The following is a 144179-nucleotide window of genomic DNA, read 5'->3' as shown; positions in this document are numbered from 1 at the left end:
CAAATGCTTCAACCACAAGATGAGTCATGCTTCCTTCTCAGAAGCAAAACTCAGTTATTGCCTTAGGATCCAGTCCACTTAAAGTTGTGCTTTTAAAGAGAGATGCAAGCCAGCCATTCCTTGATTTAATTAAATGGATTCCTTTCCCCATTCCCCATCTCAACATTCCTATTATAGCTGTTGCTCCTGGCTACTTCCAGGGCTGGAATCAGACTGGAAGTGAGAAGAAACTAAATCCAGAGGAAAGAAGTCAAAATAGTTTATGGACTTGCTGCCCTTATAGCTGAGGCCACTCAAGTGATGGTGAGAAGAGTCAATCTGCACAATGGAAAAAAAGTAACCAGTAATTCAATCTAACTTCTTCCCATTTCATACTGAAACAGAACAGAGGCATTCAAAAGACTAGTTATGTTTAGTTGCCTAGGTGAATAGCAAGCTAAAGCACAAGCAACTACCTAAAACATGGTAACTAAACCTGAAAGATTAGTAACTGCTTTCTGTAAGAAATGGCATCAATATTGTAATAGAAAGAACATTTAAGTCTTATCATGGAATGATAGAATACCCTGAGTTGGAAGGGACCCAGGAAGATCAAGTCCAACTCCTGACGCCACACAGGGCAGCTTAGAAGTTAAACCAGATACCTCAGTGTTATCCAAACACTTCTTCAACCCCTACCAGCTTAGGGCCACAACCACCTGCTTGCAAAGCTTGTTCTAGTGCTTGACCATCACTCTTGGCAAAGAGTATTTTCCTACTATCCAATCTGAACTTCCCTACTGCAGCTTTAAGTCAATCCTTCGTGTCCTGTCACTGGGGACACCAGAGAGACAAGATCAGCACGTCCCTTTTTGCTCCACCTCATGAGGAAGTTGTCGACAACGATGAGGTTACCCCTCAGTACTGTCTTCTCCAAGTTTAAACCTAGTATCCTCAGCTGCTCCTCGTAAGTCATTCCGTATGACTTAAGTCCATCTCACCGGCAGGAATAAACACCTATGCCACCAAAGAGATCAGAGCTAAAGCAATTTTCCTTCACCTTCTACTGCCACATTCCCCAAATCCCATAGGGGTCCCAGCAAACTCTGAGAAGTCCAGTGAAAATCTTACTGAAGAAAATATACATTTATTACATATTTATTCTTCAGGCTCACAGAAGCATGTGTCATGTCCAAAGGACCATATTACATGACCTCTCATGTATGTATTACAAATTGTGTTTATATTTGCTTCTTATCCATCTTTTTCATAAAAAGATGGCTTTGGTGAATGCTAACATGGTATACACTGATATTTGTGGTTTACAAAAAGAAAAAAATACACCTGTAAATATTTAAGATCAAATTACTTTATTTTTAAAAGTATAAAGTATGAAAGGATTTTTTATTATTATTATTATAAATATACAGCACTCTGAAAGAGAATGGTAGATAGAAGCTGTGCAAAGAACTGGTTTCTTTTTCTCACGAAGAAGTTACCAGTCTCATTAAAGATACTATCACATCTCAAGAAAGGAGCTGCTCTCAGGTGCTGGTAAATTGTGACAGTCCCTTTTCTCTTTTCCAAGAGGGTAAGATGGAATTAAGGAAAAACTTCTATGATTCTCAACTGTTAATAAAAAAAAGGGAATCTATATGTTTTGGATCTAAAAATTCTTGCAATTCATACAAATAAATGTTCTACTCTCTTTCCTCTCTTTTTCTGATTCTCAAAGAGTCATTTAAAGTTAGCTACAATTATGTGGATCTTCCTCCATACACCCCACCAAATTACATAACAAACCTGTCAATACTTACATTGCTCTTAACTACACTTAATAGTCAATGTAATCTACTGGGTCTACTAGCTGCATGTATGGGAAAAAAAGGTCAAGCCATTAGAGACTAATCTACACACAGTACAAGAAGCAATTGAACTACATGAGTTAAATTTAGAAACTGATTTAGTTAATCATAGTGCAGGCAACTAAGATTTAAACCTCATCTTCAAGCAGATCCCTATGCACTAACTGCATAATTCAGAATGGAAGTTATTATTATGCCAGCCAGAAAAAGTTCAGAGAAGAGGCCAGTGATTGCATTTATTTGCAGTATTGAAGTAGCACTGGATTTCCCACAGTCTCAGACAGTGATAATGAATATTTCTGAATGCATTCATATCACTATCTTGAAAACGTGCTAAAGCTCTCACAGCACAGATGCCAGTTTTACCGAATTAGTCCTCCTTGTGTATTAACATCAAATCCATTTTGCCAGGCTGCAATTTAAAAATGTAAAGTCCTTCAACTCCATGCAGTCAAGTCCAAAACATAACCTAGTTACGTTAGACATGTTATATTTATCAATCAATGGCTTGATTTAAAATGAAAATGCCTTACTGTGCATGCAAACCTTAAACACCAGACTATTAAACACAAGATACATTTCAATTAAACTCTACATGAAAGTTGTGCTTAACCTGTATAAAGAAACAGGCTAAAACTCCTTAGTTTTTCCTAACAAAGTGCAATCTCTTTCACAACATACATGTTGCTAAGCATCTTCAAGATCATCAAGCATATAATCAGAAGTCAAAATTAAAATAAGCAGACATGAATTTCAGCTGAAAAGAACAAAGCGTTCCAAAGGATCATAGCCAGGGTTATAGCCAGAGTCAGCTCCAGGACATCAGGAAAGTCAGTATGCTAAAGCACTTCTGCATACTTCAATTTTTTCAGAGACCTTGAAGCAAGGCTTGCTGCACTTTCTGCCAAAGGCAGCACTGTCGTGTGCAAGAAAGCAGGCTCTCCTGTGAGTAGCTAATACTACTTTTAACCTCCTCATCTTCTCAGAAGGAAGACCAACAAACCTTCTCTCCAGCTCCTTCCCTTGATCAAAAGGTTTCTCTTTCCCACTGCAGAAGCAGACAAGCTGCAGCCCCCTAAAAAAAAAAAAAACAAGTTATAATAATCAGCTTCACATATTCTAACAAAATTGTCTGCACTTCAACAGTGCACTTCATTAGCACTGCCCAGTGTGGCCCACATCTTATGTCACACAAGAAAGGAAGTGCTACACAGCTGCTTTCAGACTCTTCCACCAACACAACAGATATTCCTCATCTAAATGCCTGTGGTGTGCATGTCACAGCTGAGACTGATTGGGGGCTGGGGGATTTCTTCCCCCAAAACCCAGTTTAATATCAATAAATTTAAGTCTTCTATTATCCGGTGCACTTCGAGGCAAACAGTCAAACATTTAACCTCTGCAGATTTAGTTTAAATCTAAGATGACACATCAGCAAAGTACAGACTATACGGGTAAAAGTAATTAACAGACACAAATTCCAGCATCTATGAACAACCACTATTAAAGTAAATTTACTTCTGTTTTCTACACAATCAAATTAGTGTACAAGTGATTCTACCCTCCTAGGCTAGTGGTGCTTTTGACATTGAATTCAGGGCCTAACAGAGCATAGCTTCATCACCACAAAAATATAAACCTCCTTCTCAATGCTAACTCAAAACCTCCTGGACTGTTCCCATCACTGGTCTTCAGCTCAAAGACTTACCACTATTTTCAACGCTACTCAAGAGATGCACACAAATGCAAAGTAAGTGACAAGGCATGTTCAGTAAGTGCTCCTTGAACAACTTACCATTTAAAAAAGGGAGTAGGGAATATCCTCTCTGTATCCTCTCTTCTCTTTCAGAAAACAGCTGTTCTGTAACTTGCTAGCACATTCAGGTGGCTTTCTCTGCAAACAAAGGCAAATTTCAGCTTAGCTTTTCAATACTATAAAAAAGATATGCATTAAAGAATCAAGTGATCAGTCAAAAAAACCTTACTAAAATATACATGAGTAGAATCTAGACATACTTTTAAAGTTTTGAGCTAAGTATTATTTCATGTTACAACTCATTTTTTCAAGGTAAGAAAATAGCTTATGTTATTTTATCATCAATTCCCTTTTTTTTTAACTGGAAGTAACTGCAGAGAAGGTAACACTAACACACTTGGAGACTGTGGTGATGGCAAAATGTGAGATAATGGCCTTTGGAAAGCATAATAATACATCAGGTTTGAGTCCCTCTGCGATAATCCATGGTAGACTCCAAGTATTACTACATGTAAACACACTAAAACAAAACAAACATACAAAAAAAAAAAGGCAATGAGATGATCTTGCAAAACCTGAGATGTTTCCATGAAAATATTACAGATGCCAGCAGTGAGAGATTATGGATGAACATTTAGTCTAAATTTTTATAAATTAAGTTTTGTGGTTGAGACACAGATGCCCTTTCTCTGGAAGGGCTATACAAAGATGACTTCTAAACTACATCATTTGATCATAAGAGACTAATATTACAGTCATTTTAAAATGCTACTCCTATACATTCCTTGATGGAACTTCGTTAGACATTTTAAACAAAAACTTGCAAGAGAAATAACAAAAACTTCTCTATTTCAAGGACACATTTATAAAACAGTATTTATAGCAAAGTCAAAGCATGTAGAAGAGCAAGACACTGAAAGTCACCACACAGATTTTTCTAAAACAAAACATCAGTGCCCTAGATAACACCTCTTTTTCACATCACCACTCTAACTTTCCTTCATCCTCCCTCAAAATACCTGATCTTTAACATTTGAGCTTTAACCTGTTTTTTTCAAGGTCCTATACACACCTGGGTCAGGACAATCCCAGGCACAGCTACAGGTTGGGCAGGGAAGAGATTCAGAGCAGCCCTACAGAGAAGGACTTGGGGGTGGTGGTTGATGAGAAAATGAACATGAGCCAGCTTCAGTGTGCCCTCACAGCCCAGAAAGCCAACCCTACCCTGGGCTGCATCCAAAGGAGTGTGACCAGCAGGTCAAAGGAGGTGATCCTGCTCTGCTCTGCCCTCGTGAGACTCTACTTGGAGTACTGTGCGCAGTTCTGGTGTCCTCAAACCAAATGCAGCTTCACTAACCTGACTTAAAATTATGCCAGACAGGATCCTATGAACCTAAGTGACATGGTGTAGTGGTGGACTTGGCAGTCCTTTGGTAAAGGGAGGACCTGATGGTCTTAAAGGTCTTGTCCAACCTAGCCGATCCTAGGAACCTAAGTGATTTGAACCAACAGTGATATATTCAAGTATACCTGTGGTTCAACAGTAAACCTGCTTTAGAGCAATTCACACTACATTTAAAAACACTACGGAACAGATGTCATACAGAATTAGCATACTACCAAGTGAATAGGACTCCATATACAACTCAAACCCTCTAGTACTATCAAGGTGGATGAAGATATAGTTACACAAAGGCACCTTATGAGGTTCTCAGTTTTCCACATTAGCTACTCATTCCTCTCCATGCACTGCAGTTCACTGCTTCCATCATTTGCATCAACCCAACACCTGCAGTGCAGCACTACACAAACGGAAACACGGAATCCATCCTGTGCTGAAAGAAGTCTCCACTCACATCACCAGTATGACACACCTATACAGGGATGGGCAGGAAGCCAAGAACTACTACGTGAACCATAAGAACGAAACTTATGAACAGCTTTTACAATGAAATGATATCAACTCTCCTGACATATATTCCAGGGGTTACTATAAAGCCTTATGTGGTGAAATAAAGACACTAAGACATGGCCAGTGTGAAGCAGTTTGTTTGGTTGGGTTTTTCTTAAAATGAGGTTTTTCTGATATCTAAGTAAAAAAATAAAAAAGACCCAGAGAAGAAGCCAGAGAAGAAGTGCTGGACTCTCTCACTACAAGTTCTACATTTAATATACATAGTTATGATGGAAAACAAGTATTTTCAATGCATGCAAAAGACACCAAAAAGAACATATATTTGAGTACATTAACAGTCCAGCAATATCTATCTAATAGCATAAGTGAATATACACACTCCCTTTTCAAGGGATTCTTTCCCATAAAATCTTCAAGAGGAAAGAAATCCTAGCAAAAGCCATTATGAAAAGATTCTTACTCATCACCAAGTACATCACTGACTCCTCTGCCCAGCACCCCATTTGACTCATTCACTAACTGAATTACAGAAAATACCAAACAGTTTCAACAGGGTAAGATTTGAGACATGCAGAATGTTTAACACTGACTTCTGGTCAGTAAAATATATCCAGCTGAATTTTGTTTAAAACTGATGTTTTAAGCTTTCTAAACAGGACTCCTATAACTGAACAGCTAGTATGCAAGCAATTTGAAGAATAAACTATATGGCACACAGAGGATTACTTCAGGAATCCAGACGGGACAAAAAAAAAGGGATTTAATGCAAGACAACTTTTATACTGATTGAGGATTAAAAGTATCCAAATGGTAGGTCATCATCAAAATGGTGAAAAAGGTTTTATTTTATTTTAAAGTCTGCTTTCTGGAGAAGGGGGGGGAAAGGGGGATTTTCAAACGTGGTTTCATATATGAAGATCCAAAGCTTACTACTGTAGTCTGAATTACTAAGTAACTGTTTTATCAATGCATACACACAAAAAAGGAAGTGGTTTAAATCTTCATTACTGACCTGCCTTGTCAGCTTCCTCTGTGTATACAATCTTGGACACATGAAACTACAATCTTGGAAAGTACTGTAACTACAGCAGACATCTGGAAAAGCCAGGCAGTTTCTGGAGTGTTCAAAGAGCAGAACCACACTGCAGTTACTGGTTAGGTCCCCCTTGGTCTTAAGTATTTCTATAGTGTGGAAGGGTGTTGCTCCTGTAAAATCAATTACCTGAACCAAGGGGCCTCTTGGTGGCCCACCCTAAGCAGCTTTCATGAAACTGATGAAGAGAACTAGGAAGTTTCAGGTCTTTAAACTAGGCTTGATCCAGATTCCAGTCAGAAACTTGGTCTCATAACAGGAGCAACACAAAGGAAGACAGAGCAGCACGTTTTCCAAGTGGTCTTTAAGATTCAACTGCTGTTGTCTAGCCCAAACTCTGAGCCTCCAGAGACATGCAAAAAAAGCAGACTTGGTTGGGACACATGCTGTCCTTGGGAGTGTGGAGAGCAATCCACCTCTGCCAAGCCCTCAAGGGACAATCTTCTACTCTCAGTCTTTCCGAGAACTGCTCTGATGGTCAGGCTTGGTCCCAGCACCCACTGTATCTTCTGTCTGATTCCTTCCAAACAAGTTGAAGCTCTTGGAGTATTTCTTTAAAGCACAGGAAGATAACCAAGTAAAAATACCCAACCTGTTGTGCAATATCTGGTATCTCTTTCACTCATTTTCACTCACTGGATTATGGGGCAAATATTCACTGCTTGACTAAGTATAGCTGTCTTTCACTATTGAACAGAAGAGATTTACCTAAACAATAGGCTGGCAAAATCCTCAACATCCTGTGGAATTTATGTGAAGTTAAACACTTGATGTGTTTACCAGTCTACAAAAGACAGCCTGTCAAGCCTATCAGCCAGCCAGTAACAGCACTGGTTTGTCAGACATTCTTGGCTGATAAGAAGCATGCTGGCATTGACCACCCCCACGTATCTCACCTCTTTCTACCTCAAGTATAAAAGGCTTGTCCAGGGCAACACTCTCTTCCATAATGGTTAGCACCGGCTCTTTACTACAAGTGAAGCCAATTGTAAAGGTAAGGGCATATCACAAATGACTAGTACCAACTGCAACAGACAGGAACTCTTTCACACGTTAGCCTTCAATCCAAAAAGACTTCCATCACTGCAAAGAATTAAGTCTAGTATCTCTGAGAAAGAAAAAAATTCAGCTGAGATGTCAACATTACAATGTTTTCAAACACTTTAAAACATTTACTGACAGCATTTACCATCTCTGCACCTTCACAGGTAACAATCCTCATCTCACAGTACAAGTCACTTGTACCATCGGCAGTTTGGTGTATATATATCTTTACAGAAAGGCCAAAAGCTACCTCCTAGCTCCACTCCCAGTGCCAAGAGATGTCTCCCTGATGCTCTACATAAAGGAATGCTGCTGGCTTTGCACTGAAGTCAGATCCACTTGAGTAACAATATTAAAAATGGGCCTTCCCCAGCCATCAGAGCCTCTGCAGCTTCAGTTGTCACCTACCCAGCCAGGGGAGGGGATTATATAGCATAGTTTACCAGTTAATAAAATTTAGTAACATGTTTCTTAAAAAAGTCCCATAAATTCTACTTTCTGGAGCATTCAGCCTCACTTCTCGTGACCAGCAGACACTGACACAGAGCATGAGCATCTAGATATATGCTGTGTATAAGTAAGTATATCATCACACACAGAAAGAGGGCCTGTGGGATTAGCCCAAGGTTAGATAATGGGAAAGGCAGAGGTACAGCCTTTCAAACTAAACGCTTGGTTAAGAAGAGTGAATATGGTGACAAGAGCAATAGAACAATATTGCCAGATAGCTAACAGTCAGCATTCAAGGCAAATAGCAGACTTCACCTTGTCCTGAACAACACTTCACATTTTCTTCAGCTCAGACTTCTTCAGAAGTGGTAGAGGGTCATGTAGTTTGTACCCTACTGTTTCACAGTATTAGAGAAAAGTGGCAGAATAAGGGAAGCATGAAACAACAAGGACACAACTCCACTGGAAAGTCAGTCGAAAATACCACATGCACACATATATACCCGTAAGATGACACAGCAAAGTACTAAGACTGAGAAATGAAATTTAACAGGCTTCAGAATGCCTAGGAAAAAAGGCAAATTAAACAGAAACTATGTACTTTTTAAAAAGGGGAAAAAAAAAATCACATCTGTAAAAAAGTGCAACAGGGAAGAAAGCAGCAGCAAGGTCATACTTAGTGACTTGGCATTGTCACAGCTGACAGCCAGCTTCAATTCCATAGCATCAGAATTATGCAGTTGGTCACAGGCTGGATCAAGAAAGTAGCTGTTCTCCCTAGAATACTGCATCCAGGGGCAACACATTTTTACATCTGGATCAAGTTTAGATTGGATATAAGGAGGAAATTCTTTCCTGTTAGAGTGGTGAGGCACTGGAATAGGTTGCCCAGGGTGGTTGTGAATGCTCCATCCCTGGCAGTGTTCAAGGCCAGGTTGGACGAGGCCTTGGGTGATATGGTTTAGAGCGAGGTGTCCCTGCCCATGGCAGGGAGGTTGGAACTTGATGATCTTAAGGTCCTTTCCAACCCTAACTATTCTATGATTCTGTGATCTAGCAGAAAGCAACCATTCACATCACTCTATGGTTAATTCCTCTACAGCTTTTAAGTGAAAGAGAAATGGTAAAAACCAGAAGAGCACTTGGATTCAGTGTTTGGAGAATAGGTGGCACATCCTTCACCCTAGCAGAAGGATGCTTTGTGGTATAGACCTGAGCTCCAGGGGACGTTTAGACTTGACATTAGGAAGGTCCGTTAGGTAGCCAAACACTGGAACAGATTTCCAGACTGTCAGTGTTTAAGAGGCATTTGGACAATGCCCTTAATAACATGCTTCAACTTTTGGTCAGCCCCAAAGTGGTCAGGCAATTGGAATGGATGATCATTGTAGGTCCCATCCAACTGAAATATTCTATTCTTTTAACAGTTCTCTCATACGTACATACTTAGGTGTGCATGTATATTTTTATATATAAATATATGTATCAGTAGAGTGTACAACTACTGCAGTTTAGCTCTCACTTTTTATAAAGCCTTTTATGTCTATAGATGTATCAATAGATACACAGTTCTCTATATATATACAAAAACATTTATAAAGGTTCAGTAGGACCCAGACTGGAAGATATTTGTCAAAAGTATGGGGGTTTCTGCAATACAAAAGCCTTACAAAGCATTTGTATTGTTTTTTTAGACAGATGTAGGTATCATGCAGATTAATAATTAAAGAGCCACCATTTATAAAATTAAAACTCATTGGAATTAAAAGGTTAGTGACTTCTTACCACTGACCTACAGGGTTCAGTTAAGGACATTACTATTTAAAGAAGTAAGGAGGGTGAGAAGGTAAGGAGAGAAATGAAAGCATTTAACAGGTGAAAAATATATTTAATGATTACATTTTACACCCCAGCTGTAACTGCTCCTGAAAGAGATTAGCATAGACCAGTATTACCTACATGGTTTAGGTTTATCCCCATTTCTGAAGTTTTGGATTTTTTCTACCCTCTTCCTCCTTTTTTTAAAGGACCAGATGAGACAGGCAGTTTTGTTTATTTCTGTTAGGTCTTTTTTGTTATTAACATTTTTACTTTTAAGCCACTTAAACTAAATCAGTTTTGCATGGATCTGCAACCTCAAATCTCGTTCAATGTAGAAGAGCTTAGGAGTTTAGGAGGATCAAACAAAACAGACATCTGTAAGTATGTGAAAATGAAGTCCACTTTTTCTTTCAAAAAGAAAGCTGAAGTGGCTTAAAGCCATCATGCCTGCTGTTACCATGATTTTTTTTATGTTTTTAATTAAGACCTGTTTTCATAAAAGGAAATGTTAAAACTAATTCCACTTCACAGTGCTTAATATGGGTAAGGAAAAGTAGGAACTTCATTACCCTAATCACATAACTGGTCCAGGTTATCTACTACTTTACCATTACACTCAACACCAAGTAGTTAATACTAACTCAAGAGATCAGATCTGCCTGCTCCCACTAGATATTCTCGTAAGTTCAATAAATCCTATTCTTCAGATTACTTCATGATCATTTTCACAGCCACATTTAGTATTTTCTACTGGGGAAGGAAGCAGTCAGCTGCCACAAATGCAGCATCTTACAAAAGTAATTTCCATTAAGAGATTTTGAGACAATGAAAAAGATCTTTATCTGATAGCTAACTCTAAGAGAACTTAAATTTCTTAATACATCCAATACTGTATTGATATACATCCCAAACATCTCTTAACAGTTCATAATAATGGGATTGCAGGTATGCCATCCTATTGTCTTTACTTCTTACCTGTGTCCCTTCAGTCTCCCAACAACCCTAAAATATCCATTTCAACTACATTTTCAAGTCCTGCTCCCTTTGCCTTCCTCTACTGCAGATTCTGAAAACTACAAATAATGTAAATTATTCTCAAGAATTAAATACAGATCTACATGATGTAAGATGCAAAATATCTTGACTATGTAAAAGCAGATTTTATTTTCATTTGAAAAGCAAAAGCTATTCTCTGTAACACTATGTGGACAGGAGGCACGGAACATACTACAGGAAAGAAAGCATGCCATGTGCCAGGGCAATACCATGCATGCCCAGGCAGCAGCTGACAGCTCCAGAGCAATGTGTGGCTTACATTCAGGAATGGAAGCAACTAGGTATTTTGGTTATTATTGACCATTCTGCTCTGCTATGGAAAGAAAGAGAGAATGGACAGCAGAGGATCTGGCACAGCTTCAAATCCATCTCTTCCCACCTCCAATTAGGATAGCAGAAACCACATAACACTTCAGGGCTCCAGCTCCACATCCCAGAAGACAAAGCAAGAGCTGTACAGCTGTGACACACTGCTTCCTCTTTTCCTCTTCTTTTAACAGCTGCTTGGTGCTGGCAAATGAGCAATAGGGGAACAAACTATTACCAGAAAGGGTGGTTTAATTAAAAGTCTGAGAAATACTGATGATATTCAGCATGTCAAGCTCAAAGAACACAAGCACATGCATTGCAAATGTGTGGAAAGAGCAAGTAAAGACACACCAGACTGAACTTGATGACTTATCTTTACTCTTCTACCACAAGCAGCTTTGGTTTGAAGCGCTCACATAGCTCTTCATAGGTGACCTCTATGACCAACATGTGGTGAGGTGGTATAAGCACCACAACCCTCTGAACTGACCACTCATGTTATTACAGGTTAGAAAAAATTCCTGGCAAATTCTGCATCAAGTACAATGGAGTTAAACAGATCATCCAAGAAGGCAGAACCTTGTTTGGTTGGGGGTTAGGGTGGTTTTGTTGTTGGGTTTGGGTTTTTTTCCAAAGCCTCCTTTATGAGGAACCACTCTAAAAGTATCACCTGATCCCACATACTATATTTTCTCTTTCAGAACAGATGCATACTGGCTTTCTTCTTTCAGCAACTCTTGTTGCAGATGACCATGGGAATCACTTTTATTAAGAGGCTATGGCCCCCAACGCTTTCGAGGTCCTATATTTTCACAACTTACTGGCTGCAGAAATAAGAGGATTTTCCATTAACTAGCAGCATACACTGGAATTCCCATAAACTACTGCAACACACTTCCTGTCTCACTGTTACTCTTGCCATGCAGGTCTACTTTAGAAAAAAACAAAACATTCCAAACCAGGTTTCATTAATGGTTTTCTCTCTTCTTTTGACACACAATTTCAGATGCTCAGAATTTCAGATGCTTATAAATTTTTACTTTCTTATCTTTACACATTTGGGACATTCACATCAACTAAAATGTGAACTTGGCATTTAGATGTCCTTTATGTCATTTTTTTTTGTTTTTCTTAAAGACAAGACATCCAGAAAGCATGATTTAGCCATGCTGTTGACACACGGAAGAAATCCAAAGGGAGCAAACCCTTCCACCTACCTTTCTTTTTTTTTTCAAGCATGGCAACAGTACAGATATGCCGTGACCTTGAGAAAGGCTCTGGGTTTGGAGAAGATTATTACCAGGTTAACACATAGTGAACAGTGTTCTGCACCAAAACTACCATTTTAAAAGGGAATCTTGCAAGTTTAAAGTGGGCAACTTCAACTATTATTAAGACAAGCCCATATTCCAGTGATTAAAATAAATAACGAGCTATCAGGACCAAGCAGGCACTCATCGGAAAAGGGCATTTCCCAATCAAAAGTCACAGTAACAATCACCAGCATCTACAGGGGGATCTTCGCCCTCACACAGCCCACTGAAAGACTGAGATTTAAGATTTTATAACTTGGATCAAGACAGCTTTCTACATATAATCCTATGACTACAAAGATAGCCATGTTCTCCTCTGAACATAAAGCAGATCAAAGAAAAGTAGAATAAAAAAGACTCAGCCACACACCAGCACCTACCCTCACTAATAGTGCTCTGCTGCATTTTTCAGGCAAATAGATCACTGGGGTTGTGAGGAGGAGGGAAAAATAAAAAGCAAACACCACAAAAACCATAAAAAAAACCCACATCACTTGACTATACAACTAAGTGTAATTTTAATCTCAAAACCCTTTCTCCATTGGACTCCCAGCATCTGATCACTTCAGCTCAGTAACTCCTTTCTGGGTTTTGTTCAAGTTACGAACAACTAGTAATCATAGAATGGTTTGTGTTGGAAGGGCCCTTAAAGCTCACCCAGTTCCAACTCCCCTGCCACAGGCAGGGACACCTTCCACTGGACCAGGTTGCTCCAAGCTCCATCCAACCTGGCCTTGAACACTGCCAGGGATGGGGCAGCTACAGCTGCTCTGGGCAACCTGTGCCAGTATCTCACCAGCCTCACAGTAAAGAATTTCTTCCTAATGTCTAATCTAAATCTACTCTCTGACAATTTAAAGCCACTCCCCCTGTACTTGTGAGAAGATTTCTTGTAGGCCCCTTTAGGTACCTTTACATAACCCTTCATATGGACATCATTTGATTAATAGCAAAGAGTACCACAAGACTGCATAAAATTTTGGACTACAGGTCAATGGGATGTCAGGTATAAGGAGAACCCTTCTCTACCCCTACCACCTTCCTGCTCTCTGAAAAATTAACTTGTCCAAAGGAGAGTTAGGACTTGTTCTTGGGAAATATAAACCCAGAGCATAAGAGAGTGGTACTGCACCAGCAATGGGACACACAATACCTACTCCAACAAATAAAAGACCTCTCTTCTTTAGCACAACCTTCCTTTCCCTCTAAAGGGATTTTGGAATGTGGTTAAACCAAGCCCGGTAAACTAAAATACAATTAAGTATGCTTAAACTAAACTCCAAGTTCTTGTACAGTTACAATACTCTGATAAACATGAATGTAGTAGAGAAATACTTATTAAATAGGAAACAGACTTACGAGAAAAAAAGTTCAATATTAAATCTTGTACCAGCTGCACTTCTGAAGAAATAAGCAAAATAAGTGGGATTAGCCAGAATTCAAACAAAAGCACATGAGAACACGCAAGAGGCATGTTTTCAGCTTTCATGCCCTTTACAATTTACATTCTTTGCCAACTCTTTGTGCATAACAGGAGAACACCGATTTAATGTCTGGAAGTGATATTATACTATCAACAATATTTTCATTCCCAAGCACAACCAGCTTTAAAGCAATGTATCTGTGTGTTTGGAACAAAAGGTACTAAAACTAAATAATAGGTGAAAAGTATCATTAGATCCATTGAGTGACTTGTAAAGACTCTTCTTGGCTACCAAAAAATCTATCTGGCACAGACTACTCATGAATAAGGAAGAGAACTTCACTTTCTCCAAAGCCTTTAGAGTATCAGTATCTGCTCCTGTAAATTCCAGTCTTACATAAAACAGTTCACAACTAACATTCTGTGTTTGAGGAGGAAGGGAAGGACAGGGTATCTGCAGTTTCTGCATTCTTATGAGCCAGCTGTTCTATGGGTCACGTTCTTTTCTACTCAGAATCACTAAGAGTTCTTTCAAGCCTACAAAAAAGCCAAGGCTCAAACTTCCCATTTTAGCCCAGTTTGGGGGGGGTTTTAACACCCAGTAAGAATTTGATCTCAATCAGCAAATCCTGCATGCTTTGAACCAGATGAGAGGCTCAACACTTCATTACACACCTGCAGAAATGAGAAAAAAAAATAAGCATGGAAGGCATATTTTAGAGAACACTGCTAATATCATGCAAATTAACTAATCCACAGTGGAATTTAATTATTTCTACAGCCTTAGCTTTCCTACAGTTACTTTTATTTTAGTATTTTCTTCAAAGCGGATTTAAAAGACTCAAAAATACACTTCTGACAAAAAAGCACTTGTTCTTCAAGCTTTCTATTTCAGACAAGCTTTTGTTTCAGTTTCTTCCATATATTTGTAGTTCTAAAATATCAGGTCGGACATCTTAAAGAGAATGTAACAACTTTCAATAACCCTCAATTACATTCACTGGTTTTACCTCTCTAGATTCAACACTCCTACTCCCTAGCCTCACAGTTAAATCTCCTTCATGTTCCCCACTCAGTGCTAAAGCACATTATTCTTCTCCATTCTTAGCCTACTCCGGTAATTGAAGGAACCTCAACCAACTTCTCTGGGTAACTGGGACTGTTCTATGCTGTATTTATAGTTCAATAATGAGGCATAAAGAAAGTTATCTTTGACCAATAAATCAAAGCTGTTCACTGTTTAGACTGCCACCACTTAGGTTCACAAAACTTACTTCAATGTATTATCTAACGTTTCACATTCAAAGGCATTGAAAGCCATAATTCTACCAAGATGAACAAGAGTAGGGATACTCTGACCACAGGTTTATAGCCATGGTCTTACAGTTACCATAAGCATAAAATGAAGCCAGCCTTATTTATATTTGAACCTCAACATTAAAGTTTAGCTTTGAAAAACTTCAAAAAAATTACTACAGCCTGCCTGTGTACTTCTTTGGAGCCCAGCAACTTGGCAGAGGAAAACTCTTGCCAAGCTATAATAAGCATTTAGCAGCTTAAGGGCTAACTATGCCTGTTGTTTCAACCTTGACAACCGACTGTAAGGACACAATATTAAATTTAAGCTTCCAAAAGCATTTAATATTTGCTTCTGCTGAAAATACAGTTTCACTACATGTTTTGAAAATAAAATCACTTTTTCCTCTTTTAGAGATCCATGATGATGCCAGACATATGCTTGTTTTCCAAACAACAACTGTTTAAAAGAAAGAATACTCTTTCTGATGTTCCTGCCAAAAATAACATTCTGTGGCTTAAAGAAATCTGATAGTAGGCAGTTCACTCAGTCGAGGGAAGAAGGGTTTATGTTTGGCAAGGGTTTACATTTCATGTCTTGCATCTACTTTCCTTCATTTTAAATTTCTTTGGAGATGAACGTGGCAATGGGGAGAGTTTTTGTTGTGGTTTGTTTGGATTGTGTTTTTTTTTTTTTACATCTTCAAGCATTTTGCTCTCTACAAAAAAGTCATCTGTGGGTTTTACCAGAAATGACACAAAGCAGAAGTTTATCACAATTCATTTCTTTCTTAGGGGGAACACTAGGATATAAAAGATTTTGAAAGGGAAGTAGAATAAGACTTCAGAAGAAATGCATAGGAGAGCTTGCAGCAGGAGAAAAAGGAACAGAAAATTCAAATGGAGAAGTAGCACACAGAACACCAACGGCTTCATCTTAAAACACAGGACAGGGCAAGGAGATGGACTTGGGAGTTTTAGCTGCTGTTGTCACAGGGAGCAGTAACACTACCTGCCCAATAAACATTGTTACTTCACTGCTGCCTCAATAGTTTCAGATTGAGAGACAGAAGAGGTAACAGAACATGCCAATTGGATTATGTACGGCATAAGACTTATTTCTGTACATTTCAGAAAGCCACAATTTTTAAGACAAAGGTTCGATCTGCTCGAATATTTGCCTTGTACTTCATTAATTAATGACTCACAGAAATAGTAACTGGACCAGTTTGCTAAGTAACAAAAACATTTCATTGACTTCAAGCACCTAAGACAACAGAAATTGGAATCTTCCCGAATCATGAAGTTTTACCTGTTGCTTCCTCATACTTTTTCCAAATAGAGTTATAAATCCCATTGAACAGAACCTTGCCATCACTCTCCAAGGTACAGAAGTTCCTGAAGGCTGCTAAACCTGCTCCAACATCAAGCCATCTAGGCAGACAACATTTCAGTCAGGCAAGTGACCAAGCAGAATGTAATCTACATGACAACAAGCTGCAGGTCCATGAAAACTTAGATGCCTTCTGAATTGCTAGTATGGCAACCAGAACAACATTATTGCAAAGTATGTACCTTCTGCAGAACAACAGCAAGTATTTTAGGAAAGTAAGGTCAGAATCCCAATGACCCTACATTAGTATTTCAGATGCAGCTATTTCAGGCTAATAAAAATCCTTAAGGTTAAAAACCCATCAGCTTATTATGTTGATCAGCAACATGGAAGTTTTTCCTGTCATTAGCAGCGCAACTCCAGCACAGAAATTCAGCAACTAAACATGAATGTCTTTGCAGCATTATTAGCCTGAGCTATGACTAAGTATTGCTCCTAATCTTATCTATGTGCTTACATAGAACTACCCACCCTGAATCAAAGGATGCTTGAAATTTCAAGATGGTCTACAAGGGTATGAGCAGTGTTTGATGACAGGCAAATGTTACAACAGCTACATTTCATTTGAGGGCTGGAAGACCATACCTCCTGCATTCTCAGACACTCCTCTTGAAGGCATTTGAACCACATCACTTCAACATTCAGTATTCCAACACTTGCCATGCACAACCCACAACCGTTTACTCGCTACAAAGTGATTGCTACAATGAAGATGTGCAACACCTGTAGGATCTGAAAAACAGAGGCTTCAAGAGAAGTAAGCCAACTGAGCTGAAGGACACAGGATCCCCTCTACCTTGGAAAAAAAGAAAAATAAAAAAAAAATGAAGCTGTCCAAATACTACTTCCTGGTTCTTCCCACAAAAAGAAGAGTGGATGGAAAGCACATGCTTTGCACATCGGCTTCTCTAGCATAGCCTGGCATATAGCCTTTTTCTGCTACACAGTTTGATAACCTGAAACTGTAACCAAATAGCTTGTAAATATGACAGAGTTAACTGCAGCTCCTGAGGTGGCATGCAGCGGTTATAAGGAACTTCAATATTCAAACTGTGTGCAAAATAACCCAGTAATACATGTATGAAAGCACCTCCAAATTCAAATGCAGGCTTCATTTGAAATGATGCATTACCTCCTCCATGTTTGCAGCTGTTTAAGCATTCAAAGCAGCAGCCAAGTTTTAAAAAGAAAAACAGTACTTTGCCAGGAAATAACTCTACAATAAACCTGTGCTGATATGAGTTCCAGAGAATTTCAACATTCTATAGAAAATTTAGCAGCAAGCTCTGACTGCTGTAGAAGAAAGAACTCACAAAACACATTTTCACTAAAGCCCGCCTTCTAATTCAGAAGTTCAAACTTAATTTCTTCATTCACATGTAATGAGGCAGAAAAACTTCACAAAGAAGTGTTTCCAAAGGCTGTCTGAAGTTTCAAAGTAAAACAAGCTTCCCAGGCCTTGTATTGTAGCACACTGGTCTCCAAAGCTGCCTGTTGCTTTGTTAAGACAATACCAAGTTCACAGCAGATCAATGGTTTTCCTCAGAATACTGACCTTTTCCACTATGGGATTTCAAAACAAACATCAAGAAATCAATTCCAACATTTGCTGAAATACTGTTAACATGTTGTGATACATTATGCCCACCACCCATTACATACTCAAGCTAACTACTAGTTGTAACAAGAAAAGTTGCTGTCACTATGAACTTGGGTTCCATCAGCTAGAACTAAAGTCACTAGTTATGAGGAAATACATGCCTTAATGCCATTTAATTGTCCAAGTCACAGGAATCATAGAATAGTTAAGGTTGGAATGCAGAAGAGAATCTGTTTACACTTTTACCAACCCTTTTAATTGAGTTATGGATCCAATGGTTATATATATTCATTTGCCCTAACTGGCCTCTCCACTCAGGCACACAACAGTGACCCAAACACCACTGCCCTTATCTTGCAGGACATCAAAACAGAGACAACTTAGCCCTTTTTAATCTTTAAAGGAAGGAATTACAAGAACAGCATGCTGGGCCTCAAGAAAAAGCTGCTGCAGGAGTAGGCAACAACTGCCTACATCAGCTATGACTGCATACAGTAACTATAAACCCTCAAATAAGGGAATACTTGACCTCCGATGGCCATTACAGTCATCAGTACTGGAACAAATTGAACCCACTGATTCAGTTCGAACCCCAGTCCCAACCCCAGTCCCTACTAACCACCCTGTCAACAGTTTCTCACTCTGCAGCAAGTGACAAACACATAACTGGTTAACCAGCCCATGGAATAAAGTCCCAGTAGTCGTATTTTACATACCTACAAAAACCAGCAGAGCTCCAGTAATTCCCAACTTACACTCACTGTCCTTTACACAAAGCATTAATACTATGTTCTCTCTGCCCTGGCAACCAGACTTGAATAAAACACTTTCTTGAGATTATATGTGCTTTTCAGTCTTCACTGATGAGGTGCTTTGTTCACCTTTAGTTTCTATGAATATCTCAACAATAAAAGGAAGTATTTTTGCACATGTTATCTTCTAAACAGTCCGTGAAATTCTAGTCCTTTAAGGCCTCTAAAGCACTAATACATTATGCCATTCATGTTACCATAGAATAATACAATATCCTGACTTGGCAGGGATGCAGGAGGATCAAGTCCAACTCCTAACTCCATGCATGGCAGCCTAAAAGTTAAACCAGACACCCAAGTGTTATCCAAACGCTTCTTGAACCCTGACTTGCTTGGGGCCTCAACCACTTCCCTGCAGAGCTTGTTTCAGCGCTTGACCACCCCTCTTGGCAAAGAATGTTTTCCTACTGTCCAATGTGGATTTCCTTGATGCAGCTTTAAGTCAATCCCTTGTGCCACAGGACACCAGAAAAACAAGATCAGCAAAAAAAAAAAAAAAAGTCTGTTTTTGCTCCCCCTCAGGAAGAAGTTGTAGAAAGCAATGAGTCACCCCTCAGTACCCTCTTCTCCAAAATGACCAAACCTAGCATCCTCAGCCACTCCTCATAAATCATACCCTCTAGTCCTTTCACCATCTTTGTTGCCCTCCTTTGAACACACTCTAGTATGTTTGTACCCTTACACTGCAGAACCCAAAACTGCTGGTATATTTCATTCCATGAATTCTCTCTGTCTTCACAATCTAGCAATAAGAATATTAAATAAGCTTTGTAAATCAGGAAGCACAGTAATCCAGACTATTGCTGCATGCTACAATTCGACTAATGACCCAGCAAGCTAGATGACACTAAAGAGTGTAGACAAATATGGGCAGAAGTAGCAAATTACAGCATTCCAAGAAAAATACAGCATCATCCCAATTCCCAGCAAGACAATACAAGTGTTTCTTGAATGAGGAATCTGTAACACATTAATGCTAAGACAGTAAGTGATCAGTATTAAAAGACAAGCCCATAAAAATTAGTTCCATTCAGGTAACCCAAGAGAAAATACATGCAGCAGCCTTTGAGCATGGCCATCCAAACAGAGCACTTCAACTCAACAAGATGCAGGAGCCTCTACATCCTACTACCACAGCCAGAGCCCAAACAGCACCCAATTTTAATACTTAACTGTTCAGCAAACAGCTTCAATATACATAAAAGTTACATGTGCTGAAGGCATGACATTACCTTAGAAAGACTGAAGAAGCCAATTTCAAGAAAACCTCAAAGAAAACAGTTAGAAAAATGAATGATAGTGAAGTATCTCAACATTCTATATCTAATGAAAATTATCAAATAACAGGCTTATGCAAAAAGTTGTAATTGCTAGCAGCACTTGCTACAAAGTTGAAGACTTTTTTTATGTATCCATTTCATTTAGATCATGCATTAAACAGCATTTTCACTATTTATAATTTAAATTTTCCTTCATGGTTTTGAAATTTCATCACAAAGCAACACAAGGCTGACAGAGGACTTGAGAATCATCATATATGTAGAACTCTAAAGCAAGTGTATATCCAGATACCAAAAAAACAATTCATCCCAAAACCACACTAATGCATAATTATAAACATTATGCTTTTTATACCAGTACAGGAGAGAGGCGATTCTCCCCTCTACTGCACCCTTGTGAGACTCCACCTGGAGTACCTGTGCTCAGCTCTGGCAGCAACAACACAAGAGGGACATGGAGCTGATTGAGCCAATCCAGAAGAGGGCCACAAAAATGATCAGGGGGCTGGAGCACCTCTCCTAAGGAGACAGGCTTAGAGAGTTGGACTTGTTCAGCCTGGAGAAAAGAAGGCTCTGGGGAGACCTTTAAAGAAGCTTCCAGTGCCTAAAGGGGCTACAAGAAATCTGAAGAAGGACTTCTTACAAGGGCACAGAGTGACAGGACAAGGGGGAATGGCTTTAAACTGACAGAGGGGAGATTTAGATTAGTTATTAGAAATAAGTTCTTCACTGTGATGGTGACAAGACACTGCCACAGGTTGCCCAGAGAAGCTGTGGCTGTCCCATCCTTGGCGGTGCTCAAGGCCAGGTTGGAAGGACCTTGGAACAACCTGGTCTAGTGGAAGGTGTCCCTGCCCATGGCAGGGGCTTGGAACTGGATGAACTTCAAGGTCCCTTCCAACATAAACCAGTCTATGATTCTATGATAAACACTGGGTAAGGCTCCAAAAAGTCTGCCTTACTTGAACTTAATGGTGATGAATATTTTCTGTCAATATAAATTTATATGTGGGTAATGCTGTGTAAATGAACAATGCTTGATAGAGTTCTACCACAAGAAATTAAGTCTATAGTTTCATACTGGGCAGATTTCCACAGCAGAGATGTGCAATGAAAAGCCTGTGCCAAAGCAACAGTAAAATAGAGGTCTGATTTATAGAACTAGAAAGAAAACAAGCCAGGCTGTAATTTTGCGCACAACATTTTCAAATCTCATTTTTTCTTGTTCTGAAAAAGAATACATTTTAAGTCAACCTAAAATTCTGGTTTGCCAGATTAATGGAAGTTATGACTGCCTGAGCATAGGCTACTTCTATTTATATCAATTATGATCACTGTAAAACATGAACTCCAAACAGAGTCAGGTTACCACTGATATATATGCATACTTCATCTGTGTCACCAACATTTTAAAGGTTACATCATATTCTGAAGACTTTTATGAAACCTGAATATCTACAGAATGCAAGATTAATACTACAGAAAAAATATCTGCATGCCAGCCACATACAAGACATTTAGTTATATTATATTCGCTAATGTTTAGCCAACTCTCTAAATCAGCACTCCATAGTCTGTGTCAGTTCTTTCCAATACTACCAAAGCCCTGTTACGAAGAGGTCTGCAGTTATGAATGATAAGAATAAAGCCTACACAAAGTATAATCTGCTTCATAGTATACAGATGACAGGGAAATATTTTTCTTTTGTTTTAGCCTGACATCAGCATTACAAACAAACATAAACACCAATCAAGCTCACCCTGAGTAAAACAGCTTTTCTGCTTCTAAAATATGTATTTTAAAATGTAAAAGATTATTAACTCAGGGACAAGGCATGCAAATGGTACAAGTATCGTGAATATCCAAAAATAAAGTACATAAATTTGGCATAAGATGGTCTACACTAAAAGACACATATTGTTTCCTATCACTGTATTTGTCTACCAGACCTCTAAGAATAGAGATATCTGTAACCAAGAGGAGGAAGCTACAGCAATCTTGAAAAAGAGTAACAAAAATTCTGCTAAATTGAAAGGTCCACCAAAAAAAGCAAACCCAAACACATAAAGTGACCAATTCTAGACACAGGAAACACAATTAGTTTAGTGGCAGAATATTTCAGTATGTGAAAGGAAAACTAATTCATAATGTGTTGAAATACAGAACACTTACAAATCCCCAACACAAACAAATTTGGGGTTAAAAAAAAAATAAAACAAAACAGGGAAACCCAACAAATGCTTACCATACTAACAATACTAAGAAGCCTTCAAAAAAAAAAAAAATTCTCCAGCTATTTCACCTGCCAAAGATACAGGAATGAAACAAGATAAACTCCTAACCAGCAGCCTAAATGAGTGCAAACACTTTCATTTTGATCTCCAGCTGTTTCGACACACAAATTTCTTAATTTCTTCCCAAATGTTTTGCTTCCCTTTTGGCAGGGGAGAGAGAAATGACATCTACCAGCAGCTAAAAATACTTCAGCTTTTAAAAGAGGGATGAGATACAACTGTGCTTTTCCAGTTAAAAAAAATACTCCAGTGCCACATTTCAACAGCTTTTCTAACGGGCTGGCTTCTGAACAGTTAGCTCTAAATAACAGCAAGTGTGAAGTAAAGCACTCGCAGGTTAAAGTTGAACAAGTAGGTCTGGTGTAGCTTCAGGTTATTTTCATTAATATCGCTAAAGGCAGACTAAGTTCTCAGCAGAGAATATAAGTGTTATATCAGTTCTGCTACAGAGCTAAGGCTCAAGATGCCTCAATTTTAACTTAGTCGATTCACTGATTTTCTTATATTACAGGTATTCTGTATGTGAATCTTTCATACGGAGAAGTTAATATTCACCCTCTACCTCTATTTGTGCTTTTAGGAGAAAAGCAGATACAATCTGTGATCTGTAGTACTCCTTGTACAGGAAGCTGCTGAAGTCAATGTACACTTGTATATAATACTGGAGACATGTATTTGTAATCTGATCCTATTAATGATCTTCATACTCTGAATGGCTTTAAGTTTAGAAAACTAGAATGCACCTGACAAAAACTTCTCCTCACCTGTACTGCAAGTTAGTACCTTTCTGCTACTGAAGTAATTAACAAAACTTACTACCATAACACGCTGGACACACAGAGTGTGGTTAGTAACTCATGCTAGTAGTGCAATTCACCTGGATAAAGATCCTGTAGCTCAGTATCCTATGCAATGAATAAAATAAAAATAAGTTGAAGCAATACCACACGTCCAAAAAATTTAATTGGAGCCACACATGAATCAGGAAGAAATCAATACATCACCTCTGAATTAAAAAGGTCAGGAAGTGCTATACTATACAATCTGTATCAGATTCAAGCTCAGTTACAGGACAGTGTTAAGTACACACCAACTGAAGACAGGCCTGCAAGAACAGACTGCAACACTTCTTGCTCCTTCTTCACTGAAACCACTTAAGAAAGCTCTGGAAGACAGTGCTATGGGAGGGCTCAAAAGAACAAAGACTACACCAAGATGTAACCATCCATGCAGGAAGCTTAATCAAAACGGAAAGACTTGCAAAGGCATAAGAGCTAATTCACTGTCCAGATGACACTGACAGAGTGACTCAAACAATCAGCTACCATCAGTTCTTTTGGGATTCTCCAGCAAAGTATCTGCTCTAGTTTGCTTTGGTTTTCAGAAATCCCATCCTGCTGACCGCTGTATATAAGAAACTTCAAAATAATATTCCCATAATCTGTCACATGATGGCTTTTCTTCCTCTTTCCTCCTATACAGGAATATTGTCTGTGGGCACTGTTAGGTTTGTTTCAGAAAAATATATGGCATGAAGTTTCTCACTGAAGAATAAAGTAAATAAACCTGAAGTAGCCACTCCAAAGAACAGCTGATCTGCAAGAAGTTTATATTGCTATTCCCAAAATCGTAATCCTTTGAGACATGTTGTACAGACAAGGCACATACTGAAAAAGCAAGCAGGTTTATGCTGCAAGTAACTATGAAATGCCTTATGTGTTATACCATATAAATCAAACATGAAGCCTCGATAACTTATTCCTGCTATGAAAATCCCTTGTTAAAGCACAATTCTATTTCTGACATGTAAAGTCATCTTTTATTACTTCCACAGAAAATAGGAGGATTAGCAAAGACCATACAATTTCAGTAACTGAAACAATAGTCTTGATTATACACAATAGTATCTGATTAAAAAACGCTTTCTGATTTTTCTTTATTTGAAAAAAACTAGCCACAGAAAAGGAGAAGAAAGAGAACTGGCTCAATTATATATTCTTTCATGTGCAACAAAACCCCTATGTCCACCAGCTAATAACTACATTCACCATGACACAAGCAATACAAACACAAAACTAATCTTCCAGCAGGCAACAGGAAAAGTTTGCTTTTGCACAACTCGTCTGCAAAATTCAGCTGGCAGTAGATCAAGCTTTCACATGGCTCAAGGGGAACAGGGTCTGGTCCTGGTGGCAACTGAAGAGATAAACCATCCTTCTTACAGGACTTACTGAAAGCGCATTCTCACTGAGTAAGAACAGCTTAGGGTGTTTATTTTTGTGTAGGCAGATAACTGTCCTTCCATCTTAGCGCATTTTCTTCTAGTGAGAACTTAAAAGACAAAAGTAAGCTGTAACTGAACATAACACTTCAGAAAGCTCAGTTCCACAGCTCAAATACAGGGTTTCATCTTGAATCTTTAAGTTTGCAAGCACTGTAACTTTTAACAGATTTCCAACTTGAGTATTAGTCTACATAATTATTCCGTATCATGTCAACCTCCAGATGTTAGACCACACAACTCAGCATCTGAGCCACAGATCACTGTGATGTACGGCATGCTGGAGAATAAGAACTGCAGCCTTATTCCATTACTTCATTCCCTTCTTTAAGCACGCATGCTACTAGCTACTATGGAAAACACCGTATCAGGCAAAGTCAAAACAACAGCCTTCCTCCTCTAAACATAATACTTTCTGATACCCTACGTAAAGCTTTAAAAAGGCAAAGGGAAAAAAAAAAAAAAGACAGTCTTGCATGATAAGCAAAGCAAAACAACCACCTCCTCTTCATCCTCAGATCTGAAGCCTCCTGAAGTTCTGTCTGCTTTCATAATTTTCCCCCATCTTTTTCTAATAGGAACACTTTCTCCTCATTCCCGGTAGTTTACAAAAGATGCACAAAGAACCACAGCTAGACAGCTTTTTCCTATTCCTGCACTAACAGCACACAAACGGAACCATTTGTGCTTTGAAGTATTTTCCATCAAGGAATCTCACAACTGCATCCAATAATCCCATCACTCAGGCACTGGCCCCACTTCACAGATTGCTGTTCAGCCTAAAACTACCAGCCCTTCTGTTAGTTATCTGCAGTGGTTACTGAAGTGTATCAGAAACAGGAAGAAAAGGTATTCAATAAATACAGCATTTCTTAGCCGCTTTTCAGCTGGCATTAGACATTCAGCAGTAGCAATAAATCCCTGTCTTCACATGCCTGCACTCACTCAGACTCCAAGCTTCTCCACAGCAACAAATTCACTTAAGAAATAAATGGCAAAAGAAAAATTAATCCAAAAACGAGAGGAAAATAAAAAGCTTTAAAAGTTCCCCATCAGTTAAGGGCTCCCTACATCCTTCAAAGCCAAAACCTATTATTATTGAGTACTTGGAGACCGCTGGACACCAGAAGACATGCCGGTGTCACGCCATGGTGCTGCTGCAGGAGCCACTCATGGAGGGGGAGAAACACGAGTGGGGAACAGGTCCCCCGAACCTGAGGGTCCCGGGGATGGGCACTGCTTTCCCCGCAGCCCAATCGGAGCACACGGCACCCGCGACCCTCAAGTTCGAGAGCCTGGTCTCAGATCCCAAACATGGGGGGCTCTGCAACCCCCACCCGAGACCGAGCGGGGGAAGGCACCCCGTTGCTCCAGGGACTGGCGAGGGGCCAAGGCCAGCAGGAGGGCTAGGAACAAAGCTTCCCCCCGGCTTAGGCGAGAGGGCCCAGGACGGGCAGCTCAGCCCGGGCCGCAGGACAGGGAGCAGCCCCGCCGCTACCCTCACCGCGGCTGTGAGGAGAAAGGCACATCCGCGCTGAGGGGGCTCCCACGGCGGGATTATCCCCTCGGCGACACACCGTTAATAAGCGCCTGCTCCCCCGCAGCGCCCCTCCCGGCAAAAAGAGGACCCCCGGGGACCGCCACCCCTCCGCCGCGGCCCACACACACCAACCTGACGCCGCGCTCCGTCCCATCCCGCACCACCGCCGCTGCCCGCCCGCTGTCAGCCGCCGCGGAGCGCCTTCCCGGGCTAAGCCTCCGCGCCCATCACCGCCGCCCCGCCCCTTCGGCCTTTAGCCCCGCCCCTCGCCTCCCTTCTCGTCCGTGCCAAGAGGGGCGGGGAGGCGGTGAAGAGCCAGCCAATGGGAGCCGGGGCTCTGAGCACACACTGCTGATCGGCGTGAGCAGTAGCCAATGAGCACTCGAGGGGGGCGGGGACAGCTGTCAATCAGTGCCCCCTACCTGCGGTACGCGAGCGCCCGGCCGGGGGGGAGGGCAGTTTCTTCCCGCTGACCGGCTGGCCGGGGTCTCCGCCTCCCTCCGCTGTGGCGGAGCGGCCGTAAAGGCCGTGGGGTGTGGAGGTTGCGTTAAGGGTTGCTGTTGCCTGGCTGGTGTGGGGCTGTTTCCCTCTCCGTCCCCAAGATCTACGTGCCTCTCAGGGGCAGCCGCCTCTTGCCCCGCCGCGGGCTTGGCCTCACTGCGCTCCTCCAAAAGCTGTTCAGCAGCCGGGGCCCCTTGGTCAGCAGCGCCCAGGGACCCCTTTTACCTGAGGGCCGCGCTCCCCCGTCGCACGCAGAGGCGAAGTGAGGGCTGTTGTGGCCCAGCGGCGGGCGCCGGGGAGCCCATGATCCGTATTTCAGCCACGACTGCCGTCTGGCAGCTCCCCGCCTTGCGATACGGCCCGCGCTCCCACCCACCCGCCTCCACGACCCTTGTTCTGCCCGACAGAGGCCGCCTCCGCGTCTCTGCCCTCATTCCGGGCTACCACACGCGTCCTCCACCAGCGCCATCATTGCCCTTTGCCTGCCTTTGCGACCCACTTCCTACCGAATCCAGCTGCTGGTCATTCCTACCTAAAAAGATACATATTTACACAACCTAATGCTGGCGGGGTCTGAGGGTCTTGGTTGTGGGACGGCGGCGGAGCCTTTGCCCAGAGTGCATTGTGAGGGCCGCAGCTGCTGTCCCAGCCCGAACAATGTCCCCTTTCCCGCACTGCCTGAGACTTCATCCTTTGTGGTTATCCCTATAGCGGGGCCTTTTGTTGCTCGCTGCAAAGCCTTTAGAAAAAATAAGTCGGACTTTATCATAAGAATGAGGTTGGGGGGGCAGGCGGGGTAGAACAATCGGCAAAGGAACTTTAATGGCTCAGGGCGCTTCAATAGTCACAGTGAAAGTACAGGTTACAGAATGCTGTCTTGAGTCTATCGTCTTTGGCAATGGGAAAGTTTACTAAACTCAAACCCGATTGTACCACTGCCTCCAGTCATCCACACTTTGCCTTACAGCAAAGACGTGGGCTCCTCCTTTCCACAAGAAGTAATATGCAGTATTGCTATTAATATAAGAAAACAAAACCATATTTAAGTTACCAGAACTGTTCATGCTAAGAAGCAGCAGCTGAGAACCACTGCTGGATTCACTCTGGGTTACACAGCAAAAAGCAGCAAGCCAGCTTTGAAGTGCAGATGGTGACAGTTTTATGATAGCTCGCAAAGCAAACAAGGAAGTCACTAAACAACATAACCCCAAAAGAAGGACGCAGCGGCCTTTTTACTCCGCATAAGACACACTAAGACAAAATTCATAAGAGGAAAATAGTATCTTGAGAAAAAGGCATTCTCTATTCAAAACGAGAGTATTTTCCCTAAAACATGAATGTAGTAAGGAAGAGGAAACTCCTGAGAGACTCTAAGATAAAATGGAGGGAAAACGACCTGACATTGTTAAAGTGCAGCTGCATTCATGCTTACTCAGTGATACTTTTTTCATGCTGAAAATGGGATCTTGAGGATTGAAAAATATTAATTTCAAACAGACCTATCACTACCAGTAATTTATTTTTTTTTCTCCATCAATGCAAGTCAGTAGCCTGAGTGATACAAGGTATTAATTAACATTTATTTTGCTCCAGCTGCTTTCCAGGTTCTCGGATTCATTCTCAGATCTCTTTTTCTTCTCCTCTTTATTCATGGCATTTTAATGCTATTTTTAAAAATATCTACACCTTGTAAAAAAAGGAACTCAGACAGATCTGTATTACTGGTGTTTTGATCTTGCTTTCGAATTTGCAAGTAAGGCAAATTTTCCAAACAATTTGAGTTTAATCCATACTGAGTTTTGATTAAGAGACAATAAAAAGGTGGTTGAATTATCTGCAAAGAATAATCGAATTAGTTTCTGTCTGAACCAAAATTATTTTTCAGAAAAGCTACAGGAAAGTCGTTTGAGAGCAGTAGGTATAGGTTGGACTGACACCAAGACATGTCCAGGATTGATCTTGTATTAGTTTCACTTGTAGGCAGAATGAGGTTTCAGAGTGTAATGAAAAGGGAGGGGTTATTGGATGCTGAATCCAAGATGGAATTCTAAGTGGAATTGAGTGTGACATTTTCTTAATATCTGCTTATAATATCACTGGTTTAGATCAGATTTTGAAAGCTCTCCTTTTCTTGAATAGTTAATTTCACAACACAAAAAGTATAGCATAAGAAGAGACTATTTTTAAGTCTGTTATACTGCTTGTTGCTTCCTGCTGCAGAGCATATTTCATGATGCAGAGATCTTTTTGTCTTTCAGGAGACACAGAATTGCTGAATAATGTTAAAATAAGTAGTGTTACGCCCATGATTTACAACGCCACTGATAATCATTACAGCATCTCTGATTATTAGTGGGACATTGACAGGTCCCTGAAGAGTTTCTTGCTGAATCAGCTTTTGAAATAAATCGCTTTCCCTCCAGCCACAGCAGCACTCCAGAGAAAGGGGAACCGTGTCTTGGCTGAGGTAACTGATTTAGTGTAGCTATTGGATACAGGCAATGCACAACATAAAATGCTTTATGAATTACTACATCTCTGTTAATGGAGTGTATTTTCCATTAACACAAAACTACTTAGCCTTGGTAAGGCTGTATATGTATTTCTAATACTATTAATATTTTCAATATTATGGGTATTTCCATACTATTAATATTTTTCAGAAAAACTTTCCTGAGACTGTTAACTACTTTGCTTCTTTTTTTTTTTGTTTTAATTTGTTTTCCTTTTCATATCCCTATATTGTTGGAATACTGAAAAAATGGCAAAGTATATGAAACCAAGATGTAAGTAGATCCTCAAAGGAAACATTCAATAGAGGTTCAAAGAGACACTGTGTAATCAATCTTGAGAAAAAATGCAGGGAGACAAGAACAAAAGGAAGCCTAATAACTTTTCAAGACAGCTACTTTCATCAACTAAACAAGAGTTGTAATTCTGCCAATTAATAGTAAGGTCCATTAACTGTAAGTCATAAAAACTATTTGCTATGCAAAGCACTCATTTTTCTTTGCTGGCTCTGACACTTTGGTAGGGTAGCAGGATATCCTATGAAAGAGGGACTAGTGATCTGTAGCAGAAATGGACATAATGTATTAATGGTTTTACAGCATTGTCAGTTTATGAAAATAAACGCGTGGAAGACATGATTCGAAGTTCCTGGAGAGATTAAAAAATGATCTACAGAAAGCTGTAGCTAGTAATAGACTGTTGATTTAGCAGCTGTACGATGCAGGGCATTGCTAGGACTAATGGGATGAAGCTATAAACGAGAACCATAGGGTAAATATCTAATCCAAAAGAAGAAAAGGAGAGCTCACAAAGGTAGCTGGGTTTCTGCAGATGGGGCTTTGTGAAATGTTTCAACCTGTGGTATGTCAAACCCTTTCCCATCAGCTAAGGATGAGCTAAATTTTCTTTCTCCTGGCTGGATTCGTTATAGCTGTATGATTTTTACAGACCCAGCAGCCCTTTCCTAAACTTCTATGCCTTGTTGTATTATGACCACCAATCATAACAGAGGTACAATGTCGGGGGGGGGGGGGGGGAAGAAGTCTTTTACTAGGTAAAAATAGGCTCTCCTGGATAAAAATAAAAAGGCAAGTGATAGAAACATGCTGCTCAGTGTCAGAGGATTTATGGAGCTGAGTTCTGACCCAAGCTGCTTTCTCACTCTACTGAGCCCATAAACAGACATGGATATTGAAAGTTTCATGGTAACTGATTGCTTCAAGGCTGATGTCCAGTAGTTAATGGCAGACTCACTCCATCTGATTTGTCTGTCTCTCTTGTGGTAGCATGGGCAAAGTTTACCAGCACAGGCTGAAATCATCCACTTCCCACTGGCTTTCAGCAAGAGAGAAATCTCTCTTTGTCCATAGAAGCACATAGAAGAGTGAGTGCATCGGTGCTGTATTCCACTAGCATATTTGACTTTAAGTCAGGGGGGACAGTTATACACAACCAGAGCATGAAGGTGAGATATCTGACCATCATGTGGTTTTAGCCACTTTCTTAGAAGTCCTATGACAAGTGCACTATTATATCCTGTTGTATGGTAGGAGAATGAAACAAGGCCAGTGAGAACATCCTCTTTCCTTCCTTTCTTGCTTCCAAGAAGCATGTTTTCCCCTCTCCAGTTCCTTGACCCCAACTGCTAGACACAGCTGGATCACAAGTTAGGCTTACCCCGTGGGCTTGGCATTTAGTATCCCAGAGTGGAAGAAGCTAGGAAGTAAATGACTGAGGTAAAGGTAGGAAAAGAAGACAATGAAATGCATGAATCTCATATAGTTTGGATTAAGTGAGACAGATTTTTATTGAGACCACCTTTCAAATATGTATGTAAATTAACTGCAAATAGAAAAGTTCACACTAAAATTAAATAAGGAGAGTAGTGATAGAGACAGAGAAAATGGGGCCAAAATGACATAAAAAAAAATCTTAATGCACCCTCCTGTGCCAAGGCTGATTAAATGAGAGAGATATGCTTATGGACTGATCTATGTTCGATTATTTTAGGTGTTTAATCTAAAGCGGAGAATTCTACAATTTCCTCCTGCATTCTTGCACAGGGCTTATTGTCAGAGGGGTTTTACTAATATCTAATGTAACTCTTCCATAATGTAATTTTAGCACATTCTTTTCTCATGCTATCCACAATGGATGTGGAGAACACATGACAACCTGTGATTAATTGAAAGCTTCTCACGACTCTCCAGTCATTCATTCAACAAAATAAGCCCCTAGCTCTTTCGTTCTTGCCTCACAGGACATGTTTTTTAGGTTTGTGGTCATTTTCCTTTCTTTCTTTTGGATTGCCTCCACGTTTGCTGAAGTTCACTGCACAGAGCTAGACATGCAGTACTCAATAGCAAAGCCGCATGTTTGCTTTTACTGTAATAGTATGACATTGTTGATACATATTCCACTTGTGAGTCACTGTAACCTCAACATCTTTTTCAGCAAAACTTCTGCCTAGTCAGCTGTTTCCCATCCTGTGTTAATGTGCTTGATTTTTCCAGATTAAGTGCAGACCTTGCATTCTCCTTTTTGAAGTTCATCCTGCTTTTTTGGACCAGCTGCCCCATTTGTCAGGATCCTTTTGATTGGTACTCCATCGGGTTTATGACATCTGCAAGTGTGCTAAACATACTTTCTACTTCTGCATACCAGGTCACTGAATGCAAAACATTACCAAACTCAGGACACATCCCTGGAGAATTTCAGCCAGCAGTTTTCTGTTGTAACAGTGAACCTTTGATAACTATTCTCTGATTACCGCTTTCCAAACAATCTTCCCCAGCTCCTAAAAAGAATGGCATTCAGACATGTCACACAGCAATGTAAAAAAACTCTATCTATACCAACATTTTCAAGGGAGCTGAAGTTAAACATTTCCTTTAAAATCATGTTTTTATTAAAGTTGATTACTTATCTATTGATTTTAGTATATAACACTTATATTTGCACTAGAGACACAAAATGATGTTTTAGAATCCTCAGTGAAAGACAGGCATTTTGGACACCAGGCAGGCCATTGTTGGATTTTCACACATATAAGGTACTTAGATTTTGAGCATCAGTAAGTGATTCATACTTAAATGTTTGCTCACATGACTGAGGGTCAGCATCATTTTTAATCTTGAAAACAACAATCTTTATTTGTAATGAAGTTTCGAAGTGCTGTATTTATTGGATTTCTTTTGTGAAGTATAATCTTTAACTGTCCTTAGCAACATAGTTTCAGCATGAGAACTCTCTAGCTTTTATTCTTCTTTTTGGCTGAAGCTAATATGATTTAGCTATATTTTACATTTGAAAGAAAGGGAAATGATGCTCTTCCTCAAAACACAATGCACATTTCATCATGCAAAGTCGAAGAGCAGTCACCGTGTTAGGTTTCCATCTTAGACATTATATCCTCAGCTTCCTGTTGTCTCAAATTACGCTTGGATACCCACAAAGCATGAAGTATGAGTCTCTTCAGATATCGGTCATGAATTCAGTCCTTCTGACCACAAAGCTCCCTCACCCTTGATTTATGGTAGGACCTTTGGTTGAGCTAAATGGAGGTTTCAAAGTCCCACCCCTACTTCTGGGTCAATACGCTCATTTCTTTGCACGATGAAACCCTATATGAAAAGAGCATGAAAAGTATCATGTTCTGTGGGTCTTAAGTTTGCCTGAAAGCTGCATAAATGCCTACAGTCTTAAGGGAAGATGCCTACAATCTCCATTCATATACAATTCATATACAAGTGCCCTAATGCACAAGCAAATCTTATCCATGTGAATGCAAACTGAAATAGGCAAGAGGCATTGTACTGCACTCTGAATGCTCATGTGTCAAAAGGAACAGGAGCGCACACTCCCAGTGGTAATTAAGCCTTGCTGGGAAATCAAGCATATGTCATATGGAATAGGCTGTCTCCTCTGTTTTCCTTTACTCCCTCCCCTCTCAACTGCATTTTGGGTAGAAAGGAATAAAAAACTGGAATGAGGGGGAGATTTGAAGTAACTCAGCAGCAGCTTTTAAGTTGTCAGAAAATCTGTTGTTTGGATAACAGCATTAGAGGAGGAATTTTTAACTGATACTGGAGGGAAATAAAAGCAACCACAGAAAGACAGAACAAAACCCTGGCATAATAAAGAAATCATAGTCAACCCACAGAAAGGGTGGTTGGGAGGCTCTGCAGGAGAAAGAGAATGGCAGTTCCCTTATGCAATGTGGATGCTCAGAGAGGCAAGGCAGAAGGGAGAAATAGAGGCTATTTACTCACTCGGTTTTAGCTGGAATGGGAGATGGCTGTCTTTCCTACCATACATCAAACTGAGCGCCGGAACGCCGGAACAAAAACAGTTCAATACAGCCTGTCTGCAGCTATGTCTTTCTGATTCTGCATTTTCAATCAATGCCTCGTCAGAAATGACACCCCTTTTAAAAAAAAAAAAAAAAAAGGAAAAAAAAAAAAAGAAAAAAGTCAGTTTATAAACAATTGTCATTACACAGCATATTTTCCTCATTATAAGGCACTTAAAGAACAAGAAAAAGCCATCTGCTGTAGCTTGGCTGCCCTTTCCATTTTAGGTTAATCCACATTTCTGGCTTTTTCATCATCATTCCCAATTAAATCCTTCTCCAAAACAAATTTAGATGGGTTTACAATTTTTATTTAAACCTTCTCACTCAATTCCAGTCCTTGGCAGAGCATCTGACAAAATCACCGTATCTTATATGAAATATTTCTGAACTAAACTTTGCAACCATAACTGAAATTCCATTTTTAGATTGATCCCTGGGGAGGAAGAATGCAAACCCCCCTGTGACTAATAGTTCCAGTTTTGTTCTGGATGCTGAAGTACAATGCCATCATAACACACCTTGAATTCTAAATACTTTATTGCATGGAGTTCTTGTGTGGAGCTTTCTGTTCACTTCCACTTGACATTTCTAGGAGGTTACTAGAAGAAGCTTTTGTATTGTGCTTCATACAGTCAGGGAATTGTACCGTGTCCTGTCTCTTGGGGAGACATTTGATTTTTGTTCTGCCTAGTTCTCTCTATTGTGCCTTAATCTAATACAAAAGTATCTGTGTAAAGAGCAGAATGATGGGAAATGCTTGCCCCAGAGTTCTAGCGCTGCCTTTCCTATTTCAGTCTTGTTAATGAAAATCAAAACAAAACAATAAGCTAGCAAGTCTGAGCTTCTCTTAGATATCACATCAGGCATATGGAATGGCTTCTCCCAAGCATAGTGATAGCTCTTACCACATTCATAGTACTCTAATAAATGCTGCTTGGAGCTGCTCCAGGCAATTGTAATTAATTCTCAGTGGGATGCTCATAGTGGTCACCCTGGATCAGAAGGTCAGGAGTTTGTCTGTGCCTTTACAACATCAGTAAAAATTAAATACCCACTTTCCCCAAAGGTCATCGCAAGCTGAATGCACGAAACGATCAATCTCAATCGTTTTCCCATTCCCTGCTGTTTCTCATTATTTTTGCAGTTATCCTAAAAATTAAAAGTAAGCACATAAGCAAATCAAAGCAGACACCGGTTTTAGTGTTGATGTAATCCTCTCGCCAGTGCAAGAAACTGATGAAGATGCAAAGAGGAAAAGTGAGAGCCCCCCTGAACGTGTACAGCCATTCACCTACGGGGACTCTGCCTTTAATTAATCTCCCTGCCTTCTTAGGGTGGCTAAAAGAGGAAAATCCAGGCTGGCAAACATCTGTTGCACCGCGTATACAGCAGTAATTCAAGGTAAAAGCCCACGAAACCTGAAGAGAAATGCTTCCGCTGCTCACGACTGGGCCCGGCGTCGGCGCGGGGTGAGCGGCCCTGCCGCCGCTCAGCACCATGGACAGGGCGCGCCCCAGCCCCGCCGCCGGGGAGGGGATAGCCGGGGGGACACGGACAGCCCTGGAGGAGGCTGCCGCACCTCCGCTCCCCTCTCCGCGGGACCGCGATCCCGGCCGCTCGCTCCCATCCAGCCGGGCAGCCCGCCGGGAGGGGTAGCAGGCTTGACGAGACACGTCGTTATGTATTGCATGGGTTTCAGAGTCTGGGCTCGACTTTGTTTTCCATAACTCGTCATGCCTTTTGGAAAGGGCAATGTGGAATTGGCTGTGAGATCTCTTTCTGTTGTTTTTCTTTTCTTTTTTTTTTTTTTGTTTTTAATTAATGCTGCATATCTTGAATCCTGGCATTTCTGGAGAGGAGGAGGAGGGGGGAGGAGACCAAACACAAGAGGAGAACAAAAATAAGGAAGAGAAATAGAGCAGTGTGCACTCAGTAGAAGTTATGCACAAAACAATACTGGTTCTGGACCATTCTAACCACTCACTTAAAACTACAGTCTTCCTGATAGGGAAAACATCAGTCAAATTTTTCTTAGTGACACAGTTGTAAATCCAGGTGCCTTTTTCAGTATTATTGGATCCTCTTTTCAGTGCAAGAAAGGTCAAATCTGCGATTTTATAAAAAAAAAAAAAAGAAAAAGAGAGTTTTGCTGGATTTCCCCCCTCCCCCTCTTGCATCTTCTGCTATGTGTTTTCTTTATCTGACAAATCATGGTTTCTTTCTCTGGCCTGGTGGAAATCCTGAACATGACATTGCTTCTTTCAGAAACTGTGTAATTTTGCTTGTAAATATCAAATCCCATTGTTCAGCATGGGAATTTCCAACCTCAGGGCCAAGGCAGACAGGTTGGCTTAAACAGTCTTCAAAGACAGTTGGACCCTTGGTGTCATTACACTGCTGATTTCCTTGGGGATACTCTCCATCTCTGCTCATAGGCTTCTTGCAAACCCCTGCAAAGTCTTCCCAGCCTCCCTCTCTTTACATCAACCTCTGCCTCCCTCTCCCCCACCTTATCCCCACTTATGTGCATCATCTCGCTCACTTTTTCTGTTTAGCCATTGTGCACCCCCATTAAAACAGCCAAGAAGCAGAAAATGTTCAAGCCTCACTGCCTTTTCTCAATGCCCTACTTCCCTCAAAAAGCCAGAGAGCCAAACTAAGGTGGATACTGTCACATTCTACCTGATGCTCTCAAGAGCATCTCTCATATATTTTACTTATCTTGTCTGCAGCTCGTTGGGCAGTCAGACTCTGAACAGTACAATCTCAGAAGATCTTTGGCTGCTGCTGAAGTACAAGTGAGAAAAAATTATCTGTCTTCAACTTGTACAAAAGATACTTTAATTTTCCATCAAATAGTGGTCTTGTAAGAGATGCAGACAGATGGTGGACTCTGCCTTGTGTTTATTATATGAAGTGCAACAATGGCTATGATGCAGCCCTCCCTCTTTGCTCTGTCTATTGATTCCCATCACATAATTAAATTGTGAACTCTGAAAGGGAAAGCCATCTTTCATTTCAAGTACTGATCAGCATCTAGCCCACCAAGGCTCTGAGCCATTCTTAGATCTCTGATAATACTGCAGTGCAAACAGTGAAGGAGCTGCATCTGCCTGCTTCATGCTTGCCCAATGCAGAGGATCTTACATATATAATAACACAATAGCGAGAGTGACAGATCATAACAGTGCTATTGTGCTGGAAGTGTTGTTATGAGTATAAAGGATTGAGCTGGTTATTAATCATCTCAAAGTATTTTACTTGGTCACAAACATAAACCACAGCACTCCATCCAGTTGGGTAATTATATTCTGCCACAATAAATTCCTTCTAAAATTTCTACCAATAATACTATTTTTCACTTCCACTCCTAAAATTTGTGCTTTGTTGCTTTACACCACTAAATAGCTGATGTATTTCTCTTCTGGGGCAATCAGTTGCCTTCTGTGGAAATTCAGATGTACACAGAGCTGCGCTATATTCTTTATGTAGCCATCAGAGAACTCTATAAAGCCCTTTCTTTATACTGAATTATTCATACATGCACAGTTTTCTTACGCTAAAGAAAATACACTAATGATATTTAGCAGCAGAGCTCTTTTGGCAGCCTTTTTGAATGCTAAAACAGTACACATTGACTCCTAAATCATATTTATCCCATGATGTCATCAAATCCAAAAGCAGACAGGAAAGAGATAAAATAATCTCCTCTTAATGCACCTTTTAAAATCTCCACATAATTTGGACAGTTCTGAATATAAAATAGAAATGTCATGTGCAACTGGCTATTTATTATTTAGTATACAGGGATATATCACTGTGTGTTCCTTTATAATACATGAAGGGAGCTTTCAGTTAGTAAAACAGGGAAGATTTGGCCCTTTAAACAGCCATACTTGAGGACACTTGAAAAACCTCAATGAACCATAGTTTCTGGAGACCCGTGCTGCTATTCATATCTACCACTTAGGATCTGTTCCTCGGACAGAGCAATTCCCCCTGACCACAGTAAAATGTTGGTGTCCGACTGAAAATAACATATTGGAGGATGCTGAGCTGGTGGCAGTGCGGGTCATTTCCTTTATTAAAAAATAAGAATAATAAAAATCACTTGCTGGTTTCCTTACATAAGCCCTGCTGCACTGCTTAAATCAGTTTCCAAAGAGGATAAACGGACCATCTTTTCAGAACGACGTCTTGAAATGATGTGCAACATCTGATACCATCAGTTTTGCAGCTATATTTGGAAGCTTCTCTGGCTTAGCAGCAAACTAAAGAGATAAGCAAACACATACTAGGATCTGCATCGTTGCTTGGAAACAATCAGTTTGGAGATGGCATAATCCTATTAGTCTAAAGAAGACCAAAATTTTAATAGACTTCATGCCATTCAGATGCAAACTCTTCCTCTTGAATCAAATTTTACTACAGATATATAACAGCTTTTCCTCTTCTCTTTTTTTTTTCCTCCCTACTAAAGGGCATACCTAAATGCCTCATGGCATTGCAATGATGAATAATGATGTGCTAAACCTTTATTGATTTCCCTGGCATTCTCACAGACTCCCCACTCCCAAAACATATGCACTGAATTACACACTCATGTTTGCAGTATAAAAAATACATTGCCTTCAAAAGAGGAGGTTGAAGAGCTTAAAGGACTCCTAATGGGATATAGAGGTCTGGATTATTTAAGATGGGCTTGGATCAAGAGCGTATCTGGGAGCACCAAGGGATGCTCATACCACATTTTAGGCAACTCTATTGGTTATTGTGTCTGATCAGAGTCTTGCTATTGAGAATGGCGGAACACGAGCACCTTTTGGGGACTGAGCTAGGGGATGGTCTAACTTACTGTCCTTCTGTTGAATACAGAAGGAACCTGCTACCTGAAAAGATCACTGACGTTGAGCAGAGCATCGTCAGGCCTACTCTGATGTACTTTCAGCTTTCTCAGGAGTCAGGCTGACACCCTGGACTGCTGCAGTGTGGGGAAGCCCTGTGCTCATGCCGCAGTGTCAACCTGGAGGGTGCTCGGGCATGACACAGTTCCTTAGCTCCAACATGTAGACAGTTCTAGTGGTGACTCATGAAGACAACTTTCCAAAAGTGGATCAGAGCATCAAGAAAGAAGTAGAGGATGAAGCCTGTAGTCTTCCATGGCTAGAATGCCAGTTTTGGAAGTGCTGAACTATACGCTGAAATCCATCTCATTGAGAGAAGCCCTCATTTACACGCTGAACTCCCATTCACTTTGATGGAGCGGAAACTTGTGTGAAGTGTACATACACTCTAGTGCTAATGAGAAGGCCTCCTGCCTTGTGGTCATGGCTGCTGAGCATTGGACTCTTCATTAGGGACTGTAGTGGTAGGACAAGGGGTAATGGGTTAAAACTTAAACAGGGGAAGTTTAGATTGGATATAAGGAGGAAATTCTTTCCTGTTAGGGTGGTGAGGCACTGGAATAGGTTGTCCATGGAGGTTGTGAATGCTCCATCCCTGGCAGTGTTCAAGGCCAGGTTGAATGAGGCCTTGGGTGATATGGTTTAGAGCGAGGTGTCCCTGCCCATGGCAGGGGGGTTGAAACTTGATGATCTTAAGGTCCTTTCCAACCCTAACTATTCTATGATTCTATATATCAGGATCAGAGCTATGATGAAAACACAGACTCATTTCATACCTGATCAGCAGCAAGGCAAAGGATAGGAACAGCCTTGTGAACAGACCTGCTTCTTCACCCCAGCACACTTCTCTTTGAGGCAGTGTTGACACATGCAAGTCAGGAATAATGCTGAGGCACCTACTGATGTTGCCTGGTCTGAGCTTCGTTCTTTCAGGCTGTCAAGCAAAACTGCACTTTCAATGGGTATAATATCCCTATTAAAACCAGAAATTATAAAACTACAACTGGGAGATGATTCTCAAAAGGCATTTCTACAGCCAGCAGAAAGCTTCATGCCAATTGCTTAAAGAAGCTTTGAAAGTTTTCCAAGACAGCACAACACAGGCCCAGATCACTCCTACCAGTTTAGCTTCATAATTGCCTTCCCTTTCAATACTTATTTTAGTCTTCAGCTGAGTGCCTCCTTCCGCACCATCCAAGTCCCCTCTCCCTGCCAGCATCCTTCACAAAGGCTGAATAGAGCTTCCCTTCCCACCCTGCTGTGCCACAGATCGCCATGGGCAGAAGCACAAAGTGCACTTATCCAGCTGTGCCCAAAAATATTTCCAACATGAACGCTTCCCAGCATGAAGTGTTAGAAAGTCCATCCCTCAAGGACAGCACAGCTGACTGCCAACTCCTGAAACCTGGAGTGGGCGATCCCACAGGCTTTGGCAATTTCTGCTTTGCCAGCACAGCTCTCACAAGGCCCCACCTCTTCTGTCACCAAGAATTACATGACCAGCTGAGAAGAGGCAATATTTGTGTTTCCGCCTCTGAGGGTTGGGTTTTACTGAGACAGGTTTCCACAAGTAACTTCAATAAAAGATCATACTCTGAGCAATAGCACAAGTTCCAGGAGTTTCCAAGAAGCCTTTTTTCACCTATATAATGTTTGTCCTCAGCCAGTGCTGAAGATCCCACGAATTTTTAAACACTGTATTTAGCTTAGAATTTTTCTAACCTCCTTTTCTGCCATTTCTGTACATGTTGCAGAACAGCCAGTCTGACCTGAGCTCTCTGAGACCTATTAACTGTTCTGCTGGTGTCTAGACCTCCTGGGCACTTGTATTTCCACTTCAAGATCTCCTGTGGTGCTGTCCTTACTCCTGCATCCAAGCCCTGAGATGTTTTTGAGCTAGCTGCTTCAGAAATGCAAATCAGTGGATGAGAAGATAATAACCTTTCCTCATCTGTGTCCCTTAACTACTTTTTGTGTTAGTTAAAAAATCTTTCCTTGTCTTTTCTGTACCTTCAGCACTTGAATGATCAGTCTACTTCTTAGTTCTTCCTCTTTGGACTTTATTTCTAATAACACGCTTTTATCCTAAAAAGATTTCTCAGCTTCTTCAGTGTCTAACCATGAGATTATTCTTTATTAATATATTACCGTTAGCTGGCTGTTATTATATAGATCTGTGTGGGATACAGCTGTGTGTGCACCTAACTGGTCCTGATGGTCAGCGTTTGATGGGGAGAGGTCAACACAGTGTGAGAGTGATGATGCTAAAGTAGCTCAACACCCACTTTTACTTTCATTTTTGACTTTTCATAGGAGTAGAGGGGTCTTTCGGCTCCACGTGTGATCTGAGCTCTTTCCCTTGATTGTCCCGCCATGGAGCCTGGGGTTGAGATGGCTGTGGGTGCACTTCACATGGAAATGTCTTCAGTCATCACAGCACACATTCTGGGAGTCTGAGGCCACCACAGGGAGCAGAGGCTGACATCAGCAAGGAGACACAGGTGAGCCAGTGGTGTGGAGCCCAGCTGGGCGGAAAGAGGAACAGCCAGGGAAGTGAGCCTAATGCTATCAAGGGGAAAATGTCCTTTCCAGTAAGGCTGGAGGCAGCAGATCGTGATAGAAAGTGAATGTCCATGTACTGTGGAGTTAAGAACTTGCCTGATTTTCACAAAGCGCAATGAAGCCGAGGATGAAGGATGAGCCACAAGCTTTAATTTTCCCTGAGAGGCTTAAACATTTCAAGTACCAGCTCCCATAGCCCTGTAGCTACAGCCCTGCCACTGCTCGTAACAGGCTGCTATGTGCGGTGCTGAGTTTGGAAGGTACCAGGACTAGGTTTTTCAGGCTTTTTTTTGTCTGGGCTTCTATTAATCTGTCTTAAGCCTGGTTAGGTCTATCTGTGTTTTTTTTTTTCTAATGACCAGGAGGCTATGCGTGATTTGGTTGCTTATTTTTGCATGCTATAACCATAATGTTTACATTGACAGTAGCAACAAATAGCTCTTCCATGCAGAATGAAGCCTTCATGCCTAACACAGTGAGGTGGTGTAGAGGAAGGCAGGCTGGGCATGATAGCAGAGGCCTTGAACATGAGGACACAGGACATGGTGTACAGGCATGGGATGATAAGAGAAAGGGCAGAGGCCGACATAGCAGAGACCGACATAGCAGAGGCCAAGGCTGTAAGTGAAATGAAGAACCTAAAGAAATTAATACCTGGGAGCTGAACAAAGCATGTTTCAGGGGTAGCAAACAGAGCAAAGAAGAAGTATTTAAGTAAAAGATACCATATATGTAGATTTGGTTGCAACGCAGAGTGGCAAATCAAGGTGTGAACCAAACTAGCAATCTTACAGAAATCATCCCTATTGGCTTCTACAGAGAAAAGGAAGAAACCGTTGAATTCACAAGGGGCTCAGGGGTGCTGATGCTACCCTCAGCCCCCCAGCCTGAAGTCATCAATCTGAGCACCCAGAAGGGCAGTGGAAGGAGTTGCAAAACACTGGGAAAAAGACTAGACAGTAGGACAGCATATAACAATCTTATCTGTATTGTTATTTTAGAAACTTTTTCTGTAGTAGTATTCTTTGCTTTTTTATTACTTTCTTTTCCTATATTAACTAGATCGGTATCAATAAGAATTCTTTGATTAGATCATTTAGATTTCAGTTACACAAACAGCAGATTCTCAGCTCTGCACATGAAGTATGTTTCCTTTTTGTCCTGACAAGGTTTTGAGCTTAACACATTCAATAAATCCCTTCTGCCTTGGGGGCTGAAGCAATTTCTGTTTCTCTCTCTGTTAACAGTTACACCAGACACCTGAAGGCACTAACATTCTCACCATTCTCCCAGAGCCGTGTGAGTAAGAGTGGGAAAGAGACACTCAGTAGCCACAGAGCATCCATTAGAGCCACTCAGACGGAGTAGCAGCTTCACTGAGGCCCTACATAAACACCCTAGTATAAAGCATTTCTATTTCCTATGAGAAACCTTACTTTTTCACATGACTCTGCAGTGCATGCAGATAATTCCCACCGACTCCCAGCAGCCCTATGCTGTGTGGTTTTTATGTGCTGCTGCTTTTCTGAGTATGACAGAATGAGGTCCTGAAAAAAGGGAGATCATCCCCAGCATCTTTGTTTTGGCATTGTGGTGAAGGGGCTCTAGCACTATGTTACAACAGTCTTCAGCCAAGCATCACAGAGCAGAAGTAAGCCCCAGCTGATACTGGACATGTGGGATCCATTATACCAGCTTGTTGCCCACAGAGGCAGAGTCAGCTCTTAACTATGGTCTGTTTATGGTCATTTTGCCTGAGGAGAGCAATTTAAAGCAGGTGCAGCATCACCAAGAAATGAGGCCAGTGACCTGCAGTTTCAAAGGGATTTCAGCATCTAGGTGGAAGTACAGCCTTGCTGAAACTATTGCACGCTCCTCGGAATACTTCTTTGTCTGCTACTGATTACTTAAAGTTCCTTTTCCTTTGGTTACTTTCAGCACTTCCAACATTTTGCTCAAAAATTTCCAGGTCTCCACTGAAATGGATGAATTCAAGAGATGAAATGCCAGCATTTCCTTCTATAACCACTGAGATAATCCACTAAATTTCCAAAGCTGCTGCCTGCAAGTCCCACTCAATAGCAGGAACTCCAGTGGGAATTCAGTGCTTCTGAAAGCCAGGGAAGGTTAAAAACCAACAGGCTACAGAGAAGCTGGAGAGGATGTTGTGAATGAAATAGAAGGGCAAGTCTCTGAGAGATGTGATATCCCTGGAGAAGGGGATGCCAAATCTGACTGATCTATAGATTTTTAGGTTGCTTTTGAAAAAAAAAAAAAGTAATTATGAATATGTATAAAGAAGTTTTCATTGACAGTTGAGCACCTAAATCCTTCATGGAAGAAGTCAATTAAAGAGGAATTTGGGTGAGGAAATGAGAGTTGCTGGGGACAGGAAAGCAATCCTCTACACACAGTGTACATGTCCTTACAACGTGCATGCATTCTCCTTGCATTAACTGTCTCTCTGCCCTCTAATTTAAGGTTGCATGTTCGATAGCAAACGTCTCACAGCTGCAGAAAGGAAGTGGCAGACAGCCTGTAATTTACTGCCAAACATCACTCTGAAGAAGTTTGCAATCTGTGATAATGGTATTGTTCCTTCAGTTCAGTTCTTGTAGCTCATCCTTCATTACACACAACGCTTCACAAAGCCGCCTGTGTTTAGCAGCATTAGCCCCTCAAGCAGGAGATTACAGTAAGAATATTTAAAATTTTATTACTGCAGCTAGTTGTTTAAGTCCCTAGTGGCAGGAAGTACAAGGTATGAGTGGGTAGTGCCACGAAAAATCATTCCTGTTTGTATCAGGCAACAAATAAACCCCACACGTCTAATACAGTTCGACATCATAAACCCTCAGTACAATTAGCCGGTAGATTAGTAATTTTATAATTCAGCTGTTCAGCAGTGACTCAAACCTGTTGTGTTCCATCTTTCAAGTAACACTATAAATAGCTTTAGCCAGCAAAACAGACCTGCAACTTACTGTTTCAAAATGCACTTTTCCATTCCAGACTTACGATCTTTTTCCTGATAAAATTGTCTGAGGCTGGCTTGGATTAAATGAATGCAGTCTGAGGCTCAACTAAAAGCGTATGATCTGTGTCAGCGCTGAATGGACTGGGTAAGTATACCCTAGCCCAACAATAGGCCATTGCTCTGCTAGAGAATTTACACTTTACCACTTTCCCAGGAAAGATATGCATCATCCCTTACCTCTGAGGAGGGATAGGGGTTTGCAGAGAGAATCACTGCACAGGCAGGATTACACAGGCAGGATTCAAAGCAAACAGATTTGCTGTGTCTTTCAGCTAAAGACTGAGGTGTGCTTCTAATTATGATACTGGTCAAATCCACATAGGAATGAAATTTATGAAATCCAAGGGATTTGTTTGGTTGGGTTTTGGGATTTTTTTTAGTTTATTTTGATTTGTGATATTGGTCTTGTTGCAGTTCCCCATCTGTGATTCCTTCCAGAAACATTACTTAGTGTCACCAAGCCTCCTGAGGAAGCGGTTTGCTCAGCTCTGTTGCTGACTCACAGACCACAGGTGATTAATTGCTTTGGATTCCTGACACTGTACTTGGCACCCAGATTATTCCTGTACTTCGGGATTGTATCAGTACCCAATATGTCCTCCGCAGTGTTATATTTAAGATGTTCCTCTTCTGTGTTCCAGTATGCTTATTTTCCCCAACCAGGATACACCTCTTCTCTAGAGAAATAATATTCAGTGCCTCAAAATTTTCTTGTGCTGTGGAAATACATTACTTCTTTATTGAAAAGTCTCTGGTTTACCCTAAAATATGATTTTACCCTCTGGGTTGATAAACCCACTTAATACTCCACTGCCCAAACTCCACTGCCTTATTTCCTATGTCTTCCTTCTCACCTTAGTATGGTGAGAAAGAGGGAACTGTGCAGGTTAGATCACTCACGTGCTTCATGGTAGCTAATTGGTCATGCTCTTAAACGTGACCTCTGTTCAGCAGATAGAAGTTTCTCCAACTCTGGTAATACATATGAAAAGGAAATATATACCAAAAGGAACAGGGCTCCTGTAGACTTTGCTTCAGTTGGTAAATCAGAAACAGGAGTACGAATGAGCTACCTTTTTTGTACCAGTCATTAGCTGTATTTAATCAAATAGCAGGTCAATAAAGGCAAGTGATCTGATAAGTTTTTTGAGTTAAATGAACTTAGACAAGGCAGACAAGTTGATCTGGCATTTGTGAATTTGGGTTTATTTTTCAAGAAACAATTTTGGTAAGGTTTTATAAAGCTAATGTGACCCCAACCATGTTACATATATGGAGGTAGTATAATTAGAGGATAGTTCACAGTTAACCAGTATTATAAAATTCTCCAAACACTTTGGTGGATAGATCATCATTTGTAGTTTTAAATAAAAATACAAAGAAGATTGGTTGAGAAAAAGTCATCTTTTCAGAGCAATTCTTTGGCTGATTTTTTTCCCCAAATGCCATCTTGTTCTGCCATGCTGAGAAGTTCGACTGCACAAAAGGGAGAAACTGCTGCAAGAGCGTGCTTTGTGAGAGTGCTTTAAAAAATCTACTAGAAGAAAATGCTTGATTTGCTTTCTGATTTCCTGCTAAAGAATTCTGTGGCCTCTGTTGGTAATTTTTGTCTGATTAGTCAGGAGCAAATCTAGTAAAAGGGTTACCCAAGCTCTATCTCACTGCAGTGTAACAGGAGTGAGAAATGGTCTCTGTGTGATTTTGTTTTTACTTTTTACTATTAAATTGACAAATTATTTTCATAAGTTTAATATGCTTTACTGTACTTCTACCATATCCTGAAATAGAACTTTTGGTTTGGTTTCTTTAGGAAATGATGTCTGTCATATTCAGGGATTTGTGGCCCACATAGATGGGTAGGTATGAGGCATCTCTGGACAGCAAGGTCTGTTCTGGCAGCCCTTATATTCTAGCTTTTACTCATATTTCCTCAGTTAGCAAAGAGCACCGTAGCAGCAGGGAACCCTGGAAAGCATCACAGAACCTGTATGAGCAATACATTAAAGACCAGTTGCAGAATAATTACTGTCTTTACTTTCATCTTTGCATGACTGCCTACATGCAGTCTCCTTCTAGTGACCAGCAAGTCATGACTTCCATCTCCCATGTGAATGCAGATTGCATCTTTAGGGGACAGTTTTCAGAAGATCTTGCTTCACCCGGCTGCTGACCTGTGGGAGCATGACTAAGAATATGGCATGATGTGATCAGATGGGGTAATACTTCAGGTTTGCTATTAACAGTGGGAGACATTTCAGCTACTCATCCCTAGAGAGGCCAAGAGAGGTGTTGCTTCTGCTTGCTGAGGACAGGTTTGAACCAGAACTTGGCATTAAAAGGTAACAGCCCTAAGAATAGCCTTTTTCAGATAGTTTGTGAGTCCTTGGGTACCTGATTGCATTTTAGGGTGAAGGCTCCCTCACATCTCTTTGTTAAGTGTTTGTGATACCTACAGATCAGCACCTCACGCTCAAGCTCATCTGAGCCCATCTCAAGAGTAAACACCGACACTGCTGGTAAGACAAACCTCCATTTACCCACCACGAGATATGGTCAGGTTTCTGTTAGAAGACTGCAAATTCAATTGCCAGCAAATCATAAATACAGTTTTAATCTCAGCCCTGCAACACAATGTGTCTGTTTGCTTAGATTATCTTACCAAGGACATGTCTCCACTCTAAGAAGAAAGGGTTGAAGGCACCATCCCACTATCAAGGTATCCCACTATCATCTACTGTTCAGAAGCAGAGACCTATGGCCTGTAAACCAGCTTTGCATTGGTTTATAGGCCTTAGTACTGGAGTCAGAGGTAAAAAGGATAATGCTGAGGACAGTATTTGGGAGACAGACTGGAAATTAGGAGCACCTTAAATATCTACAGACCATCTTTCCTCTGGTCTCTGGACAAGATAATGTAATAGATTGCTGTTATACATTTTCCTATAATTGATCACAGAAAATATTTGTGAAGCTCATATGGTTTGCTGTATAGTTGCAGTTCAGATGTGTATTTAAATATTGCCTTATTTCCATCTTTCTCCCTCCAGCAAATGTCAAAATCAGCACAGCAGAGCCTCTGAAGGTTTTGTTTTCCTCTGATAGCATGAAGCAGCCCAAATAATATCAATGGGCTGTGGCTAGAAAGCTGCACTAGGGAGAATTAACGCAGCTGAATAAACATGGGTCAGGTTTGGCTAACACCTCAGGGTGAAATCTCTAGGTCACTTTGGCTGAAAATGACAGTATGAAGTGGGTCAGACATCCAGGCCTCAGCTCCCCCTGTTTTCTAGGCTCTACAGTCAGTCTTCGCAGGCAAAATAAGCGGGGAATGTTTTCCTGATGACCCAGTGGGGTTAATGGCCTCTGGAAGGGCACAGGAGAGTGCTGGAGCCTACAGAAAAGAAGAATGGGGACAACCGTCCTTGGCGAGGACAGGACAGTGGAGAGGAGGCAGAAAGGGAGTATAACACTGCTGCAGTGATGGTGATCTCTTGCAACACCATCCAACTGCGCCCTGGTTCTCTGCACAGCTGATAGAGAGGAATAACCATGTTTTGAAATGGTTGGTTTTAAAAGACACAATAAATATCCTGACTGACACCTCTCTGGTAAATATGTATAAATTCCCTTGGATAACATGTCACTCAGGGAATTACAGCTCTGAGTGCCTGGGTAAGTTTTACTGCTTCATTTTCTGTCTGCTGGCTAATGGCTGTGAAATTCCCTCCCAGCTCTTAGTTCAAACACTACACCCGCAATTTAAAAGCACTCACTTGTTTACCCCTATGCTAGATAAAGGAAGAGGCTACATGTGCTTTATGGTATGTTATCCTTGTTGCAGCTAGCCCAGTCCATCAGCAAAGCTGTAACCTTAAGTTGATAAACACACAGAATAGCTTCTCCAGCAAAAAACAGCTCTGAGCACCAGGAAGAATAAAGTCCCAATTCTGCAAATATATTATCAGCAGCCACTGCAGCACTTTTTGTTTCTATTCATAAGCTCCCTCCTGTATCTTTGCCTCTTTTACTTCATCAGTTTCAGGCTACTGAGAAATTCCTTGGTTCCCAAATCAGGCTCAAGCTACTGTAACCCCTGGATGAGCTTGAAAGCAACTGATTCTGATTTGCTTTTTGCTCTATTATCTCAAGTTTCCTCCCTTGACCTTTAGAAGAGATACCATTCAAACACTTTGAAAAGAAGCTCTGACTTGCTAGTTACACAAACTTTCAAACAAAAGGCATGCATAATTAGATCACCCAGTTTTGTGCAGTAGCAGAAGCCTTATTAAAAGAAAGCAGCCCTAGAAAAAGAGCTTTTTCTTAACCAAAGCAAAACTACAGTGCTCTGAGGCTGAAATGCTGAGAAAACTTGGACGCTTCTTACCTATTGCTGTCTTATAGATGACATAATGCTGCTGATTAATGGACTCCAAACACAACTCTTCTTATTTGTCTTTGTTTACAAGCACATTTAAATAAGAACATTTCTGTCACTGGCCTGAACTCTCTTTTAGGGACCAATTCTAGTTGCACTTGCAATGGAAACAAACACCAGTAAAATAGCTGTATGGCAAAATGGGGTCATAGGGAGTTCACTCAGTATGGAGTAACAACTTGATACCCCCGCCTGTTAGCGATGGCAGTATATCACACATTGGGCAGCACTTGATGTTACACGCATTTGGACAAAGCGAAGCTAAAACTCAGGCAATGGTAGTGATGATCACTTGGTTGTTAGAAAACTGCTGTTACAGCTAAACAAGCAAACATCAGCTTCAGGAAGATTATGGCTCCTCCAAACATGGCCGATATTCAGTTACTACAAAAGCCTGCAACCTGCTCCTCAGCATAAGGCTAGCCTACTTACTGGGCTACATGACCATTATAGGTGGCAAACAGCACCTCTTGGTGTTTATCTGAGGACATAGAGCGATTTGTACCTTTGTAACTCTCTCCAAAGACACAGCATTAAGAGAAGCTGACAGTATCCACGGGAGATACGGACCAAGATAATGTCCAGATCGTAGCCACAGTTTGGGGTTGTGAAAACCTCACACAGCTTCATTTTCCCTCTGTCATGAGAAATAAGGAGAATGGAGACAAGGAAAACTATCCTGCACAGCTCAGCTCATCTGGAAGGACTCCAGTGGCCTTGCGCAGGCACTGCATGGTGTCTTCAGATCACCTGTGAGCAAGGTGCCTGCTCTGCCTTTATAGTCAAGGCAGTCCCTGGCTCTTGAGGACAATTTTACTCCTCTTAAAGTAGACAGTAGCTTAGCTAGGTTGGATGCTTGGCATTTGCAAAGGATGTGTCTTCACTCTTGGTTTGTTTGGATCATGAATGAGCTTTGGAAGAGATTCTCATGATCAGCTCCATGGAGCTTTCCATGGCTATTGAGAACAGCCCAAATATTCCTCCCAGCATCCTCTTCCTTATTTTAGGGGGAGTTCCAGGTAATCAAACAGTTGTCAAATTTAACACCTTTTCAAAGCAGCTGTTTCATTCTGGAAGGAGGTACACTTTGTTCTTCCTGAGCAGTAGCCCTGAAGTCTGATCATGAAGTGTGACCATGACAACGAAGGAGAACCTGGACCAGGGTGGCAGATGCAGTGTATATGGATTTAAGCCCCTGTGCACCCCATGGCTCTCAAGAAAGTGCAGAGCTGGCTGTTTCCTCATGGGGGTGAGATGAAGGCCAGGGTCACCAGAGCCCCAGTCCAGCTGACAGATTATTGACAGCTCCCGTCATTCCTTAACTGGGTCAAGGGCACAGCTGGGAAGGAGAATTCGATTTGAACACTACAGCTTGGTGAGGAGGAATTGACTTCTCATTCCCTTTTATTTCTGGGCAGAAATTTGTCACCCTTGCCTGTTTTTTGGTAGAAAAGACTTTCCTCTGGGAGTTAAAATAAAGATATTTTCATGAAAAGCAAATTAACTTCTTTGCGCTCAAAGCATCACTGGAAATTAATCTGCATGCGATAAAAAGTTCAATGTCAAAAGGCAATGGATGTTGAATTTTACTTTCCTTTTATCTATGTGGTTGCTGAGGACATCCTCCTCCTCCCTCTTTCCCAGAGGGAGATGGTGCTGGCACTCTGCCTGTACCAAAGGGTCAGTTACCCCCATTTCCTCCACCAAAATGATTCAACTTGCTGCATGCAAAAAGACAAAGCAGTACCTGACCAAAGCAGGCTCTGCCACCCCTCACTGCAGCTCTGGGCCAGTCCTCTCTGGGGCTGGAGCAGTAAATTCCATCTTGGCCATGTGCCTTGGAAAGCAATGTGTTTCTGAGAGAAACGTGGCACATCTTCAGCTGCCCAACAGCCCTAACCATGGCTCATGTCCTGCTGGCTCTTCAGTGACCCCCTTGGACACACCCATGTGTTGTCATTTCTCACGTACACTGCCTGCAAACACCGTAGCACAGGGAGCAACTCTTCACTGGATATTCGTACAGTGCTTAACACAATGAAGTCTGCAGTGGTTTGGTTTGCTTTCTACTTTGTTTTTTTCAGAAGGGACCCCAGAAATACAAAAATAAATACAGGCAGAAAGCAGAAGATTATGTTACCCACCACCTGATCCAAGCTGTTATTCACTGGCATCATAATGGATATGTTATGCTGAAATGTGGATTTTCTCAGCTGGTCATGGAATACAAATGTGAAGTCAGTATGAGCTAAAGATTTGTAACCAGATCCAGCCAGGTCATGGGGTGCCAAGAAGATTTTTCTAGTCACCTAAATCAAGGAATTGTGTGAGGCATGGGACTAATAAATCCTGATGTTCTCTGTCCTTCTGCATACGTCTCTACTGCCTAATGAGGGGACAGTTGCTAGGTTTTCCTTCCAGAAAGGAAGGAAGTTCACTCAAACCACTTGAGACCACTTCATCACTGGTTCCTGAGATAACCTGGGAGGGGCAGGACTTGCCATCTGCCCCAGGAGCTCCCCAAGGAGCTAAGGGAAGCCAGCACTGGCTACAGTAGTACTGGAATACCTCTAAGGAAGTCTGGAAATACCATTTGTGATGTAGAGCTTTTTCCTTCCGTCACTTTGTCTTGCTTAGAGGAACCACCAGCTCTTTGGAAACACAATTGTGCTTTTGTGAAGTGTCCAACATAAAGGAGCTCTGACCTAGGCAGCTGCTTACTAGAGGAACAGACTTATCCTACCTTGTGAGAAACTTGCTGGTAGGCTGCTCAGATACTAGAAATGGAGCTGCCTTGGTGATGATGGCTTTTAGTTCTAGAAAACAACTACTCACAACATTGTCCTCCTGGCCATAAAGGGAAGGCAAGTCCAGACCTTTCATTTCCCCATTTGTTCCTCATGAAGTTTAACCATGCCAAGTGCAAGGTCCTACACCTGGGTCAGAGCAATCCCAGGCACAGCTACAGGCTGGGCAGAGAAGAGATTCAGAGCAGCCCTGCGGAGAAGGACTTGGGGGTGCTGGTCGATGAGAAAATGAACATGAGCCGGCTTCAGTGTGTGCTTGCAGCCCAGAAAGCCAACCGTATCCTGGGCTGCATCAAAAGGAGTGTGACCAGCAGGTCGAAGGAGGTGATCCTGCCCCTTTATTCTGCTCTCGTGAAGCCTCACTTGGAGTACTGTGTGCAGTTCTGATGTCCTCAACATAAAAAGGACATGGAACTGTTGGAACAAGTCCAGAGGAGGGCGATGAGAATGATCAGGGGACTGGAGCACCTCCTGGATGAAGACGGGCTGAGAAAGTTGTGACTGTTCAGCCTGAAGAAGAGAAGGTTGCGTGGAGACCTCGTAGCAGCCTTCCAGTATCTGAAGGGGAGCTATAGGGATGCTGGGGAGGGACCCTTCATTTAGGGACTGTAGTGATAAGACAAGGGGTAATGGGTTAAAACTTAAACAGGGGAAGTTTAGATTGGATATAAGGAGGAAATTCTTTCCTGTTAGGTGGTGAGGCACTGGAATGGGTTGCCCAGGGAGGTTGTGAATGCTCCATCCCTGGCAGTGTTCAAGGCCAGGTTGGACAAGGCCTTGGGTGATATGGTTTAGAGTGAGGTGTCCCTGCCCATGGCAGGGGGGTTGGAACTAGATGATCTTAAGCTCCTTTCCAACCCTAACTATTCTATGATTCTATGTTCCCAGCAAGATGAAGCTGAAACTTCTTGTGACCTACTAAGATTCCTGTGGGGAGATGGCAACCATTTGAAGAGCAATCTAATGAAGTGAACAGATTAACAGTGCACTCTGCAAAGGAGACGGGAGTGTCCTTTGGAAGTTGTCATGGTTTAAACCCAGCCAGACAGCTCGTTCATTCACTCCCCCCCTTTTGTCCTCCCCTACTCCCAGAGGGATGGAGAGGAGAACTGAAAAGAATGCAACTCCCACAGGTTGAGATAAGAACAGTTTAGTAACTAAGGCATAACACAAATCACTACTGAAACCACCAATGATAATAATGATAAAGGAAATAACAAGGGATGAGAATACAACACCTCAGCACCAGCCGACAAATAACTTACCCCCCCAGCCCGACCAGGCACCGACCGATGCCTCCTCCAACCCCGCAGTCCTCTAGCCCTTCCAGGTAACTCTCCATTACATCCTGGGCATGACGTGCTGTGGTATGGAATAACTCTTTGGTCAGTTTGGGTCAGGTGTCCTGTCTCTGCTTCCTCCCAACTTCCCTCCTCCCTGGCAGAGCATGAGGCTCAGAAAGTGCTTGGCCAAACCAAAACATCATTGCTATCAGCTCTGTTCCCAGGCCAAAAGTCAAAACACAGCACTGCACCAGCTACCAAGAAGGAGAAAAATGACTGCTACTGCTGAACCCAGGACAGAAGTCTTTGAAGGATCCTGCCTAGAATGCTTTTTTTTTGTTTTGGTTTTTTTTTTTTTGGCAAAATATAGTTATGGCTCCTGTTCCCTTATTCTGCCTTGAGAAAAAGCCATGGGAGACTGTCAATCACTCTCCTGCTCCTCCAGATGTCCCATCTGATGTCCTGCCTGGAGAGTGGTTGTACCTGGACCCATCCTGAAGCTGCTGTATTCCTGCTGTCGTGGAAGCAAGAGAGATGGAGCAGCATTGGAGAACTGGTGCAAAAGTGTCTCTTGACTGAGAAGTCAATGAGTACTGAACTACTTATCTTCTCTGAGGGGTCACCACTTTTGACAGCCAAAGAGCTGAGGAAATGCTTGTAGCTGATGGCTCTCTCAGAGATTAGACTTGTCTCACTCTTACTGAGTGGAAAGAGAAAGCTAAGGCCACACTGTCACTGCTGGTTATTTCCATCTGTCCTGCTGCCCCCATCCAGTCAGCCTCATTTGCTGTTGTCCTTCATTATTCCTTTTTAAGATGGAACAGATGAGTTGTGAAGTGCTGTGGGTGATGTCCTGGTGTCTCTGCCCTCCTGCCACTTCCATTGCACCATGTGGGAGCTGCAGGGTCATGTGAGACACCTGGAAGAAATCTCTGAGTTTGTCTTCATCACCCTGAGCAAACTTGATACCAGCTGTGGAGCAGCAATCTCCACTTTGTGCTTCCATGCGGCACCCTCTGAGAGCTGGGAGAAGGGATCCTTCCCTCTCCCCCCAGCACTCAGTGCTAAACTGAACGGCTGCAGCATTATCACTGCTTCATTCCCCGTGTCCAGGACCTGCTGCATGCTGTGACCTACTGACACAAGTTCTCTTGGGATGAGAACATGAGGGAGACAAAGCCTACTGGAGACCTGCTCCACCTTCTCCTCCCAGTCCCACCCATGAGTGCTTCCCTGCTCCCATCCCTCTCACTGGAGACCAGCCCACAAGAGACTTTCTTGCTTGGTACCTGCCTGTTGACTTTCTTTAGCATCTTCTGAGTCTCTGTTGCCCTCCTCCCTCCCCCCAGAGGCCTGGCAGCCCTGAACCCTTGCCCAACAGAGCACAGCATGGTGCTCAGAGATGCTGAGGGGTTTCCACTGTAGCCTCTCATAGCAGGCTTCTCTCCTCTCTGCCCTCTTCCTCTTGCCAAGCAGGCAGCTGCAAGCACATACAAGCTTCTCTGTGGCTGTATTTGCTGCAAGTGCAGGGGGAGCAGAGCTGGCCACCCTGTGTTGCACACTTCAGTTTGTTCTCAGTCTGTCACAGAAACTTTTGAACTTGGCCAAGTTCAGGCCCTTTCCAGCTTCAAACAGTCTTGGCAAAAACAATGTCTGCAGCTCGGGAGATTGATGTGGACTGGAAGAAAGAGGCAGCTGATGTAATTCTGTTCCTTAACCTCCTGCAATGGGGCTTGGAGAGAAGGGAACAAAAAGGTGTGTTGGGAAGAGGAGGAGGAGGTGGGAAATTCCTCACTGCTTTAATGAAGGCTTTTCAGAATGTCTCACACCTTGTCTCTGGATTCAAATCCTCTCCAGAAATGAACACTGGGGTACATGGTGCCCTTGTTCGAGGCAGACGGCTGTTGTAATGCTAGATACCCACACTGGTACATACTTTTTGGTTGATCTGGTTTTCCCCTTTTGTAGAAGTTCAAGAGACACGGTTCAGAAGGTGTAAGTGTGCACTTCAGGAACACACATCCCTTCCCTTGGAGGAGGAAGGCTGGTTTTGTGCCAAAGTTCATTTTTCCTTCTGTGGGGATTTTAGAAATCGGCTTTAGAGAGAATAATATTTAAAATCATTTGGTTGGAAATGATTGCAGCCTTTTTTTGTATTGGCACGCACTGGAATACCTGAAATTCTCCTTCCGGTGCAGCAGCCTTTCCTAGACAACCTCCTGCGATAAACCCGTGGAAAGGACATCACACTCCTGAGATGAGGAGTCCTGAGATGTCCCCATCTTCTCTCTGCTAGACCTTTAGCGCACCTTTTCCACTGGCACCCACTACTCACGGCAGGTTTACAGCTCCCCCGGAAAATCCACAGGGAATCATCTCCCTCTTATGGTACGATCCCGTACTACACTTGGGTGCTCCGAGTTCCCCCTCGTTTGCTGCTCCAGCGAGTGCTTGGAAATGCGGAACCAAGAGGTGGCATCTCGCCTGCCTGCGGCGGGTGGCCAGGCAAAAACCAGGTCAGCTAAACCATCTCAGGAATGATCGGGCCTAGAATGGGAATGGGCTGGAACTTAGAAGAGGTTTAACTGCTGGGGAGGAAAATGGGGGTGGGAAGGTGTGACAGGGTTGTTCAGGAGGGGATGGCCCGCAGCTGCTGAGGGCTGGGACCAGTGAGGCAGAGCTCCCAACCGGTCCTTTACACACACAGCCAAAAATACCCCTTTGCCCTGGAGCCGCGCTGGCTGTGGCTGTGCCGGAGCATGCGGTCCCTCCCGGGGGAAGGATGCAAGGGATGCGGCACAGGTCTGTTTGCCCATAGCACAGGGAGCACTGACATGGCAGGACTCAGCGCTGGGGCTGGACGCGTTGCCCTCCCCTCTTTGTCTCAGCTCTTACAGATTCCATACATCTCTTGTTGGCATCTCTGGTAGAGCTTGGTCTTACAGCAAGAGGGGCTGCAGCCTGGGAACAGAGCGCTGCCAGCCAGGCAGGCTGCCGTGCCCACAGTCCCAGCTTGCAGCCTGGCTACGCTGCACATGATGACCATAGTAGACCTTGTGGATCTTGACTCGATGGCTGTGCAGGGAATACATTGTCAACCGAACTCGCCAAAACAACCCTTAGAGCTGCAAGAAAAGTGAAGAAGGCTGGGGCAGGGCTGGGGCATGCCCATGGCACCCCATGGAGACCATGCTCCCTGGCTGGGAAGCACTGCAGCTCCCGGCTGAATGGGAAAGCAGCTCTTCCCTGGCAGCGCCTAGCTGGGAAGGATGGTGGCATGTGCCTGATCCTGGCTAGGGCCCCTTGACTGAAAGACAAAGCAGCCAACGTGCTCTGATGGTGCATGCCCAGCACTTCCAGCATAGCAGCTCCAGATCAGACTTGTACAGAGGCTGATCTTGGTTTTCATCATCAATCTATCTGAGAAATGGGAAATCTTCATGGAGCAATTTCTGCTATGTCTGTGCATCAGTCTTAAAGAGGAATGCAGGAGCTTCACTCTGTCTGTGTGACTGTGTTCACAAAGCTCAGGGCAACTGGGGAGGCCTCACTTCATGATGAATATTCAGAGAGCAAAACCAGCCTAGATTAACAAGAATTCCCAGTGACACTGGCTACATTAATTTGAACGGCCAAGCTGTCCCCTTTTTGCTCTTCACACTGTGTGATTTCCACTAGTCTCACAAGTGCTTGAATGATAGCTTTTAAGCTGGACCACTTGTGTCCAGGTTACACCAGCAGCACCACAAGAGGGAGTACAAGAAGTGCCTCCCTTTGCAGATCATGGCAGAGGTGCTACCCCTCCGCAGAGCTCCCCTCCAATTCCCACCTCTCCAGCGGCTCAGCCAATGTCACAGCTAGTTAAATACACTAATAGTCAGGTGCTTATCCTTTGACATGGACCTGGGAGTTATCCAGGGGTTGCTTCCACTTCCAAGCAGTGCTGCTGGCTGGGGCCAGGCTTCATGGGCTGCTCCCATGCCCAGTCCTCTTCTGTGAATTCTGTCCCCAGATTAAACCACATCCATTCACTGCAGCCACAGTGAAGAGGAAAAGCCCAACACAGCTGAGGCTGGGTTTGTATTCTGACCATGCTCATGCCTTCACAATCCCAGCCTCATGAGTGGCTGAGTGCTCTAAGGCTGCTCATGTTGTTGGGTTACATCCTTACAGTGTGAAGGCTTGGAGAAGGAATGAGCTACCATTAAAGATGTGAGTCCTATTTACACCTTGCAGAGCAAGACACAGGGAACAAGTCAGGAACAACTCACCTCCAAACTGCTCAGGTACCTTCCCTCTAATGCTTATAGGAGAACCTGCACATGGCTAGCCCATCTGCACCAGACATGCTGCTCTTGAGGGGAAATCCCTTGACCCAAAGACCCATTAATCACCACAAAACCAAGGCAGAAAGCAGGAGATGGGTGTTCATAAATCCTGGATTCTCATTTGCAAGGAATTGTCCAGTTCTGAATCTCCAATTGTAATCATGTTCAAATTATAGCAAAAAAAAGGGGGGGGGGGGGAATCTGAGAATCTGTTTGCTCTTCTGGAATATCTGACTAATGTTCCCTACAGATGCAATGGCTGAAAACTAAACAGAGATTATGGAACTGAATGGAGAATCATGGTACAGCAAGCGGAGGTAGACATGTCCTACTGAAGTTGTAATTTAACATGGGAAGTACAGGGGGAAAAAGCTGAAGGATACCTATTGTGAGACAAGGTGGTGATGGAGAGGCAGGAAAAATGCCTGTAGAGAGATCTGTGCAAATCACCAAGTGTTTTGCTCACACTCCATGTCCTGCCCATGCTCCCAGTGCACAGATGTCATGGGAGGTCCCTGTCCCACCTGGAAGGAGCATTTGGACCATTCAGGTTTCTTTGTGTGATCAAAGCGGGTTTTTATTGGGCTGCAGCGATGGGATCTGCTTGCGGCTGCAGCTCCAGCTTCAGGCCGTGGCAGCAGCCACGTGGCGTTGCTTCTGGTGGCTGCCTGGGTGACATTTCACTCGGTATAAATTACAAACGTTAGCACTGAATGAGCAGTTTGAAATTCATAGAGTCATAAATTGGGAGGCCGGGGGGGGCACTTACCATCAGCAGCTCTGACCTCTGCATAACACCAGCCATAAAACCACAGCCAGGAGCTCCTGCATCCAGCCTGGCAGCTCCTGCCTGAGCAGGAGTGAATGTGTGAGAAAGACCCTCTGTCTTGATTAAAGTCCTGGTGTGACAGAGAGCTCATATATCCTGGCTGAGGGCTCCTCATTACTCTCACAGAATTCATACCTTGTTCTCCCTTTGGGTTTGCTCCTTTCTACAGGGTTCCTTACCTGCATTGCTCACAAAGCCCCCCTGCAAAAACCAGCTGGATATTCCATTGTACCCAGTGGTATTTGGCTGCCTTAGGGACCATTGCTGGGGTCTAGATTCATAAATCACTACGGGGCTAGTCTGGGGGCTGGATTCATAAATCACCCTGAGCAGACAGGATGGCGTGTGATCACCTGCAGGTTTTGGAAACACCAAAATATTCAGGTCATTCATCAAATATATCTTACACAAATGATTCACTCAGCCCTCATCTGAAAGGGATCAGTGGGTGCTTGTGCCCCCAGTAAAGGCATACAGGGAAAAGAGGAGAGGGTGGGATGGGTGGGAGGATTGCCCCAGGGCTGATGAAGGAGATGAAGGAGGCAGTGTGCTGAGCCTCACCAGCAACTGAGGACTAAAAACACACAAAAAAGAAAAAGGAACATTTTAGGAAGCTTAAATCCTGTGGGAAAGATGCAGAAAAAGAGAAAAGCGGGTTTGGAAGGCAGGTGCCAGGCGGAGGGATGCCTGTGCTGGGTGTGGGCTGGAAGATGCTTACCACGGGAAGGCAGGGGACCAGATAGATTCTCCATGTTCACACCAGCGCAGACCCTGACCTCCCATCCCCATGGCAACCCTAACCCAGCTGCATTGCACCGAGGCAGATGAAGGCATAAATTGAACAGCAAAGCCAGGCACCTCAGACCCTCGGTGCAGCCGAGTGCAGGTTGCTGGGGAACCATAACTTTTTAATCATGCTGCTTTAAGGGTTTTATTACTCTGCATATTTATAAGGGTTGGTTTATTGAGATCCATTGAGGGAGAGAAAGAGAGATTTGCCATCTTGGCTGTCTCTCACATTACCCCAGGTTTTTCTCTCGCTTTATATTACATCAGTGCTGGTGGAGGTGACCAGGGTACCACTGCTGAGGCCCAACAGAGTGTAAAACAGTCACAGTGTGTGCAAGCAAAACAGCAGAGATGCTAAAGAGAGAGCTGCAAAGAGTGAGAGGAAGGGATTTCATCGAGGCGGTACATCAGTGCTGGAAACAATATGTCATATTTCTGTGGATTTTGAGGGAAAAGGCAGCTGGGACAAACGTTAGGAGGTGTTTTACATAAATGGCAGCTACAGACATTTCAGCAACCAAAGGGAAAAATAACATTCCTTTCTGGAAAGACTGAGGAACAAATGCAACCCAGAGGAGACGTTTTCTGCCCTCCAAGGCATTTGCACACCCCTGTTATTTCCCTTCCTGGCCTGCACAGCCTTGCTCAAAAACCTACTTGGAAAGCCTTTGGAAAAACATCAGCACTAGTCTTTGTTTGAATCAGCTGGAAAATAATGTCCTTTCCAAAACATTTGGAAAGGCACAGAAATGACCTAAAGAAACTTTTGGAGGCTGTCCCGGCCTCAGGGCTCAGACAGGCTTGCTCCTTCGGGTTTGGCTGCAGTGATTTAACATGTCCTTCCAAACTGCATACTTTCACCTCACTGGCCTGAGTATATCTGGGCTTCTCACTGAGCCCATTGTACTGGCTAGATGGGAGGTGTGGGATGCCAGGGCCAGGCATCCCCTCCTTCAGTCCTGGGGAGGACGAGGCTCAGTGCTGGGAGGCTTTGTGCAGCCCATGCCTTGGGAGTGATTTGGCCACCCTTGCCAACCTTACAAACAGATGAGCTCATTGCCAGGAAATGTCCCTCTGAAAGCAGCAGGGAAAACAAAAGATGCCAGATTTGTGCCACGTGCTTTAGAAAATCCCTTCCAGTGCCCCAGCCATGACAAACTCCATCCCAGCATCTGGCTGTGCCTCAGCCCAGGCTTTTGATGCCAGCCCCATCTGTGGCAGTGCTGCAGCAGAACAGGAACAAGACCTATTGCTTCCTCAGAACGACTTCCAGCACTGGCTGCTGGGGCTTTGAGAGGGCTCCAGGCTCCAGAAACACTGGAGCCTCCAGGGGACCTGAGTAGAACTGGTTTCTTTATTCCACTTAAATAAATACTGGGGGAGAAGGAAGAAGGAGGAGCTAGTACCATGTGCACTGTGGTGCATGGCACAGGTTGGGGTGTTCCCAGTGCTGACATTTGTCCTTTCCACCATCAGCTCCCCTTGCTGCAGCTCCCCAGCCCCTTCCTGCTCCCTCCAGCCATGCCCACACTCTTGGTGGTGCCAGCAGCAGGAGCTGGGGTACCAGCAGTGGTGCCCCCAGGGCTCTGGTGCCTTTGCCTCCCTTGTCCCTCTTCTAATGCTCTCTGCTTGGTGTCTTTCCTCCCTCATTTCCCCGCAGTGCCGGTATTTCAGTGTCTGAATACTCCAGGCTCTGGCTGTGGGGACGGTGAACACACAGATGCATTCCACATCACAAGGCTCCAGCTGCGCCGGGCGAGCTGCTGCGCTGAGGGACAGGGGCTGAGCACAGCGTGTTCTCTGCACGTGTGCTTGCCAGGCTCAGCCGCAGGGTGACCTTCACGTGGTGGGTCAGGGACAGCCACGCCGCCCATGCGATGCTGCATGTGGTACAGAGCCATCGCCCTATGGACCCAGTGTCCATCCAGCCACACAGCAGATGCCATGGGAGGAGAGTGAGGAGAGGGTGAACCCATTGCAGCACCCCCCCAACCTCTCCTCCCACACCTCCAGGGACTCAAGGGACCTCCTGGGCCAGAGCTGATGTCTCCATAGCCAACAGCCTTTAAATGATTTTCCTTTCAGAACGTTTCCCTGCCACAGTCTGAAGCTGCAGCGAGCACTGACAGCTCCCCATGGCAGAGCTCCATGTCTAAGGACAAGCACCTTTCTGTTCCAAGGCTGCTGCCTCCTGCTTTTGCTCCACGCCTCAAGGTGCTGGCTGGGAAGAGGTGGTGAATGGCCATGGCCTGTTTGCTGTCCCCAGGCCTCTTCTATCACCTCTTCCTTCAGCTGGGTGGGAAACCCTTACCTTTTGTCCTGATGCTGCAACCCCTCTATACCTGCAGCTGCCCCTGCACCCAACCCTGCCCCTTCTCCTTTCTGAAGGTGAGGGGGAGCAGAGCATCACTGCTGCAGGCACAGAGGGGATCTCCACTGCACTACAATGAGCGTTAAGGAAGAATATGGTCCCCAAGGGACCTCCCTGCAGGTATGGCATGGCACTGCAAAACCTGGTGCTTGCTGAGCGAGCCGCTGGGTACCTGCTGCTGCTTGCCCTGAGTCCTGGGCAGGAGGTTTCTATGGATGCATTCCATGGTAATGCCCTCGTGTCACTTAAGCGATGCAGCACTGCAGCTGGCACACACACAGCCTGAAGCAGGACACTCTGGGCTTAGAATAATGTCATTCCATAAAGCTTTATGGGTCAGGCTGTTGCACTTGGCTGCTGGTGCAGAGGCTGAGAGCCTGTTCCTGCAGTGAGCCGCTGGCACTGGGTTCCCACACAGCCATGCCAACTGCTAGCACCAGGCTGGGGACAACGCTCAGACCTTATCCCAGCGTGCTCTGTGCAGTCACTGTCAGTGCTGTGAAGCCTTGCCTTTCCAGTGCCCTTTTCTTCTCCATGCAGCCAGTGACTTAGAGAAGAACACAAGGCTATTTTTAGACCTAACTTTGAAGCGCTTCAGGTCTGCAATCGGGTGACTCAGCTGTCAGTGCTGTTTACTTTAGTTTTACATTCAAACTGGGCAATTACAGCCCTGAACAGATGCTTACAGACCGTATTTCCTTGTCATGCTGTCATAGAGCTTGCACGTGGCATTGTCTGTAAAGAAGCACTTTGGGCACATAGGTGCGTGTCTAAAGGATTTACAAAGCAGGTGGAGAATAAAGCCCTGGGCAGTCCCCCACCTCTTTCCTCCGGCTGCCTGTGAACCCACCTTCCTGTGCCCTTCCTGACACTGCCTTGTTCCAAGCTGATCCGGCACGCTCTGTCAGGGATGCTGCCCACGATGACAGCTCGCAAAGGATTGCTGCAGGATGTGGGTCACGGCCGGAGCACAAGGGGGCATTTTATCCCCAATGAAGGTCTCTCACACAGCTTTTTCCTTTCAGAGGAAGAAATCACTGCAGCTCACAGCCATTTGTACTTGCTTAATGATGCTCGAGACACATCCCAGGGAAGGGTTCTGCCTGAGCTCCCTGTTTACCTCGAACCCACTTATTTATAACATCCTTCCCTTCAGTTCTTGAATGCTTCACCTGCACGAGCATCTCCTTTAGATCATCTTTACTGAATACAGTTAAGTGTAGCTCATGGGGTTATTGAATTGCAGGCATGAACTTACTGTAGCTCATGGGGTTATTGAATTGCAGGCATGAACTTATCAAAATGAGATAAATCACTTGCATATTAGCCTCTCTCTATTAAACACATTCCACCCTGAGGCATCTTCCCAGAGAACAGATTCCATATATCAAGCAACTGAACACTCCAAGTAGCAAATGCAGGCTTCTCCCAGCCACAAGGCACGCGACAGGAATGCAGCAGCCCTCTGAAGGAAGCTAAAGCATGCGTTAGAAACAACACCCTTTGTGTGAGGCTGGAGCGGGAAGAGCTGGGAATGGAGCCTGAGCTACGTTTGCTCACATTGGATCCTCTTTGATGCGGTGCAGCCTTAAACTGCGATGTGCAGTGGCCACCACCGGTCCTCATGCGTGCTTCTGCCCAGCCCCTGCAGTCACTGGGCAGCACGCTCCGGCCCAGCACCGGCTTTGTCCCACCGGTGAGGGCTGCGAGAGGTGGGGTTCGTGTTCGTGAGTGACTGAGCACCGGTGGGGCTGGGCAATGTCGACATTGGGGGATGCGGAGGGGATGCCTACTTGAGGAGTGCTGTTCCCAGACTGCATTTGCTGACTTCAAGCCACCGATGCTGTAAGGTCACTGACAGAGCTTCCGCCCAGGGTCTGGGAGGTGAAGGCAGGAAACCCCACCACTTCACCAGGGGTGTGCGGAATATCCCTGCAGGTGTTGGTCTCCTGTAGGGAAAGTGATGCAAAACCACCTCCCCTTTGGTGCATTCCTGTCCAGGTACAGAACTTGAGGGAAACGTTCAGTGGCCTTTGGCATCCTTTCTAGGGTTAGAGAAGGGGCCTGATGGTTTCAGCTTGCTGCTCAGCCTGCTGACAACTGGCTGGAATCTGTGCAGAAACCCTCTTCTGCTGAATGCTCCCATTTTCTGCTCTTTCCAGTGGAGCCAAAGGAATTAATTTCAGTAAAATGATTCACTGAAATACAAAGAAGGGGGAAAATACATACATATATACAGTAATCTGCCAGGATACATTGCCGTGAGGATTACCAACCTTTCAGGAACAGGCACATTCACTGCAGCACTCCTGGATCCTTGCTCCTGATGCACAGGATCAGGGTCTGAACAGCTCTTAGGTATTAATGAAAAATGTATAAATGGTCAGCATTATCAAGATTGTAAATCCTGGCATTGTTGAGGATTCCACAAGGATTGTTAAGGATTGACACAGGTGCATTTGTAACCAGAAGGAGCATAAATGACTCTTTAAATGATATTTAAGTTGCTTCTCTCAAGGAAAGTAATTTTGACAATCAATTAATGAGGTTTCCAGCCAGTGAAAGTGGTTTGCAGTGTGCATGTTGAAATTTTTCTCTAGGAATGCTTTTAATTCAGGAGTAAACTGTAAATTCAACAACACCGATGACATCCATGTATTGTATTCAGGGTCCTCTGTCCACAGAGAGGGTTTCCCTGCCCGGTTTTGCAATGCTCTGCAAAAGCCTGTGATGGAAGCAAAAGCTACATCATCCTTTCCCCTGCCGGTGCCCCTGCACCCCCTCAAACACACTGGGCCCCACGAGAAGCAATTCTGGCTGCAGCACCCCGGGATCGGCTGCTGCCCATGGGCACGAGTGTGCAATGTACTGAAAACAAACCAAGGGGAGCTCCCCTCTCACAGCCCTTGTGTTCATACTGCAGGTTTATGATGTGTTACACCCACTTTGTAGTCCAGATTCCAGCTTGCATTGTCCCCATTCCTCTGGGTTACGTGCATGTTGCGGGTTTACAGACACTGCATTAAAGCCCAAACCTCTGTGGTACCATCTCTTCTCATTCCAAGTGAACTGGATTTCACACTTCTAAATTTCTATCAAAAAAAAAAACCCAAATAGACAAATCTGGCAGACCAGATTTGATGACTGTGCTCTATAGTGATCCATTTTCAGTCTTCTCTCCTGGTGGGAGCTAGAACCACTCTCAGAGCCACCTCCCACTCTGCACTACTTTAACCGGAGTTGTCCATCGCATGTAAGCATGACCCAGCTCACAGGCTGTCAGAATTTGCTGGGCAAGGCCATGGCAATGAATCCCTGCAGGGGCTAAGAATGGGGTTGCAGCTCCCGGCACACACTGAATGTCAAGGTCCACAAGCAGCCAGGTGCTCAGTGAGCCTCTACACCATCAGCTGGTCTCATCATTAGCCCCCCCACCCCCCCGTCAGCAATTGATCTGACTTTGGGCATCCATCCACCCGTTCTTCCACATTCCAGACAGGGAAAAGGAGCTTTTCCAGCAGATCGGCCCTTCTGTAGCGGGTCCCTGCAGTGTTTTGAGCCACCAGCATCCCGCTGAGCCCCAGGGTGCAGAGCAGCTTCACCTCTCCCCTCAGCATGGCCTGTGCCTCCGGGTGAGCAGGGGAGCGTGTGATGGCGAGTGCCAGCATCACCTCCTCGCCCACAGCACGAGGGTTGGGTGAGATCGGGTCAAGCTGCGGCTCACCAGCCCCAGGCACTGCCTGCCTGTGGCTCAGCAGGCACAGGCTGCTCTGCACAGGGATCTCCCAGCACCGCCTCCAGTGCGGCTGTGGGGACTTTCAAACCAGCTGGGTTTGTGCAGCCTGCAAGTGAATTGCACCTGGTGGTAGTGGAACATACACTAGGAGCTTATATAGGGATTTCTAAGTTGCCGGGCTGAGACATCATATTCCTCTCACCTGTTCCTGATCTTCTCATGGTAGATTGGGGCAGAGAGCCAGAGCCAAGCCTGAAGCCTGTGCATGTCAGGAGTGCCTGAGCTGTGCATGAGCTGCCTGCACTGAGGTGAGCACACCTCAAAGCACACAGCCACCATGGTGGTCTCTTGTGGCACACAAATGCAGACTCTATCCACAAGGATCCTTCTCCAAAGCTTGCTGGGTGTCTGTATTACAGCCTACAGGAGCACGTGGCTGGAGCAGATGTGGTGCATGCCAAACACGCATCGCATGCGTGTTCTATTGCCTTCCCTAGGCAGTTAATGGCAAGAAATAAAGGCAGAGCTTGGCTGGTGCAGGAAGCCCGACGGCCCCAGGTGCATTTGGAAAACACTATAAACAGCAAAATAATGGTGATTTAAAAGCTGACTGATGAGAAGAGCTCTGTGCACACCCTGCAGCGTCCGTGGGAGCAGCAGCCAGCTGACACTACAGGTGACCCTGCATAAACTGGAAACACAAACCTAGAACATGGACAGGTTTTGGCACAGCAACCCAGAGAAGGAATGAGCTCCCATTAAAGACCGGAGTGCTGTTTACACCTCGTCGGGCAAGACCGCACCTCTTTGCCTCCTCATGGAGTGTCTTTGGGAAAGGTTTAACAGGGGCCTTCCATGAGCCTTCCATCTGTTGAAGGCTTTCAGCTCTAATCCTGGCACTCCTGTAGGCACCCTCCTCAGAGAAATCCCTGCTTCATCTCTGCCCTTCCTGACTCAGCTGGCCGCATTCCTTATGTAGCTGTGATGGGGGAGAGGGGCTGCTGCTCTTCAGACACCAAGTGAAGCATGGTACAAATCCAGAGCTTCCACAAGTATGAACCAAAGGCTTGCTCCGAACACAGGGCGGCTTTCCTGCATCCCAGGCTCAGAAATGGAGATGTTTGCTGGAACATTTTCAGTGAAGGCAAGGTCTGTGCCAAGATGTGCTGCGCTGCTTGAATAGCACACACTGCTGCACTAGCCCTTTCTCCACCTCCCCTGGAGCACCCAGCTCACGTGGGTAGGACCAGAAATGCAAAGAACAGTCAAAAGTCAAACCCAGTGTGAAGGCCAAGGAAAGATCCCCTGACCCCAGCAGGCTGAGAAGTGCCCTTCAACATCCTCTGATGGGGGCTTTCAGAGCAGAGATGGAGCTTGTCCAGATTCCCAGCCTGGGCTGCAGCTGGTGCGCATCACCCCAGGGCAAGGGCTTCATTAACATCAGCACCAGTGCCAAGCTCCACAGTGCAGGACCTCTTTAATGACAGACACTGCTCTGGAGAGAGCTCCCTTCTGCCGCTGCTGGAGCCAGCCACCAAGACAGAAGCTGCTTGAAGCCCTTGAGGAGAGGAGCTTACCACAGGAGTCCTAGTGGAATCACAGAATCCCAAGGGTTGGAAGGGACCTCAAGAGATCACACAGTATCACAGTAGGTTAGAGATTGGAAGGGACCTCAAAAGATCATCTAGTCCAATCCCCCTGCCGGAGCAGGAACACCTAGATAAGGTTACACAGGAACGTGTCCAGGCGGGTCTTGAATGTCTCCAAAGAAGGAGACTCCACAACCCCCCTGGGCAACCTGTTCCAGTGCTCTGTCACTGTCACAGAAAAGAAGTTCTTCCTGATGTTCACATGGAACCTCCTATGCTCCAGTTTACACCCATTGCCCCTTGTCCTATGAAGACGCAGCTTTGTTTCCTTTCCTTTCCTCTTCCTCTCCCACTGCCAGAGCACAGTTTGTACATCCCATCATTGAGACGTCTGACATGTTAGTTCACAAAGTGTTCTCTATCCATAGCTGTGACAAGCAAATTACGCTGAATTAAGCTCATCTACCTTGGCCTCAAGGGATGCTGGCTATTAACGTGTCTCAGAGCTGGCATTCTGAAGCACTGTCACCACTCAGCCTAGACAAGATGCCGAGACAGCTGCTCTGTTCAGGGGGCCTGAAGCAGCACATAGGGAGCACATCACTCCCTGCACATCACTTCTGCTGCAGAGAGCAGGTTCAGCTTACAATGGCAACTCAGTCCCAACAGCAGGTCTGCAACTGCAGTCTGTCCTTCCTGTGTGATACACAATAACCACTGTGAGACCCTGCAGGCTCCATCCCACCTCCATTATCCCACTCGGTGCCAGTCAAACTGTGCCCCTAAAATCATCACAGCCACCACACATAAAAGCCTGCCTTTTAGTGAAGCCAGGACGGACCTGGGGGAGATACAAGAGCTGCTCTTGTCCAAAGGCAATTTTAGAGAGAAATGCATAGGACACCAGGGTGACACAAGCCATTTCTTCACAGAAAACCTTCACTTGCAACTGACCCCAGCCCTTGTTCTCACTGCCTGCCACCTCTGCTGAAGGGGCAAGAAACAAACAAGGTGAAAATGATCAGAACAGCTTCTAAGATCCTCTTCTGACAGAGCTTAAGGCCATTTCACATGACATGGCAAACTCCTACATGCTTCACTGCACACATGCTTTGCCATCTTCTTTTCACTGCGGTTGGCAACAGGGAGTCAAGTTGCCACCAATTCCTATAAAACAACATCCCAATTGGAAATGATCAGAAATTATCACATCCAAGTGAGTAGTGATTGAACAAGGGGGAATGCTCTAAACTGAAAGAGGCTGGATTTAGACTAGATGCTACGAGGAACTTCTTCCCTGTGAGGGTGGTAAGACACTGCCACAGGTGCCCAGAGCAGCTGTGGCTGCCCCATCCCTGGCAGTGTTCAAGGCCAGGCTGGATGGGGACTGGAGCAACCTGGTCAAGTGGAAGGTCCTGCCCATGGCAGGGGTTGGAACTGGATGGGCTTTAAGGCCCCTTCAAACCCAAACCATTCCATGATTTTATGGCCAGTGTCACAGAAACATGCTCCTCCATGCTGTGGGGAACTCTTTGTACAAAGCTACCATGGATGCAGTAGCTGATGAGACACTTGGGCTGCTGATGGCCCTTGGCAAAGAAACCCAAAGGAACCTGCACTTTCCTTTTGGAAGAGCTCACCTGGCAGAAATGACATGCCAGGGACTGGGATACTGTTTGAACAGGCAAGGGCATACCTGGCACCTGCACTAAGTACCTCCCCTGAGAAAGCAAAGCACAAACTAACTGAACTAGCACTGGGTTACCCCTCAGATAAGGATTGCTTGGGCACCACCATGGACAATTCAGTGAGCTCACTGAGTATTTTCCAATCTGTATATACACACAGGAAAGGAGAGGACATTTCCTCCTTCAGACTGCTCCTCCCATCACTAGCACAGCAACCCTTCAAAGGGGATCATTGCAAAAGTTGTTTCTTAAAGAAGCTGGGTCCTTATCAGGTATGATAAATCCAGAGCTGCCATGAGCTGGGCTTGCTGAGAATGCCAAGGTGAAAGTGCTGGTGTATTTGTCATCAAGTTAAGCTTGTAGCCTGCTTTCAACATAACCCTACTCTAGAAAAACAACATATTCTTTCATCAGAGAACAAAGGCAGGCTCTCAGAACCCAGCTACGTGAAATATGCTCAGATGGGTCCAGGTAACTGTTGGTGAAAGATGAAAAGCTTTGAAGTTCTTGGGTCTGGTGACAAAAGCTGTGCCAGGTGAGGAAAGAGCCGCGGCTCACACACTGCTGCTGCGCACTGAGCTGCCACCTCCCTCTCATGGGGATTCACTTCCTTCTTCCTCCCCTTCCTGTTACCCTCATGTAAAAAGCCCCCAGAGCAGAGCAGGGACAAGACTGGCTGTTTCAAACAGTTCAGGAAAGTAATCTAGAGCATTGCTTTCAGTATTCATAAAGCCAGTATTAAAAAAGCTTATTTGATGCAAAAGATCATTTATAATTATCACGAAAATGACAAGATTAACCTTACCTGCAAGAGATATATACACTGTCTTGAAGGCACCAGAGGCTATACTAAGCATTGAAAAACCATTTCTTTCCACAGTTCTAGAGAAAACAAGCTCACATTCCTCCCCCACCACATCCAGCTGGCTCAGACATCAGAACAAGTCAAAGACTAAGATTCTACTTCCCTGCAGGATCTCAGGTTGTTGTGGTAATCTGCAACACATCTACTAAAACTGGAGGAAGAATGAATGACATCACTGAGAGTAGCAGGCTATTCAGAAGTAAATGCAGAGTATCATTCAGCTTTAGTATAATTAGTTGATAACACTGCATACCCTTCTTAATAGAAAAATTACATTCAAGTGCGAACCAATGGCAAGGAGTCCTTTTTGTCAGCTGGATGCATTTCCCTTCGCAAAAAGGAAATTAAAGCCAGCCTGCTACTTTCAAACAAAGCGCTGAAGGCATCACAACATACTGCTATTAAGGTTTGCATTAATATGAATAATAACTGTTATGCATTAATATGCATCAATAAGAAAGCAAAGATTCTAGGCTAATGGTACTTTAGCCAAAGAAAAGTTACCCTTGTCACCATTTCAGTACCTAGGAAAAGTCTGGAGATAGTAAATAGGCAAGCTCAAAGCCTAAATATAAATTAAGGAAAGGCTAAAAAAAGGCTTTCACTTAAGAACCAAACCAAGAAAAAGTTTAAGGCACTCCCACCTATGTGTTTGTGTTCCAAAACCTCAGGAAGGCCAGATTTTGACACCACTTATTTCAGAATGACGAGGGTATCACACAGTATTACTAGAGATGCATAAACTTTTCTTTAGTTTTAAGTCTCCCAAACACTTCAACCTTTCCACCCCACACAGATAATTTTATCTCCACCTCACACATGGTTTGCATTTTGGGCTGGCTACCAATTTGCTTTTTCTTTTGCCCCTTGTCAGCAGCTTCAGTGCATTTGAATGGCTCCCACTAGTTGATATTCACACTACATGAAGCACTTGCAGAAATAAATCCTGCATATATTGCAGACATTTATGTCAGAATCACTGCGTGGTGTCAGATGTCAAGGTAAGAATGAGTTACAGAAACCTTCAAAGAACTGTTCGGATACGAATGTCTCCAGACTTTGTAGATGAAAGAAGCCATCTGATCTAGGAAAGATAGCTTGTAATAACCCCCTGTTCAGTGTCTCCAGCTGATCAGCCACAGGTACACAACAGGGCGAGTGACATTTTACAGAGGTGCTCTGTTTCTCCTTGCTATTAGAAAACACCCTTCCCAGCAGTTAATGGAAGCCTGCCCTCTTGCAAGAAGAATTCCCCTCAGACAGTGATTCTTAGGACACAACCCAGTACAGGTATATGCAGGGTGAGGAGTGTTGTTGCTGATAAGAAGAAATACAGGCAAGGGTCATGTGCAGATTTATGAAAAATAAATTTATTACATAACACCTTGTTTTAACAATGTTTGATTTTTTCTTTTATTCAGAATACTTGTGTCATTCATGTAAAATAGTCTGATACAGTACATTGTATGCAAGTTTTTCCTCATAAACTCTAAGGCTCTCCTAACACCTTGCTCCTCTGCTGTAGGAATGGCACCCCTAAACAACGTGCGAACGTTAAAAACGAAATGATAATCATTAACTGAAGAGAATTTAAAATCCACTACACCAAGCTGGTTCTCAAAACTCATGACGAAAGAGCTGAACGGATGCCGCACCTCTTTAGGAAACATCACTCATGCTTTTTTATTCCCAAAGCATGCTCACAAATCAGTAACACCAACAGGAAAAAATAAAACAAAACACTCTCTATGACAATCAGTTTAGTTTGTTTGCCCAACCAAACATGTTTATATCAATGACAACATACTTATTTTACTATCAAATAGCAGCTTTAATACCAGTCAAGTCATAGATTTAAAAACAAAACCAAGAACTCATGTTGGAAATTAATCTTTGGGACATTTGTAATTGCTGGAAAAGAATGCAAACGTTTGCATGTTCCTACAAAAATCTCATCGTAGCAATCGCGTCGGTCATAAAACATTGATCTGGGTGGAAAATGAACCATCCACAAAAGTCACTAAAAATAAACGTCTATCAAAACTGTCTCCGAGTCATGGTTAGTTTGCTTTGCTTTTTTGCCATGGTAACATATACTGTATGCTTCAAGTACCAGTTCAAAGATGTTGTGTACTATTGGTCAGAGAAAGTTGTTACACCAAGAGAACTCACCACATACAACAACAAAAATGCTTGCCCCTAGCACATTTCACAGCTTCAACTGCTACAGACTGTCACTGAAAACAATGCATCGGTCAGTCTGAACCATGTCAAGTAAACTACAGAAGTAGCATATCCACAACACAAACTGTGCTAGCACTTTCTTTTCAAGTCTAACCCCAAAATCAGGTACAATTTGGGAGCCACTACTCCGCTCTGTGGGAGGGGGTGGATCGTGGCGATCGAACAGGTTGGAGGTGAGGTTGTACAGTACATTCTCGTGGCCCAAGCCGGGTTCCAGGCAGGCAGCTGTGCGGCTGGTCCTGCAGCATTACCAGCAGTGCATTGACGGTATCAGGGTGCAGCTCAGTACCGATGTGTCTGATGCGAGTACTGTGGCGGCTGCTGGGAGGTAGCTGAATATCCCATGCTGCTCTGTGGCTGTGATGTGCTTGGTCCGGGGTTGGGGTAGGCAGCATGGGGGTTGGAACGCTGCAGAGTGGTTAAAGCAGAGAAATGCAGTTCTTCGTAACAGGTACATCACACCAGTTTCACCTACTGATTTATTTCAAGAGGTATCAAGCACACACAGTCTCCAAGTAGCTGCACCTCCAGACTTCTTTTCACTTACACTGATTACAGCAGGTGCAGGTATGAGCATCAGAAATACTAGATTAGGAAGTGACAGGTACCACCCTTCAGACATACCACCCTAATTATCTCCTGTGAGCCTACACCCATCACACTCAAACCTTCAGCTAACCCTTCAGATGACTGCAGTACACCTGCAAGTTACACAACACTTCCACTACTCACAGCAGCCATCTCTTCCCCTTGCTTCCTTCCCCTCCAAGAAGCTGTACTGGACTGGAGGTCCAAACAGTGCATCTTACTGCTCATAAGTGCATCTTTCTGATCTTACTCTGCATCACTGTGGAGATTTTACTATACACCACCCTTTATGTGACCTAAGAGTAAAGACAGAGCATGCTGTGCTTATTTAGGCTAATGTGTCATCCAGCAACAGCCTTAAAAATACTTGAAGGAGAGTAAAAGGTAACAAGCACTGCCTTCTCGGTGCAACCAGATTACTTCAGGGGGAAATGGCCACATAGTCACAGACTATAGCTTGGGAGGTTCAGGCTGAACACTAAGGGGTATGGAGAATCCTCAAGAGACCAGTACAGCAGAAGAACCTGCCCACAGAGGGTGTGAAATCTCCATCTACAGAGGTTTTAAGATTCAGCTAAACAAAGCCATGGCTGACCTGATTTAGCATTAGCAACAGTCCTGCTCCAAGTGGGAGACTGGGCTAGACCGTCTCTGGAGGCCCCTTTCAACCAGCATTTCTATTAACTATTTACTGAGTGGAGCACTTATCTCTGAGCAAACCAGCAAGTGCCTACTTCGAGTTTTACCTAAAATGTAGTTATTTACAAACCATGCATTATAAAGGAAAAAGGACTGCATGTCAGATTTTCAGTCTGACATGTGACCACTTAGTAGCCTTTAACATTCCATTAAATTAAGACAATTTCAGTACATTACTGTGCTGGTTTACACAGACAAATTTTGCAGCATTTAGAAACTGCTGTAAGTGTAACTTCTGACCTCTTGATATCGCAAGATATATTAAAATAGCTTTACAGATTTTGTAAGTCACAACATAAAATAACATTTTTTTTCCTGCTGCTCAGCACATAGAACAGAAGCAAGAATCAGGTTGCTGAGATGATGGCAGAAATGAAAAGGCAAACTCTACTTGTTAACATGTTCACAGGACTGATCTAATTCCCTACGGGTGTGTAGTGTGAAGGGGAAGAAATGGCTGAGCCATCACTTAATGTCAGTGGGAATAAGCCAGCACTGCTAAACCACACTGTTAACACAGTGCCTGAACTTTTGTGACATTTATCTTCAGTCTTGAGGGATGGACTGAATCGCAGCTCTGGGTCACCCACCTCCACATCACAAATACAGGAGGCACTTCAGAGAGCAAAAGATCTCTATTCTTTTTGCCCAAGTGGGGCTCCTGCATGTAAGAAACCATCACAAATTCAGTGATTTAAAACCTGACTATTCATGTCAGTTGTGAACACTGTCTGCATCCTGACTTCTAAAATAGATCTTAAGACAGAAGCAGTTAAAAATCACCAGATTCTTTCATGACACCCAGTGCAACAAATGGCTTTTGTTTAAGAAGATATATAAATATCCAATCCTTCCTAAATACCATTAAGCACCCAGAGGGTTATCACAAAGAAAAGCCTGGAGCAGTGGACTTGTTCTAGCCTGTTTAATCCCCTTGCCTTTGGAAGTGTCACACTGCATATTTAAACAGCAAGGCAAGGAAGTCTCCGTGCCATGTGTCTATTATTTTTATGCATGGCAGAAAAAGATACAAGGTCAACTTGCTTTGCAGGGGGTAATTCAGCTTCTGAGTGGATGGAGAAACTGTCTTAGTATGCCTTGCCCAGGAGATGGCAATCCTTCTTCACAAGCTTTATATGGGCAATTTGAGCAAATTAAATGAAGAACAAAGGAGCAGGTGTTTGATTAAAACAGAGGGCTGCATTGTAGTGTTTGTTTGCCATCTCCTCAAATTGCAGGCTCAGAAGCAAAAAATGCCAGGAATTTTGTTCAGGAAGACCTGAAACCACCAATAGGCAACTCTAAAACTGCTTTTATTCTAGTGCCAGCAAGTTCATGGTCTCCTCCCTTTGATTACCATGTTTTCCAAATACGAGAACAAATCTACCGCCTGCATTCTTGCGAGACTGGGGAAGAGATTTGTTTAGTTCTTTCTGAAAACCAGGTGTTTTGCCTCCTAGAGAGACTGCAAAAAGATTAGTTGGGAGCAGTCATGTTACCAATAAGAGCCCCTCAGATAGCAAAGTAGCAGTTGTCACTGTCTCTAGGCAAAAACATTTGGCAATGATGGCTGTTACAAGGGCTGCCCCCAGCTATAGTCCTGGGATGGATACCTGAGAGTTCGAAAGTTCTGATGAGCATGAGCTGAAAACAAACCAACATCAGCTCTTGCAGAAGCAATTTGAGTCTTCTGACCTCTCAACTAGCAAACCTCAGCTCTTGCTCACAGAAGCAGAAACTGAAGTTTGTTCAAAATGCCAAGCTGCAGCAGCAAAACGAGGTGAAGGGCGTGTAAACACAGCATGCAAACAGGGCTCCCTGACAGTACCTGCAACCTCTGCACCAATCTGCTTAGGTACGTGACTCAACACAAGGGGAAGATTCAGTTACAGCTGCATTTGCCTGCTTAGAAACACACACAGAGAACTAAAGTGTTAGAGCGAGCCAGCTAGAAGGCCAGAACAGCAATCGACTGCAGCTTGCTAAACTGAAAGGGGCAAAGCTCCCTTAAGAGTGCTCTGTGATGCATAATACAACTAAAGATGTTTATATTTAGAGGCACCCCACACTGCAGCGCTGCAGTCAAGGCTGGCCACTGCTTCAAATATTTCAAACACCTCTAAAAATTTACATCATTCAAGGAAAATGACTTAAAAACTGATGTGCTACCAATGTCCTAGGAGAAACTGAGCAAAGGCACTTGTGAACTAGATGAAGAGCCTCACAAAAAAGCTCCTGAAAATGACCTTATATTACATTTTCAGTGCTTTCAAGTTTTGCTCAATGCTGAAAGTATACAGGTTTAGATGAGGGTAATGCCCCCCCCCACAGCTTTTGAGAATATCTGGTACTCTCAGGGACGAGCTGAAAAGCAAGACTTCAAAATCCACTGGTGTCTCCCCATGAACAGTGTCAAAACTGTGAACAGCAAATTGACAGCAGAAGTTTTGCTGCCACCATTCTTTCAGGTTTGCTACAGAATATAAGCATAGCTAAGTGGCTTCCCAATGTTAGGGTCCCAGTTTTAGATACTAATCTTTAACTGAAAACACTGCCAGTAATTTCTGACTTCCCCATCTTTTGATTTCATCAAAGACACTGTTCCAACTGGCCCTCTGTACGATGTATTATTCCATGTGAACCAGTATGTAATAGTTCCTGCGGGCTAACATTTCCACCAGCATGTCTCCTCTTGAAATCTTCTATTCCCCAGGCTTCCAAAATCTACCCCCTCTACAACTGCTCCTATGCGTATCAATCCTTGTCCCTCTTTTGCAGTTTCTTAGCTTGCATTAACTAACGGTTGTGTCCTTAATTCACTTCTCCCCAGTCTGCAGGACTAACATCATCCAAACTCACAAATTCAGGTATCATTCCCTGGGGTGACTCTTGGACATTCTTCTGCTCCAGACTCTTCTGATTTCCTAATATATGACCACAAGCCCAAATGCAGGAAGACTGGAACATAGCTTTCGACTTTTCCTCAAGGTTTTTTCCTACACTGCTTATCTTCCTCACTCATTGATTGCCACAACCTCACCTGTCTGTTCAGGTATATAATACTGGTCTTCCTCAACCTGGAATCCTCCTTTGCCTTCAAAACAGATTATGACAGCATCATCATCCAAAATACTGCTTTCCCATCCATCTGCCCCACTAAAATGCTTGCTTGAATTCTTGTTTCACAGCCTGTCTACTGTAATATCCTTTGCCTCCTGCCATTACAGGCTTATTCAAAAAAAGAATGGTACAGAGCATAGCACAACAGGCTCCTGGTCCACAATCAGCATTCCCTAATATGAATGTAATAAATCAGTAACTGTAATAATATCTGATCCTGATTTCCTTATTGCTAACCCAAAGAGCATCAGCATACCAATTTACAGGCAAACCACCAACTAAATGAATCTGAAAATAACAAAAAATACTTGTTAATACAGTGACACTTTAAAAGTTCCTTTTTTAGCTTAAAGAAACACTGCTGTAAACTTGATAACCAAACACCCAATATATGAATAGAATAAATACCTGATAGTCTGAGGTCATAATAAGTCCACCTGAGGTAGTGGTAGGAGGAACAACTCTCACTTTCTTCAGTGGGGGTCCCTGTGTGTGACTGTTGTCTTGGTTCCCTGGATGACCAGTTCCATTAGTATGGTTATTGCCCTGCTGCTGCTGCTGGTTCTTCTCAATTGTTTAAACACAAAGAAAAATTTCAACTCAAAAGCAGCACGTGAAATAACATGAACACAGGAAACAGTGTGAAAGCCAGTGAAGCATGATGATGCTGTTCTTCCAGTACTTACTTTATCTCCTTTATCATCTGGCTCTTCTTCTGTTAAAAATTCTCGTTTTGGGTAAGGGATTTGACAACCTGCAAAAACACTGCCCCCCAAAAAAGTCTATTTATCACTGTATTAGAACAGAAGGGTTAAACCTGTAAGATTCATACTTCACACCCATGCTACTTTGAAGCTGCCTGAGCCACAGTCCATAACTAATGGAGAAGTTTTTCCTGTCTTACTTTCATCATATTCTAAACATAGTAAACCTATTGACATTTAATCTTCAATTGCCTCTTATACACTCATTTAAACTCCTAGTAGTTTTCAGGGTTTCTGTAACTGGTCACCAAACTGATGGTGGAAAGGTACATGGCCCATTTGATATCTGTAAGGTCACAAAGAGCTATCTTAATCCAGCTTTTGTGTAATGTACAGTCTCAGGACTACCTAAAAATACTCCTGGAAACTCCACTGACACATAATAAAATCACCTTGACCAAAGTTTAAAAAATAACGAGAAATTTAATCTGGCAATTTGTTATCTCATGGTCCACATGAATTTGCTACTGCGAGTACAAGCTAATATTTACCCACCCTTAATCAGTAGGATGTATTTATAATCAAGTCTCTGTACACCTGTTAGCATTTCTTATTGTATATTCACATTAAAATGCCAACCTAAAGTCAAGAAAAACCCAAAGACTGTCCTAAATGCAGTTTCTGCATTCACATGACTACGTTAAATCACAGAGACAGGTCAGGAGCTGTTATAAATAATCTAGTAGGTTTTAATGAAATAATTTCATTTTTAATTAATTGCTTATAAATATACATATCGTATGTCATAAATTCTTCCCTAGATAACTGTAGAGAATCATACACAGGATGCACTAATAGCACTAACATCTTTCTTAAAAGGGCATACAAGCATGCTCTCTGCCTAGTCTTTTGGGAGGAGACTTAATTTTTAATGAAATCATTCACTGTCCCTGAATTCTCTTCCTTGTGTAAATGTCCCTACACAAACAAAGATGAACGTCTACAGAAAATGGATTTAAGTTGTTTAGGATGACAGGAGAGAGACACAGAATTGACTTCCCCACCCACTGAATTTACAACAAAGGCTAAGACAGAAAAATGTAAACTAATTAGATGTCATCTGGCATTCTGCAGCAGAGAAGTGGACCTATGGGCACTTAGCAGTTGTCTACAAAGATCTGTAGCATGCATAATCAACCTGTCAGTGAGTAACAAGATTAGTACTGCAACTAATAGGATCAAAGTTCCATAAAGCAAGAGATTAGTAAGAATGCTACTTAATTTTAAAAACCACAAATGGCATTTTTGTGGTTGCAGCTTTCCTTGGTTGTTAGACAGTAAGTATTTGGCTCACTATTCACAAACATAGCAGAGAGAAAGCACACATTTCTAAAGCATCTCTAGATGCACTGATAGGTTAATAAACCGACCACTTACTCGGAAGTGGGAAGAGGATCTTCCAAGAAATAGGGATCCTGCATAGCCTGTTCTGAGGTAATTCTCTTTATTGGATCCATAGTGAGCAATTTCTGAAGCTGCAAAAATAAAAAAATAAGCAGCTCTGCATTACCAAAACAATTAACAAACTTCACTACTATTCCTGAAAGACAAGCTGATACAAACGCATCTGAACCCAAAACCACAACCATAAATGGCATAACCACATTCTTCTCTTTTGTTAAAATAGTAACTTCATTTCCCACTGAAGAACACCTGCAAAGCCCAGGACACTCAGTTCAGCCACAAATGTTCTAATAAAAACATTTCAAGAGTTTCCATGACTCAACAGCAGAATTTATCGTAGAACAGTTTGGGTTACAATAAGTAGCTACATCTCCAACTAGATCAGGCTGCCCAGAACCATATCCACCCTGGCCTTCAGTATCTCCAGGGATGGTGCATCCACCACCTCTCTGTGCAACCTGTGCAGGTATTTTACAACCCTCATTGTAAAAATTTGTTCCTCACATCCAGCCTGAATCTCCCCTCTTCTAGTTTAAAACCATCACCCCTCACATCCTACTGCAACAGGCCCAGATAAAAAAGTCTCCCCCAGTCTTTCTCATAAGCCCCCTTTATATATTGAAAGGCCACAACAAGGTCTCCCCAGGGTCTTCTCTTCTCCAGGCTGAACAATGCCAGCTCTCTCAGCCTTTCCTGCCACACAGAAACAGGAAAATAGCAAGCCTTCATGTTTCACTATAGGATACAGTGTCCAAGACAAGACTACATACAGTAGGATGTAAGAGACAGTGATCTTTAAAGAAATGCTATACGTTCCACCTATAGCTTTTTACTAAATCATGGATCTAACAAGATACGCAGAAGCTACATATGCAAATAATACACATTTTACATTTGCTATTTGTATTTTCATGGGATTAAATTCTCCTTTTTATAGAGATCCACTGTCATGACCTGTGTCTGAACGGGTCATCTCCTTTCACTAGCTACTAAGTGAGTGTACACAACCACAATGCAGACCTCCACACTGCAGAGAGCTAAAGTTAGGAAAGTACATTTCCTTTCCTCAGCTGTCAGTTTAATGGCATAGTTAAGAACATAATAAATATGTATTAGGACCATCAATCCAGTTTTGTTTTTCACATCATCAGCAAGGACTCACAATAAGTTATTTCAGCCCTCCAAGTCTGCGTGTAGTCTTTGTAGAATATCAGTATGAACAGAATAATTCCTGTTCTTTCAAACAGCTCAAAAAGCTCAAAAAGCAATCCCAGGAGCCAGGAAGGCAAAAAATGAGAAACAATTGCCAACATGCTGAAAAACATCACAATCAAAAAATACTGCAAAATTCTGGCATCATTTATGGCAATTGTGTTGTATAAAGCTGTCCATCACATGCTCACAAAATGTGAGCAAACTTGGTCATAATCAGCAACAGAAAACAGAAACCACAGGAAAAGTTTAATGACTGTGCAACCATTATCATGCCGGAGATCAATACTCTTATTTTGCCCCTTGTTCAGGTGCCAGCACGGAAGTGAGTCTTCCACTTAGCACTACACATATTTTCTATTTAAAAACTGTCCAATTAAAATTTCACATGACAAAATAAAATAATTTCAATGACAAAATAAAAATGCAGTAAATTTTATGTATCAGCAGTGTATGAGACAATCACTATCATTCACACGGACCAAGGTAACCAAGTGGAACATGAAGCATCACTCAGTTAACGAAAAGCAGCAGCTGCATACACCCATTTTCTAGGGCAGAAAGAAATCAGTAGGAAAGAAAAATAAAAATCAGGAAAGTGAAAGTGGGAGACAAACAAAAAAACCCCAAAGCACAACCCTGTAAACTGCAAAAGCAGAAAGGAGCCAAAGTTGTCTCATGCTAACACATCAGTTCTGCATGTGGAAAGGGACCACATGCAAGTAAAGAGGGGAAAAAAAAGCCTGGCTAATTCAAGTTGGGAAATCAAAACATTTCAATTTTTGGCAACGCCAACAATCATTGTGCTTACTTGTGCTGTAATTACTAGTTCTGGCACATTTTACAATAACAGACGTAAACAATTTGCTATGTCAAATATGTATTTTTTAAAGTATGTATTGTCTTAATAAAACGTAAGATCACCTTGGTAAATACTAAAAATGCATTTCTGAAGCTCTGTTATAAATAGCTACGTGGTAAAAACTGGATTGATTATGAGCACTTCAGTTCTTCACATATCAACATAAACGTTTCAGGCATTACATACAAATACACAGACCGCTCAGCAGCTTCCACTGTGCTTGGGTACAAAAATCCATCAAAAATCCCAGATCTCCATCAGAAAGGACTAGTTTCTTCACTTACATAGGCATCCCTAGTATTCCACCGACTTTAAAGGGCAGAGACACTTCACAGAAAGTGATGCCTAACAGTACAACTGCCACATAACTTCCTGCAAAGTTTACTTGAATCATCAGCTGGTTGTATTTTTGGTTTTAATCCAAATCTTGAATATAGATTCTGTTTTAGCTGTTGCAGTATAACTGATCTGCTTGGAACACCCATTTAAAAATGCTCACGCAGTATGCCACAAGAGGAGTACTTCCTCAGAGCAGCTCTGGCTGAAGGATAAATTACAAAATTTATATGGAAGAAAAAGAACTGAATGGAAAAAAAAGACAGCTGCTTAAAAACTCTTAAGTCTGATCAGAGAAGGTACATCTTCCAATGACTTGAGCAAAAGCCACACAGTCCTCAGACACACAGGCCTCGTAACCATCTTCCCTTTTCTCAAATTTATTTCTCTCACCTCCAAGATCAAAAAGCTTCCCGTTTTCTTCCCCCAGTCCTGTCGGCTCCCCCTCCCCCAAATAATGTATTTACCCTACAATTTTATCTTGAAAGCATTTAATTAAAGTTGGAAACATTAAAGGAAGGAGAATGTCCATTCAGAGAGAACAGGTGGGAACTGGAGGAACTTACCAAGTGGAATGCCTTGCTATCTGGTTTAACTTTATGTTTTTCCATATATTTGATAAGGCTGCAGTTGGTATACCTAGAAAAGGAAGAAAATATAGTATTTCTAATACACACATCACCAATACTGCAAAGCTTTCCTAATAGCCACAAAACATAGTAACAAGAACCGTTTAACTGCTAATGCACTAAGCAGGAAAACACATGCAACTACCAACACTGGAGACTGCTTAAAAAATCAGACACTACAGAAGCGCATCTCTCTCACACACGCACACAAAAAGCACACTTTGAACCCACAAGTATACAGCAAACTATCACTTGGATTTAAACTGCCTTTTAGCAGTTTTATTACTATACAGTTGCATTCTGTGTATTTCTAAGGCCAATCAGGGAGACAGATACTAAACCCGTTTTAACACTCTCCTGCAAAGTACAGGTTGCTACAAGACCATCCACAAATTCACTTTTTTGAGGAGAAGCTCAGAAATAAGGTTTCCAAATGGTTGCAACAGCATGGCAGATGCAAGAAAAGTATGTAACAGTACAGCACCAAACCCCTCAGCACGGAAACAAGGCAACAGGGTGAGCAGGGTCTTAAGTGCAAGTATTAGACTCTGGCAATGTGACAGCAAGACTGAAAAGTATTCTTTTCTTTAGCCTTTGTAAGCTGACAATTACACCCACTGTTTGCTTGAAGCAGCCTAAGGTTACCGGATCTCTTCTGCAGCTATTACAGAAGAATCATTTCCAGTACCACGGATTTGGAACCAGCTGTCACAAACTGTGCTCTGCAATCTTCAGAGCTGTGTGGGGTCTTACTGGCATCACCTGCCACCTCATCATTTACAGTCTGTCTCTAGCTTACTCTTCTGATTCACACCACCTCAGCAGGCAAAGTTCACCATCATCAAACAACTCTCTTTTTCACAATCTAAACCATAAACATTTCATAGTCCTTGTTTGACATTTACACAGAAAACCACCTGAGCTACAATAAATTCAGTGTAGGAGGGAGGAGTAAAGTATGCTTTCTTAAGAAAACTCAACTCAAAGCAGACTTACGTGTTTCTCCGGAAGTCTTTCATTAAAGTTGAATGTTCGGGCATCTTTTTTATGTCTTCCCAATCTTTATCTGCAAAGTCAATACTTATTAGTAATATTTTTTTCTTTCACCCTGAGTAAAACAAAGGCTTTCCAAGTATCTCTGTAGCCCTTTTTTTTTAGGTGTTTTAAGTCTGCTTCTCTGACCTTGAAGTTACTTAGCTCTTTGTGCTCCTTGGCTCCTATCCCTTCATCACCTCTTCACAATAAATCTTACCAACACCTAAGAAGTTCCAGCTGCATGTTGATTAACTCAAGAACTGTGAAAAGCAGCTGCAAGCCACAGTGAAGATCACCATATGCCCAAAAGACAACACATAAGAAAAACATATTAGGCATTGCGCTTGCACCCTTCCGGACTGTTACTTCATTTATTTAGACAGGGTTGGGATCTCAGAACAGAAGCACCTAAGACTCTCACAAGCACTATCTCCTTCTAAGGGATTTTCCATTCTGACAGCACTGTCTTTAGTTATCAGAAAATGCCCAGAGGTACTGGGTAAATGTCTGCTGTATCAAACAGAAAGAAATGCTGTTAGCCAACAAAAAATTAGGAAAAAATAATAATTGCATACTCAAATAATATTTAATCTCAACTTCTCTGTGTAGACAAAGCCTGCAATGGATTTAAATATAAACCATAAAGCTCACTACCAGTACCTGGCCTCAAATGTATTATGCAAACTCCTGAAAATGCTCCGTGGGCAAGCAGTTTAATTCAAATCAAAGCTCTACTAACTCTTATCATAACTGTAGAACACTGGGAGCTTAAAAATATTAAGTAAATAAATCAGAGATTAGACAATTACTGTTTAAATAAAATCATCTTCTCTTTCCCCATCCAAAAGACATGTGAAACTTTCAAATATGACAATCATCAATTAACAAAACAAACCAAACAAAAAATTAGCTGCTATTAAATGAAAAGTAATGTTTATTGGTAAGAAATAAAGACCCTTAAAAATCAAATGCAGACTATTAGAAAGGATTACTTAAACCAATCAGAAAACAATAATGATAGTGCCACCTACTTATGTAAGCTACACAAAGCCAATGTAAAACCCAAATGAAGAAAAGCCCATAGAGGATAAAATTCTAGGCTAAAGGCAGAAAAGGACAGTATTGTTTACAGAAGCAAAATTAAGGGGGAATTCCAAGAAACTACAAATACTCAATACGCAAAGGCAACACTTCCAGGAGTCTCATACAGCAGTATAGAAGCGATGAAGTACATACAGGACAAAAAAAAAGTGAAAGGGAAAAATAAGAACAAATTTAGTAACAATATTCTAGAACCACAAAATCCATATGGTAGGAGGAAGAAAGTCCACCAGAACAGTAAAGAAAATTATTATTAACAGACAATGGACAACAGCAAAGAACACAAGCAGTAAGGAGAAAAATGACCAAAAAGTAAAAATAAGGCTGCCGTTATTCTAGCACCTGCAATCAGATGAACACTAGAAGACAAAGCATTAACTGAAAAGATGCAAGACAGCCTGTAGAAAAACAAGATATGACCAACACTGAGGGGAAAATGCAACAAGTGAGACCCACATTGTAATTTGTTTTGGTTCATGCAACCAATTCTTTGTTCTGGTTCAGAATAAAGAAATGTTCTCCATATGAGAAAGGTTTCTACCAAGAAAAATGAATTAATACCCTCCCCTACTTCCAGATGCTATGCTTAACTTATCATGAGTTAAACATCTGCATAATATTCACTAAATACATAGATTTTTGCTTGGTTTCATACAATGGACAGTCACTTCCAAATCTAGAATCAGTACTGAAGGAATACAGAAATATTCCTTCTGATTTTTAACCATCCACAATTAAACATGATCTTTTAAAATTGTAAAACACTGGTGCATGTATACACAAAGAGTGCTATCAATAATAGGAAAAATAGCTAATATGACCATTAGATGCTAGATTTACAACTCATGAAATAAAGATCGTGTTTGAACAGCTTTGTTGCTTCTGTCAGCTGCCACCTTCACTTGCAAAGAAAGCAATACAGATATCTTTCTTTGAACAGCAGTGAAAATAAATAAATACAGTATGTACCTGCAGGAAATCCCATTACATTGAATATTCTGTCCAGCTGGTCATGGTGATAAGGATTACTAGTTTTGATATCTTCTTGTCGACAATGGAATATTGGTTCTGATGTTAGCAGCTCTGCAAATATACACCCTATGGCCCAAATATCTTGGAAAAAGAACAGAAATCAAAAAATAAATCAAATTAATCTTTCCAAAAGCATCTTGGGGAGGTAGAATGTTAGTTTTTAGCTTATCAGAGATAAGGTCCCTGAGCTGAAAATTTTGAGTTTCCACTGCAGAAGTGCAAGACTTGCTCAACTTTTCCTTTTAGCTACAGAGGCAGTACACAATCCAGTAACTACGCAGGAGCTGAATGTGTCATACAAGTTTTTTTAATGGGTTTTTAAAGCATAGCTCTTATTTATTGATGGAAAAAAAGATTCTGACAAAGAACTAGGAAAAAAAAAAAAAGAAAAAAAAAAGGAAGCTTTCTGGGTAACTGTCCACACATTATACACAAGAAAAAACAACAACCAACATCTTGCCCATTCACTGCCATATTGTCCCAGCCAAGAAGTACACCCTCTCTATCAACACTGGATTTAGTAAGTATTAAATGACCTAAAAAAGCCAAGTTGAAAAGCAGTGATACTAAAATAAGCCAAATGCTATGTATAAAATCTTGCAGAAAGGGAGTAACAAGAAGAACTAGGCCATGCCCATATACCTCACCCCTTTTTTCATAGCATTCGTTTAAAACAAATGAGAAACCCCAAAACCTGTTTAACTGCTGTTCCAGTCTGCAAAACCAGACAGCCTGACTTCTCCCAGTTTTGTAGATATTTTTTCCTAGTATACACAAATGCAATTTTTAACTTACATAAAGTAATGCTACACTGAACCTTGAATGAACAAGAAAAGGTCATGAACAAGGACAAAAGCAAATGATGTAAAGAGCATAACCCCATTACTCAGTGTTTTCATACAGTCAGTTTTTATCTACGCTGAAACAAATGATGTACTAAAGGCTATGCCTGTCCATGCAGTTTCACATGCTGCAAGCAGAAGAAAATGCCAGTAAAGTGAAGGACCATGCAAATACAACAATTAAAGCAGTTTAAGGGAACATACAAAGAAATGTATTTGATCTACAGAAGAAATACAGTATTAACAGAAAAGCAAATGAAAATACATTAAGGCAAACATTTTAGAGCTTCTGACAAAAACACCGACATGGTCTTAAAAACAGAAAACAATGCCTAGGGTCTGAGGAAAGAATTTCAGGTTATAGAAACAACACGTTTGCTGACACACAACCTCCATGTTTGTGCAGAGTTAAGTGGAGCGTTGCAGAAGTTACTTCCCCGAGAATGACTGTCAGGCTTTAATATATCTTTTATACCAGCTAGCAAGACATAAACTTCCCAGTCCTCTTCTCTACAGTGTCTCTTCCTTACATGGCAAAGCTGTTGACACCCACTAAAGGCTAGGCTATTCCCCCTTTGCTACATCATAGCTGCTCATCATAGCTGTCAGGGATCCCTTACCTGGGAAATGACAAGAACAGGAACTAGTGGAGTGAAGTTAACTGTGCCATGACAAAGCTCTTTAAATGCAGACTGGCAATTACGAATTAAGTGGCAAAGAGGACGCAGCATTAAGCTGATGTAACTGATACCATCCTCCCAGCATCTGTATTCTCCGAGGCTTGATTTTTTTCTGGATATGCCTGATGCAGCATCATACCTAACCTGTTGCACAACTCACCACGTCTTCAAGCAATTCCCATTTACACTTATGGTTTGAAAAACAGAGGCTAAAATGTAGCTTATCTTTACATCTTAGTTTCACTGCAGCCAGCATATTCTCCATTCTGTACATTCCTTCATGTATTTATTTAAACTAGGTTAAAACCTCTGTGATAAAATTAATGTACTGTGCCTCATCATCATTATCTGGATTCTACTAATACTTCAAAGATGCATCCATATTTTGTATTGCCTCTAACAATGTTTATTGAAGTCTTGTATGAAAGCTACATAAACTTACACTGTATCACAGGGCACGTGGAGCCAAAACCCAGAAACATTTTATTCCTACATATAGCCAGAGACCATAATAAACTAAACAACTTGTCAAAGTTAAGTATTTAAGAACTCAAGAACATACCTTTAAAACAGCTAGTACTGTTCTTTGTACTATCTATCAATGCTTCAGTATTTGGGTACACTTTACATAAAGAAAAAGTAGTAAGTTTTTGTCCAGTTTACTTACCAATAGCTTTGGTATAATGCCTGGCCCCAAGAAGCAACTCTGGAGCTCGATACCAGAATGTTACAACTACTGGATCCAAGTCTGCTAAAGGCTTCAGAGGTGAATTAAATAATCGGGCAAAGCCCATGTCAGCTGCAAAATTCAAAGACAGATGCTTTAAAATTAGAGGAAAACTACCCTTTTTTCTTTAACAAACTGATTGAGTGTACTTGTTAGTGCTACCATCACTGCTAAATAAACTGCAAATGCAGACTGTAGCAGATATGAACTCTGGGAGATTTTCTTAAAGCTTTTGTAGAAGCTACAGGATATCATCACCTATAAAGTATATTATTATAAATCATTACTAACATGAGCCATTTAGAACACAGAATTAACCACTGTTCTGGAAAAGCGCATCGACTCACTTCTCAGGACACTGGTAAATCCTGACTCATTTTATCTGATATTCTCTGGTAAAATATTCCATTATTACAGGATGGCCTTTCAAGAAACAGCATTTTAAACGTGAGCAAAGTGCAGGTTCTGCAAAGGTTAGAATGATTTATAATACATACGTGCAGATCACAAAAGCTCCCTCCTCATGAACTTAGCTATAGCAAGATTTTCTTCACACAAAACCAGCAACTAAGCCTAGAGCATCTGCCTTCCTGCTTATTTTCTGTCAAGAAGTATTTCCAGTATCAAGAACCAGTACTAAATAACATAGAGGCTATGATTTTTAAACTGTTTGGGGGCATCATGTCATTAAAACCTGCTTTTTATAATTGGTAGTATACAACTGCCTAGAAAGCTGTGTGAACTACCAAATATAAGTGACACAGGAGAACATGGGCAGAGACTAAAATAGGCACCTTCTCCCCACCAAATTACTTTCCCAACCCACCACTCCCCAAATCCCAAAGCAGAGGGACTCTGTGGTGCAGGGATACACACATCTGCTGAGAAGACTTGAATGAAATGAAATGAGTAGCCATTCTGAGGGAAAAGGACCTACACGCTATATAGCTCAGTGGTTAAGGGAAAACTGCAGTGTAAACATGGGTCTGTAACTTGACTGCACAACACTTAATAATTTTTTCATAGGCATTCCTATTTATGATTGTTTTAATGCATTTAAGAAGAGAAACATTTTACAGTTTTCTATATTAAAATACTGATTACTGAAGATATCAAGTCACTAGTAACTATGAAAAAAATACGGAAAAGTTGTTGGCAGAAAATAAATTTATGACTCAAAATGACACAAAAAGCCTGTAAAAATTATTTTAAGTTAAAAGACCATTTATGTATTTTTTAGAAAACTTAGTTACACTGGAAAAGTGAAAGCCCTTGGTATGGGTATAACTTCTGCATTCTTTTCCTGCTGTGGTAGTATCTTAATAAGAAAAATCTACATTTTGACAACACACTTAGAAATCCAGGGTTCCCCTTCCTCTTTCCCTGATGGGAATGGATGGCTCAGAGGACTGGTGGTCCGATACAGAATCTTTCACCTGTCCATTAGCAGAGTCTGACTAAATTTAGCTGTGTTTTAAGTTATTCCCAAATTAATCGCAACTATAAATTGAGAAATAAATGGGTGGTCTATGTGTAATTACTAGCAAGTAGTTGTGTACAGCAAGTATCACCACCACAGTTGAAAGTGAACATGCCAGAGTATGACCTACGTTCTCAGTTTGGGAAGTAACCACTCCCTGAAGAATAAGGTAATGGGAAGAAATTTTCCCTTCTGCTGTCTGTGCTGTACCTGTTTTGTACAGAAAGGAACTTCAATCTCTACTGTCAACCTTAAAACTTGGAAGGGCATTAATAACTTTCAGGGGAGGATCTGAAGGAGTGTTCTGCCTCAGCCCATCTGCTCCCTGGATTTCAAAGGACAAGGGAAGGACTAGAGCAGCACCGAACACTCCAACAAAATCCTGCCCCGAGTCATTACACTAGTGATTAACAATATAATTCAGATAAACAAAAACAGTAAGAGTACAGAGCCACAATGCAGAATAATCTCATAAAAGAAAGCCAGAGGGATGAAAAAGATGAACTAGCTTTAAAAAACCCTTCCAAATGGGGCTGCATTACCATAACAAATATAAGCAGGCTGTGCATTAGCAGTCTGCTATCAAAGCACCGCCACACTAATGCATAGCCTGGTATAGCTTATTACTGTTAGACTACAGTTAATCTTTATTTATTTGTTTATTTTAAAACAATGGAAGCTTTACAAATTATCATCTCACTGTGAACAGTAACTTCCACCAGAAAGTTACAATAGTGGGGAAAGTGTTGGGGAAAGTGTTCCTACCCTGGTACACCCCAGTTTGAGCATTTAGCAATAGTTGTTACTAAGCATTTTGGCTGGATTACTGTGTTTTCTGGACTTTTAAGATCCCTTGCATTTATCTCCAAGAGACTGTCTACCCTTTCAAGAACACTGTGCAGGCTAAATGCCACCTTGATTTCATTATAAAAATTTAAGGTGCGTAGCAATGAGTAATTCCCTATTTAGATTTTATAAGCAGCAGCAAGATAATGTCATGGCATTACAGGGATAAATGGAGGAAATGTTAAAATCCCATTTCTTTCTCCTCCTTTCCCCTAGCTAGCATCCCCATACCAAAATCCCCCTCCCCACACAAACACCCACTTAAAACAAAATATAATGACATTTTCCACTTAGTATTGATGAGGCTACAGCATTTCAGGGGCAGAACTGGTGCATGGGGCTAATATCAAGAGGCCCATCACCCAGAAAGCAGCATTTAGGCAATGTGCCCAGGCACATACCAGCATTACAGTGACTACGTGGTACAACTGCACCTTCAGAACATTCTAACTTAAATGCTACACTGGGACTTATCAAAGATATAAACATACCAATTTTTACTCTTCCTCGCTCAGGACCTTCACCCATAACTAAAATATTAGCAGGTTTCTGTGGAAAAAAAAATAAATATACAATACATATACCACGATAAACCTAAACATCAGTCTCTGAAAAATCAGTTAAGCTTTGTTTTGCCAGTTTTAAACCAACTTTGTTTTGATAAAAATGAGAAGTTTCTCTGTCACAGTAAAGCTGACTCAGACACAGGCTCTCCCTGACTGCAAGTTCCCCATGTTTCTTTATGGTATTTCTGTGCTCCAACACTGCGCTTCCCTAACTTACACCCTGGTGTCTGTCCTCAACCCATATGAGCTGGCAGTTACCAAGCCACTGAGATTTCTAGCCAAACTGCCCTAGATCCTTCTGTTAGGAGGCAGTCCTGTTGCTGCCCACCACTCTGCACCCCCAGCACAGGGATGGGAAGCCAGCTCTACAACATGTTTTGCCCAGGGTCTTTAGGCACATTTGCAGCCACATTTTACAGTAAAAAACAAAAAAACCACCAACCAACCAAACAAAAACCAACCAAAACCACCCAAGTGAGATACAGATTAATCATTACCATATTGCTCAATACTGGAGAGAAATATAATCTACATTATTCCTATTTACCAATTCAGACAACTGCAAAACTGGAAAATACTGCCTTTACATTATTCTTTCTTCCCTTCCTTTCTGTTACTAGGGATGCGGGTTAAACGAGCTAGAGTTCAGCTGGTTAGAAACCATTCACTTAATCCTGTATTTTCTGCTGTCCTGTTTCTAATAATCCAGTCTCAGCATGCCTAGTCTGAAGACTCTTCAAATGCTAATGCTATTTAGATAAATGAAACCTGAAGTGCTTATACTGAGGGAAAGAAGTCAGGAACTTTTTCAACTAAAACTGAAAATGTATGCTGGACTTGCTTTGAAGAGGAGAGATACAGATACCCATTCACAGTGTAAATCCTTGACAAACCAGGGGCTTCTATTAGGTTGTGCACTGTAAGAATTTTAATAAGGCAGAGTTACAGCTCTTGCTTTGCTTCCCAGTTTAAATTCATCTGAAGAGTACCCCAGCAAGATAGTTTAGGCTACCTAAAATTCAGTATAAGACATCCTAGTATCTCAGCATGATTTAACAAACTTATTGTAGGAAATTCTCAAGTCTTCCTGAATCTAGTGTAAACACATTCAAAGAAACAAGAGACCACAATTTTATATCACTCTGTAAGTAATTCATATTGTGACACACAAGGTGCAAAAAATTAATGCTCCAGCAAAATTTTCTGTGAGAAATATAACTCTGACTGCTTATGAAAGGCTCCAACATGGATTTTGGAAACTGTACAATCCATGTGCCAATTATGTATAAGGAATTTAAGGGGTTGCATCCCTGAGAGCCGGTTAAAGTAGAAGAAAACATTACAGCTTGACTGTGATCAAAAAGGTAAGATATATCCCATTATCTTTCCAACAACAATCAACAGATGCAAATTGTGCTGCATTAGCTCAGCAATACACAGAACAAGTTGTGTCCCACACCAACACCACCCAGTTTGGTTTTTAATCAAGGCATACACTGCAGGTAAGTACTGATGCAACATAAACAAAAAGCAGTATGCAGACACACAGCTCACAAAGCATTCACATTTGGTTGCTTTGTAGAAAAGTCCTAGGAATAAACAAGCAGTATAAACCTTTAAATTCAGAGTTAATGTTGAAGTTTAAAGCAATTCAAACTGCTAGATAAGGAAACACAACTTCACCACACAAACCATTGTAGAGCAAATACACATCTCTTACAAAAGCTGCTTCAATATATCTGGGTGTTAATAAGCTACAAGCCTGATTAACATTTTTTGAGTAGTTAACTACACATTACACAAGCACTATGTTTTTTCAGATAATAATACACTGATGTAAAGTGTAATTCCCCCCTGCATTTTCACAGGTTCATAATACTCTACAAAAAACCCTTGCAACATCCTCAGGATGTTTTCATCTTAAAAAATTACTATTTGTATTTTGATAGGGACAAGGAGTCATATTCACACAACGACTCCATTATGCCAGATGATTAATCAGCACAGCACTGGGTAACAATTCCTGCCCCAAAGATCTTCTACCCTAAGTTCAAGGTAGTACAGATGAGAAGAAAAAGCACAAAGAGATGAGACAGTGCTGCTTAACACAAGTAGCAACAGCTTGATTCACACTCAAGGGTTTGGGTTGTTTGGGGTTTTTTTGTCCCCCTTTCTCCTTTCAGGATTTACAGAGAACGTTCAAAAAACCCAGACAATTCAGAAATCTGTGTAGGAGTTTTCTAAAGCAGCAAGATAAAAACCCCTCAGTCAATCTGGAATAACCACTGACAGCAGCCCACTTCTTTTTAAAGTCAAGGCCCTTCACAAACAGCTCTGTTTGAAACAGAAAATTCTTACTATAGACAAAAATATTTATAGAGTCACATCACTGTGAAGATACATCATTACAGTTACAGATTAAAAAAAAAACAAAACTTTAAATCGAAGGTCTTATCTTGAAGGTCCAAAGGTTCTCATTCCCAAAATCACTGCATTAGTAGCCTGCAACAACATCATCAGTTGAAAGAATTGTCCGAACAAGAACATCAAACGCTATCCAAATTCAACAGGGGAGAACCTACCAGAAAGCAGTACAGGAACAGTACTGGTGTTCCTAAAACATCAGCATTTTGAGGACTCCTCAAAAAACATTAATGTCCGCCAACAAAGTCAAAACACGGGTCAGGGATTCTCTTCCGGTATCTCTGACTCAAGCCCACCATCTGGAGAAAAGAAAGCCAACTTCCCAAGTTTGTCTCTTTGGGCAACTCATTACACATCAGAAGTTTAATTGCAAAGAAAAATAAGCAGTCATTAGAAACTGAAGGGAGAAATCTGGACAAACTTCAGTTTAATTTGTTATGTTCCAGTTTAATTATCCAGAGCAAATGAAAGTTTAAAGCGCTTATTCAAATCACTTGAGCTCAGAAGTGAAGAAAAATCTTCCAGCAATTTTTATGGTGTGCTCTGAAAACACACCACTTTATACAGCTGTCCTTTTTTAATAAGTACAAATGATCTCATTTTTGTTCTAACAGAGGCATGTTTACTCATGCCATACAAATGAGAAAGCTGTTACGATCCCAAGCAGAATGTGAAGAGCCATGCAGAGAGGTACAGCTGAGTACTTCAGAGACCAGCAAAATAACTTTGATAACCCTACAGAACAAAATACAAGAAGAAAATGACCACTCACCCCCAACACCCCACACCTCAGCAGCAGGGAATAATGAATTCCCATGAAAGATTGGCCTTATGACCATGGCACAGCACGAAATCTTATCCTGTCCTGGATGTGGCTTTGTAGGACTCCTTATGCCATTCCTAGACAAATCCTGATCTTGCGCATTTAATCACTATTGCAACTGAGGAGAGAACAAAGATTCTCACTGAAACATTTTTAGGTCCTTCTAACCGTATCATTACTTACAAAGTGCAAACAGAAATCCTAAGTAGCAGGTTTTCTTTCAAATAAAGTATCTAAAACACTCCAAAGGTTATACTGACAAGTTCCTGGATCTCCAAAGGTCTTCAGGCAGCTTCCTTCATCTGCCTGCCCTAACACAATACTCTAACACATGATACTACTCCCTGTTCACTCTGATTCTAAAACCTCTGATGAGGAAGGCTGCACATTCTCCATTGCAGTGTTTTTCCTTCCCTCCCATCACAACAAATGAAGTTACTCCCATTGCCTCTTCTCTTACACATCAGCACAAAGATCAGACAACCAGCGCTTCACTGCAAGGATATACATCTCTTTACAGTCCCACCATGTGGATTAAAAGAACCCTCTTCTGCTCAATGTTTCCCCATAGGTCATTTTTTTCTGGATGTATGATCATTCTTGTTGCTTCCCTCTAGCTGTTCTGCCCTGGGCCATCTATTTGTTTGGAGTTCTCCAAATTACACAGTGCACACGCCTAGACTTCACTAATGCTAAATATAGCAGAGGGACTTGTATTATATGCCTTGCACAGCATCTTCCACTCATACAATCCCAGTATGGTATCTTGCTTTGCCTCATTGTGTAAGGTTATTGAGTCTATGTTAAGGTTACAAGCCATGCATTTTCTTTGTATCTTTTCTGCAGGACTGCTACTTAGTTTTTCTTTGAAACAAAACCAGAAATAAACCATTGTTCCATCTGAACAAACATTGCAGCCACATACTGCTTCTTCACATACACTGAAGATGCTGGTGTTCATTCAGAAGAGAAACTCAGACTTCAGAACTTACTTGGATTTTTATTTTGAACATAAAGATGCAAACAACATGAAAATTATACCAGTCTATGTCTTGATGAGATGTGATCATATCAACATAAACAGCATTCCTATTACTCTCAGCAAGTTATTCATATGAGAGGGAAATGATTTATTCTATGCCAGCATACTAGATGTCTGGGAATCACGGGACATTTTCTCATGCGCCAGGAAAGGCATTCTGCTGTTGAGTCCTCCTCCCGCCAAATATTACTTAACAAAGCAGTGAGGAAAAAAAAAAGGCACTTTTCAACACCTTAGCCACCGTGATGTTTGATGCTTGCTACTTCTGGCATCAAACGAGGTTTGTAGAAACTACTACTACCTAGTAGCAAACAAAAAGTGGCGCTTCTGAATGCGTTCATTTTCAAAGGTTGATTTTAAACATGCCTACCAAATAAGTACCCAAAATTCCTTTCAATTATCTATGGTGGTACAATGTAGATCCCCCCTCCATGTTAATGGTCTGCAGTAGTCCTATTTGTATTTATGAACAGACTCACTCCCTTTATATCTCTGTTTTCACGCATGTTCTAAGAAGGTTTTAGTATCATCCTAACTAGTTTTTATTTGGATAATTCCATAACTTAAGAGTTTGGCTACTAAAACATTACTTGGTAGAGGGTTCACAGTAGGAAAAGTCTTGCTGTGAAGTTTGTAATTCAATGAACATGTCAATGCAACCATAATCAAATGACAGCATCAGCCTTTTTCTGAAGTTTACTTCTTCAAATTCAAAGACATGCATTCACAATTAAGATATTTTTTTCAGTTGCATTTATTAACTGATTTGGGGCTTTAAAATAAACTTTCAAAAGACATTGGTGAAAAAAATGGCTCCACAGAACTCAACATGCAGTAAATCTATAGATTAAAGCCTTTTTAATTAAAAACACGCATGAAATGTGAAAAGCACTGGAAAATAAAGAAAAGCTATTTTAACTGAATACTTCATTGTTTATCTTCTTATAAAGATTTCAGTTGCTTAAAAACCAAAGTATCTGAATAAAATTCTCATTAAAACCAGAAACCATTAAAATTGCCAATAACAATCAAACAAAATCAAACACCTAAGTGATCAAAGCACACATGCTCAAAAATTTTAGATGTACAGCAAGTATCTGGGTGGGACAGAAGATAGAGGGATGCTGTATCTATGCCAGGGAGGCCTTCTGCTAGTTACCATCACCATACTTTATCTCTGTTTCAAGCCTAATGAGAGCTATTGGCCTCACTATCACATTTTTATGCTCTGAACACATTCCAACATTTCCTTACGTTGCTATCATGCAATTACTGCCAACTTAAAGCCTGCACATAGCTTAATACACAGGCTTTGCTAACACTTTCATTGGAACTGTATCAAAGTTGAAAGAAAAAAAATAATTACACTTTTCAGTAACTCTCCTGCTCCCTAAAAATGCCCATCAGGATAAGCTGCAGGGTGTGACTTTCTGTACTAAGTCTCTAAGGAAGGAAAGGTGGCTATCATAGCAAAAACATCACATCAGGAAAACCTAACATGTCAAATAGCATTAATACATCATTCTAAAGTGTAATAACAAACTTAAGAAGTGAAAACTAATAGTCTTGCAGAAATGTAATTCATGTGTGTTTTGCTACACAAGCGATTAACTTCATGCACAGATCAGGATGTCTCTGGATGCTGTGGACGCATCGCAGCAGGATCAAATGCAAGAAGAGACTGTGCATTGGAACTGGGGTTTAGGTACTACTTACTCCAGACACAATTCTGTCTCCTTTTTCAATTCAGAGTTCTGCCTAACAAATGAGGACTTTGAATAAGTAACAAAAATATCAAACACTATTTTTGCTTGCCCATTTTGTTGCCACAGCTTCTGCAGTTGACAGACACTCAGTAGTACCATAATCTTGTACTTTATAATACTTTCACACAAAGGAAGAAAACTGCCTTATTTATTTACTCTTTGGTTTGTGTGCATCAGTGGTAGCCCTTGCCCTTTTTCTAAACAGCCCTGTTTTATTTTTGGTTTTCATTTAAATAGTAGTGCCATTACTTCCATATCACCCTACTTGTATTGCCTAAAATACACAACTCCTCTGGACAAAGAAAAAATTAAGGAAGTGAAAAGCCCATGCAATTGCCTGGGTTTTGTTTGTGCTTACTTGTTAAACACCTTTGTGCACACAACAAACATAGTATTTCAAACAGCATCTGAGATGTGCTCTGTGTCACCGGTATTCAGAGCAAGTCAGAGGAAGTTGGAAGTTCATACAGAGCAAGCTTTCATATGGGATAAGTGTGCCCTATTTGTAAGGTGAATTTTTCACAGGTTCCTTTGGAATTGCTCAAATTTAATCAAAATACTGTTTTTCTTTTCAACTTTTCTTCTGTGAGTCTAGATCATTCGCATAGATCATTACATTTTCTCTCTACAACAGGATCCAGAAAAAACAATTACAGCTATTTAAGCTATTTTGAACAATTTCTATTCTTCTCTGCGGTATCATTTTCACAGTGGTAAGTTTGTCATGACCTCAATAGGTATTTGGTACTAAAAAAACCAACAAAACTAATCTCTAAACTGCATCTATGTGTTCTAAAATCATACTACATTTTTTTCACCAAATTAGGTTATTTATTGACTAAGCGTACTTCAAAGGCAGATTTGTGATCAAAGAGCTTCTGGTTCTCCACAACTCTCTCATGTCAGAACCAAAAATCATGTTGATACATTCTCCATCTGGCTAGTACAGCTCATTACCTTTATGAGCAGAACTAGATCTGAAGCTTCCAGAATGCCTTTTCTCTGTAGAAGTCTCACCTCTATTTGTATTTATGAGAGTTATCTCAGGCAGTTTACCTATCACTACTGCATGACAATGCACTGAGATGACTGAGCTTGCCTTCAAACAGGGAAGGATTACTTACATTATGCTCTTGGCACCACCATAATCAGGTATCTGGCTATCTTGGGAAGCCAACAGATTAAAATTCAGGCTAGTAACAAAAGAACAAGTTTAAAACTACAGTGAAGAAATGTACTGAGTTCCCAAAATTCCACTTAATTCAGGCATGGCTTTTGCTATTAAGATAAAAACAGATTCAAACAACTTCCATAAATCCTTATATATATATAAACAAATAGATATTAAAAAATTATCTATATATCAAGTATCCATATATGAATTATACTCCCCATTACTTATATTACACATAATTCTTATGACATTGTTCTACTTCAGTTATCTACTCAAATACCATGGAGTTTAAGAAAGTCAAAATACTTCCAAGCTTGGAAAAGAGCAATAGCTGAAGTATTTTACCAAATCCAGATTTGACAAAACAGCACCTTCATTAATGAGCCTTCTTCATATAAAGAATGCTGGTTCTGCACATAGGCATCCTGCTTTCTGGAAACTGCACAAGTTCCAGACAGTGTTAACTGCATTTGCTAGGAAAGTATCTCCTTTGCAGTACTCAAACTAGAGTACTGCAAACTACTCAAACTACTGAACTTAGAAGCAACAAAATATATTCTAATATTTTGATAAAAAATAGTTGTGAAATACAGAAAGCTTCCAAATGGTCATTTTTGTTACAAAGACAGTGGTCATCTCTCCATCTTCCCATACATCCAAACATCTACATTCAGCTGCTGCTCCTCCTCCCTTCCTCTCCCATTTTTTGTACTGCATGACAGAATGAAGTTACACAGGTTTTATTGAACATTTCTTTTTCTTTTCTAAAGCCTTTGTGAGAGCAGTATAAATTGACTCAGACTGAAGCAGTAATAACTACTAAATGAATTTATGACCCACTGAAAATACCAAACACAGCTCATACAAAGTTATGGCATCCCTCAGCTGTCAGACAATTCTGGGTAGCTGACTGCGGATTTTCAGAACACCACATTTCCAAACACAGGAAAGTTGTCTAATAAAGCTTTTTGGACTTTTAAACGGTGAAGAAAACTTTCACAAGGAGCTCCTACAACTTCACAAATAATGTACTAAAGTAAACCTTTCCAAGTCTCCTAATGGTCCAATTTTCCCTACATAGTCAGAAATAATGCAACATATATACTGACATGAGACGTTATACTTCTTTTTTAAGCAAGATGACATCCCCCCAAAACCACTCATCCGTATTAAAATTGACTATTCTTCATTCTACATATTCTGACTAAAATATTCATCACAAAAATCCTTGCCATTTTCTGGTTAGTACATGCTGCTACTTGAGCAACACCTACACATTTATCCAAACACTTTTTAGATTACCTGTTTAATTTTCCTACAAAAGCTAATTTTGATCATTTAACTTTCTGCTTTGCTACATATTCCCCCTGCCCCCAGTCAGCCTGCTATAGGATTCTCCATACCTTCAACTCAGAGATCCTATGGAAGAGATACATAATATACAATTTTAATGGGTAGTAATTTTTCTTATCTAAAACACTAAAGCACTTCCTTGTTTTCAGTTTAAAAATCTGTATGCAGCATGAACACTCACATGTTTCTGGTGCTGTTATTAAAAGCATATTTCCCCAAGGGAAACTTTTTAAAAGCCTTTAATATTATACATTAATAAAATAATATTAATTCTGATGAAAGGCACTGAAAAGACTCACCTTGGTTTGACACCTTGTAAGGTAATGATGTAAATGGTTAAAAACATCAGTCCTGAAACACTCCATCTAGCACTGAAGGGCTTTAGGGGAAAGAGAAGACAGAAAACAAAAGTAGTACCTGGTGAGACCACATCTGGAATATTGTGTCCAGTTCTGGGCCCCTCAGTTTAAGAAGGACAGGGACCTGCTGGAGAGAGTCCAGTGCAGGGCAACTAAGATGATTAAGGGAGTGGAGCATCTCCCTTATGAGGAAAGACTGAGGGAGCTGGGTCTCTATAGTTTGGAGAAGAGGAGATTGAGGGGTGACCTTATTAGTGTATATAAATATATAAAGGGGAAGTGTCACGAGGATGGCACCAGGTTCTTCTCAGTGGCAAACAATGATAGGACAAGGGACAATGGGTACAGACAGGAACACAAGAGGTTCCACTTAAACTTGAGAAGAAACTTCTTCTCAGTGAGGGTGACAGAACACTGGAACAGGCTGCCCAGGGAGGTTGTGGAGTCTCCTTCTCTGGAGACATTCAAAACCCGCCTGGACATGTTCCTGTGTAAACTTATCTAGGTGTTCCTGCTCCGGCAGGGGGACTGGACTAGATGATCTTTTGAGGTCCCTTCCAGTCCCTAGCATACTGTGATACTGTGATACGCCTCACACCAGCATTTATAGCCATACGAAGAAAACCCACAAGCTACTCTCAGTCTCATACTTGCAGTTCCCCTTTTGCAACAGTCCTTCACTACTGGTTAATAGGTCTGAGATCACAAGTTAAAAATTATTTGATCTGCAATGATACAGAAATGCCAGGAAAAACGCTCCTCTTGCATTGCTTCTGACAGTTCTGCAGCAGATCAGTGAAAAGCACCTCACTAAAATATTGATAATCATGTAACATAACTTCATTTCCAAATAGTCATCTATGTTGTACCAATTTATCCCCAAGATGTCTGGTGGTTAAATAAGCAGCCTTGCTTCCTCCATTTCTTTTCTGCACCTCATGCTACTTAGATGTAGAAGTCTCTGCCTATTGAACTCCAAATTCAGAGACTTGACCTGCATTCCCTCTAGGCACTAACAGTCTTAAGAGTAAGCCTGCTTAGGTCTGGTCACATTACTGGCTAGGTAAAGTAACAAAGCTCTTATATACATTGCTCTACCTTGATCTTCCATTTATACTTCAGACAAGGATAGTGTTTATTGTTGTTTCAAAACAAGGTATGTTTATGAATAGAACAAAACAGTGTTGACAGTATGACTGCGAGTTCTAAAAGACAAGATTGTAGGATTAATTATTTTAATAATTATTTATGGAAAAGAAATATTGAGCTAAAACCCAAGAAATAGGTAGTTCCAAGAAACAAAAAAGACTTTTCTTTGATACTCAGATAAAATTGGATTTGATAATTAAGTAAATGGGGCTTTGAATACAAGCAATAGTCTAATAGAGGTAGATTTGGAAACCTTTATTGAAATCATCAGATTTCTGACCTTTCCTTGCAGCCCCCATTTCCATTTGAATCAAGTTGATAAATGAATTTTATACTTGCAATCAAAATACAGAAAAATACTTAGAGAAAAATATCTCCAAAATGTTCCCCTATTAAGCACTTCTGTCTTATAACAATAGGAATCTATCGTGCGGTAAAAGATTAACAAGAACTTTCAGGACTGATTTCCCATTTTTGCTAAACACTGGTTGCTTAGATAAAAATTATTTTCAGGTGTAGCTGCTGAGTCCACATATTACAGATCTCAGAGTTTTACTCCATCCTTTCACAACCATGACTTAAAACTTCTTAAACGACCTTGCACTCGATCTGAGATCAAAGATGATCAACTTGTAAAAAATGATGAAATATTATATTCACATTCAAGAATTGCTTGAATGAAGGTGGCCTATAAATTGAAAAGGATCTGTTCAGTATCTTTAAAGATGGCCAGTTTACAAAATCCTGCAATAAAGATTCAAATATAACTAAATATTGTATTTTCATTTATCTTTTCCATTTCATTTCGGTGCTTTAGCACAATAGGAACAGTATTCCAGCTAAGAATAAAAGACATAGGGCTAATCCAAGAGATGTCTAAAAAGATAAATCTCCGTAACACCTTAATTCTACAGAATTGACAATTTTTTTTCATCTCTCAAGACCAGGGTATCTCCCTCTAGAGATCCTGCAGTTACAGAAGGGTTTCATACTCAAAGTGGGTGATGATTTGATGATCCAGTAGAAATACATCCTTCATTTATGACCAAGCAGCTTACATGAAAACTTTTGGGGATATACATCAACTTTTTTCTTCAGGAAAAGAAAATGGCACCATGTCCTCCCACTCATCATGCTGCAGTCAAGATACATCACAAAAATGTCCTTCTTCACTGCAAAGGTTTTGTATTTCACTTCTTTCTTCACATTGTTCCTTTTCCATTCAAGCTATTTGATCTTTCATATTCTTACTCACTCCTGCTCCTACGTCCCCTCTACCACAGCTTCTATTGATTTGTCATGATTTTAGATTTTGAAAAAGCAGTAATTGAAGTTTTTGAGACAGATGAAATGAAATCAAAGATATAACACATTCACGGAGTGGCTGAGGTTGGAAGGCAACTCTGGAAATCATCTGCTCACTTGTTAAGGGTGTGTCCTGTCCCATTGTCCAGGTTATTAATGATGATACTAAACAGCACTGAACCCAGTATCAGCCTGTGTGATGCTCCACTAGTGACTGGTGTCCAGTTTGACAGCAATGATCACAACAACCCTTTGAGCCCATGAACTCGGCCAGCTTTCAGCCCACCTCACTTCACTGTGTACTTTGAGAGTCTGTAATTCATTTGTTTGTCTACATGGATATGATGGGATGTAGTGCTGAAAGCCTTACTCAAGTAAGCAACACCCACTGCTCTTCTGACACAGTCATTAAAGGCTTTCAGGTTGGCTAAGCATGATTTCGCCTTTGTAAATCCATGCTGACTACTCCCAGTCACCTTCATGTCTTTCAAATATTGGGAAATAGCTTCCAGAAGGATTTAATCCATCACCTTTCTGGTCATCAAGGTGAGAGCGATTGGCATATAATTTTCCAGATCCTCTTTCTTGTCTTTCTTGAAGACTGGAGTGATAATTTGCTTTTTTCCACTACGATAGCTATGACCTTTCAAAAAGGGTGGTCTCACAATGATTTGTTTCTATGATTTTATTGATTTTATGGTGAATTTAAAGATCTCCAAGCATTACGCCTTCTAATTTTCTGACTGGAAGGCTAGCAGTACTGCAGCAATACATTCTAGATTTCTAACTTCACATCTGTATTTGTACAAACCTGACAGACATAACTCAATCAAGAGCTTGACCTAACAGGCCTCTGCCAACAATGAAGTCCAAGATGAAAGCCAGAAAAATGGATTCTCATTTACACAGCAGTTCTTAAAAAATAAAATCACTTTGATTATTTACTGGTTTGAAAGTTTCCTCTGAGACAAAATGTTCACAACAGTGGGCAGAGAGTAGTCATGTTCCCTGTAAATAGGAGAATTAAGAAACAGCAGATAATGCTATTTTAACTATGGAATATTTAGAATGACAGTAAATTACAGAGAAGCATGTTAGTACAGCCTATGCAAGAAAAGGTTTTGCCAGACACATTGTTCTTCTGTGAACTCATGAAAGCACACTTACATAATGAAAAACACCTTGGAAACAGAAATCTGGGGAAATGCAACAGCTGACAACCAAAACTGTGATTGGGTTTGGGTTGGGTTGTTTGTTTCTTCTTCCTTTTAAAGCAAATCACTAGCAAGTCATTACAGTACCTTTTGGGAAATAATGCCCATTATCCATTTATATACCTAAAGAGTGTAGAAGACCATCCTGCTTTTAAAAGCTGGTAACTTCTTTCTAGTAGGAAAAGTTGTGCACATTACTATTTGGTTTTAAGCATTTAGGTGCATTTCTTCCGATGACCATTTCTTTAAGCACTGGAGCAGGACTGAAGGGCATTGATGTATTCCTGAAATATTCTTTGAATATTGATGAGAGAGACGTCCTTGGATTCAAGAGCTCTAATGCAGAAAACAGAAAACTGGCAGGGTAAATGTTCCATATATTTAACTTTGCCTAAAGCATATAATACTTCAGTGATTCACAGCCAGAGCCTGGGAAGCCATTGATGTCTGCAAAAACAAACCCTGGCAGTGAGTGGCTCTCCTCATTTACTGTTGAAAGGAAATATTTAATGTTCTTAGTAATCCCAAAGCTGGCAGCAGGTACCCTTGGGAAGAAGTCCCAGGAAGCTACAACTTGTCTGCCTGAAAGCTTGTTAAAAACCAGTGCTCATCCTGCAGGAGCAGCAGCCCAGTCGAGCTGCACACTAGAAACATAGTAAATAGGCTGCAGTATCCTGTGCTAGTTTGCAAATAGCCACATCCTAACTGTGTGGACAAGGCCACGACAAACTAATATTAAAGAAAGATGTACTTTTATATACTAACAGGTGTGACAGATGTTGCTGTACCATGCAAAGGGACCTTCATTTTAGGCCCATTACTTGAAATCTTACAAGCATCCTCTCTTTTCTCTTGTTCTTGAGGTTGCAGATTGATGAAAACAGATCTATAGCCACTCTTCTGCTTATTTTTGGTGTGAAATAAGAACTTTGAGTAAAGGAAGAAGTCCAATAGCTGGATATCATAAAAAGGAAAAAATACTAGAAAAAGTAGTCAGCAAAACACAGTATGTTTGAAGCATGCTTGATAACTAAATTCAAAATATTACTAAAACTATAATTGATGCACTTTGTGGTAATTACATGAAGTGTTATTTCCTTCCTGCTACAGTCAGAGCATGAATAAACAATCTGCTTTCAATTGCTCTCAGTCATGAAATTTAAAAAAGCTGAAGCATATGCAAGTCAAATAAGAAATTTTAAAAGGCCTGACACTCATTTGCTGAAAAAATTTACTGGTGTTTCAGCCTTATAGAAAAGCGAACTTCTCAAGCACAGCGGTATTCAGACAACAAATACAATCCACATCTCTCTTGCTCTGATGGAAACAGTGAATTGGCTTTCATGTAAGCAGTGAAAGAGGAAAAAAAAAAAAACAACCCAGCAAGAGTTGAAACTTATACAGTTAATGTATTGTTAAGATATGTATGCATTTCCTTTGTAAAAGGCAAACCGCAACTACAAAAACCCCAACAAACAACTATTGTCTACCTACAGCTTTTACTGTTTAATACAGAATATATATATTTTTTAAGACTCTTACAGGAACTAAAGATTGCTCAATTCCACCATTATGAAGACAAATTTGAGTCTAAGTTGATGATTTTAATCACCATTAAATTTTACTGCCTAAACCAAAAAGGAGTTACTTTATGCCATATTTTGTTTCTGATTACAGAAGTCAAGATCTCAAAAACTCCAAAACACTGGCTACCTAAAAGCTACCTTCATTAAGACATCTTAAAAAAGACCAAAACCCCCCAAAGCAGAAAACTGCACCTCAATGAAAGATAATTACTATCCCAAGAGATGAGCTTTCTTACCCTTTAAACAAATCCTTATCCTGAGACATAGCAAAGAACAGATTTTTTTCTGCCAAAGTACTATTCTTACACTTTCCCACCACCCCAAGCACCATCACTCTTATAACAGCTAGTGAATGAAACGAAAGCAAGAATGTTACTTGAGCAACAATGTGGGTGTATCTGTACACATCTAAATCTAGGGAAAATAAAACATTTAGCAACACCAATAGTTTTAAAGGCAGGAGAAACATCAAATCCATTCAGCCATTCAATCAAGAGTGAAAAATCAATTATTTAACACCAATATTCCTGAAGGCTAATATTACAGGTATCCTAGAACAGAAACCCACATCTAAGAACAAGTGCTAATGTCAGTTATTTTGCTTTGAATCAGACTATATGTGTCACTGAAGTCCCAAATGACAAGCTTAACCTTGCACCAGTATGCCCCTGTCTTGCTAGAACAAAACACTAGATAGAAACCCTTCTGTTACTCAGTCTATTCCCTGATGAAAGGAAGAAAATACCCAACAGATAAAATTCTGACTTTCCTCCTGCTTGAAACACATGCCTACTAAATTCAGCTCAAACTCCGTGATTTCAAAACAACAAACCCAAAAGGTTTCCATGGACAAGGCAGCACAGGCAGCCCCAGCATAGGTTTCATAAGATTCTCACAAAAATGGCTTGACAAGGTTCTGATGGGAAGACCTCTCAGTCTCTGCCTCAAGCTTTTGGTCTCTTCCTTAGGTTATCAAAAGACAGCCAATTGTGATGGTGGTTTTTCTGCTGGAGGAACACTTCGTGCTGGACTGAGACCACCAACTCTTTTCACACAGGTCAGAAAATGAGATGGTAACAGTTTTTTGCAGCTGCCAACTTAAACTGTATTTGAGCTACAGACCTAGATGTGAAAGGCTCTGTAACAAATTACCAATCTCCTGAGCCATCCAGTTAACAATCTGCATGGTTTTCTTTTTAAATTCAGTTATGCTTAGGTTCTTAAAGTCACTGAAACTGTAGAAAGTAAAACATCAGAACAACTAAAATTCTTGATTATAAGTAATTGGCTTCCTGGGTGCCTCTTACCAATATACCAAAGAGTACTACTGCAGGCAAAACATTTACATAACATTACATTTTGGTTTAAAACAAAGTGTGTCTAAGTAGTAACAAGCACTATGTATTTCTACATTATGTTTTGCTCCACTATTACATGAGTCTTGACAAAGCCACCGTGATTTTTCTCTTTTCCCCTCAGTGCTGAGGCTTCTGTTCCATTTCTAAGACCAGAAGCAAATCAGAAACAATATCCACAGAATTAGACTAATAAAGCAAAACTTCCTTGCATTCTGAAGGGGGACTATAAGGATGCTGGGGAGGGACTCTTCATTAGGGACTGTAGTGACAGGACAAGGGGTAATGGGTTAAAACTTAAACAGGGGATGTTTAGATTGGATATAAGGAAGAAGTTCTTTACTGTAGGGGTGGTGAGGCACTGGAATGGGTTTCCCAGGGAAGCTGTGAATGCTCCATCCCTGGTGGTATTCAAGGCCAGGCTGGACAGAGCCTTGAGTGGCATGGTTTAGTGTGAGGTGTCCCTGCCCATGGCAGGGGGGGTTGGAACTAGATGATCTTAAGGTCCTTTCCAACCCTATGGTTGGAATGATTCAATGATTCCAGTTCTGAAAATGTTATTTATCCAAGTTATATATTTTCCCCATCAGTTTAAACAGACACTGGCACTCTGTAAAAGACTTGCTAGGCACAAAACCAGAAGACAAATAACTAATCATTGACTACATTTCCAGAAACACTATTAATGCTATTCCAAAGACAAAAAGTGACTCTGAAAGATTAGTAAGGAAGCCAGACTTACTGCACCAAGCACAGAGTAACACTGGTAATACTGATTCATGGGAATGAAAGGTCAAACTAATGATACTCTCATGCACTAATGAAGTTTCAGTAATTGGAAGCATTATATACAGATAATACTTTGATAGCTTCCCCTCCCCCTCCCCCCAATTTACTTCTAAGAATAAGAGCTACAGACAACCAAGTTGGAAAAACTATCCAATATTAAGACATGAAAGAACCAGCCCAGCCAGCCATGGGCATATTTCAAAGGCAAATACACATAAGAATTGATGAGATTTACCGATTTTAAACATATAATGGAATTTGCTGGTTAAAAACCACTCAGGTTCAAAATGTGTTGCTTATACGTAATTTGGATAAACACTAGTTTATTTGCAGAAGTCTTCAAAAGTTGGCATGGCTGTATTTCTGGCAGATTGTAAGTACTAGAAGAAGATAACGGCCTTCAAAAGTTACTTTGTAAGTAAAAGTGATAATTTTAGGGAGTTTTTATTTTTTCATACAGCCAATCATCCTCTCCCCCACCTACACACATGCTGTACTTAAGTTATTTATCTTGCCTGCAGTGATACTACCAAAGGCATTTTCTGTACCTCAACATGCCTGTTATTTAAATGAACACTTTTAAAGTAGTTTCTTTAGAGAATCAAAAATGGAAACCAGCCATCTGATATACTTCACTGTCATAAGCATATCAGATCATAGCCAGCTTTTAAAATTCACTCTACTAATCAAGGCTGACTGCAGTACAAAAATACCTATTTATTAACACATGCCCTTAGCAAAAGCTATTTTCTCCCCATAAATTTTTCATAAACAAACCCATCCTTGCCCTCAGTCATCATCCCAGTGCTAAAACCCATTGCGGATCCACTTACCAAATCCCTGTGTAACACCCAGTTAGCATGCAGGTAGTGAATACCATCTAGGATCTGATATAACAGTGACTTCACCATTCCCCGAGGTAACTGAACTGGTTTCTTGTTTGCTTTAGAAGCCCTGTGAAACTTGATTATATGCTGTAAAGGGGAAAAAGAAATCAAAATGAAAACGTGTAATGTTATCTACAGCATTACACAAAAAAATTGCCAGCAGTTCCTTACACAGAATTCTTAGCTTTTTCTCAACCTTTCATCATTCATTTTCAAAACTAGCAAGTTGTACTTTTAGTACTAGAAAATTAATACTATATGAGGTAGAGTGATGGCTGTCCCAAGGAAATCTCTCAAATGAAATCAGTTGTTGCTGTGGTTAACCATGGCAGGGAGCTAAGACTCACACAGCCACTCAATCGCTCTCCCGCAGTGGGATGAGGAATACAAACGCTAAAGCAAACTCCCTCGCAGACCACTGACCTTGGAAGGTTTTTGGGTATTTTTGTTTGGGGATTCTTTTGTTAAGATAGGCTTATATTTTCTATATCACAGCACAGAATTAAAAGTGCATCACCTAGTTCCTTTATTATCTTAATTTTAGGATTTTTCCTGCAGTCATGATGACACTATCATTCAACACATATGTCAAGACAAATTTCTTGCAAACTGTATTGGGAGTTTTAAACACTTTAATTAGAGGCCCAGATTTATACCTTCTTTATTTACTACATGCTTAAAGCACAGACTCTAAAAACAGAAGCTGTTGAAAGAGCAGCGTTATAAATCTGTCAACTTTAAAGTCAGCCACCAAGCCAGATGCAGAAGGTACCTTTAGCAATTTTAGAGTGTACACACAGGCATTGTCTAGCAACAATGAGAAGTCCAAAAGGTATGTAGTCTTAGCACTTGAGTCCCAGGTGCCACTAACTTCAATAGCATAAGGTGTGTCAGGGTCATGATAACCACTTCAGTGCTTGTCTCCTTTTAAAAGAGAGGTCATTTCTAGAATGATTTTTTTCATGCATTCACACTTATTTCCTGTACTAGCTTGCACTTGTGAGATCATAAAAACAGCCCTGACCTTGTCCATCCAAAACCTGGCACCAAACTTCTACCACATGTTCCTCCTATATTCCTGAACTTTCATATTCCAGGTACTCAACTACTTAAATAAACCCCTTTGGGAAATTGCCTTTCCTCTCTTGCTGCAGCCCAGCTCCATACAGCCTGCACTCCTTTGTTTCAGGTATAGAACTTGTCTTTCCTGGGAGGAAAAGACAGAGCCCTGCCCTCTCAAAGGTAAAAATGGAGCTGCACAGAGAAAAAAACCATTGATGAAAAGGTGACAGTCTCTGCCCAGTCAGTCAAGCATGAGCATCCCACGGCTTGAGGCACAAGTTTCATCTTCCACTTCAACTGACTCCAAAGGAAAAGTTATTTTTCATGCAGAGGCCAGAGAGAAGTGAATACTCCAGAGACAGATGACTCTCCTAGATTTTTTTATTCCCACTCCAATACACTCTGTGCCCTTTCCTCTAGTCTTGCTTGAGACCTGCTGCACTAGATATGCTCAGGACTGGAGGAGCTGGTCCATAGCCGGCTCTCTGGGGCACAGAGCCAGCTCAGTCACTGCAGCTATGTCTCTTGCATCCAGACACAGTGAACCACCAGAAGCTGGTATGGGCGTGGAGCTCTGGAGCTCGCACAGGTATGTGCATGTAAGCATAATGGTCAAAATTGAGGGTCATTCCTAAGTTGCTAATGTACAAGCCAGTGTTCCATTAACAGAAGTACTTCTGCAGTGATTCAGAAATGCATAAATACAGACAAGGACAGGTCACTACTAGTCACAATCGTCCAAACAATTAAGCCTTGCAACATATTTTGAAACAAAAATCCTCCAACAAACTCAGACATTCCTAAACTTCTGGAGGTTAACAGATCATAAATATGGAGGAGCAGTGAAAAAGTAAGGAAGCAGCTGTTCTTTTTTGTAGGTAAAAATATGTGTTTGGGTTTGTTTTTGTTGTTGTTTTGTACATCAGCTTTTAGAATGTCTCGACATTACAATGTCTCGACTCAGTAACTTCCCCCCCTAACCCCTTAAATTTTATTTTGGTAACAAGATCTCAATATCAAATATCAGAGCTTCCGGTATTTAACTGGGAGAAAATACCTTCAAATTTCCACTTTAACTGGGAGAAAATACCTTCAATTCAATTTAGCTGAATGAATACCGACACGCTAGTTCTTCAGCAAATACTGAATTATTCCCAAATACAATGAACTCCATTTTCTAAAGAATTTAGTTTTTGCTTTGGTTTATGCTTCCTGACTGAACTACATGAAGAGAAAAAACCCTCATGATTCGTGCTGCGTAATTCTGATACTAATGCATGCATCAAAGATTCCATCTCATTCCAACTTGCCTCTTTGATCCGAATTGCCTTGATCTCTTTTAAGGCCCTATTATGAGAGCAGAGCTCAGAATGCATGTAAGATTTAATTTGAAGACCACATACTTTTTTTCAGGGAAGTCAAGGCTGCATGGTATTTTGGATTCTTTACAATGCCACTTTAAGTATTCCAAATGGATGTTGAGCTTACAAATACTAAATTAATAGAAGAAAAATGTATGTATCTTAAAACAAATTTACCTGGCCTCCAATGCATTTTAAAGCTGTGCTTTGCAATTAGGAATAAACAGCCTTTCTCCCAAATATATGAAATCTCAGAACATAAGTAAAAAGCTCTTCTGCTGAAACATATGAATTAAATTTCCATTACATACAGTGGCATTGCTCTCACATCCATTCATGGATAACATGCAGTGTACCTAAAACTCTGAACTGCAGCATTCAGTCCATAATTCTGTAATTTTTCAAAGGGAATCCACCTGTATAATCAATTACATTTTCCTGCACCCTACTTAGGCTGTAATGGAAAGCTATATCTGCAGTTATTTAACTAGATTTCTAGCTACTGAGAGCTGAACACAGATTTTATTTTCCTAAAGAGGTCACAGATTAACTGTGTAGTGTGTTTACCCAACATTTTCCACTGCTTTTCTTTTAGTACTGAAAGAGTTTCCAACAAATAGGGAGTACGAGGTCACACTATTTTTAAACCAATGTGTTTTCCCTGACCTTGCCCGTTTTCTGCAGCTAACATTTTAAGCCTGGTACCTACAAACAATTCGCCTTACCCAGAGGTCATGCTCAGCGTAGTCAAAGAGAAGCCACACTTTCCTGTCAGCATGAGAAAGAAACACCTTTTGCAGAGAAATGACATTTGGATGCTTGAGCTCCCGCAGCAACTGCAAAACAAAGAAAGTCCACAAGAGTTATACCCATACACCCAGAACTGTGAGAGGGCTGGAGAGACAAATACTTTAAAATCTTTATTACATACAATACCAACAATAACAGTTTAAATCTGCAAGTCACAGAAAACAGCACATACTTTTTAACGAAAGAACCAGTCATTAGTTTGAAACCGAAGCTGGAGGCAGGTCATAACCCCCTTAGGGCATTCACTTCCTATTCATTTCCTAAAAAGTAATCTACATAAACCTCACTATTATCCAGGATCAAGGAGACTCCACAACCAACCAGCTGTGGAACCTGCCCTCTCCCATAGGCTGTAATCTTCAATAGAGCCATTTTGGGTATCCAGTTTTCTCCTCAATCCCAATTACCTGTAAACCCTGCATTTTTATGGCAGTCATTCAAGGCTGAAGGGGGGGGGGGGGTGTCATTTCGAGCCTGTCAGTGCAGTCATCTTAAGGATGGTATGGTTTTTAAGATGGTGACCTCGTAAATCAACTGACTCCACCACCTACAGAAGAAGGTCCAGCTCCTCCCACAACATATACTACAGCAGTTACAGTACTCAAAAGCCATCCATGAAACAGCTCCCAGTTCAAGAAAAAACTAACCCAGACACAAAAAGGCAGTCATTTTCTGCTGAGGTCCTGAGCTGAAATAATCCACAGCACTAACAGCAAACCCTGCACTAGCAAAGGGACACAGCTAGGAGCCATTAAGCCAGCTCAGCTCTTTAGAAACTATAGCTTTAACCACCACCAAAAGGAAAACATAACAAGGACATAGCACAAAAACCGAATGCAGACATCAGTCTCTTTGAGCTCTGCTTCCTGGTCAATGTTGCAGTTACACTGTACTCACACAATTGCTAAGAAACAAACAAGAACTTTAAGCAAACTTGTCAAGCGTGGCTACCAAAGACTAGGTAAGTTCTTGCCAGCTCAGTCCAGCAGAAATTATGACATTTTTAATAAAAGGAATGGCTTTTAAAAGCCAAGGACAATCTGAACTATTTGAATACAGAATAGAAAATGAACATTTCTGAGATCAAACACTTTCAATAAAACATAATTTTCCTGCTACATAACAGAAGAAACAAGAAAATTAGTTCCTTTCTACTGATACCTTTGTCAAATGTGGTAACATTTTAGCTGCTACTGAGGTAGCAAAGTGGGAGTGGATATCTGCTTGTTTGTTTCCTTGTTTTTTAGTTCATTTGAGACAGACTCCCATTCCTACCCACTGACCAGTCTTCAGTGTGGCACTTCTTGAGCATGGGGACCTATAAGCCACAGAGCTTTTATGTCAAGTATGAGATCGAACAGGGAGAGAGAGGGTTGAGGAGACAACACAGCATTATAAATCAATGCAGAAGGTATTAGTTTCAGCATGTTAAACCTCTTAATCTTGATTTGTAAAAGCATTACATGGAGCAATTTTAAGGCAGGATCTTCAAGAAGCAGTGTGGAATTCTGTAAATGCCTGTAATTCCTACAATGCATAAGATCAGTATAGAAAAAAAAAACTGTAAGAAATGCTTATTTGCATTATTTTTTAATCAATTACTGGTGGTAGGTTGACCCCAGCCAGCAGCAAAGCCCCACAGGGCCGCTTGCTCACCCCCCTCAGTCAACAGGAGAACAAAAAAAGCAAGAAATTTTGTGGGTGAGGACAGACAGTTTAATTAATGGAGGAAAGAAGAATTTAAGAAATGAAGCAGCCCAGCCAGGCTCTGAGCAAAGGCTACCTCCCAAAAGGGAGGACGTGCAGCAGTAGCCAGAATACTGGTTATCAACAGTGTTTTAGTCCCAAATCCAAACCACTGCACCATACAGGCTGCTATGGAGAAGATTAACTGCATCCCTGTCAGGCTCTGTACAGCATCGAAGACCATCAGCAGGAGTCAGCCTCTTGATAGCAAATGAGGTTACAGGGTTTAAGGGTAGACTGTGGCAGTCCCTACTGTGAAGGACTTTGCTGAATGAGTAAATTCACAGCATAAATTTATGCTAAACAACTTGATAAATTAACTGTATCCAGAAGACTGCAACACAGTCTACCAACTGTGTCTATACCAAAGTTTTATCTGATTTCCTGTGGTCTGATGACACACTTGTATCAGACACCACAGACATTTCCAGCAACCTCACTGTTCATGAACCAGACCTCCCCAGGTCACAGGCCACATGCCTTTCCTACCAAATGACTGACTCGTGTCCAGCAGCTGAGAGAGTTCACTGAGGACAAAGTAGACTACAACAAACATGGCTGGGCTGTCAGTACAATGCCCACTAATGATAAAGACCATTTTTTGTCTAGTGTCTCTGATATCTAATTGCTTTTGTCTACCCTAGTCCAGTTCTACGGAACACGAAGAGAAGGTAGAGAAAAACTATGCATTTGGATCTCAGTAAATCACCTTCCTTTTCATTTGTGTATCATGACAGCTGAAATCCATTTTTACAACTAGAAAGCTTTCCCCTAAGTTAGGTAGTCTGGGTACCCTTTGTGAAGAAAGGAGATACCATTTACCTTCAAAAAAATAGAAATTGGCCAATGATGAAGATGCTGATAGATCTGGGCTAACTTACGTGCTATGACCCAATGCTGTCCCTGGCTGGTCTTGCCCTTGTTTTCGTAAATATGGTTTAAGATGCAGCAACGGAAAGAGCATTCTTATGTCAAAGACCTGGGCTTGCACTAGGGCTCCTCCATCTCCCTCTTCAAATGCAGAAATAGTCATTCCACAGGCATGGCTCAGCTGAGGGACAGCAAATTAAAGTGTTCTAATGATGTACGAGTTGTTAAATTGCTTCACAAACATGGACAAAGTGAAGTAAGACAGGACATTATTAAACAATCAACAGCACCAGTGGGGCAGCCTGGCAAACTGCCACATGACCAAGGCAAACCTTTTCTTGCACAGGGACACTAACCATAATTACCTTGCACATCAGATATGAGCTGAACTCAGCACAAGTCTTCATGAACATGACATCCTTCCTCCAGTGATGTTTCCCCATTTCCTGTACAGCTCTCCACCACTAGACAAGTGGTGGAGAGCCAAGACACAGCACTTCATGTGAGGTTTTCTAGCTTTACTGCAAATGTCATTCCACCCCCGCTCCTGATGCTTGCTACTATATGAGGTCTGCAATGAATGCAAGCTTCTCAGTGCTGCAATACTACCATGCTTACTTCCACCACAGAGCACATTTGCTAGAGCAACTGGCTAGATAACCTGGTCCAGAAGGAGCTTCTCTGATGTCCTGTCTCAGGATGTGAGCTATTTGAGAAAAGGCAACTCCTTCCTCTCACCATCTTCCTTTGAATGCTATTGCAACACGTTTCTCCCAGAGCTTAGGACAGTCACAAAGCTGGCTAGACACAAAGCCATTGGCAATACCAAGCATTCACACAAGCAAAAATAGCTATTGATTCATCTTGCCAGTGTGATGGCATTAATCCAAAATCTAATCATTATCTCAAGCTTCAGAAAGGCTCACATCAGGTTCATCAAGTGTTCCAGCAAAAAGCACGCCATAGATTAATAGTCTCCCATGGCCCTGAGATGGAAAATGGGTAAACAGGGCAGTGGAACAGAAAGCAGATTGAGGCTGATGCATAAAGAAAGGCAATTTTCAGAGCAGAAGATGACTGACAAGGAGGATTTAGTCATCCTCTAACAGATAAGATCCCAGTGGAACTACACTACAACAAATGAGTACAGACAGTAGTGAGACAACCTGAAACACTATGCACAGTTCTGGCCAATTCAGGGAAGATTAATTCCAACTGCAGCAGGGCAAAGAAAGCTCAAGGCTACACTGAGTGGAAGCGAGAACAGCAAGCCAAGCCAAAATCCTTACAGCCTGTCAAAACCAAGCCAGAAAAAAGAAGCAGTCTCTCTCTCTTTAAAATGAAAGTGGGAGAGAAGAGCTATTCTAACTAAATGACAATACTATCCAGTATAAATGGGTATGAACTAGTTGTGATTAATTTCGGCTTTAAAGCTGAATGAATAATGTTTACAGAGTCATTAATAGAAAGAGACTCAGGAACTGCCTTGAGAGATTTTTCTTGTCAAGTTTAACTCTCAGTTTGCTAAATTCCTGGCGGTGCACTCTGCCTGAGACAGCAAGAGCAGGACACGATGACTCCAATTCTGTATTAATGAAATAATCCTAAAACACACTCTAATCGCTCTTCTCAGTTTCCTATAAAACACTGGACCCATTTACGCTTGTTATTTAAACTAAAACCCAAATTTTATCACACAAGTTATTAAACCCCAAGTTGACTTTGCTGCTACACCAGTGGTTTCAAAAGTCTGTTTGTTTCAATGTAAATACAATTTTAAAGTTCTATATTCTCATGAGTCAGATATTCCACAATACTAAAAAGAAAATCCCTGCTGAACTTACATGCTGTGTTCCTTTCAGAAGTATTCAGATAAAGGCTTACAAAGGCAATGTAACAGAAAATTACAATACTGCTCGCTGTAAGAATTTATTATGAAGCTGACAGTACATTTTTGAAGCTCCAGTTCTTCAGACATACAACCATGTGAAATTATTGCTTTAAAATAAAAACAAAAAAATAAAGTCCTAAATATTGAAAAAAAAGAAAGCTGACAACAGGAAATGTCAGAAGACGAAAAAAATGCACGTTTCTGTTCTCAGCTTCTGGGTTTTCCAAGACAAATGTGCCTTACCTGATCACACATACAAGTCAACATTTATTAGCACCTCTTATATCCAAACACATTCAAAGTATTAAAAGAGGTGCTAATAAAGGTTCTCTGAAAATGAGGTGGTGGATGAAGAATCCAGAAGAGGCAGACACTGGATGCCTAACTTGGTCAAATTGTGCTATTCACAGAAAAAATTATTTCTAAGGACTCCCATTTCTAGCATTTAATCAGTATCTTTGCCCCACTTTAACAGAAATAAAAGCAATAACTGCCCAATCTTGACATATAATCTCTCAAGAATACCGTTTGTAGCCCTGTAACACAGCTGAATAAAGTACTCTTCAGCCACAACTTATATTTTACATACCCTATTAAAGCATTTGAAAGGCATTAGACTTGTCAAAGAGGGTCAAATCAATCATTTGTCTTCCTCAACACCTTGTTGCCTTTCACCACATGAGAAGATTGCTAAGGAACCATTACTTGTCTTCTGATGGGAGGACTGCACTCATCTAAAGGATTTCTGGTTTTGGTCTTGTGGGAAACTGCTTTCACTGTTAGCATGGAAGGGACTTCACAATCCCCATAACCCAAGGAACCTATATCCAAGTATTGTTCCTTTTCACATAGCTGGTACAGGATCTCTTCCAGAAAGCTTATTGTGACAGTAGTCTGTTCCTTGCCAGGGGAAGGTGTTGAAGAGGGTGAATCCTTGAGTCACGTGGTTTCAGCTTCTGCTTCATAGGGTCCCTTCCAGCTGCTGCATGCTGCCTCAAAGTCCTTGGTCACCCTCAGACTGGCTCTGAAAGTGCCTTTATACCCCTCTTCCATCCTCTCCACTAGCAGAAGGGAAAGAAGCCTGATAATCCTGTAAAGACATGTTCTTGTCACCCACGACATGGAAGCTCCAGCAGCCTGCCTGAGCTCAGTACCTCTACAGCAGCCTGTTCTTTTATCAACACTCAGACATGTGAGCTTTAGGGTTCTGCATTATACCCAAACTACACCTGCAGGTTCCTGGCACTAAAGGAAGCACAGGCAAGTGAAGCATTGGCAAACCTGCTAAAACTGACTAAAAAATGCTAATCAACAAGAAAAATATCAGGAAGTCACTTGATTACTTTAATACACAGGACTTCTGTAGAGAAAATGGCCCAATCCAAAATCCTAAATTTGAAGCCTGGTTAACTACTCTAGCTTCCTACAGCCTTGAAGAATTCTCCTGCTTTGCAAACTGTGAAATAGCATTTGCTGCACTATTCCAGGTGGATAGGCTTTGATGACTTTCTTCCCTGTGATTAAAGTAGAAGGAATGGAGTGTTTGGGATTGTATTTTTTGCATATGTTTATATAAATCTTCCCACCATCCTATCCCTCTGGTCTCTTTCTAGTAACAAATTCATCTCTTGGTATGATGAGCATGTAACTTTAAATGCCTGCTTAAGTCCTCAGGAAATACCCAGAATCCCAGGCAGTACACAAGTCTGCAGAGAAGAAGTCGAGCAGCCAACTGTTCAGATAAGGTTCTGGAAGAGGCAGGATTCACAAACGCTTACCATGTGGTAGATGACTGGGGGAAGATAAGGAAGATTAGGAAGACTGTAACACTACAACTATCTTGATATTAAAGATACTGATTCACTTAGCATAATTAGCACAGTAACTGCTAACTCTACCAGTTAAATCTTTTATATAAAGTCATTAAAAACCTCCTCTTTTTCAATGGGGTAAGAGACTAGCTGGGTTCTTGAACACTAGGTCTGAGTTCTCATGCTGCAGGAAGTACAAAACTGTAGGCATTCTTTCAAATACATTCACATGAGTTGAGCTGATCCATAACCGAGTCAGTCATTTCAACTCAGGTCTCTGACCTAGCTCAATCCTTTCCCTGTAACTGATGTACTTCAATAATTATTTTTCTGAATAAGTCTTTGTGCATTTTTATACATGTAGGTTACTCAACAGTCCAAAACTGAAATTAGTTGTTATAAGCAAGACAAAAGCCATAGAAGAGTTATAAAACCAAGAGTTTCACTGGGATTTATGTCAAATTACACTCTTACCAGGTAGTCAGAGTGAAATACACAATCTTCAGCTCTCCAGAGAAACACAAATGGATATACCTCATGCAAACCAATTCACCCTAGTTCCTCTTAATACCACCATACTTGTAAAATGCATTAATTGGGGTAGTCCAGAACACACTGTAACAAAGTCTGAGATTCAGCCTTGACTTTTTAAGCATGACACCAAATAATGTAACTAATTAGATGTACAGATGACATTTTAGGGTACAACACTGCTGATTAACCCAGTAGCATTTTCATATATACATTACACATACTCACATAATCAGTATAAACAGAATGGCTACTAGCCTTAATTTGGTCCATCTCCAGATGAAGTTCTCTTTTTCGCTTTTACAATATTAACTGATAGAAAGGAGGGGAAACTATTTAACAGAATTAAAATTAACAATTCGGGGAACATCAATATTGGGGGGGGGGGGGATAATCTTCTGCTAACTCTGAACAGCAACATCAGAAGAACGGTAAGAAAGAGGGATTCAAACCCTAGAAGTCCATAGCGAATTATTAATTGAACTGCAGGAAAACTCAACCACAGAATCAGCAGCTGTAAGCCTGGAAGCACGACCAGAAGCAAAGTCAGCAACAGCCTAAGAAATGCTGCTTCAGGTCACTCTTTCCAACCTATACCTGCTTTTGGGTTCCACTCCCCTCACTGCTCTCCATGCCTGCCTTCTTGACAACTTTGGTGGTTTTAGTATGTTCCCCTCCTTCTCCCCACTAACTCTATCCCACACAAGTCCTGCATTGCACTGCTCAAAGGGCGCACGCTGCAGCAGCTCAGAGCAAGGAGAAAGCCTCCCTGCTTCTTGCTCCTCTTCATCACTACTACCAGGGACCATGTTGCCAAAGAGGAATGACTACACAACAGTCCTCAAGCCATGCAATGAGGCCAAATCCTTCCTGACTGTCAGCCAAGTTACTGATTCTCTTAGTAGACAGAAACTGATATAGGGTCATACTGAGAGCAGAAGCACCTCCCTAACAGTAACTAAGCTTCTGCTGCAGAACAAAACTCTTCAGTGAAATCACTGCAAAATGATAAGCAAAAACCATTCCCAAATCCCCCTGAAATGGCAGCTAACTTCCCAAAAGCATTCAGCTTGAAGCAGCTACAGTATTTGGAAAATTTCTGCCAAAATGGTTGAAATAAGGAAAACATAAGATCCTGTTTTCAGCTCCTTTAGTTCTGAGTGTGTGTCTACAATAGCAGGGAGACTAAGCTTTCATCAATGGATAGGAAGATGTTCTCCTGAAGAATAATTTTTGTGATTCTTTTTTCTTTACCTCACTCAGTTCATAGACAAACATGTTTGAAATCACAAAGCTGACTCGAAGTTGCCAAAGCAGCAAAAAGCCTGGTACTCACTTCAGGCAATAAAAATGAAATGAGTGTAGGTATAGTTTTATACTCCTGAGGAATATGGTCTGGAAAGAAACTATTCGCTCCCCCCCCCATACACCTAAGTCACATGCATTTCGTTTTAATAAGCAATTTCAGTTGAAGCATTTCAAGAAACATAAACCCAAGCATCATGTAACATAAGAACATACAACAGTTAAGTTTCAGAATACTGGTTTTACCATTGTTTCTTTGCAACCTTGTCACAAATCATAACCACATTCATCAGTTTCTAACAACACAGAATATAAATATAAACCTGAATAACTTAAGAGAATGTTTGAAATACATTCATGGCTGTATTACAGCTTCAGAGGCAACAATGCCGGTTTAGTTTGAAGTCTTCACTTAAATAGAAGCTACAATGTTTTGATCATTATGAGCCAGTAAGAACTCATCTCTTTAGGAATATAACTGAAGTGCTAATGCAAATTACGTATTTGATCTGACTTTTAAGCCACTGACTCTAATCCTGATTTTAAACTACTGTGTTTAATGTTAATCTGCCCTGAGGCAGCCAGGCAGTAAACTGTAACTTAAAAACACTGCCATTTTTAGACAGCAAAGGTACATGTGGGGAAAATCTTCCAAGACATTTCTGCTTATTTTCTACCTCTATGATAAAAACATAGCACCCATAGAATAACACAATTCAGCAAATGTAAACCAGCATGCACTCAAAGCAATACTTTTAATAAGTCTTTTTGCTAGTAGAAAGAACTAATGTTACTTACTGCTATTTCTCTGCATGCAGACATAGAAATTCCAGTACCTTCTATCTGCTTTAAAGCGTAGTCTTTATCATCTTTCCTGTGGAAGAACAAAAGAAGTGGTTTTATTTAAATTGCACCATGGATTCAAAGCAAGGTTTTCAATCCCATTCAGAGGACAGTTTCTAATTAATACAAATTCTGCATGGCACTTTATTTTGACTCTTTACTAGTTTAACGTCTGGATACCTAGCTAAACCATAAGCTCCCCACACTATCTTGGTAAAGCTAACATACAAATCTGATCTCAATACACAGACAGGGATCACCACAATATATCTGTTATATCTGAAAAATCCAGATACATGCTTGTTCAGCTTTAAAGAGGTATGTAATTAAAAGCCTGTTTTGTATAACCATCACCCCCTCATATTTTAACCAGTACATACCCTGCAGTCATTTATTTAAAATGCAAGCCAATCAGTAACTGACGACCAAAAGCAAAACAAAGAAGAGGTGCACATCAGCAAAAGAAGACATTGAACTCTTTCCTATCCTGAGCCTCAAACAGCTCAAACTTTTAAGTGATGGAGCACTAGTCCTTCCTACTTATGGGCTGGCATCCACAGCACTCCTGGGGGACACAACACTTACTGTCTTCAGTATCTACAGCACTTGCATAGTCCTAAATCTCCAGGTTCCCTAAGAATACTTGTTAACTATTAATGAATCCAGCTTCCACAGCTGTGAAGAGCCATCCTGAAAAAATATAACTCAAACATCCTGGAGGCAAATAACCCAAAACTGTAGATAAGCATTTAAAATGTATGCACTTGTTTCTTCCAGCTCTTGCTAAATATTTGCAAGACTTTGAATTGCTGTATTCCTGCCTGAAACACTTCCCCCTATTTGTCACCACCTGTTTAATCCCTCAAGTTATCAGGTCCTGTCCAAGAGATTTTTCATGGGGTTCAAAGCCAATCTATTGTTAGCAATAATCTTCCAAAATGGAGAAGAGGGAAAAAGTGGGAAATTAATGAGCAAAATCTGAACACACTTAGTGATGAAGAACAATGAAACATCAAGCACACAAGAGCAGATTTCACTAAGGGGACTATTACATGGATTCAGCAAGACAGAAGAGGGGTAAAGATACAGGACCTGACACAAACAGGGAAAAAAAGTCAGGAGGACAATGACAAAAGGTATTAAAAAGCTTCCTATAATAAGTCTTAAAACTTCCCAGCCTGGAAGAGAAAGAGCCTGTGCTAAGCACAAACTCGTACATGGCCAGCAAAAGGAGTGAACAGGGAACAGCTCCCCGTTTCTCACCTCAAGGGAAAATAAGCTGCACAAAGCCCCAAACCAAGAAACCATTATGGTATTAATCACGTAATTAAACTGTGCAAGTCATGATGACAGAATGTTATGGGTTCCAAAGTACAAGTGGATTTCAAATCAAATAACACACATTTATGGCAGAAAAGAGTTATGGACCACTCCATGAGCAGCTACTGAACATAATCCCCATCTGCTTTCCAGCACATAAAGTTTCTGTGCTGCTGACAGGAAAAGATAATGGGAAATCCTCTCAGTTAAAAATCATTTTACCTTCTATCTGCCTTATCTAGCAACAGTTGACAGCCCTTACTGGATACAAACATGAAACAAAATGGATTGGACTAGAGCTCATTCTCATCGCCTTATGTGCTCATCTTACTTCAAGGTTGGAAAGATCAAGGACAAGGAATAATGGGCTCAAACATAAACAGGGGAAGTTCAGGTTAGATACAAGGAAGAACTTCTTTACTATGAGGGTAGTGAGGCACTGGCACAGGTTGCCCAAAGAAGTGGTAAATGCCCTGTCCCTGGCAGTATTCAAGGGCAGGCTGGACAGAGCCTTGGGTAACATAGTCTAGTGTGAGGTGTCCCTGCCCACAGCAGGGGGGTTGGAACCAGGTGATCTTAAGGTCCTTTCCAACCGTAACTACTCTGTGATTCTGTGATCCCTATTTCATTGGAAGTGCTACCACACACCTGATACTGTTACAAGCATTATCACCAACAGAATATGGAGCAAAATGGGTCAGACTAAATATTCTTCTCATTGCCCTGTTGCTCATCTACTTAGACTTCAAGTTATTTGAAGAACTCAGTATAACAGGAGGTGACATTGTGGCAAACAGTATCATTACAAGCACTTCTGGTAGCACTGCCTACAGTGAAGCTTGCTCTGCATTTAAGATTGCCCAACTATTTTTAATTGGTCAAACTTTTGCCAAATTAAGTCTGGACAAAAATTTTCCATGCCAGATGGCAGAGTTTCTCTGGAGAAATGGGGGGGGGGAGAAAATATTTCATCTGTTTCCTAGAACAAAACGAAGAATACTTCCAGTTGTGCATGTTAACCTTTTCACCATCATTGCTTTAATGCTGAAATTTGACAGGGTGGTAGTAGAAACAAACCACTTGGTCTCCTCAAAACAAAGGATGAAATAAGAAGTCTCTGAAAATTAACATTTTCATATTAAAAGGCAGTTACGAGTTGAGATCCAGAGACACCATGCCCAGCCTTGCTCTGTCCACAGCTGGGGCTGTGGGGAATCAGCTGCTCACTCCTTTGCTCTGCCCAGGTGCTGCACACAGGAAATGAGAGCAAGTAGCCTCTGCTCTGTCCTCGACCTACCCAAGCAGTTTAGATGAAATATAAGAACGGTAAGAAGAAGGAAAATGAATTAAAATTTAGAGATAAAGCATGTTTTTATCACCACACTACACTCTCCTCCAGAACCTGAAAAAAAAAAATAAACAAGGACTTTCAAGACTTAAATCCTGAATTGTGCACACATGATTGAGATACAGTAATAAGTCAATTCCTAACCTTCCCCAACATCTGTTCTGTAGTGATGCAGGTAACATGTCATGGCTACCCCATGCACCATTAGTACCAGTGTTTCCCTTAACAGAAATGGGAAAATCCTACTTGCCTTTGAGCCAAGCAACTTTTGTTTCAGTAAAACTTGATTTAATTCCTTGGGAGCCACAGGAACTGGGGGCATAGCTTTTAAACAGGGTGAGAACAGCTTACAAGTGTTATGAAGCCAAAAGAGGAGCCACCAAGCTTATTTTACACAACTTTTGAAAGTATTTTCCCAATAGTCTGTTTAGAATCATAAAACATCCCAAAATGGGTTCCCCACAGTTTCAGACACAGACAATTTCCTTGTCTGAAATAAAGAGATGGTCAATGACAAGACAGGAAAAAGCAAACAAGAGGGAAAAAAAAAAAAAAAAGGAGTGGAGGGGGGGAACCCCATTAGAAGCATTTTCTGTAAGTAATGAAATCAGCCACTAAGCACCTTGTGTTTTAAGGGCACAGTAAGACACAGAGCACAATTCAACTACATTTCTTCCTTCTAACAGATAGGTCTCATTGGAAAAACCTATCCACTTTCTTTGCTGCGTGGGGATGAGACATAAGTAACTCCAGCAGCCTCTCCACCTACCTGCAGGCTTAGAAAAATTGGCCAACCTGCAAACTTATTTTCATACCAACATATTCATGCTTTCCTGCACTTCAATAGGCTGGCATCTTCAACACAGCAGTACTCCCCACTAGAAACAGGCAGTTGTGAGTGCGATAAGAAAACTACCTTGCAGAGGGCTGCTGAAGTAGCAGCATTTATTGTAGTCACGCACAAACAACATAACCTTGTGTAAAAACGTCATTTCCTCAGAGGGATAATATGAGCATCAGAGGCTGAAACTTGAAAAGAAATGGGTAGCTGCAACCTCACTTCCATTGGACTTTAATGACAAGAATATACTTGCAAAATCACCATAAAAGAGTGTAACTGCCTGGTTTTGTTCTTACAGCTTGAATAAACTAAAGAAAAACATGTCATCTTTAAGACAATTAAGCTATTATTATAATGCCACTTCCAAATACTTTTTTTTTTAATGTTCTACTGGATTTGGAAGCACAACAGCACCATAAGAAATGTTCAGCCTATCTGGAAAACAAAATAAATATCAAAAGCAGTAGGAACAGATGCCTGCTGAATGTGAGCATGTTGCAAAGCTTTAGTATTAAAATGCCTGGTATTTCTACCCTTTATTTAGAAGGATACTTTAAGTATAAATACGTTCAGCAAGTGGGAGAAAATATCCTACACATGGAGAAAAAGGAGGCTTATTACATAAAAGGCAGTTAAAAAAAATAAATTTGTCCTACTGTTATTTCATCTCACATTTTGTAGAAATGTACTGACACAACCCTATGCCATTTCCTTCATTCAGATCACTATCAGTTTAAACTTCAATGCAGCACAAAAAATAACAGAATACTGAAGCACGAACATTAGTGGTAAGAGTTCTACATTTACATTACTGTTTAAAAAATTTCAAATTTCACTGGTCCCAATCTTGGAATAGTTTTATCTTCATAAACAAAGAATCTAAAACTCTACTGCAGGAAATAGGCTCTACAGTCTGACAATTATCCCAGGGAACTGTAAACACAACACCTCTTCTACTGAAAACTCTAAGGAATCTGTTAATTGTTTACAGTTCTTATTCCCTAAAGAACATAAAGATCCTGAGATCATTACAAAATAAGCCTACCAACAAAACATGTGTGGGTTCTTCTAATTCCACCCTTGAGAATTCCATTAACATCAATAGCAGTCAAAGTAACACATCCTGAGCATGCACAACTCGCACACTATTGCTGGAGTGATTCTGCCTCAGCAGTACTAACTCAGAATTCTCTGAGTGTATTAAATAATGGCATTTCAATTTAGCAGCAGAAAATGAATCTGTGCTGAATAGAACCTTAGCTTTGAACTCACATAGATGAGCACTAACTACAAGCCCTAAACTGTACAAACAGTAGCACATCTTCACTATTAAAAGCAGAATATGGACAGAAGCTTTAACATATGCTAAGGAGCCAGGTAAGGCAAAAAAAAAAACACCCCAACAACTAAATCTGTATTACCTTTTAAAACCTCCAACAAGGAAATGGATGAATCAGAGGTTTTATTATCGTTTACTCATAAGAATCAGAATAGTGTTCAACAGCAAAGATGTAAACTACAAATGAAAAGAAAGACAACATGGAGTCCAGCTGTGGCATTCCAGTTAGTTTTCTTTGTCTCTCCTCTCCCTGTTTTACTGAAATCTAACATAACAAATGCCTGGACACACTGCTCATGTAGGTTTGAGATGGAAGGAAGAACTTAACCAAGCACACTGCTATAGGTTAGTGTACAAATATACAACACTTATGACAGCAAATTATAACATCTAGGAGACTTGGCATTTTAACCTTGCGGCATCATCCCCTGCCTCCTTCCCCAAGTCACAGCAGTGTTAGTTTCCGGTTTTGTTTTTAAATTATATTTTTAAGTAAATGAAAATTCACCCTACTCACACGTAACAGCCAGTGAAGTCTATCAGAAGCAGCAGCTCTTTGGAAGCATACAAATACACAAATGCAATTTCTGAAGTGGAAAGATTATATATGTTTATATTAATTGCCAATGCTTCATACACAGCAAACAACTACACACCAAATACATCATTTTCTGAAAGTACAGCAAGATGCAGGCAGACCAGCACCCATTCAAGTGATGGCTTGTAAGAAAATAGTTACCTCAGTTTCCTCTTCAAACACCACACGCCTGGCATCAAATAGTGCTGCCAGAATAACATACTTACACCAGCAGTTCCGTTTACTTTTGCATTTTGTACCTATTAGCTACCAACACAGAAAATAGGCACGGTCAAGAACCAAGTGACAAAGGACACAAAAGAGGCCAAGGTTCTCAATGCCTTTTTGGCATTGGTTTTGATATCACAGTCCAGTCACCCAGCTACCACATTCCCAACACTAATGAAAGGAAAGTAGAGGAAAACCAAATTAGGGATGACTTCAACTAACTGGACACACAAACAAGTCCATGTGACCAGGGGCTGCATTCAAGGGTGCTTAACAGAGCTGGTAAATATCATGGCAAAGCCATTCTATCATCTGTGAAAGGTCATAGTGATCATGGCAGACCCATGACAATTACATAAGGGCAAATATCGCAATCCTGTAAGAAGGGCAAAACCACTCAATATTATAGGCCAACCAGAATAACCTCAAGTCCTTGAAAAGGTCATGCAGCAAATCCCCCTGGGAAGCCGTTTTCAGACCCACAAAGGAAAAAAAGTGACTGGGAACAGCTGGCAAGGATTTTTCCAAAGGTGAGTAGTGCTTTATAAACCTTTTTGTCCTAAACAATGAGAGAACCTGATCTACGGACAACGGAAAAGCACCTTGCATGCTACCTTGGCCTCAGCAAAGCTTGTGACATGATTTCATAGCACACTCATAGCCAAATTAGAGAGCTTGGACAGCTGAAATACAGAACAGACAAAAAAAAAAATCAACTGGAATGCCAGACATGACTGGTTGTGATCAATGGTACAAATCCAACAGGCTGCCAGTTACTAGTGCATCCCCTGGGGGCAGACACTGGGGCTGATATAACACCTTCATTAACAAACGGACAACAGGATGGAAGGCATCCTCAGCAAATCCAACCAATGATGCCTAATTGGGGACAATGACTTGATACACAGAGGAACTGAGCCACCATTTGGACAGACCTCAATAGACAGGAAAAGTGGGCACACAAGAACCTGAGAAAGCTGTAAGACAAGCAAAAAGACCTGTCTCTAGTCTGGAATAACTGCACACAACTAGACACGTTGCCAAGTGGGTCAAAAGCAGCTTTACAGAGGAAGACCTACGAGTCCTGATAGCCAACTGGAACATGACACAGCAATGTGCCCATGTAGCAAAGGCAGCCAGCCACATCCTGGGCTGTATTAGCAATAGCGCACCCAGCACATGAAAAAAGGTGATTATTCCCCTACACGCAGCAGTATGAAGCCACATGTGGGATCTCCCCATTCAGCTTTAGGCTTTCCAGTAAGAGACAGACACTGACATAATAAGCAAGTCCAGCAGAGCAGCAGGAGTCTAAAGTCCATGACTCATAAGGAGAGGCTGAGAAAGTGAGGTTTGCTCTGCCTTCCTGAAGGCCATAGAAGGATCCTATCACTGCCTTCAGTTACCTAATGAGGGGTACAGGGAAGGAGTCAGACTCTTCTTGAAGGTGCCAAGTAAAGCAATGAGAGGCAGAGGTCACAAGTGGCAAAAAGAGAAATTGTAGAATAAACGACACTGTTTATGATTCATCTGAGACTGTAAGGAGTTTCACGGCTTATTCCTAACACCACTTCCCAGGTCTGGCAACACTGCCAAAACTTAGCTAGGAAAGAAACAGGGCAATTCTGGTTACATACATAACTTTGAGGACCTTTTACTGTAGAGAGATTTAAACTATCCCTTTTAAATTAATTTAGATCAGTACAAGGACACAACTTGGAATTCTACCTCTTTGTGTCTGGATTTCCTTCTTGTCATGTCTGGAACAGTAACTTTCATTCATTCAATATTTAGGATTTGTTCAAGAGTTTCCAGTGTCTGCAGTGGTAACTCTCAGAAAAACAAACCATTTCATGGCTCCTTGTAAAGTTCAGGCAATGAACAGATACTGTCTATGCGAAAGCAGTTTAAAAAAGAAACCCAGAGGTTACATTTTTGTGAAAAAGAACAAGGCTTTAGAGTTATGTGTTTCCTCAATAGCGTAAATACTGGTATCTGAATCTCCAGACCTTAGTATAACCTGTAGATGATGCGTATGGAGGCGACACAATCAACAATTTATTCTACATATTTGATTTCAGTGGCTTTCATGTAAATTCCACAAACTTCTGAAGTGCTTTGTGCTTACACACAGAAAACCACAGAGACTTAACAAAAATCCTTTCATCCCTCAAGTAAGTTGATTTATGTCACAAAGACCACTGCACCTGAACAAGATCAGTGTATTCTACAGGTGGATACTACAGCACTGTACTGGTTTTGGCTGGGATGGTGTAGTTCCTATGGGGCTATGTTTTGGGTTTGTGACCAAACCCATGCTCCTATCACATCCATGTTATTGCAGAGCACTGCTTACACCGCATCAAAGTCTTTCCTGCTCCTCAGACTGCCCCACCAGTGAGTGGGGTGGGGGTGCACAAGACGCTGGGGGGCAACACAGCCGGGACAGCTGATCCCAACTGTCCAAAGGAATATTCTAGATCATATGATGTCATTCTCAGCAATAAAAGCTGAGAGAAGGACAAGGGGTGGGCATTTGGAGTTAGTGTTTGTCTTCCCAATAACCATCGCATGTGACAGAGCCCTGCTTTCCTGCAGATGGCTGAACACCTGCCTGCCTGCTGATGGGAAGTGGCAAATTAATTCTTTATTCTGTTTTGCTTGTATGCACAGCTTTTGCTTTACCAATTAAACTATATTTATCTCAACACATGAGTTTTGCACTTCTACACTTCTGATTCTCTCTCACGTCCCACTGCAGGGAGAAAGCAGCTGCGTGCGACTAAGCTGCCTCCCAGCATTAACCTTAGCAAGTACATCCAAGACATACAGCCTTATAACTGAAGAACGCATGGAAGTCTAGCCAGGTTTATAGCCACAGTCCAACTGGCTGAGACCAAAGAAAGTTTCAAGTTCTAAAACATTTCAATGTCTGAAACCCACTGGTTACCTATGCATATATTTAAAGGTACAAAGCTGGACAGAATGAGATATAACACCTCTGTGAGGATAGAGGGTAACAGCCAAACAACAAAGACAGTATGCATCAACAGAAAACAAACTATACAGGAAAAAATGGTACTAGCAACTTGGTTCAAAGGCTGAGAAACTACATTATAAGCATTTGACTTTGCAGAAAGCATATTTTAGATCAAACATTCTGTCAAACTAATTAGTACACACAGTATGTATGCATGTATGCAGGCTATACACAGTTAAAAACTGTCACTGACCCTGTACCTTGAGATAAACCTGAAGGGTGAAATCTTATGAATCAGTCCCTAAAAAGATTCTGAGCTAACAGTGATGCAATGATCACCACTTCATCTTTTTGTCATCCCATTATTACAAAACCTGCTGAGTAATTCATGCATTTAAATCTTTTACAATTATTCTGATAATTAAAAAAAGAACAAAAAAGAACTGAAAACTAACAATGAAGTTATGGCTCGAAGCAGGCTATTGTACAATGGTTTGCTGCTTAAAGAACCCCATCTTCGTCCCCATGCACACTCCTGTCCTTTGCACTGGAGCCAAGGCACTCATTTTCACATAGAGACAAGCTTCCTCAGAGTAGAAAAGTAATTCCTCTTTTTTTGTGTAGTATGCTGTCTGCCACATTAGTGAGATGAAGTGGATTGCCAAACACTCAGATGAGCACAGGAGTTATCTAAATGCAAAGAGCACTCACAGCAGAAGCACAGCAGTTTCTGTCCACATTCAGGACCAAGTAAGTTTATCTTCCAAGTGGAACTTTCTTTCCATGTCCACTTGATGCAGTACACTCACCTTTCCCAGAAAGCTGCAGGCAAATGCTGCATCCACTGAAGAAATAATTCTGTTCACTGCAAAAACTCACCACAGCTACAGAAAAATTTCAAAGGCTTTTTCCAAATATACAAATAACAAACCCCAGAATTCTATCCTTCACTTATAGCTCTTTGAGGGTCACCTGAAAGATATTTTACTTTTACTGATGCTCTATGCATTATATATATATACACATCATTTCCAAAATGAGATTATTTTTAAAAATACTTAATTTTCCAAGGGCCACTTGTTGTGGGATTTGTGAGCAAACAAAACACATATTTCAGTTATACTGGGTAAAAGAAGTTGAATGAAGCAAGACCAGTAGATAAACATTAGCACAAATTACTGCTCTTTCACTTGACTGAACTTAAAAGCATTTAAAAAAATGGAGTAGTCCAGTAACGTGTTAAACCTACAGAAAACAGGTTAACATCTTCTCTATTATAAACAGCCTGCTACACAGCCAAAGCACAACTATTTGTAAGAGTTCAGATTTATTCAAGCCCAGAGTATTTAAATGTATTTACAATCAGCTTAAAGTTTATCCCATCATAGATTTTAGCTTGTTCCTTTCATGGAAGAAATCTGCCAAAAATCAGATAAAACCCCAGATTCTGTCATGAAAGCCTCTTATGTATTAATAAATGAAAAAGGATCATGAATAATGCAACCCAGTCAGAAAAGCTGTGAGTTCAAGCTACTCTGCCAAAGATTTCAGCTAAGAAAGTATAGTTCCCAACTATTCTCTCCTTTACAAAGCTACCTGCAAAGACTTCCCAGGAAGACTTGAAGAGAATAAAGAACAGTTGGCAATAATTAATCTGAAGATGTGGATAACTACAGTTCACAGAGTAGCATGGCTTCTTACATATTCGTGCTTGCCACTAGAAACAGCGCCTCGTACCCATTCTAATGGGGCTGCTGGCATCAGAACATGCTTTACAGTTTCAGACACTTGGAACAGTGCTCACTCTCAAAGGAGAAATTTCAGACTGTTTCCATGTTTCTAGAGTAGTATTATCTACTACTTCTCCATCTTTGAATTTAAGATAAGCAAGAAAAATATAAATCAAAAAATGCATGGAAGCATCACATCCTTTATCTCCTCAGTTGCCTCCTCCATTGTGTTTAAGCAGTGCACAAACAACTACAAGTTAACAATACAGTGGAAATCCAGAACCTAAAATCTTAATTTCACCTTAAAACAGTAGTTCTGGATACCAGACAAAGCAGAAACTTGTCAGTCAGAAAGCACCACTGCATGTTTGCCCTAATCTTGCTTCACTTCCTAAAGATCTGCTGGAGTTAACTGTCAAAAACAGCTGGATAAACCTTTTCACACAATGCAGAGCAACCACTCCCATTAATCAGTAGAGCCTTTAATTTTACAAGGATGTGCCATAGATTACAGCTATTTCCAGCCAAGTTTCAATCAACACGTAGTGTGATCACGCTAAGTTTTGATGAACATTAGGAAGTATCTTCATAGTCACAGCATTAAATTTAAACAAACTGCAAAACTCACAGAAGTTGACAGAAACTCTGTATTTCATTTGAACTACCCTGCTGTTCTCTTTGCCTTTCAGAGATAACAATACATGACTGTCTAAATGCCAAGCAGCAATTACCTTAAGTTTGTTCATTTCTAACTGAACTAGAAATTTAAATTTAAAAAATTAACTTAAAGGACCGATAAAAGGGTATTTAAATGTAAATACTGAACAACCTAGAAAAATAAAGACATCTCTAAGGTAACATTTCAACTGATTTCCATGGTTAGGAGTTATTTTCCCTTTGAAGACATGCACATGACGCACAAAAAAAACAAACAGATAAAAGACAACATATTCAAAAGCAGGAAGATAAAGCCAAGTTGTGCTCTTGCTGCTATTAGCCCGCTCCTCAGAAACATACATTTTATCCTGAAAGAAAAGTAATACTTCAGCATGATTAAATCTTGCTAACACTTTAATATGCAAACTCTAGATACAGTGTGCTTTAAGACAAAAAAACCCTTTTACAGAAGGACAGAAAAGTACAAGGAACACAGTTTGTGACTGAAGCACACTTCATGGACTCAGATCTAAACTTACAAGAAAATAAAGTTGTATTACTCACCAAAATGCTAATACAAATAAATTACTGTGGGGAAGATGCTAACAGATCCGAGTTTATTAAGGGTCTAGCTCAGGCATTCATACTTTTTCCACCCCCAGAATGCCTGCAGGACACAGTAAGACTGCAGTACCAGAACAGCATCATTACTCTGATCAGACAGCAAGGCTTATGCTAAGAATATTTTCTACTTCAAAACAAATCCTTCAGTAATAAGACCATTTTGTGGGTAAAGAAAAGGTAATTTCCACAGCTGGAGGAAAAACCATCAACTGCAAGCCAATAAACACTAAGGTTTCTGAGACAGCTTATACTATGTGGTGAATGGCAATTACTGACCCACTTTATTCCTTTTGTTCTTTGTGCCTCTTTTTTTAAATTAACACCTTTCACCACAACATGTAGTTTGGCAAGAAGTTCAAAGCAATCAAGTAAACTCAATAATATACTGTACATGTGGTTCTTCTGATCTGAGAATTTGCTGCTGTCAAAGCCTTCTCTTGACATCTCTGCCTTACTGCTTCCAGCCAGAAAATCCCTCCCCTTACGCCAGCTCCAATCTGCGCCACACTCCTCCATGACATGATTCACCTCCTGCATTTGGCAAAAAGTTACACAATTTTTTTTTCCTGGGTTAACAAATTCTGTTAGGCTACATTGGGGTACGAGGAGTATAGAAAGCAGCACTAAAATATGTGGTAAGAGCAAAAGGCAATGAAGGAACGGGTAGAGGTGACAAAAGACGAAGGTGAAAAAGCCACACGCCACTCACTTCACTCCCTGCTTTCTGGAGGTGTTGAAAACCACAGGGAGTGAGGCTGGCCCTAATTAAAATAAATAAAATTAAAACGAAGCCAACATCCACACCTAGCCCTGCAAGTAACTCCATCACGGAAGTTGCACAGAAGCAGAATCCCTGGGATTTGAGAAAGTATCTTACCCTCCCTTCTCTCACAAAACTGGCATTTGACAGCCAGCCTAAAAAATAAGTTTTAAACCCACAAAAATATGAGGATTCCTATGAGACTAGCTGATGGGCAGCAATACCCTACCCTGGACCCAAAGTCCCATGCTGTTTTATTAAAGGACATGGCAGTCTTAACAGTACTTTTATATAAAGCCAAGAGATACCTATGCAAATTTGCTATACAGGAAAAGACTGCTGTACTTCATTTGCACTTGCCTCCTCTCAGATTGTTCTTAGGTTCCCTGACTATTTGTACCACTCGACAAACTAGAGGTTGCATAAAGACAATACAGCATTTCAAAGCATCTGTTCTGAAAAGCAAACAACAAACAGTGCTGAACTACTGACCTAAACTTCAGAAAACCACAGTCTCATTGGGTAACTTATTTTTGACACTTTTTTCTTCAGAAGTCAAATCTGTGAAAGTTAGCTTACTTATTTGCTGCTTTAAAAGCAACTCATGGTGAGAAGCTTTTTAAGTCACATACTACTGACAGAGCTACAGAGTCACAGGTGACATTTTCTTATTTCATAGCACTTAACAGATTTTTTTCTTTCATAAAGGCATCCAGTCACTGAATGACTGCTTCCTATCTTCTCAATGACACTCGGGATTTTAGAGACTCTCCCTGCCCCTCGCTCTCAGACAGAACAGTCTTTGTCTATGGGAACGACTGAAGTTTTCATACAGACACTGCTCCACATTTGAGTATCCTTGTTGGCCCTCCTTAGGTCTATTATAACTTGCCTGGAACAAACAGATTAGAAGTGCATACAATACTGAAAATAGGATTTACAGCAACAATGACACCATGCTTGTGCTCCACTCTACTGCTAGTGAGTCCTGTGATTCCGCTTTTCAGAAATTACTTGCACTGAGCTGGCACTTTCACAAAACTGTCATTATAAACTCAAAAATCTTTTTCTTAAATAGTAATAAATTCAGAGGCTACCATTGTGCGAGTAAAGAACCATCTTCCTCAAGCACATCACATCAATGAGCATGGTATCTTACTGGAGAAGGACTGTGTGATACTGAGCGCCAATCCTTCACTATCCCAAGTAACACTCTCATCAGCAAAGCTGTCTCCCAGCTACTGATGACAAGTGATTTCCAAACAAAACTTTTGAGCAGCACAGATTCCCAAGAGATACCACTAATGAACTCACCATTAACTGCCATCTCCAATCAGTTTCTCTATCCAAAGCAGGACCATCTCTAGGATCAGCGTGAGTCTTTAGTAGAGGACTTCACAGAATGCAATTTGGAACTCCAGACAGATTACATATACTATGTTGCCTTAACCTGTATGTTAACTTTGTCAAAGGATTTTAACAGAATGAAGGTATTTTGTAAGACTGTTGTCCCTCCACATCAGCATCTTGCATGTGTCCACTCTCTCGGCTCTTGGTTTAGCATACTAGTTAGTAGTTCCTACTCTTCCAAAAAGTTCTTTAAAAAGCATCTCACCACTGCCCCTTCCCAGCCTTCTAAGGCTAGGCCAATTTAAAACAATGGGTTATACTGTCTGGGTAGTAATTTATTTCATTCTTCAACTCCTCCAGATGTACAAACACATCTCAGCTTGACAGCTCCTCTTGAGTTTGTTCAAACAGCCCCTTCCCAAAACACTCAATTTGAGACAGAACCCCTAATGCATTCCTCCATCTCCAATTCTTTAAGTTCTACCATAACACACAAATTCAAAGCTTTACTCTTGCTGTCATTTCATCTTTTCTAAACACTTAATAGGTCAGTGGTGCCCTGGTTCTACAGTTTTGTGCTACTGGTGCACGGGAAAAGAGAGACGAAAAGGAAGATGAATTTCATGGCCTTCTCAAGTAGTTTCTCAGGGTGGGAGGAGATTGTTTATGTGTGTTTGAGACTAATATGGGCAGAAGGTTGAGAGGGAGAATGTCACACCACAGTTTTATATTTAGCCTACCATCATTAACCTGTGTATTTTGAGATTCATCATTCATAGAAGACTCCATTTTTAAAAGGAGTCTTTTTCAAAGGAAGCCCCACTCTGAAGGGCTTCCTTTACTATTTTACCTTGACAGATTTTAGTAATTTATGGTTTTACAGTGTGTTTTGCAGAATGATACCTAATCAGTCTAGCAAAGCTTCAAAAATGGTTCTTAAGCAGCTTGCAACGTTCACTTTCTTGGCCCTTTCAGTTTTAAGAAGTCATCTCCTCCCATCATCACCCCCCTATTCTCTTTTTTAACTGAAGTGGTACTTGAAGCAGTTTTCTTAACCTTGTGTAGATTCAGCATCCCTTCAGGAGCAAAGAACACACCATATTTGTCACAGCCCTCAGTAGTAGAAGTCTGAATCTGCTCTTTCAACCTACTGCAGGCCAAGTTGTGCGTGGATTCTCCACTGTGGGTGCCCTGACTAACTGTTTCAGTAAGCTGCTACTTACAGTCCCATTTTGTCTTGACATCTCTTCCTGACAGAGCATCCCTCTAAATGAAATAAGGCTGATGAGGCATTCCTTACTCTATTTTCTGCTTTGTAGATTCACTGACCTAGCATAGGCAAACTAGCCAGGCGGATAGAAAACCAGTCCTAATACTATTTCTTCTCCCCCTGTATTTGCTCCTGGAATTCTATCCATAGCACCTTTAGTGCTGCCATAGCTACTCTTTCTTTTCTTCTTTTGAGTCCTTCAGTACCTGAAACTCATCTGGCAGAGTCATATACGCTTACAGTTGAGTTTTTATAAAACTGAACTAACATAACACTGATAGCACTGTTAGCACATTTACTTGTGAGGGGTTGTTTTGTTCAACTCTACTTCGACAGGACTGACATTCACCAAAAAGAAAAGAGGGAGTTTGAACACCAAGCAGTTCACATACAAAGAGTCAGATAAGATTCAAATTACGCTCAGTGACAAATCTGCTGCCTTGTTGTCTTGAAGTCCACCCAGGCAGATCTTGCTCCAGTTGCTTTTGTTATGCTCCAATACCTTGCACAGTAGTTCCATGAGAACAGCAGGGTTGATGAAACCTGACTTTCCAAGGGTTCATTGTGAGATTATCCAGTGTCTGAACGCAAACTGTAATTTAAAGTACACCTGCAGTTAATGCTCCCCCATCTCCGGGTAAAGGCTACACCTCTCCCAGGAAACACATCTTGGCCAGAAACACAAAGTGGAATAAGGCTTTGCTGCCATTCAGATCCTTTTGTATTCCAAGTTCTCAGTTGCACATATTATTCACACAGACAGTAATGAATCAAGTCTTCTTTTTTAGTGCAACTCTCAAGTGTCCTTTATTCAAATGTCAACATCTTGTATGCAAGGTGTTACAAGCACACAGCACAGAGCTTTCTGAAAAACAGGCAGATTGTTGCAGTGACCTTTAGTTGTGTTCTTCCCTACTCGCAAAATGTGCATTTTTATAAGGCTGATTTTAATTTTGGATGTTTAGGCTATCATCTGTAGTTAAGAAAATAACTATGTTCTCTTGAACATTTTGTCCTTTAAAGAAAATATCTGTAGCTTTAATCCTGGCTTATAGTTCTTTTCCTGCAAATTCTAAACTGACTACACAATATGCATTGCCATACTACCACTTAACTCTCAAGGTAGTTAAGATGCAGTTGAATAGAAACCGTTACCTCAATAGCAGTTTTGCTCAAGTGTTGCATACAATTTTACAAGGACTCTTTAGCAATCTCCGTATGCTTAAGTCAGTCTTTCATTAGGGTATGCAGAACACAAGCAATAGGGCAACATCAGTAGAATTCTCTGTAGAAAGAATATTCAATTGTCTATCCAGTACCTTTCCTACATAAGCTAAGGATTTTACATGCTTCTGTAACGTATTTGAAAGTATTTAGTCAAATAGTCATTTCTCAAATGGGAAGCCTACAGTACACAAAAGTTAATAACTAGTTCATGAGTGGCCTTGTATCAAACAAAAAATTTTAGCTATGAATAAAGCTATGCTGTAATCCCAAATGTGCTATTATGGGGGCTTGACAAGGTCCCAGCAACCATTTGTTGAGCTTCAGAGGAGACAAGAGAGAACAGCAGGCTACCCAACCAGAACACAAAACCCTCCTGAATGGCTACCAGCCAGCATGTAGCAGTAACACGCAGCATTACTTGCCAAACCTGCAAAGAAAAGATGGGGGCAGCGGGGGGGAGAGCAGCATGAGCGTTGGAGTACTGGTGGGATGGAGCCTGAAACTGAAACTTTATCCCCTCCATGTAAGACAGTCCTTTCTAATCTCAAGACTGCCTTACAGTGGAAGGACACCAGAAACAAGCTCAAGTATTCTGATGGTTCTGCCTCAGCTTCATCACCTTACTTGAACAAACTTAGATGAAGAGTTTTTCTGTATTAAACCTTCAGGAGCATTTCCAAGACTTAAACTAACAAAGGAGGGTGAACTGATTACCATCATCTACAAGTGAGAATCCACAATTCTGAGTATGAACTTATAAAACAAACTGCTGGCTTGCTTTGTTAATACTTCAAGCAAACATAAAAGAGAGCCAATTATATATTGATCAAACACAGGCTTACACAGCTTCAAAATGAGAATTTTGAATGAGATTTGACATCCTGTTAGCATGGACCCTTTTGTTACATTTCAAATGCTTAAGACTGTCAGTTCCTCTTCCCCCAAGCCATGCCCAGAAAGTACAGCATTTTTACCTCAAATCATTGGAGCTAATCTAATCTAAGATTGCTCATGGCAGCAGACTGGCAGAAGACATGCAGATTGTTACTTCTGCACAACACATCACTTACCTCATCGGAGTAGACATCCCCAGCTGCTAGTATACTGCCAATCTGAACTTGTATTTAGACAGTGGATAATTCCACAATAAAGCAAAGAGCCTCGGGGAGGAGGAAAAAAAATAATAAATCAGGTTTCATAAATGCCATTACACAAGTACTGCGCAAACTACAAAAACTGCAACCAAAGCTAGTGTAGCCAGTGTGACTTCTGTAAGACAGCAAGGCTGCAAGTCCAACTTCAATTCTCTAGTATCTCAAGAGCAGCTAGTACCTCAGATCTCTTTATACAAGGACTCAGAGCACCCACAGAACACACTGGGTTATAATAGATTCAGAAACAGAGAGGTTATCAGTATGTGTAGCCATAAAATTAATGTTCTTTCATATGATTAAGAAATTTCTGATGTTTTTGCAGAAATATCTGAAATCTACATTTTCCACTGAACAATTATCACATACAGAGACCATGAACAGTGGTGTTTAAAGTCAGTAAAAAGGTTAAGGAATACAAGTGGATATTCAGCCACTACAGGTTACTGTTTTAGAATCCGCAAAGGCCAGCAAAGGTCCTGTAGCAGTGGGAAAAGGTGTTAGAGCCTCCTCACAGTCACCCTTAAAAGCAAGAGACACCACCACTACCCCTTTTCTGTTTGTTTCTAAAAAACACGTACACAAAAACCCCAAACTTTAATCTCAAAATCTGCCTTCAACCTGTACACTGAAGAACTGCTTTTGCACTGCAAATTACCTGCACTGTGTGTACTTAACACTTATCTACTTGAACTTTTGTTCTCCAAGTACTTTTATTCAAATACACAAAACTACTAAATCAGATTCACCCTTTAATGACACTATTTTATTTGTGCTCTCAGACATAAGGGCTCCTTCCAGGCCAGGTCTAGGATCTTTCTGTAATTTCTATCACCTCTCAAAACTCAGTACTGGAAACAACAGCTGCAAGATCTGCCCTCCTGGTCCAGGAGACCTCCAGGACCCAGTTTCCTCACTCACCTCTCCCTTCCTACTCACTGCTTGAGACAGAAACCCAGTAAGGGTTCATTAACTCTATCCCAGCCAAAACCAAGACAGAAAGAATTCTGTTCCCAAGAAAGCCATTAGGAAAAAAAAAAACAACACACACACCCCCTACACCCCCCAGGATTTTGCTGAGAAAATGCTGCTACCCAGACATTCGCAACTGATGTCCTGCTTCTAGTCTATGGAAAATTATTTTGGTGGAAGCATCTCATTATTAACTGGATATTGAGAACGCTCTGCTTCCATCACTATAGCAGGCACACCAATGAATAAGTCAGGAAGGCCAATGAAAAGCCAGATTTTTAGAACTATTTTGATACAGTGGCACAACAATAACCTTTTAATGCCAAAATGGATGCATCAGTGCCATGACCTGTAGTTCTTCTGAAGTACACATCACAACAGTGGCTGTTGTTGCATACCATTGGGAGTACAGCCTTGCCATACACAAATCTGCACCACTGTACCTTCCTTAGGTTTCCACCAGAATTTCCAAATTTCAACATAACTAAAATTCTATTCTTAAACAAGAGGCTTTTTAGTTTCTGCTACAGCAGTATGTAAGTTACAGCTCTTCAGATTCCAATGGCAATAAATGACTGCTCTGTTGTTTTGGGGGTGGGGGGTCAGTTGGTGTTTTAAGCTTCCAATAGAGTTTAAAACAGAAAAATCAAACACTCAAGAGCTGGAGTAATCATGCTTTCTGTCATTTGCCCAGATGCAGTATCCTCTGATGACATGCACCTTACCTGTAATCAGCACCCTCCAAGCCTACTCCCTCATGAGAAATCAAGCATAACAGCACATGCCCCCTCTATTTACATATATTATTCCAATTTGTAAGTCCAGAATAAAAGCTGATAGAGATCTTTGGTGTTTTGCAACACTATTTCCACAACCTCCTCTCCGCATTTGTCAAGGCTTCTGGTAGGAATGAAACACTAACTCAGCTTTGCTGGAGGCTACGAAAACAAACCAACATCTGTGACAAGATAACAGAAGATCATGACAAATAAAGTCCAAGGGCTACAGGAGGACTCACTCAGCTGCATGACCTTAAAAACCTGTAAAGCTTTGAGCCACCTAACCAGGTGAGAAGGGAAGGAAACAGATGGGAAGACAGTTATGCAAGTGGTTTACCAGAAACATTTAAGAGCTCAAGACTTCATGCCATAGAGCATGCATACCTCATTATGTAGATACAGTTTAATTAGGAACTTTCTAACTACTGTGGTAATGAATCCAAAAGAGACTCAGGGCATGTATTTTAAGAAAATAATACCACATATTACATACATAAATAAAGTCTGCGGCATTTAGAAATTCTGCGCTATCGCTGACAGGAGTCAGAAGCCAAAGGCTTGCATGCCCACACTGCAGCTCTCACTGCAGGCCTGTATTTGCACCAACTGCTTCAGTTCGGAACTGTGAAAAATCAACACACATGAACATTCAAGACAAACAAAAAAACCCTCATGCCTATTAAACTGAGGGAAGACAAGAGTTGTTTGGAAGTTTACACTGAAAACTAACAGCATGAACTCCACAACACAGCTTCTGCAAAGGCTCCATGCAGAACTAATTAAGAAGCTCAAGTCCAAACCTGTTCTTTCACTTCTTGCCAAATCAAATCTCTCCCCGAATTCATTACCTCTATTTGTGGCACACCCAAACTCAATAGACCTCTCAATAAAAATCAGTTTGATTTAAACACTGACAAAGTGATCTACAACCTGACATAACTCAGTCAATACATACCTTTATTAACACAAACTGGAACTGATCTGGTATCAACCTTATGAAAGACCAAGTGTTTAAAAAAAATAATATCAAAATTCCTAAATGTGGGCTTTTCCACATGCACTGCAAAGCTTGGCCTGACTTCTAACAGAAGCAGCCTAACTTCTAGAGCAGAACAGTCAACCAGTTACATCAGTCAGAAGTGACTGCTCTTGATAAGACTACAGGACACTAAGCTCTTGATTTATTTTTGCCTTTGACAACACATGATGCAGTTTACCTACATTGCACTAAGATTTCCTTATTGGTAATCAAGAAATTCCATGTCCCCCTCTTCAAATACTGTGAAACAAGAATAGCCATTTTACACATTAACCAAACCATTCATTATTTTATCTAACTTAAGTACATTCTACTTTCCTCCCACCACGGAAATAAATACTCCCGATATTTTCAGTTTCTCTTTATACAAAAGTTTTTGAGAGAATCACCATTCTAGCAATATCCTTTTAACCAGTAAGTAAGAACTGTAACATACTATACTAGAGATTAAGCAAACCAGTAGTTTACTCGACATCCACTGGTTTTCCATCATTCTGCCTCTTGTACAACTCACTCTCACAGAAAAAAAGGTAGCTATTGATTTGATTGATTGAAGCATGCAAGAAGTCCAGCAGATGAATATATTTCCATCATTTCAATGTACCAGTATGTCCAAATGAAAGATTCTGGTCTTCTACCAACAGCAGAACTTCCACCACAGAACTGAATATAGATGAAATAAAACTAAATGTCAAAAAATCTCCAACTGCACTTGTGTTTGGGACCTGCATCACTTACCACAGTTTCTGAGTGTGACTAGGAGAGCACCAACAGTCTCACCACACAGGTCTCCTTCCAAGAGATTAAGAAAAGCTTCCAATAAAGCACCAGGGATTATTACTACAATTTAAAACCTTCAATTCTATCTTTTTTGGCTATTGTAATTAAGAAGTTAGATACATCCAATAGTTTCTTCTTCTCATCCAAACCACATCTGATAAGCAGGAAAAATTAATATTTGTAAACATTCCAAATTGCCACTGAACCAGACAGCCCTGCTCCACTGAATAGGCTTCTCTCTCAGATTTCCAACCCTATCTGCACCATAAAACAGCAGGGAGAGAGGAGAGTGAACAAAAGAACGCACTGAAAGATCAATCCCGTTAAAACTGGGCACCAGTCTGGCATCAGCACATGCTGACAGCTCGAAAAGAGTGTCTACCTGGTGTAGTTGAACCAGGCTTGCACAAGCTGTCCCAATGTCCCTGCATCTGAGGGCCCCCATGCCTGGCTCTTGGTTCTAGTGAGCTTTGAAGGTGTTTGATCCAGTCAATTACAAAGAAAATAAAATGTGTATGTTAGTCCAACAAACTAAAAGCTGTTGGCATATACTCCAAGTCCAGCATAAGTCAAATAGGTAGGGTTAATATCTGGGTTAAACAACATTCCTGAGGGAGCACCCAACTGGCACGCAAAGCAGCTTTTATGCAGGAAATAACTGTCATTTTCTGGGCAAAAAAAAAAGAGCAAACTATTCTACTACTATTAGAGACAAGCAACAGCTTCTTTATCCGAAGACTGATGTGCAACATGCCATGCCTGCATTCCATTCCCAGTGTCTGCCACTAGAGTCAATTGCCACCTTGTACACCTTTCTGCTATAAAAATAAACCCCATCAATTCACATAAAGCTTTCTCTAAGCAGGTTTTAGAGCGCACTGCAGGTACTGCACTGATGAAAGACAGCACCATTAAATAAAAAGCCAGGAAGACTCAACCACGGAGACCACAGACTTCAAAATAAGAAGGATTAAAATAAAAGCCTGCAATTTTTGCTGCAGGCAATGCACCAGGTAGAGTTCAGCTGTAGTGCTTTACATCGTTACTCAGCTGATTTGATGTTCAGCGGGGTCAAGTTTGGCAGCTAATATGAAGAGACGTCTGTGGAGCTGTACCTCATGATCCTCTAGGACAGACCAGTCAAGGTCCCAAACCTCACCTTACAGCAAAGGGCACTGCAGGGCTGGACTGGCAGTTTTGCTGGAAGAAGGCATGAAATCCAGGTTACACCCTCACCAGCTCACTAAAGCACTTTCTACAGAACATCCCTTTCACTCACTAGAAGGACTGTGGCTCCGTCAAGGTTCCTACAACACTGTCCTTCAGAACATTCCAGTGTAGCATTAATGGCACACAATTAACATCCTACAATTAGGGCGCACAGCTGCTATCTGGTTTTCAATTGCCACACTGCAACTCAGAGGCAGCTGTAAAAGCCATCGAAAAACAAGAGGTGAAGACTGCAGTCATACCTACAGGCACCACCTCCTGCTACTCTTAAAACCGCATTTTTATCACCAACAGCTTTTGAACATACATTTGCACGGGCTGAATTATTTAGTTATTTTCTTTCTTCTACTCAGGCATCTGTATGTAGGTGTCATTTCAGAAAAAGTTGCCCCGATATTCTTAATAAAATGTTATTTAACAGAAGAATTAGAATAATATAACACAGTTTGCTTTAAATTTGTAAAGAGAAAATTATGAAAATTCACTAAAAGATAGAGAACAACTTCATATCTATGGAAAGTTTGAGCTGTACAAGCACCTCAAAAAGCAGGCTGGTTATTCATCATCAGTACACACCATTTAGGCAATACTGAAACAATACAAGAATGTTTATTCAGCTTGTTCATCTAACAGCATACAAACACTGAACTGTTCTATATACTCCCCACTGCAAGATACAACATATATCCATACGTTACCATAGCTTCAGGAAAATGAAGTGTTACTACATAGTTGCTTTTGCAATTTAATTGATTTATTTGGATAAAAGGATGTAAATGGAACCTTTAACTTCAATCCTAATCACATCCACATAACTTATGATGACATATGTGCAAGTAAACTATAAACCACAAAAGCATCTATGGATGTTTCTGATTGTCCAAATGCAGTTACACAGTACATTTAAAAGAGAAAGTTTTCAGTAATCTGGAAGGGAAGAGGATACAAAAATCACATACTCCCAAGAACCAAGAGGAAATCCTACTGTAAAGCCTCCTCTTTTAAACCACACACCTCCCTTTTTCCCCCCAAATATCTCAAAATAGCAGTACCAGGAGCAACTCTAAACACACTCTCCTAAACACCACCAAGCAGACTGATGATTTCACTGAAGCATGATGGAATATATGCTTCAGCAGTATTGTGCGCTGAATTCCCTACATGTTGCTGCAGTCCAACATGCTGCCAAGCGCCTGACACGAACATTAGAATCGCACTCAAATCTTTCAGTACCTCAATCTATTTTTCATATTACAGGTCTCCTTACTGGCACTGAAACCACGACTGGCTGTACAGCAGTTACTACCTGCCTGTAAAGAGACTTGGGGCAATACCTTATCACATGCACAATTCATTCCCCTTTCCCTCCCAGAAAACAAAAGCAGAATTCAGGCAAGGTATGAATCTCCCCTGTGATTAGTCTGAAGGATCCAAATGTAAAATTTGAGTAGAAAAGCAGTTAGCTGACTCACAGCAGCAAACAAAATTCATGCTGAAGAAACTGCTGCAATTAAAATGAGCGTGTTTAAGACACAGACAAGGCACGGTGCAACCAGTCCCATTACAGCCCTTCTGTATGTACCGGCTACAGCGTTTCTAGAATTAAAGCTTATGTAAACAGAACCAAACCATAAGTCAGCCGTGACTGACCACAGCCTGCTTTAAGAGTTCTCTTTTTAGTGTATCAGCTATAAAAAATTACACTCCAACTTCTAAAATGCACCTTGTTTGAGTGACGGAGCACCACTGTAACAGAACAAATGGATGTAGTTTGAAATATAGGACCTGTTACAAAGCCAACCCCTGCCTCTCTTGCTTCCTCTGCTCCCTACTTCCTATTGTTCTGCTGTTCGGCAAGTGATGCCATGTCATGGGCGAGGGAAACCTAAATGACAGTTTGCTAGATCTTTCTTTAACACGTTTAGGCAAATTCATTTACTCGGGTCTGTACCGAGAACTGGCCACACATAAAAGCCCTTTTAAAGCATTCTAAAACCCCCAAAGGACCAGCAGAGTTAGGTCCCAGAGGCAGCTAGTGAGAATGCTTAAAATGGTGACTACAAATAATAAATCAGACAAAAAAGCATTATAATTAAATTCAAACCCCGTTTTACGGAGCTGCTGGCCAGGCTGAACACTGTAAGTGGCTACTGATTTATTCTCAAAGAAAACCCGTTTTCATCAACTACATATATTTTTCCTCGGAACCGGCCCCTACAGAAGCGCGACTCCAGCATCCCGCTGCAGAGACGGGAGCGCTCCGAGCGACCCGCGGGAGCCGAGCACACCCCGAACCGCGAACCACGGTGCTTAAAAAGGCGGCAGCAGCAGCGGCGGCACCAAGCTATACAGCAGGTCCGGGAAGGGCGGCACGACCGGGGGGCGGCGGGCGCACGGCAGGACTGATCGGGGGCGGGGAGGAGGGCGCGGACGGACCAGGGGGTGGCGGAGAGCCCGCGGCGGGTGCAGGAGGGTCCCGGCTAGTCACTCACCCGTCCTTCCGCTTGGCTTTGTAGACGTGCCCGTAGGTGCCCCTGCCCACCTTGCAGCCCTCGTACTCGAAGAGGTCCTCCACCCGCTCGCGCTCCCCGGTCAGCTTCACCTTGAAGTCATAGTCCATCTTCAGCGCCCGCCGCGCCGCCCCGACCCGACCCCGACCGCGGCGCGCCCCGCCCGGCAGCAGCTGCAGCAGGAGAAGCAGGAGACCGCCGGGCCGCCCCGCGGACCATGCAGCAGCAGCGGCGGGCAGGCGGCGGCGGGGCTGCTGCCTGCGCTCCCGAGCCCCCTCCTCCGCTGCGCCCTCCCTGCCCCGCCAGCTAGCGGCACAACAGCCGGTCTCCCGGGCGGAATACGGCGGCCGCGCCGGGCCGCACTGCCGCAAAGAAGCGTCGCAAACCGCGGACACCTCCCCGGCCCCGGGCGCGGCGGGCAGCGCACCACGTGGAAGGCGGCGGGCTGCGACCTCCGCCTGAGTCCCGCCCCCAAGTCCCGGCATCCCTCGCGAGCGCCGCGGCACGCCGGGAGGTGTGGTACGGACGGGGCGGTGCCGCGGGGCATGCCGGGAGCTGTAGTCTATCCGGGAGTTGTGGTGCCTGGGCCAGGCCTGGCTGGGGCAGCAGCATCGGGACGGGCAGAGCTTCAGGTCTGAGTGTTCCCTAGATCGGGCTCCTGTCACTGGGCACCCACCCGTGGGCTCCTCCGCATGAGCCCCTTGGGCTTGGGCATAGGCCCTGCCTTGAGCAGT

At 41.5% G+C, this 144179-nt stretch overlaps 2 protein-coding genes across 8 annotated transcripts in view; both read right to left on the bottom strand.

Moving 5' to 3' along the window:
- The window catches only part of WASF3 (WASP family member 3), a 69033-nt gene extending 42244 nt beyond the window's left edge, over positions 1 to 26789 (bottom strand). For both annotated transcript variants that reach the window (XM_061374603.1, XM_061374605.1), the window contains exons 1-2: positions 26654 to 26789; positions 3640 to 3738 (exon numbers count right to left, since the gene is read on the bottom strand). The gene's annotated coding sequence lies outside the window, so the exon portion shown is untranslated. The remainder of the gene's footprint in view (positions 1 to 3639; positions 3739 to 26653) is intronic.
- A 43669-nt stretch (positions 26790 to 70458) lies between these two features.
- On the bottom strand, positions 70459 to 143813 carry CDK8 (cyclin dependent kinase 8). 6 transcript variants are annotated; one of them, XM_061374497.1, is made up of 13 exons: positions 143428 to 143807; positions 118689 to 118764; positions 109652 to 109762; positions 106450 to 106590; positions 89203 to 89260; positions 86326 to 86457; positions 84074 to 84217; positions 81965 to 82034; positions 80906 to 80978; positions 77903 to 78000; positions 76448 to 76526; positions 76170 to 76328; positions 70459 to 71762 (listed from the first exon to the last, which is right to left on the bottom strand). In XM_061374497.1, exons 1-13 carry the CDS (start codon positions 143553 to 143555, stop codon positions 71637 to 71639), a joined length of 1395 nt encoding a protein of 464 aa, XP_061230481.1. In that variant the 5' UTR covers positions 143556 to 143807; the 3' UTR covers positions 70459 to 71636. The 6 variants fall into 6 exon arrangements, with proteins under 6 accessions (XP_061230481.1, XP_061230482.1, XP_061230484.1 ...); XM_061374498.1 differs by having other exon boundaries at positions 76170 to 76325; XM_061374500.1 differs by lacking the exon at positions 76170 to 76328 and having other exon boundaries at positions 143428 to 143813.
- Between the last annotated feature and the right edge of the window lie 366 nt (positions 143814 to 144179).

The sequence above is a fragment of the Neopsephotus bourkii genome, unplaced genomic scaffold (genome assembly GCF_033783945.1).
Source record: "Neopsephotus bourkii isolate Nb327-2 ecotype Australia unplaced genomic scaffold, CSIRO-AGI_Nbou_v1 NB_1638, whole genome shotgun sequence".
In the NCBI taxonomy this organism is placed as follows: domain Eukaryota; kingdom Metazoa; phylum Chordata; class Aves; order Psittaciformes; family Psittacidae; genus Neopsephotus; species Neopsephotus bourkii.
Note: the sequence above shows the minus strand (reverse complement) of the source record. Positions and strands in the feature narration are given on the sequence as shown.

Excerpts from the sequence above, each read along its gene's own strand:
- CDK8 (XM_061374497.1), bottom strand. The coding sequence starts at position 143,555 with ATGGACTATGACTTCAAGGTGAAGCTGACCGGGGAGCGCGAGCGGGTG. Across the intron at positions 109,763-118,688 it reads CTGCATGCAGAGAAATAGCA|TTGCTGCGGGAGCTCAAGCA; the intron begins GTAAGTAACATT and ends TTTGTTTTGCAG. Across the intron at positions 106,591-109,651 it reads ACGCTGAGCATGACCTCTGG|CATATAATCAAGTTTCACAG; the intron begins GTAAGGCGAATT and ends TCCCCTTTACAG.